This window comes from Rhinoderma darwinii, chromosome 11 (genome assembly GCF_050947455.1).
Source record: "Rhinoderma darwinii isolate aRhiDar2 chromosome 11, aRhiDar2.hap1, whole genome shotgun sequence".
In the NCBI taxonomy this organism is placed as follows: domain Eukaryota; kingdom Metazoa; phylum Chordata; class Amphibia; order Anura; family Rhinodermatidae; genus Rhinoderma; species Rhinoderma darwinii.
The window spans coordinates 84,062,829-84,207,007 of record NC_134697.1 but is presented as its reverse complement, the minus strand read 5'-3'; the positions used below and the strand labels follow the sequence as shown (position 1 = coordinate 84,207,007).

The 144,179-nt window shown below is 44.7% G+C and overlaps 2 protein-coding genes and 2 non-coding genes across 4 annotated transcripts; 2 read left to right on the top strand and 2 right to left on the bottom strand.

Annotated features, from left to right (window-relative positions):
- Positions 1-30,997: 30,997 nt before the first annotated feature.
- Positions 30,998-51,135, bottom strand: OSBP (oxysterol binding protein). Its single transcript, XM_075841885.1, has 14 exons — positions 50,742-51,135; positions 47,267-47,475; positions 46,931-47,181; positions 46,648-46,840; positions 46,382-46,490; positions 41,817-41,868; positions 40,619-40,750; positions 40,077-40,322; positions 37,974-38,094; positions 37,780-37,883; positions 37,193-37,288; positions 34,194-34,363; positions 33,881-34,101; positions 30,998-31,929 (listed from the first exon to the last, which is right to left on the bottom strand). The coding sequence occupies exons 1-14, from the start codon at positions 51,044-51,046 to the stop codon at positions 31,787-31,789; spliced, it is 2,352 nt and encodes a 783-aa protein (XP_075698000.1). The 5' UTR covers positions 51,047-51,135; the 3' UTR covers positions 30,998-31,786.
- A 7,291-nt stretch (positions 51,136-58,426) lies between these two features.
- Positions 58,427-122,242, bottom strand: PATL1 (PAT1 homolog 1, processing body mRNA decay factor). The gene is made up of 19 exons (XM_075841886.1): positions 122,023-122,242; positions 116,972-117,062; positions 111,208-111,401; positions 109,400-109,477; positions 105,447-105,647; positions 105,299-105,358; positions 103,675-103,758; positions 101,728-101,921; positions 97,612-97,698; positions 86,651-86,831; positions 85,845-85,968; positions 76,981-77,078; positions 76,833-76,892; positions 74,863-75,011; positions 68,302-68,461; positions 68,069-68,209; positions 62,491-62,579; positions 60,581-60,730; positions 58,427-58,839 (listed from the first exon to the last, which is right to left on the bottom strand). The coding sequence occupies exons 1-19, from the start codon at positions 122,035-122,037 to the stop codon at positions 58,821-58,823; spliced, it is 2,175 nt and encodes a 724-aa protein (XP_075698001.1). The 5' UTR covers positions 122,038-122,242; the 3' UTR covers positions 58,427-58,820.
- Positions 122,243-142,579: 20,337 nt separating this feature from the next.
- TRNAT-UGU (transfer RNA threonine (anticodon UGU)) lies at positions 142,580-142,652 on the top strand. The gene has a single exon. It is a non-coding gene; the product is annotated as a tRNA-Thr (tRNA).
- Positions 142,653-142,972: 320 nt separating this feature from the next.
- On the top strand, positions 142,973-143,043 carry TRNAG-CCC (transfer RNA glycine (anticodon CCC)). The gene has a single exon. It is a non-coding gene; the product is annotated as a tRNA-Gly (tRNA).
- The last annotated feature ends 1,136 nt before the right edge of the window (positions 143,044-144,179 follow it).

Here is a 144,179-nt window from a genome sequence, read left to right as displayed (position 1 = left end):
TTTAAGAAGGGAATAAATGTGTTGGCGTGTAACTGCAGTACAGCTGGCTCACAGCTCTCCTGATCTGAGTTGAGCGCAGGGATCACTTCTGTACAATGTGGGTGCTAATCCCCACGTTGTTCTCCTGGTGACCTTGGGAAGCTTCCCCCTTTCCCAAAGTGCCAACTATGGATATATTGTTTGAGTGATGTGTATTTTGCTGAAATCTGCAATAATCTACTATATAAATACAGCTGTCTCGAAAAAGAGACAGCTGTATAAGTAATTTTCTTCATATAAGTAACTTTCTTTATGCAGCAACACTCTTATTGCACTGCCTCCACACCACTATAACCACCACAAAGTATCTTTCAGACAATTCCACACATCAGGATTTGAACCAGGGTCTGCACAGAAGACACTCACTGTTTAGACAATGCTCACCATAGGTGCATAGCTCAGGTTGATCTCTCAACTTTCTTATAGTCCCCGTAAAACCAAATACAGCAGGAATAAGAGCATATCATCTTTAGAAGAATTTGTTTTTGGCTCTCGACACCAGAGGTAGTGCACTGGTAAAGTTCTCTACTGATAAATTAAAGGAGTCTGGAACATACGGTCCTATCCCCAGGATCTCCTCCTTCTGTCTCCATCCTTTAAAGAGGCTCTGTCACCAGATTCTCAAATCCCTATCTCCTATTGCATGTGATCGGCGCTGCAATGTAGATAACAGTAACGTTTTTGTTTTTTTAAAACGTTGATTTTTGGCCAAGTTATGAGCTATTTTATATATATGCAAATGAGGTTTGAAATGGACAACTGGGCGTTTTTTTCCCGTTATGTCCAACTGGGCGTGTATTGTGTTTTTAACTGGGCGTGTTTACGTGTATGACGCTGACCAATCAGTGACCAGTCAGCGTCATACACTCCTCTACATTCATTTACACAGCAGCGATGTGCAGCCACATAAACAGAGATTAACGTTAATCAAGTGTCCTGATAATGAATACACATGACCATCCAGCCTGGACGTCATGTGTATTCAGAATCCTGACACTTCTGACTCTTTTCTTTGAGATTTCTAACAAAGGAAACGAAATCTCGCGAGATTACGGAGGTAAACGAGATTTGTATGATGCTGACTGGTCACTGATTAGTCAGCGTCATACACGTAAACACGCCCAGTTAAAAACACAATACACGCCCAGTTGGACATAACGAAAAAAAAACGCCCAGTTGTCCATTTCAAATCTCATTTGCATATATATATATATATATATATAAAATAGCTCATAACTTGGCCAAAAATTACCGTTTTAAAAAAAAACAAAACTTTACTGTTATCTACATTGCAGCGCCAATCACATGCAATAGGCGATAGGGATTTGAGAATCTGGTGACAGAGCCTCTTTAAAGCCAGTGCAGGTTCACAAGGCGTGGCCTCATTTTAAACGAGAAATGCATTGCCCTGTTGAGCGTCTTTAACCCCTTCCCGCTCCTTGACGTACTATTACGTCATGGCAGCTGTATCGTTCGCGCTCCATGCCGTAATAGTACGTCTCGGGAGTAACGGCCGTTTCGGCCGTCCTCCCGACACATACAGGAGCTGTGACGCTGCTGTCTTGTTCAGCAGCTGTCACAGCTCCTACAGCGGGGACCGATCGCTGTGTCCCCGCTGATTAACCCCTTAAAAGCCGCGTTCTATAGAGATCGCGGCTTTTTAGGGGTTAAGCTGCCATCGCCGGCCTGCTACGCGATAGCGGCCGGCGATGGTGACTATGGCAACCGGACACCAAACAATGGCGTCCGGCTATGCCATAGACGGAAGCCTAATGGGTCCTGACAACGTCAGGACCCACTATGCTTGCTGTCAGTGAGTAGCTGACAGTTCTAATACACTGCACTACGCATGTAGTGCAGTGTATTAGAATAGCGATCAGGGCCTCCTGCCCTCATGTCCCCTAGTGGGACAAAGTAATAAAGTTAAAAAAAAGTTAAAAAAAGATGTGTAAAAATAAGAAAATAAAAGTTTTAAAAGTAATAAAAGTAAAAGTCCCACTTTTTCCCTTATCAGGCCTTTATTATTAATAAAAATATATAAACAAACAAATAAACTATACATAATTGGTATCGCCGCGTCCGTAACGGCCTGAACTACAAAATTATTTTGTTATTTATCCCGCACGGTGAACGCCGTAAAAAAAAATATTAATAAACCGTACCACAATCACAATTGTTTGGTCACTTCACCTCCCAAAAAATGGAATAAAAAGAGATCAAAAAGTCGCATGTACCTAAAAATGGTACTGATGGAAAATACAGTTCGTTACGCAAAAAATAAGTCCTCGCACGGCTTTATTGATTGAAAAATAAAAACGTTATGGCTCTTAGAATAAGGTAACACAAAAAGTGAATGATTGTTTACAAAACGTATTTTATTGTGCAAACGCCATAAGACATAAAAAAAAACTATAAACATCTGGTATCGCCGTGATCGTATCGCCCCGCAGAATAAAGTTAATATATCATTTATAGCGCACGGTGAACGCTGTAAAAAAAAAAGTATACAAAAACAATAGTAGAATTGCTGTTTATTAGTCACCACGCCACCTAAAAATGGAATAAAAACTGATCAAAAAGCCGCATGCACCCCAAGAAAACTACAATGGATTCCTCAAGGGGTCTAGTTTCCAAATTGGGGTCACTTTTGGGGGGTTTCCAATGTTTTGGCACCACAAGACCTCTTCAAACCGGACATGGTGCCTAATAAAAAAGAGGGCTCAAAATCCGCTAGGTGCTCCTTTGCTTCGGAGGCCGGTGCTTCAGTCCATTACCGCCCGAGGGCAACATGTGGGATATTTCTCTAAACTGCAGAATCTGGGCAATAAGTATTGAGTTGCGTTTCTCTGATAAATCCTTTTGTGTTATCAAAAAAATGGTATAAAAAGAGTAAATTTCACCTCTACTTTGCTCTAAATTTCTGTGAAACACCTAAAGGGCTCATAAACTTTCTAAATGCTGTTGTGAATACTTTGAGGGGTCTAGTTTCTAAAATGGGGTGTTTGATAGGGGTTTCTAATATATGGGCCCCTCAAAGCAACTTCAGAAATGAACTGGAACCTAAAAAAATAAATAAATGAGGCAATACTTCGCTTCTTACATTATACTGATAATGAGCCGTGCCCACTCCGAGATGACCCCAGTTTTGACCGTTTGTATAAACGGAGACCCCTATTAGACCGTTCCAGTGCCCGGTTTTCCCAAGCATACACCCCCGAGAAGTGTTTTTCTATTGATGAGTCCCTGGTACATTTTAAAGGGAGGGTTCAATTCCGCCAGTACCTGCCAGGTAAGAGGGCAAGGTATGGCGTGAAGATGTATAAGCTGTGCGAGAGTGCATCAGGGTATACCTACAGGTTTAGGATATATGAAGGAAAGGCCACCCCCAAACCAGACTGCATCCTGGACTACAATAGGTACATGGGAGGGATGGACTTGTCAAATCAAGTCCTGAAGCCCTACAGCGCCATGCGGTGTAGTATAAGAAGCTGGCCGGGCACATCATACAGATGGCTTTGTACAATGCGTATGTGCTACGTCGATGTGCAGGCCAGAGGGGAACTTTCCTGGAATTTCAAGATCTAATCTTTAGGGACCAGGAAGGGGGGGCGCATCGTACCAGGGCAACACTTTCCAGGAGAAGGTCCCCAAACCGGTGGAAAGGGAAAGAGTCAAAAGAGGTGCAGAGTCTGCTATAAGAGGGGGATAAGGAAGAACACAATATACCAATGTGACACGTGTCCCGAAAAACCAGGGCTCTGTATAAAAGATTGTTTTAAAATGTATCATACATCCCTTGATTTTCAATTTACCCTGATGCACTCCGCACAGCTTACCCCCCTCATCTTTCCCTTCTGAGCCCTGCCGTATGCCCAGGCAGCTGATAACAGCCACATGTAGGGTATTGTCGTACCCAGGAGAACCCACATTACAATTTAAGGGGTGTATATCTCCGGTGGCGCATGCTGGGCACACTATATTGGACACTGAAATGGCATATACATATATAAAATTGCAAATCTCACACTGCACCATCTGCTGCGCATTATCTTTTACACAGTACCTGTGGGGTCAAAATGCTCACTACACCTCTAGATGAATGTCTTAAGGGGTGTAGTTTTTAAAATGGGGTCACTTCTCGGGGGTTTCAACTGTACTGGTACCTCAGGGGCTTCTGCACACATGACTTAGCACCAGAAAAGCTCCAGTAGGCCAAATGGTGGTCCTTTCCTTCTGAGCCCTCCCATGGGCCCAAAGGGCAGTTTATCACCACAAATGGGGTATTGCCGCACTAAGGACAAATTGGGCAACAAAATGGGGTATGTTGTTCCTTGTGAAAATAAGAAATTTTGATCAAAAATGACATCTTATTGGAAAAAATATCATTTTTTTCATTTCACAGCCCAATTCAAATAGGTGCTGTGAAAAAACTGTGCGGTCAAAATGATAACAAAAACCATAAATGAATTCCTTGAGGGGTGTAATTTCCAAAATGGGGTCACTTCTGGTGGGTTTCCATTGTTTTGATACCTCAACGCCTCTTCAAACCTGGCATGCTGCCTAAAATATATTCTAATAAAAAAGAGGCCTCAAAATGCACTAGGTGCTTCTTTGCTTCTAGGGCTTGTGTTTTAGTCCACGAGCGCAGTAGGGCCACATGTGGGACATTTCTAAAAACTGCAGAATCTGGACAATACATATTTAGTAGTGTTTCTCTGGTAAAACCTTCTCTGTTACTAAAAAAAAATTGAATAAAATTGAAATTCAGCAGAAAAAATGAAATTTGCAAATTTAATTTCCACTTTGCTTTAATTCCTGTGAAATGCCTGAAGGGTTAAAAAACTTTCTATATGCTGTTTTGAATACTTTGAGGGGTCTAGTTTTTAAAATGGGGTGTTTTATGGGGGTTTCTAATACATAGGCCCCTCAAATCCACTTCAGAACTGAACTGGCACCTTCAAAAAAAGGCTTTTGAAATTTTCTTAAGAATATGAGAAATTGCTGTTTATGTTCTAAGCCTTGTAACGTCCAAGAAAAATAAAAGAATGTTCAAAAAACGATGCCAATCTAAAGTAGACATATGGGAAATGTGAACTAGTAACTATTTTGGGTGGTATAACCGTCTGTTTTTCAAGCAGATGCATTTAAATTCTGAAAAATGCTATTTTTTGTAAATTTTCTCTAAATTTTGCAATTTTTCACAAATAAAGACTGAATATATCGACCAAATTTTACCACGAACATGAAGCCCAAAGTGTCACGAGAAAACAATCTCAGAATCGCTTGGATAGGTTTAAGCATTCCGACGTTATTACCACATAAAGTGAAATATGTCAGATTTGAAAAATGGGCTCTGAGCCTTAAGGCCCAAACTAGGCTGCGTCCTTAAGGGGTTAAGGGGTGTAGGGGTCCCAATATAACTCAAATAGAAAAATAAAGAAGACAATCAAATTACAAAGATGTGATATTTATTTTTATTTTTCAAGACGATTTTGACACAGCAATTATAAAAGAACATTATTATTATTTTTACATGGAAAGAAACCAAACTGGAGATGTGCCTAAAATTAACATCTTGCCTCCTAACAGTAAAGCTCATTTAAAGTGCATATAGTTCCCCTCATCCATCACCTTAATTTATTAATCGTTCTTCTACGCACACTGAACAGTAGTTTATACTTCCTATTCTTACAGAAAGTTGGTTTAGAAGTAATCCATTAATGAACTTGACTTCTCTAGAAGTTACTGACACCATTCTCTTGTATAATATTTGTGAAATATCTTTAGTAACACTTGTTAGAGCCGGGTCACTATAGATGATACATCTGAAAACAGTTTCGTGACTGACACAAATTTTGGTTTTCACAACGTTTGCTGCTTCAGCGTCTTTAGATCTTTTAGTCAGAAGTTTATGTAAAGACTCAATATTTACGGTGTTGACCCTTCTTTTTCAAGAATTCTGCAATTCGCCCTGGCATGCTGGATATCAGCTTCTGGGCCAAATTCTGACTGATGGCCCATTCTTACCTAACCAGTACTTGGAATTTATCACAATTTCTGTGTTTTTGTTTGTCCACCCGCTTTTTGAGGATTGGCCACAGGTTCTCAATGGTATTGGGATCTAGGGGTTTCCTGGCCATGGACCCAAAATGTCAATGTTTTGTTCACCGAGCCACTCTGTTATCCCTTTTACCATGTGACATGGTGCTCCATCATGCTGGAAAAAGCCTTTTTCATCACCAAATTGCTCCTAAACCCTTGGGAGAAGTTGCTCTTGGAGGAGGTTTAGATACCGTTCTTTATTCATGGAATTGTTCTTAGGCAAAATTGTGAGTGAGCCCACTCCCTTAGATAAAAAGCAACACAACACATGAATGGTCTCAGGATGCTTTACTGTTGGCATGACACAGATCTCATGGTAGCACTCACATTTTCTTCTCTGGATAATTATTATTCGAGAAGTCCCAAACAACTTTACCCCAGTCCTCTGCAGTCCAATCTCTGTACTTCCTGCAGAACGTCAGTTTGTCCTTGATGTTTTTCTTGGAGAAAGTTTTTGCTGCTCTTCTTGACACTAGGCCAGCCTCTAAAAGCCTTCATCTCACTGTGCATACAGATGCACTCACACCTGCATGATGTCATTCCTGAGCTATCTCTGAATTGGTGTCAAACCGATCCCGTAGCTGAATCCTCTTTAGGAGATGGTCTTCTCAGACTTCTTCACAGCAATTGAACCTCTCTCCTTGAAGTTCTTCATGATCTGATAAATGGTTGATTTAGGGGCAATCTTACAATATCCTTGCCTGTAAAGCCCTAATGACTGCACATGTTTCCTTGGCGGTAACCATGGTTAACAGAAGAAGACAATAATTTCAAGCACCATCCCCCTTTTAAACCAACCAGTCTGCGCTTATAATTCAATCAGCAAGACAGAGTGATATCAGCTGCCTTGTTCTCGTTAACACTTTCTCTTGAGTGAATGAGAAGATCACTGAAATTATGTTGGGTTAATTGCTCTCAGGTGATATAAATTAGCCTGCAAGCCTCAGTTGAGCTTGCTCTGTTTTTATGCTTGCTAATTTAAGTGGCTTGTGGATCAAGGGTTAAACCGGAGTTGAAAAGAGGAGTTAAAGTCCCTGTAAGTACTCTTCTTTTCTTTTACTTTTTCAATTGTTCAGTTTTTTTGTAACTAGGATAATGGATAGCAAGATTGGAGGTTTTCTTCAGTGCACAGTTTGCCATGTACAGGAGTTCCAGGGTGAATACCTCTGTGGCAGATGTGAGCATGTTGTTCACCTGGCATTAGAGATCTGGAGTAGCAAAATGCAAAACTAAGGGCGATAGACAATCTTGAGCGGAGCATGCTGCCCACTGAGGAAGCAGTTAGTGGGGTAGAACTGGAGGGTGAAGACAACGGTCAGCAGGACCAGGCAAGTAACTGGGTTAATGTAGCTAGGGGCAGTAGAAAGGGGTCCAAGAAAAGGAAGGCCAATCCTGTTTCAATTATTCCAAGCAAAATTGCCAAGTTGGGTGATGATGCGAGGGTGTCGGTCTCAGAATGGTAGCCCTAGTAGAGAACAGTCCAGCTAGTAGTCGTCGGGATGGTAATGCAGGTAAGGCAAGACAATTGGTAGTTGTAGGGGATTCTATAATCAGAGAATATAGAAGACGGATAGAATAATTTGTCACCAAGACCGCCTCAACCGAATGGTTTGCTGTCTGCCTGGTGCCAGGATTCAGCATGTGGTGGAACGGGTGGATAAATTACTGGGATGGGCTGGTGATGATCCAGCTGTCGTGGTCCATGTGGGTACCAACAATAGAATAAATGGTATGTGGAGGAGCCTTAAGAATAATGTTAAAGAACTAGGCTACAAGCTGAAGGGAAGGACCTCCAAGGTTGTATTCTCGGGATTACTGCCTATGCCATGCGCATCCCAGGAAAGACAGCGGGAGCTCAGGGAGTTAAATGCATGGCTGAAGTCTTGGTGTAGAGGAGAAGGCTTTGGGTTCCTAGAGCACTGGGCTGACTTTTAATTGGGGTAAAAACTCTATTCCGCAGATGATTTGCACCTAAATGGAATGGGGTCCGCTGTGCTGGGGGAGAGAATTCTAGCTGGGGTGGCAGAGTATTTAAACTTAGGCTGAGAAGGGAGGTCAATGTAGAAAATAAAGGAGTAGTTAGGTTAGAGAGGGGTCAGACTATATTGGTGGTGGGAGAAATAGACTGTGGGGAGAGGACTAGACAACAGGATAAGAAGATCCTTTTTGTTACAAATCCACATTTAAGATAAAAATGGCCAAATAATGTCAAATAATCACATTTCTGATACCAAAGGTAGCAATTTGAAATGCAAGTTAAAGTGTATGCTCACAAATGCCAGAAGTCTAGCAAGCAAAATGGGGGAGCTGGAGGCCTTGGTACTGGAGGAACATATAGATATAGTTGGTGTTACTGAAACATGGCTAGACTCTTCACATGACTGGGCTGTAAATCTGCAGGGTTTTACACTGTTTCGGAAAGACAGGGCAAATAGGTGTATGTCTGTATGTGAGAAGTGATATGAAGGCGGTGGTGTATGTCTGTATGTGAGAAGTGATATGAAGGTGATGTTGTATGTCTATATGTGAGAAGTGATATGAAGGCGGTGGTGGTGTATGTATGTGAGAAGTGATATGAAGGTGGTGGTATATATCTGTATGTGAGAAGTGATATGAAGGTGGTGTATGTCTGTATATGAGAAGTGATATGAAGGCGGTGGTGTATGTCTGTATGTATGTGAGAAATGATATGAAGGCAGTGGTGTATGTCTGTATGTGAGAAGTGATATGAAGGCGGTGGTGTATGTCTGTATGTGAGAAGTGATATGAAGGTGGTGGCGTATGTCTGTGAGAAGTGATATGAAGGTGGTGTCGTATGTCTGTGAGAAGTGATATGAAGGTGGTGGCGTATGTCTGTGAGAAGTGATATGAAAGTGGTGGTGTATGTCTGTATATGAGAAGTGATATGAAGGCGGTGATATATGAAGGTGGTGGTGTATATCTGTATGTGAGAAGTGATATGAAGGTGGTGGTGTATATCTGTATGTGAGAAGTGATATGAAGGTGGTGGTGTATGTCTATATGTGAGAAATGATATGAAGGCGGTGATGTATGTCTGTATGTGAGAAGTGATATGAAGGTGGTGGTGTCTGTATGGGAGAAGTGATATGAAGGCAGTGGTGTATGTCTGCATGGGAGAAGTGATTTGAAGGCAGTGGTATATGTATGTATGTGAGAAGTGATATGAAGGCGGTGGGGTATGTCTGTATGGCAGAAGTGATATGAAGGCGGTGGTGTATGTGAGAAGTGATATGAAGGCGGTGGTGTATGTCTGTATGTGAGAAGTGATATGAAGGCGGTGGTGTATGTCTGCATGTGAGAAGTGATATGAAGGCGGTGGTGTATGTCTGTATGTGAGAAGTGATATGAAGGCAAGTGTGAAAGAGACAATAGTGGGTGAAGATCGTGAGGAGGTTGAAACCTTGTGAGTGGAATTACAAAGGGAGGTAAACACTGAAAAAAATTACTTTTGGTGTAATCTATAGACCCCCCCCCCCCCCAACATAACGGAGGAGATAGGTCAAATATATAAACAAATGGAGCGGGCTGCACAGGAAGGTACTGTAGTGATAATGGGAGATTTTAATTACAGGGATATTAATTGGGGTCATGGTTCGGCTTCAACTGCAAAGGGGAGACATTTCCTCAACCTGTTGGAGGAAAATTTTATGGGCCAGTTTGTGGAAGACCCAACTAGAGGTGAAGTTCTGTTGGATCTGATAATTTCTAATAATGCAGAGCTTGTTGGGAACGTCAATGTTTGTGAAAACCTCGGTGACAGTGATCACAATATAGTTACAATTTACCTATACTGTAAAAAACAAACACTTAATTTTAAGAAGGCCAATTTCCCCAGGATGAGGGCTGCAATTCAGGATATAGACTGGGAAGAACTAATGTTAACTAAGTCAGGACCAGCCCCATTTTTCAAATCTGATGTGTCATTTTATGTGGTAATAACTCTGGAATGCTTTTGCCTATCCAAGTGATTCTGAGATTCTTTGCTTGTGACTTTATGTTAGTGGAAAGATGTGGTCAATACATTCATTGCTTGTTTGCGAAAAACACCAAAATGTAAAGAAAATTTGCAAATAATTATGATTTTTCAAAATTTTAATGTATCTGCTTGTAAAACAGATAGTAACAATTTTGTGTGGTATTACTATTTCTCATATTCCATAAGTCTACTTTATATTTGCATCGTTTTTTTGAACATTATTTTATTTTTCTAGGACGTTACAAGGCTTAGAACTTCAGCAGCAATTTCTCACATTTTCAAGAAAATTTCAAAAGGCTATTTTTCAAGGACCAGTTCAGTTCTGAAGTGGCTCTGAAGGCCTTATGTACCAGATATACCCCATAAATCACCCCATATTAAAAACTGCACCCGTCAAAGTATTCAAAGCAGCATTCAGAAACTTTCTTAACCCTTTTATTATTTTTTGCATTGTATTAAATGTTTTTCTGTAACACAGAAAGTTTTACCAGAGAAACGCAACTCAATATTTATTGCCCAGAATCTGCAGTTTTTGGAAATATCCCACATGTGGCCCTAGTGCGCTAATCGACGGAAGCACCGGTCTCAGAAGTAAAGGAGCACCTAGTGGATTTTGGGGCCTCCTTTTTTTAGAATATATTTTAGGCACCATGTCAGGTTTGAAGAGGTCTTGTGGTGCCAAAACAGTGAAAACTCCCCAAAAGTGACACGGTTTTGGAAACTACACACCTCAAGGAACTTATCTAGGGGTATAGTGAGCATCTTGACCACACAGGTCTTTTGCTATATTTATTGGAGTTTGTCTGTGAAAATGAAAATCTTTTTCCTAAACAAATATAAAAACTTTTAATTTTTACAAGGAATAAAGAATAAAAAGCACTCCAAAACGTGTAAAGCTATTTCTCCCGATTACGGCAATAATATGTGGTAATAAATTGCTGTTTAAACCCACGGCAGGGCTCAGAAGGGAAGGAGCGCCATTTGGATTTTGGAGCGCAGATTTTGCTGGATTGGTTTTCGGTGCCATGTTGCGTTTGCAACGCCCTGGAGCTACCAAAACAATGTAAACCCCCTAAAAGTGACCACATTTTGGAAACTACACCCCTAAAGGAATTTTTCTAGTGGTATAGTGAGCATTTTGACCCCACAGTTTTTTTGCTGAATTAAGTGGAATTAGACCGTGAAAATGAAAATGAATTTTTTTTCTGAAAAAACATAGAAACGTTTCATTTTTACAGCGAATAAATGAGAAAAAGAACCCCAAAATTTCTAAGGCAAATTCTCCTGATTACGGCAATACGCCATATGTGATAATAAACTGCTGTTTGTAACCACAGCAGGGCTTAGAAGGGAAGGAACAATATTTGGCTTTTGGAGTTCAAATTTTAGCTGGAATAGTTTTTGGGTGTCATGTTGCATTTGCAAAGTCCCCCAAAACTGACCCCATTTGGGAAATGACACCCTTAAGGAATCTATCTAGGGGTATAGTGAGCATTTAGACCCCACAGTTCTTTTGCCTAATTTATTAGAATTAGGCTGTGAAAATGAATATCAACATTTTTTCCACAAAAATGTTGTAATTTTTCATTTTCCCAAAAGATAAAGGAGAAAAAGCCGCCCAACATTTGTAAAACAATTTCTCCCAAGTACGGCAATACCCCACGTGGTCATAAATGTTTTTTTCATTAGAAATTAACCCTTTCAGGACTGATCCATTGTTTGCTTTTTCATTTTAGTTTTTCTTTCCCCGCTTTCCAAAAGCCATAATTTTTTTTATTTTTCCGTCAGAGTAGTGTGAGGGCTTATTTTTTAACGGAGGAGTTGTAGTTTCTAGTCACACCATTTAAAGTACCATTTAATGTACTGGTAAACAAAATAAAATTTTGTTTTTACGGCTTCAACCGTGCGGTAAAAACGACAATTTAAACTTAAACGACTAAATACGATTAAGGTGATACCAAATTGACAGTTTTTTTTTTAAATATTTTACTACTTTTACAAAGTAAAAAACAAAGCGTTTTGTTTCACCACATTCCGAGATCCATAACTTTTTTTTAGTCGATTGAGTGGCGTGAGGGCTTATTTATTGCGGGTCAATCTGTAGTTTTCATTGGTACAATTTTAGGGTAAATGTGATTTTTTGATCACTTTTTATTAGATTTTTTGGCAAGCAAGATGACAAAAAATATACATTTTTTACACTCTTCACCCTGGGCTATAAATGACATTTTACTTTATTCTGCGGGTCGGTACGATTATGGTGATACCATATGTATATAGTTTTTTTTATTTTTTACTGTTTTAGACAGTAATAAAGAGAGTGGCACTGCTGAGCAGCTGCTGTATTCCAGGTCTAGTGGTTTCTTACCACTCTTATCAAATGAGGTTTGAGAAATCAACCGATGCGACTCCACGAGAATGCACAAAAGAGTTACCAATGCTGGGCTGATGCGCAGACTCTTCCATTCTGGGCACTGCTTCCTCTTCGCCACTTGATTGCTGCCTCTATATAAACTAGCAGCAAACTTCATCACAATTCTTCCCCTTAGCATCTCTCCGAGTATTAGCAGCCACTTACACATAAGCTTGATCAGACCGGTCCGCAGCTATAACCTCAGGATAGGTGATAATTTTCTGATCGCTGGCTACCCCACCACTGTCCCCCCAGCCATCGTGAGAACAAGTATTCTGAACCCTCAGATCCTCCTCACTGCACCCCCGCAGTGAGGAGCTTGAATGGAGCGGCAGTCGAGTATGCGTGTGCTGCTGTATTTACGGACTATGAGAATGACGTAAAGAGTCAAGCATTGTACTCAGCTGTTTCTGTCATTTCCATAGACAATGAATGGAGTGGCAGTGCGCAAGCTCTACCGTCGCACCACTCAATGTCCCCCTCACTGCGGTTGAGCGGTGAGGAGGATCTGGGAATTAAGCACCCTCGGTCTCAAGATCGGTGGGGGTCCTAGAGGTGGGGCCCTTAGCGATAAGCAAATTGGTGATAATTTATAAATTTTTGGGAAAAAAAAACCAAAAACCCATTTACATTTTTTTTGTGGGTGGCAGCCCAGTCCAGCCCACTGTACATCAGCCCAGTCCAGCCCTGCATGTAAGTCAACACTCTTTGGAAATGTACGTAAGAAATACTGTGTCCTATTGGTTGAAGTATACATTCCCCTTTGAACATCATTTTAGTTTGCATACAGAATAAATCTACATAAAAAGTTGAGCTAAAGGGAATGTGTCATCAGAAAAAAACAAGTTTTTATGTTAAACACATTTTTTAGAATTTAGAATTGTCCATGGCAGCTGGAGGTTTATCGAAGTCCTCCAGATCTGCCTCCTATGATCAACTATTAGGCCTTGACAGAGGCAAGGCTCGATAGAGGAGCACAGATAAAGGCAATGCACTTTAATAAATAAGAATTGCAGAGTATTGCATGAGTGATCGAACGATCGCATGGTTATAAAAAGTAAAACATTTTATATAAAACGTTAAAAAAGTAAAAAAAAAAAAAAAGAATATGTAAACAGTAAAAACAAACAAAATTAGTATTGTCGCATCCGTAAATATCTGAACTATTAACCCCTTCCCGACATTTGCCGTATGGGTACGTCATGGAAAGCATTGACTTCCCGCATCTTGCCGTACCCATACGCCGAATGTTTGGGACTGGCTCAGAAGCTGAGCCGGTGCCATCATCACCGGATCTCAGCTGTATCTTACAGCTGAGATCCGGCTGTAACGGCGGGGACCGAAATTAGCTTCGATGCCCGCCATTAACCCCTTAAGTGCAGCGCTCAAACGCAATCGCTGCACTTAAGGTGTTTGCAGCTCGTCGGAACCACAGCAATGAAATTGCCGGGGTTCCGGTGGCTGCAATGGCAACCGGAGGCCTAATACTGGCCTCCCGGTCTGCCTAGCACCGAAGCCGGTGGCGGAGCCTGATCGGCTTCCGTAGCTGCCGGCAAGATGGCGCCGGGTCAGGAGCTGATCCGGCGTCATCAGCGGTGGAAGTCAGCTGTACTGTACAGCTGACATCCACCTGTAACGGCAGGAACCGGAGCTAGCTCCGATCCCTGCCATTAACCCCTTCGATACAGCAATCGAAAGCGATTGCTGCATCGTAGCGGTTACTAGCAGATCGCCAGCCCTGACAGGCAATCAGGACTGGCGACTGCTGTTATGGCAACAGGAGACACAATGGTCTCCTGCGCTGCCATTACGGAAGCCGATTTAGGCCCCGCCGGGAGGCGAAGCCTAATCGGCTTGCTGTCAGAGAATGACTGACAGATCTAATACATTGCACTACATAGGTAGTGCAGTGTATTAGAAAAAAAAAAATCTGACCGTTGGACCTTCAAGTCCTCTAGTGGGACTTGAAGAAAAGTGTAAAAAAAGTATAAAAAAGTGTAAAAAAAAGTGCAAAAAATAAAAATATAATGGTGGTTTCTCTTGGCTCAAATACCCACAAAATCTCTCTCAGACCGGAGCAGGCAAAACTAAATTGGGTATGATCCAACAAATACCCTAAATACCATATATAAAGTACAGTGAAGTTTACCGCTCAGACGGCACTGGTAACAGTCCAATATTATTCAGTATGGGCTCTCTCCCAGAAAAATGCAGTGGACAGTCCGCAATCCAATGAGGGTGTGGATGGTAATTCTTATCCTTGTAGTTCCACCAAGCTCCTTATCGTCTCCCTCCACATTCAAAGAACTCCTGGTAGGAAAAGGATCTTATGTCTCTAATAGATGGAAAAAGGAAGACACATAGTGCAACACCCTCTGAAAAAAAGATTGCTCCACGCCAAGTTTAATCCATACTCATAGAAGTAACAAGAAATAACAGCATCAAGGTAAGTAAAAATCTTTAAAATTTCTAGGCGGCACGCCAAACACTCTCGCCCGACCCTGGGTTTCGCCCTTCCGGCTTCCTCTGGGGCATGTGTGACGTGTCTAATTAACAGGTTTATATAGCCGCATATCATTTAAATTTACATAAATTTACATACATAAAAAATGGTTAAAAAAACATATACACCCACAATGATCTCTGCAATATATAGAGATAATCTGATCTTACCATCATAATCATATACATATATATACACTTTTATTATTTTTATATAAATGCCTAATCTCTTTAAAAAGTAAAAAAATATATATAATATATTATGCTAAACAAGCCTATTTGCCACCTTTATAGTTGGTTAGATTCCACATATCATCCCATATCCATTATATTGATTTTTATTTATATTTTATCAGTTGTTTTATTTTTTTTCTGTCTCTAATTTTCCACTTAGTCTGAACTGTGGCCAATCTCTAAAGCTTCCAGAGCTTCAGTGAGCTGCAGCTAATCAGAACAATTAAGTTCTGCTGAGATAAGATCCCTTGGTCAAAATGCTATGTGTGAACAAGTCTCTTACTAATACTATACATAGGGCATTCATCTGATAGATATTCTGGTCCATATTGGTAGTTCCATGTTATGAAAACAATTATGCAAAAAAATGCCCTATGTATAGTATTAGTAAGAGACTTGTTCACACATAGCATTTTGACCAAGGGATCTTGTCTCAGCAGAACTTAATTGTTCTGATTAGCTGCAGCTCACTGAAGCTCTGGAAGCTTTAGAGATTGGCCACAGTTCAGACTAAGTGGAAAATTAGAGACAGAAAAAAAATAAAACAACTGATAAAATATAAATAAAAATCAATATAATGGATATGGGATGATATGTGGAATCTAACCAACTATAAAGGTGGCAAATAGGCTTGTTTAGCATAATATATTATATATATTTTTTTACTTTTTAAAGAGATTAGGCATTTATATAAAAATAATAAAAGTGTATATATATGTATACGATTATAATGGTAAGATCAGATTATCTCTATATATTGCAGAGATCATTGTGGGTGTATATGTTTTTTTAACCATTTTTTATGTATGTAAATTTATGTAAATTTAAATGATATGCGGCTATATAAACCTGTTAATTAGACACGTCACACATGCCCCAGAGGAAGCCGGAAGGGCGAAACCCAGGGTCGGGCGAGAGTGTTTGGCGTGCCGCCTAGAAATTTTAAAGATTTTTACTTACCTTGATGCTTTTATTTCTTGTTACTTCTGTGAGTATGGATTAAACTTGGCGTGGAGCAATCTTTTTGCAGAGGGTGTTGCACTATGTGTCTTCCTTTTTCCATCTATTAGAGACATAAGATCCTTTTCCTACCAGGAGTTCTTTGAATGTGGAGGGAGACGATAAGGAGCTTGGTGGAACTACAAGGATAAGAATTACCATCCACACCCTCATTGGATTGCGGACTGTCCACTGCATTTTTCTGTGAGAGAGCCCATACTGAATGATATTGGACTGTTACCAGTGCCGTCTGAGCGGTAAACTTCACTGTACTTTATATATGCAAAAAATAAAAGTTTGAAAACAATAAAAGTTTCAAGTAATCAAATAAAACACAATCCCCCTTTTACTCTTATCAAGTCCTTTATTATTGAAAAATAATAATAAACCATATGTATTTGGTATCGCCACGACCGTAACGACCTGAGGTATCAAAATATTATATTATTTATTGCATGCGGTGAACGGCGTAAAAAAAAAACGTAAAAAACTTTACCAGAGTTTCTGTTTTTTGTTCACTTTGCCCTACAAATATTAGAATAAAAAGTGATCAAAAAGTCGCACGTATCCAAAAATGGTACCTATAAAAACTATAGCTCGTCCCGCAAAAAACAAAAGCCCTCATACACCTCCGTCGACAAAAAAATTAAAAAGTTATGGTTCTCACAACTTGGCGACAGAAAAAATACATTCTTTTTACAAAAGCAATTTTATTGTGCAAAAAGTTGTAAAACATAAAAGAGTTCTATAAATTAGGTATTGCCGGAATCGTACTGACCCGCAGAATAAAGTTAACATGTAATTTATAACGCATGGTGAACGCTGTATAAAAAAAACGAAAAAAGCTGTGCCAGAATTGCGTTTTTTTGTTTACCTGGCATCCCAAAAAATAGGATAAAAGGTGATCAAAAAGTCGCATGTACCCCAAAATGGTACCAATAATAACTACAGCTCGTCCCGCAACAAACGAGCCCTCATACCGCTACGTCTATGAAAAATAAAATTAGTTATGGCTCCAATAAGTCAGGAAATAAAAAAATATGCAGTTGTGCCCGAGGGGAACATTTCTTCTGTTTCAAGAGGCGATTTATCAAGGACCTAAAATTAGGGAACCAGGAAAGGGAGGGCCCAAAACATATCCGCTGGAAGCGCCAGTGCCCGTATTATACCAGGACAACACTTCTCAGCAAAATTCCCCAAACTGCAAAGGCGCAGAGTGTGGACCAAAAGGGGGATAATAAAGGACGCCATATATCAGTGCGACACCGGCCTGTGCAGAAAAGATTGCTTCACAGCGTAACACACATCTATGGATTATTTTATTGTTTTTTTTACCCCATTATTATACCCCCTGACTATGCCCGGCTTACATATGCCCCACATTATAAACGGAAACACCAGTAAGACTCCAAACAAAACTACTACCAAGCAAAATCCACGCTCCAAAAGCCAAATGGCGTTTCCTCCCATCTGAACCCTACAGCGTCCCCAAACAGCAGTTTCCTTCCACATATATGGCACCGTCATACCCGGGAGAACCCTTTTAGCAATTTTTGGGGTGTGTGTCTCCAGTGGCATAAGCTGGGCACGACATATTTGCCACTGAATGGCATATCTAGGGAAAAATATAAATTTTTACTTTGCACCATCCACAGCGCATTCATTTATGGAAAAGACCTGTGGGGTGAAAATGCTCACTACACCCCTTAATAAATGCCTTGAGGGGTGTAGTTTCCAAATGGGGTCACTTCTCAGGGGTTTCTTTTTATTATTTCACATCTGAGCCTCTGCACTCCGTAAATCGCCAAATTAGGCCTCAATTTTACATGGTTCGCTTTCACTCCTGAGCCTGGTCGACTGTCCAGGCAAGAGATTAGGGCCACATGTAGGGTGTTTCTAAAACCAGGAAACCCAGCATAATAATTAGAGAGCTGTCTTGTTATGGTGGCACAAGCTGAGCACCACATATTGGCATATCTATGGAAAAAAATCCCATTTTCACTCTGCAACATCGAGTTCACACTAATTTTTTACAAAACACCTGCAGGGTTAACATGCTCACTACACCCCTAGGTAAATGCATTGAGGGGTGTAGTTTCCAAAATTGGGTCACTTCTGGGGGGTTTCCACTGTTTTGGGCCCACAGGCACCCAGAAACCAATCCAGCAACATCTGCACTCCAAATGGCGGTCCTTCCCTTCTGAGCCCTGCCGTTTGCCCAAACAGCAGTTTATGACCACATATGGGGTATTGCCGTACTCGGGAGAAATTGCTTTACAATTGTTGGGTTCTTTTTTTCCTTTATTTGTTGCGAAAATGAAAACATTTGAGCTAAAGCTACGTCTTATTGAAGAAAAAGGATTGTTTTTATTTTCACTGCCCAATTCTAATAAATTCTATGAAACATCTGTGGGGTCAAAATGCTCACTTCGCCCCCTAGATGAATTCCTCAAGAGGTGTAGTTTCCTAAATGGTGTCACTTTTTGGGCATTTTCATTGTTTTTTCCCCTCAGGGGCTTTGCAAATGTGACATGGCCTGCGCAAACCATTCCTGCTCAATGTGATCTCCAAAAGCCAAATAGCGCTCTTTCCCTTCTAAGCCACGCCGTGTCCCCAAACAGCCGTTTATTACCACATGTGGGGCATTGTTTTACTCGGGAGAAATTGCTTTACAAATTTTTTGGTGCTTTTTCTCCTTCAGTCCTTGTGGAAATTCGAAAAAATAAGCTAAACCTACATTTTCTTTGAAAAAATGTAGATTTTTATTTTCAGGGCCTACTTCCAATAATTTCTGCAAAAAAACTGTGGCGTCAAATCGCTCACTATACCCCTAGATAATTTCCTCAATGGGTGTAGTTTCCAAAATGGGGTCACTTGTGGGGGGTTTCCACTGTTTTGTCCCCTCAGGGGCTTTGTAAATGTGACATGGCCTCCGCAAACCATTCCTGCTAAATTTGAGCTCCAAAAGCCAAATAGCGCTCTTTCCCTTCTAAGCCCTGCCGTGTCTCCAAACAACCGTTTATTACCACATGTGGGGAATTGTTTTACTCGGGAGAAATTGCTTTACAAATTTTATGGTGCTTTTTCTCCTTTAGTCCTTGTGAAAATGAGAAAAAAAAAAATCGCTAAACCTACATTTTCTTTGAAAAAATGTCGATTTTAATTTTCACGGCCTACTTCCAATAATTTCTGTAAAAAACCTGTGCGGTCAAAATGCCCACTGTACCCCTAGATAATTTCCTTGAGGTGTGTAATTTCCCAGATGGGGTAATTTGTGGGGGATTTTGACTGTTTTGGCACCGCAAGAGCCCTTCAAACCTGACATGGTGCCTAAAATTTATTCTAACAAAAATAAGGCCCCAAAATCCACTAGGTGTTCCTTTGCTTCTGAGGCCGGTGCTTCAGTCCAGTAGCACGCTAGGGCCACATGTGGGATATTTCCTAAAACTGCAGAAACTGGGCAACAAATATTGAGTTGCATTTCTCTGGTTAAACCTTCTGTGTTATAAAAAAAATTTTATTAAAAATTTATCTCTGCAAAAAAATATGAAATTTGTACATTTTACCTCTACTTTGCTTTAATTCCTGTGAAATGTGTAAAGGGTTAAGACATTTTCTAAATGCTGTTTTGAATACTTTGAGGGGTGAAGTTTTTAAAATGGGGTGATTTTTTGGGCGTTTCTAATATATAAGGCCCTCAAAGCCACTTCACAACTGAACTGGCCCCTGTAAAAATGGCCTTTTGAAATTTTCTTGAAAATGTGAAATTGCTGCTAAAGTTCTAAGCCTTGTGATGTCATAGAAAAATAAAAGGATGTTCAAAAAACAATGCCAAACTAAAGTAGACATATGGGGGATGTTAATTAGCAAGAATTTTGTGTGTTATAACTGCCCGTCTTACAAGCAGATACATTTAAATTGAGAAAAATGCTAATTTTTGCAATTTTTCGCTAAATTTTGGTGTTTTTCACAATTAAATACTGAATATATCGAGCAAATTTTGCCAGTAACATAAAGTCCAATGTGTCACGAGAAAACAGTCTCAGAATCGCTTGGATAGGTGAAAGCATTACGGAGTTATTACCACATAAAGTGACATGTCAGATTTGAAAAATGAGGCTCGGTCAGGAAGGTCAAAAGTGGCTAAAGAGGGAAGGGGTTAAAATACCACGTTATTTAACCCGCTGGGTGAACATCGGAGGAAAAAACTAATTCACAATGCCAGAATTTATGTTTTTGGTCACCTTGCCTCCCCTCAACAAATGGAATAAAAAGTGACCAAAAAGTCGTATGAATCCTAAAAAAGTATTTTTATTTTTTTTTGTAGAAAATAGTTCTAAAAGTTCTAAAACATAAAAAACCCTATACATTTGATTTAGCCGGAATCGTATTAATCCGCAGAATAAAGTTAACATGTCGTTTTTATCCCAAAATGAACGCCATAAAATGAAACCTAAAAAACGATGCCAGAATTGCGCCCCAGTGCAAGAACAATATATATGCCCCTCAGGGCTTATTCAGACGAACGTGATATACGTCCGTGTAACACGCGTGATTTTCACGCGCCTCGCACAGACCTATGTTAGTCTATGGGGCCGTTCAGACGGTCAGTGATTTTTATGCAGCGTGTGTCCGTGAATCCGCTGTGTAAAACTCACGACATGTCCTATATTTCTGCGTTTCTCGCGCATCACGCACCCTTTGAAGTCAATGGGTGGGTGAAAATCACGCGCACCGCACGGAAACACTTCCGTGTGACGCGCGTGATTCGCGCAACAGCAGTAAAAAGTATGAATGAAAACAGAAAATCACCACGTGCTTTTCTGTTTACAAACATCCAAACGGAGTGTCATAATGATGGCGGCTGCGTGAAAATCACGCAGGCACGCATCATACGGGGATGACACACGAAGCTGTTAAGTGCCTTTTGCGCGCGCAAAACGCACACGCTCGTGTGAATCCGGCCTTACTCTGATACCTCAACATAGACTGTCTCTCTAAATCCATCAGTAATTGAGAGCTATGAAATTCCCTTGTTTGTAATATTATAGAGAATAGGAAGCTGATTTTAAGGGGACAAGGGGCCCTTTCACCTTCTGGGCCCCTTGCACTACTCCAATGAAAACTTGATTGACAAGTCTGTTATGAATAGACGGGATTTACAGCAATAAGTGGATGAATCCGGTCTACGGTCGGTACTCCCTGAAGGATCTGTTCAGCAAAGCCTGCAGTTGTAGCTATGGTCCATGAGAACTGTGTTTTTGGGACCTCCACTGATTGTATCCTCCCTAACTTGGTGGCCTGAGGGCTTATTCACACGAACGGGATAATGGGTCGTGTGACAGACGTGTTTTTTTTAATGGCCTTCACACGACTGCATTAAAATCAAGGCACTCCTATGAGGCTATTCACATGGCCGTTTTTTAAAGGAACGCGTGAACGGCACGTGAAAAAATAGGACTTGTCCTATTTTTGCCCGTTTTCACAGATCGCTCAATAGACTCAAATCTACGAGGGATCTGTGAACTTAAGTCCCGCAAAGGTGCAAATAGGCCGTGAAAAACTGCCACTTTTCACAGCCGATTTGACACCCATTCGTGTGAATAAGCCCTTACTCTGGCTGATAATAGCTGGACAGTAAGTAAAGGTAACACACGGGGCAGCAGCCGCAATCGACCAAAACCATTCCCCTAAGCAAATGCCCGCACAATTAATGCTGAATTCATACGGCCATTTGCCACCGTACGGTGGGTCTGGTTTCGGCGCGTGCGGCTGCCGCCCCGTTTGTTCTTACTCTAATGCTTTCATTTGTTTTGTTTCCAGAGAAAATCCCAGATGACATGAATTCACCGGACTCCATTTATGAAAACATAGAGGGCAAAGAATCTAACGACACTCCACCGATTTGAGAGGTACGAAGGACTTAACCCGTTCCCTCCGCAGCCATTTTTCAGATTTTCGTTTTTTCCTCCCCACCTTCCAAAAGCCATAACTTTTTTATTTTTCTGTCGATATAGTACTAGGAGGGCTTGATTTTTGCAGAACGAGTTGTAGTTTTTCGTAGCACCATTTGTTGTGCCATATAATGTACTAGGAAACGGGAAAACATTTTGCGGGGTAGAAAATGAAAAAAGGCGATTCCTCCATTGTTTTTTGCACTTCGTTTTTACGGAATTCACTGTGCAATTAAAACAACAGGTTAACTTTATTTTGTGGCTCAATACGATTACGGCGATACCAAATATATATAGTTTTTTCTATATTTTACTACTTTTACAAGTAAAAACCGAAGTGTAAAAAAGAAAATTAATTTTGTGTCGCCAAATTCCGAGAGCCATAACTTTTATTTTTCCGTCGATTAAGTGGTATGAGGGCTTATTTTTTGCGGGATAAGCTGTCGTTTTTAATTATACAATTTTGGGGTATGTGCGACATTTTCACCACTTTTTATTTCATTTTTTGAGGGAGATGGAAAAAAAAAGGAAAGATTCTGCCGTTTACAATTTTTTTTTTTACAGCGTTCACCGTGCGGGTTAAATAATGATATATTGTAATAGTTCAGACTTTTACGGATGCGGCGATACCAATTATGTTTTTTTTTTTTTTACTATGCTCTAGGGGACTTCAACCAGCGATCGTTTGCACTATATACTGCAATACTAATGTATTGCAGTATATCGTGATTCTGACAGTCATCTATTAAGAAGCTTAATAGGAGCACAAAGATGGCAGACCTGGGGGCCTTCAATAGGCCCCCAGGCAGCCATAGCAACCATCGCCACCCCGCGATTGCATTGCAGGGGACGCAATGAGCTGTTAGAAAGCTGTGGCGCCCCCTCTAACGATATAAACGCCACGGTCGCTATTGACCACGGCATTTAACAAGCGGGATCATGCGCGATCCTGCTCGTTACTCTGAAGTGTCGGCTGCAACATACAGTCGACACCAGCATCGTATGGAGCGGGTTCACTAGGTGAGCCTGTTCCATACTTCCCCTACCCAACTTTGGCGTATGGATACGTTAAATGTCGGGAAGGGGTTAAAAAAATACCAGTCACCATTTATTCCCCTATACTCACCTTTTTATTGTATACTGTGAGGGATTAGCAGAAAATGGTCATGAACACAGTGGTCTTTAGAGCAAATAGATGGACAGTTTGTTAAAAATCAGAAACACTTGGGCCGTGTAAACGAGCGACGATCAACGAGACAGCTTGTTGATCGGCGCTCGTTTGCTCCTTTCACACGGAGCTATGATAGTTTATGTATAGGGATCAGCGATTGTTACTACGATGATTTTTAATTCTGCATAAAGGAGCAGATCAGCCAATGAACAAGCGTTTGCTCCTTCATTGGCTGATCGTTGCCCTGATTACACAGGGCAATGATCACACGAACACTCGTTTGCCCGATCGTTGGCCCATGTAATAGGGCCTTAAGGCTGGGTTCACTCTATACGTTTTTAAGATGCATTTTCATGTTTTGGTTGATGATCTACAATTTTGAGTCATGGGAGTTAATCTATCAATACAAAAAACTGCATGTTGAAAATGCAACAAAAATGCACAGTGTGAACCCAGCCTAATTTGTAAGATGAACATGGGTTGGTGCACACCCAACTCTTCTTCAACCGAGGCTCCATGCCCCTCTCTAGCTCATAAGAGAGCTGCACAGCATTCCTTGAAGACTTGACATAATAAAGTGTTCTGTTGGAAAAATACCTCCCCCAATCACCATCTCACAGTATATTCATCTACATATCAGAGCCCCCAAATCTTTTCTAGTGGCAGTGAAACCTATTCTTATAGGAGTCCCACTCCATTTGTAATATACAACTTTTCAGCCAATAAGAAATTAAAGATCTATGCTAAAACAGAGGACTTTCAGAAAACCAAAATTACTAGTAAGACCAATTCCTTACTGGACATCCCCAATGGAGAATTACCAATTATTAACACAGGGACAGATAATAGAAGGATTTTGCATCAAAAGACGGGAAATTTATCAACTTTTTTTATGCCAGCTGCAACTTTTGAGCCATTTCCGCAGCTTTCGACCCTATGAGTGAAGCATTGCAGAGGTGGGGCCACCACGGCCCGACGCATGGACTATACTTTACGCTAGAAACTGGAATAAACTACAGAGAAAATCTACGCTGGCTGGTGTAGATTTCGGTAAGTGGCGCACGGACCTAAGTTACTCAACATTTGTTCTTGTTGTTCTGTTCTAGCACCCTACTGTGAAGAATCCAGAAGACCAACATCCTACAAGACACAAACCCTTCACCGCGGCTTTCAAAATGTGAAAGTTATAATTAATAAGGAGGCGGAAGATATGTTACATTCATTTCCCTGGATCATCAGACTAAATTCGTCCACCCATGAGGATAAAACCCAACTAATTAAGTCACCAGGACAGATCACTTTAAAGGAAATCGATCAGAGGGTGCAGGTTAAGGCCTCATGCACACGACCGTAAAAACTCCCGTTATTACGGCTCAAAGACTTCTATTGGCGACGGGTGCCTTCCCGTTTTCTCACGGGAAGGTGCTCGTGCCGTTGAAAAAAATAGAACATGTCCTATTTCAGGCCGTAATAACGGCACGGACAGTCCATAGAAGTCTATGGAGCTCTCGTAATGACGGGTGGCTACATGTGTGCACCCGTCATTACGGCAGCGTTGCTAAGCGACGTCAGTAAATAGTCACTGTCCAGGGAGCTGAAAGAGTTAACTGATCGGCAGTAACTCTTTCAGCACCCTGGACAGTGACTACCGATCAGTATAAACCTGTAAAAAATAAAAATAAAAGACGTTCATACTTACCGAGAACTTCCTGCTTCCTCCAGTCCGGTCTCCCGCCCGTTGCCTTGGTGACGCGTCCCTCTCGACATCCTGGATGACGTTTCAGTCCATGTGACCGCTGCAGCCAATCACAGGTCAATCACAGGCTGCAGCGGTCACATGGACTGCCGCGTCATCCAGGGATGTCGGGCTGGATGTGAAGAGAGGGACGCGTCACCAAGACAACGGCCGGGTAAGTATGAATTTCTTTAACTTTTATTACAGAAAGGGCTGTCCCTTCTCTCTATCCTGCACTGATAGAGAGAAGGGGCTGCCGATTAGTGCAGTGCTATTTTGCCGCCAAAAACGTGCCCGTAAATACGGGTGACACCAGACCCATATTTACGGGCACGGGTTCGTAAATACTGGTGCAAAACGGGTCGAATACGTGTGACACCGGACCCGTATTTACGGGTGGGAAAAAATACGGTCGTATGCATGAGGCCTTACTGGGGCTACACAGACGATTTGTAGTAAGACTCCCTATAGATTAACCAATACCTTAAAAAGACGATGTACACCGTTGTAGGCATTTTTGAAAATTAAATCTACATTTTGTGTGGTTAAAGTTTTTGAATTTATTTTTATAAAATTAATTTTTTCGTTTTTTACGATACAGCTTTCAACTATGCTCTATACATACAAACTGTATAGTTTGCTATCAGCCGAATCCGTCAGTAAAGTGAACGGACAGCTTGGCGGCTGAGAGCGGTTCCTGTATGTCTCTAATACACACGATCACATGTAAGTTAATCAACTTACATGTGATCGTAATTATGGTGATTCTTTGTGTTAGAGACATACAGGACCCGCTCGGCTAGCTGTCAGTTCACTTTACTGACGGATTCGGCTGATAGCGAACTGACAGATTCAGCTTGTAGCCAACGATACAGATTCTATGGATAAAGGCGACACAAAAGAGATTTAATGAAAAAAAATTGCCCATAATAAGGCGTTAATAGCCTTTAATGCATTTTTTTCTAGACTATTTCAGAGTATTTTTTTAGCGAGCACTAAAATGTCTAGGTATTGCCAAAGCCTTCCCGCGCGCTAGTGTCTCTCGGTCATAAAGGCCATATACACTTTTGAGGAAATTTTCTTTTATATAAAATCTAGGTTAAGTAATTTAAAACAACTTTTAAATGATTAAAAAAAAATTATATTTATTAAGATGCTTCTATGTATCCTGTATTTAACTTTAGAAAAAAATATGCGCGCGCACACAGCCTTTAACCCCTTCTCGCATTATCACGTACATGCACGTCATGGGCAGGGGCGTTGCTAAAGACCCATGGGCTCTGGTGCCAAAGTCCTTCTTGCCCCCTCTCCAACTTCTCTTCATGGCCAACAGGCCGCAGCTTTCAGCTACATATTGCAGAGTCTCTAAAGTGACCCATCAATGCAGCACAGGGCATTGCTGAAGTCTTAAGACATTAGCGGCCAGAGCTCCAACATATGTTTTGACCCACACCAAAATTTATATCGATTTTATATCCGCCACTGGATGGGATTATAAACATCGGCTCAGCAGACTGCATCGCACGATATGCTTAGATACAGGGCCCAGCAGGCAGTATCAGACAATAGGATTAGATACAGGGCCCAGCATACCATATTATTATACTTGCCCTCCTCGCTCCTGATGGGGTCCTCTCCATCTATGGGCGCAGCGCGGGTCCTGATGCTATTCAGCATCACAATGTTGTACGCGACGCAAATAACGTTGGGACGCTGAAATGCGCCAAAAATCTGCGTTACTGTAGTAGTATACCGTTACAGAAGCTGTGCCCATGCAAACACCGCAGTCCAGGCTCCTACTACAACGGCCGGAATCGGAGAATCCTCAGATTGCGGCCGTTTAACCCCTTCAATAACTGTCAATAGCAACCATGGTGGTTTGAATTAGGTAGAGGCTGCCTCTGTAAGTCATCGGCGGCCCACAGGTTGCCATGACAGCTGGGGCCTAGCAAAGACTCCCAGGCCTGACATCACTATATTCCTATTAGGCCGTGCCAGAGGCGTGGCCTAATAGACTGCCTCTTGGTTTTAGGGCATGTTCACACCGCATATGTTTGAAACAGAAAAATACGAGGCTGATTTCAAGAGGAAAAAAAGCCTCTGAAACCAGATGTTTTTGGAGTTTATTTTTAAAGCGTTTAAAGCTCAGTGTGTCAATCAAAATGTTTAAATCTAACACATTAGGTTCTTCATTACAGATTTCTACACTGCCCAAAAATACTCATTTTTAATCCAGAAATCCCATCATTCATGGGAGAATTAGAAAAATTATTAAATGGATAAAAATTCCAAATTCACAATTTCGTTCAAGCTCTACAACAATACAGGAATTAAACTATAAATTAGTCTCACGATGGAACAAAACACCAGAACTTCTAAATACGATTGACCCCAATCAATCACCTATATTCCGGCACTCTGTGAAAAAGAAAATTTGGTTCAAGTGTAACCTAATTCGACATTTTTAGAAAAATTACTTTGACTCAAGATCTTTTAATAGTTATTTAGACGTATCTAACCAGATTCTTAACCGGAAATCAAGCATCCCATATATATTCAAGGCTATGTACACCTTCGAAAGATCATTTTTTTAAATTAAAAAGTTTTCCTTTTTTTGATACAGCTGCTTTGTATCCTGTATACAAAGAGGCTGTATCGTGCTCTAAGACCTGAATCGGTCAGGTCAGCGGGACTGACGGGTTCAGTGTCAGCGGGTCCGGAGTGTCTAGGACAGGCAGGATCCACCTGTAATCGATCACATCTATGTTATGATCTTAGATGTGATCGGTAACCGCTCGATCCTGCGTGTCAGACACTCGGGACCTGCTGACACTGAACCCGTCAGTCCCGCTGACCTGTCGAAGATGTACATAGCTTTTAAATGCAGCTGAAACTAGAATAGCGCGACACTGGAAGGAGACAGATACACCATACATTCTAGTATGGGTGAACAAAATCTGATTAATCCAATTCTTTGAAGAAACAAAATTGTCTCTTGACCAGAATCTCAACAAATCATGAGAATTGGGAAAATTGGTCACGATTTCTGTAATCCCAGACGCTAGAAATTTTTTAAAAAGACGGTCACAGTATACGCCTCATTCCAAATATTAGACATCTGATCTCTAACTACTTCGGTAACTAACTCATTGTGATTATAGTCCAATATATTAGACTCATTTATTTGTAATAGACAGCAGAGATATAGGTTTAGGTTATTAAATATGTAATTGAAACCCCCTTTGTTCCCTACCCTTCCTTTCTGTAATCCCTTCCCTTTTTTCTTGTTAAAAATAAAAATTTACAAAAACAGTCTTTCCATTAAAGGTGGTTTTAAGTGTGAGGCTACATTCAAACGCGTAGTCAAAAACGGCTGAAAATACGGAGCTGTTTTCAAGGGAAAACAGCTCGTGATTTTCAGACGTTTTTTTAAGCCACTCGTGATTTTCGCTGTTTTTTTATGGACGATTTTGGAACGGTTTTCTATAGTCTATGAAAAACGGCTCCAAAAACGTCCCAAGAAGTGACCTGCACTTATTTCTCGCGGCCGTTTTTCCAAAAAACGGCTCGTCGGAACAGAACGCTGTTTTTCCCATTAAAACCTATGGGCAGATGTTTAGAGGCGTTTTGCTTCCGATTTTTCGGCCGTTTACGGGCCGAAAATAGGCTGTGTGAACATTCCCTAAATGTGTAAGTGTAAGGCCTTGTTAACACGGCGTTTATTTGATGTGATTTTGATGCATATTACGCGCCAAAAAACTCTTTAAGCTTCCCATTGGCAACAATGGGGAAACGCTATGTAGTGTATATGACATTAAAAAAGACGTTGAATAAAAAAAAAGCCGCGTCAGGCCAATTCTTGGCGCCAAAAACGGGCCTAATTCCCATAGTCAATAGGAGTCATGATTCCTCGTGAGAAACGCCTGTATTTTAAAGAGCGCTTTACAAAAACGCTAGCGTTTGACACGTTTACACAGTCTTTTTTTTGGAGCGCAAAAAAACCCCCCCAAAACACACATATGGTATCGCTGCCATTGTATCAACCCGAACAATAAAGTTATTACATGTTATTTAAACCACATGGTGGACGGCTTAAAAATAAAAAAACTGCAAATAACACGGTGAAATTGTCCCCGTCCCCCCATTTCGTCCCACAAAAAACAAGTACACATAGGGCTACATTGATGGAAAAATACAAAAAGTTACGGCTCTTGGAATGCCCTATTTGAACAGGACAATGATCGGGAACGAGCGATCATATGAACGCTCGTTTTCTCGATCATTGGCCCGTGTAAAAGGACCTTAATTCACACATATGCGAGTTTTCCTATACAAAGTGATCCTCAGTGGCAGGCATTTTCTTGACATCCGGTCAGTCATCTGAACACTACATTTAGTCTCTAACAAATCCAAAACGTCACCAGCAGAACATTGAACTGGATAATGAAAGTTTACTAACTTTGGGTTTAGTGTCCCTATAGTAGAAGCAGTAGGTCAGCCCAATTCCGATCACGGTGCGTGATGGTACGAGGCTAATCTCCCCACTCCCTGACACACAGTCAGGCCCCATGCACAATTTTTTTCCGGAACTACGGTTAATCTGCGGACCCATTTATTTCTAAAGGGCCACGGACACATTTCTGTATATATTTACGGATGTGTGTCCGGGCCGTAGAAACGATCACCAAAATATAAGAATATGTCCTATTCCTGTCCACGGCATTGACTCGCCCATAGAAGTCTATAGGCGTGTGCAAAATTGTGGACGGCTAGTCCGTAGCTGCAAAAGCGTTGCTATGTGACGGCAGGGGATTCCCCGAGAAAATGGCGCCTGAACGATCATGTGACCTTTTCAAGGGGTTGGGACATATTGGTGACATCATTTATAGTCTTGTTTTTGTGGATCCCTAAAAACGGACCGCATGCCGGATATGCGGATGACTTGCGGATGACTACTGATCCGTATTTGCGGACAGCAACAAACACTATGGTCGTGTCGATGAGGCCTCAGTCTTGCTACTGTAGTCCCCTCCTGATACTACTTAGACCAAGAGACTCATGTGGCTTACCTTCTGATCTATAAGGCCCCATGCACATGAACGTGCTTTTGCAGCCGCAATTACCCCGAAAATCCACAGGAGAATTGCGGCCCCATTCATTTTTATGGGGCCAGGCACACGACGGTGGTTTCCACGGTCTGTGCATGGCCCAGGAGCCCGGACCGCAGAAAGAACGGGTATGTCTTATTACGGCCGTGTTCTGCGGTCCAGGCTCATAGCAAATAATGGACGCAGCCATGTGCACGGCCAGTGATTTGCGGGCGGCTCGCGGGTGACACTCCGCTGCCGGCCGACCCGACAATCTAGTCGTGTGAATGAGGCCTTAGGCTAGTACCAGTCATCCTACCACATTACTGTCAATTGCCCCGTTCCCCATCTGTAGCAGAGTGGTGGTCGCGCACACACACCATCACTTTACATTATGGTAAATGGGATATTTGAAAACGGAACGACGCAAACCTGCCTCACACATGCACAAATTTTTGTCTTGCTTTTTGCGGCACTTTTGCCTCACTTCCCGGCCAAAGCACCGCACAGCGATAAGTACCTGCCTCCGTATACAGTGCTAGCCACATGCAACTCATATACCCTGCCCGCCACGTACTGTATATACCGGAGTGAAGCAAAAAGCTCCTTATATAGAGCGCGACAAGCCAGCCACAAGCCTACACAGAACTCGCACCTCCCTCGGGCTCTATTATGGGGGGTGGGGGCCGATGTCCAAACAAATCTGATATCACTGCAAGCAGAACTAGCACGCTACTCGCAAAAAATGAAATCCCAGTAGGCACTTGAGAAGTGTAATCTTATCTTTATTTAATTTAGTATTTGCACAGAAACAGAGAAAAAGAGAAAGAAAAAAGGTGAGACAAACAGCGAGAGGTAGTGACAGGAGATGAATGAAAAATATACATATATATATATATATTTATATATGGGGCAGGACAGAGCAAACCCTCAATTGTTTACCCCAAATCATACCAGAGGTCTGAGAAATTGTACCCTCCCTCCTACACCGTCATTCCCCTAAAAGAAAAAAAAAGAAAAAAAAAAAAAAAAAAAGTTCACACAACAATCCCAAAAACCACAGAGATTAATCCAAACATAAGGCAGACAACCACCCCCCACCCACCCTAGTGCTCAAGGCGGGGGCTGTGAGATGGTTCAGAGGCCCGGAGAGAGGGGTTTTCATTACAACAATGCTCTGCAGATTGGGGGGAAAAAAACCCAAAAACCTCACAAACCTAGTAAAGCAATTTATTCTGCGCAATGGCGACGTCACCCGCTCGGTCACGAGATGGCCACGGCCACTGGTGCGTTATCATCAGCGGCATAAGAGCTCCTGTAAATGCTTTTAGACCCAGTGATTAATTGCTGGTGACAAGGGGGAGGGGTAATGTTGATTAGAAAAAAAAAAAAGAAGCACCACCATAGAAACTCACTGGGGATGATCTGCAGAGCATTGCTTTGTTGAAGGGAGCCAGAACTAGGGTCAGTAAGGCATCGCCAAAGGACATGGACAGAGTACGGGGTGGAGTAGGATGGGAGGGGATCGAGATTTTGCCACTTCCCCTTGTTCCTCAGAAGATATCTGGGCAAGCACCCCAATCTTGTTTCTCCTTGGCATCCCAGTAAGTGCCACAGTAAATGTGCGTCATTTCCTTGCACAATGGATCCATTTTGCGTTCAAACCACAAAGGCTTGTATACATCCACGGGGGAATCTGCGGAGAGATGGAGAAAGGTCAGAACCTGGTCCTTAAAGGTCCTTACACAGAACAATTATGGGGCAAACGCTCGTTCATCGGCTGATCGTGATAACGAGCGCTCGTCCCCATATAGAGCCACTTGTGAGAGGAGCAAACGAGCGCCGATCAACGAGTGGTCTTATTGATCGACGCTTGTTTACACGGTCCACGTCCGGCCGCGTAAGAGGACCTTTACACCACCCCTTTCAGGAGACAGATTTGGGCTGCAGTCTTATAGCGCGCTCTGTTTTTAATGGTGTTCCCGTATCGGTTGCAGTTGCGTTTCACAAAGGTCCCGTGGATGCAATCTTGTGGCCCCTCTTGGCCATTAACCCCTTAACGACCAGGCGTTATTTTTTGTTTTTTTTATTTTGGCAAGCAGAGATTCATAACTTTTTGTTATTTTTTTCATCGACCTACACGTATGAGGGCTTGTTTTTTGTGGGACAAGTAGTATTTTTTTTAGTGGCACCATTTTTGGGAGTAGGGAACTGAAAAAACAAAAACAAATTTACGCCATTTACTGTGCGGCATCAATAACACGTTACGAGTCGGTACAATTAGGGAGAGGTTTTACGATTACACAATAAAAACAATTTTGAAACATACATTTTGTGTTTTTTCATCGCCGCTTTCCAAGAGCCGTAACTTTTGTATTTCTCAGTCGACGTTGCCATATGTAGGCTTCTTTTTTGCGGGACTATTTTGGGGTATATGGGACTTATTGAATAACTTTTATAATATTTAATAGAAGGGAGATAATGGGGGAAAAATAAGCAAACGCTCGTTCATCGGCCGATCGTATCGTTTATGCTGCATGAAATATCATGGTCGGCAGGACATCTCCCGGTGTGTAAACAGTGAGACGCGCTGCCGACACAATGGAAATGTATGGGGACGAGCCATCAGAGTAAGGTGCTCTCGTTCCGGTACATTGCTCCTTGTGTAAGTAGCAAACGAGCGCCGATCAACGATCTGACTCGTTGATCGTCGCTCGTTTTCACGGCCCATGTAAGAGGATCAATGGGAACGGGCGGAGCAATGACAACCTCACAATCACATTACAGGAAGTCAATCGTCGTCGTCATTAGATGGAATGGCAAAATTGATCTTGTGCTCATGAGACCCTCAAAGTTAGTGATGGCTGCACTGTGAACGTAGCATGAACCAGCAACGTAATAGAGTTTGAATGGATAGGAGAAGGATGTAACATAAGGCTGGGTTCACACGAGCATGCCTCTCCGTGGAACTACTGTCCCGTACTGAAAACATGATTACAGTATGGGACAGTTGTCCCGCAGCGAGGCAGGGACACCCGGCGTCATAGTTAACTATAATGCTAGTAGCCCGGCTCCCTGCAATGTGTTCGGTCCGGGAAATGCGGCCGACGTACGGACCCTATATCACGGAGCAAACACGCTCGTGTGTGAGAGGCCGAATACGTAACTGCAGCATCAGACTACACAGGTTTTGTTTGTAGTCTGTAACCATGGAAACACAGATGTGCATAGGAGCTATAGACCTAGCGGTAAGAGAGTTGCAAAGTTACTAGTTGTCACAAAGGTAGATCTATTCTTTAAAGGGGTCTTGTCGCCATCAGGAAACCGTACTAGGATAAGTCCACATGTAGCGGAAATACCGCGGATCTTCTGCAACCGATTTCATTGCAGAAATTCTGCATCGTAATACAGCAGCACAGGAGAGGGGATTTGGACATATCTCCTCCACACGGACGTAACATGCTCGTGTGAACCCAGCCTAAGAGAGTGGCACTGATGAAGAAGTGGCACCACCCTATCTATTTGCATTGTGGGACATCCCAGATCCGTAATAAAGAAGCAGATTATTTCTACTTTACATTTGGTCAGTGTGTTGTTGGAATTAATTAACTCCTTATCTGCCATTGCTGAACCGGCGTGACTCTTACCGTCTTCCCCAACTTTCTCTCGCTCCGCTTCTCTCCTTCGTCTTGCAATCCGCTGCTTTTCTTCTAGTCTCTGCTTCTCAACATTGGCTTCATCCCAGTTGCCATTCTCCATCAGCCTCTGGTCAGGCCGCATACGACTGTCGGTAGGGGCGATGCCCTCCTCTAGGGCGTTAAGGGTCAGCGCCAGCTCAGAGAAGTAATACATGTACTCTGCATTCTTCCTACATATTAAATGGAAACAATATAAAAGGGTAACACGAAGTTAACACAACGATGGCTGGAAGACCGCACACAGAGGAAACATTGTACATACGGCAACGGGTTTCTTCTCCACAGAAGGGTCTTGTTTTCTGGGGTCTTATCGCCACCATTCTCAAAGCCGCTACTAGGTGGAGACAAAGGAGAACACTCCATCCGCTCGTCCCACGTCCCCATCAACGTGTAATGTACGCGGCCACTTGCATCCATCACCTCTCCCGTCACCTGCAAGACAGGAGAAGCGTTAAAGGCGTACCTAACCCTTAAGACTAAGCCGTCGCGTGTGTGTACAGGAGGGATAACACTATTTCTGGCCATTATATGACTTGTATTCTGCATTATTTAGTAGTTTTCTCCTCTGCAGGCACTCTCTCTAATTCTCAGTTTCTCTGATCTAGTGGGTGGAGCCTAACTGCTATCATGTCAGCCATACACAGCTAGGGTCGCCACCTTTTTCAACATAAAATACCGTCCAGGGTAAAAGGGGTGTGGTTTTGGGGGCGTGGCTTAGCACCGTGTGATTCACCACTTTTTGGGATATTACTAATTCTTGGTGATGTCGGGGCTGAATATTATCTTTGATCTCGATCCCTGGGGAAGCGATGGCGACTAATAATCGCTGTAACTCAGACTACTGGTGACAACATGGTGGAAGTGGGTATTCTGCGATGCTCCCTACAATTTGCCGACACCTGTAATTCGGCGTCTGCATAGTATAAGCTAACAAAAATCTAATCAATTTCAATAGCCAGAAGAAGAGCTGCGGGGGAAACAGACGAGACGTAAAAAGTGATTTCTTTTTTTATTAATAAATCTAGAAAATAATAAATACACCGTGAAGAGTGGATGCGGTCTCTCATTACAATGGGCCAATCACCACCCAGCTTTCTATAGACCCGGAATAGAACGATTGACCCCCTCTCTCTAACAGTGCATCATGAGCGTCGGTGTTCACTGTAATTCGGTCATTGTATTCACGAACAAGAAGGCTCAGGATAAAAAGAAATAAAAGATCCTTCCAAGATGGGGAATTGTGAGAGGACACAGGAAAAGTGAATATACTGTAAAGTAATTCTATGTGACGGTCACAGTAACGACGCTGCAGCTATGGGGGTCATGTTGGGGAATGCACTGTGACCTCCCTCTACTCCTACAGTCCGTGAAAGTTTGACAAGTTTACTCGTGTGAATAGATGGGGCTGCTCTGCATTCTATTTATAGCCGTTGGCTCAGGGTGTAAAGAAAGTTCAAAGAAAGTCTCATCGCAAGCAGCAGGACGCTGATTAACCCTGCAAACTCCGGGTCAGTCTTCACATTGCATTACATGACCTTTTACACGGGTCAATGATCGGGCATACGAGCGATCATATGAACGCTCGTTCCGGATCATTGCCGTGTGTAATCAGGACAACGATCAGCCGATCAACGAGCAAACACTCATTCATCGGCTGATCGTGTAGTTTATGCAGCAGAAAATATCATCGTTGTCGGCAGCACATCCTGGTGTGTAAACAGGGAGACGCGCTGCCGACATGATGGAAATGTATGGGGACGAGCGATCGGAGTAACAATCACCTGTCCCCATACATGGCTGCTTGTGGAAGGAGCAAACGAGCACCAATCAACGAGCTCTCTCGTTGATCGGCGCTCGTTTTTACATTCCAATGTTGGTCGGTGTAAAAGGACCCTTAGGATATGTGCACGATAACTGCATTTACGTCTGAAATTATGGAGATGTTTTCAGGAAAAAACAGCTCCTGCATTTCAGACGTAATTGCTCGTACTCGCGTTTTGCGGGGCGTCCATTACGGACGTAATTTGGAGCTGTTCTTCATTGAATTCAATGAAAAACGGCTTCAATTACGTCCCAAGAAGTGTCCTGCACTTCTTTGACGAGGCTGTTATTTTATGCACCGTCTTGACCGCGACGCGTAAAATTACAGGTCGTCTGCACAGTACATCGGCAAACCCATTGAAATGAATGGGCACATGTTTGCTGAAGTATTGGAGCAGTGTTTTCAAGCGTAATTTGAGGTGTAAAACGCCTCAATTACGCCTGAAAATAGGTCGTGTAAACCCAGCCTTAGTGTGAGCTGGACAACACACTAAGGGTAGGAAGCATGAGGAGGAGTGTGTGAGAGGAAGCCCGAGACAACAAAGACAGCTGCCCGTCCTCCGCAGCTTACTCAGTCAGCTCTGCCGACTTCTTCTCTTCCCGCATCTTGACTCTCACGGAGTTGAGCGACTCCAGCTCTTATCGCTACCCGGTGCCAATACGTCAAAGGAGGAGTGTTCAGAGCCAATTCTTTAGTATGCACGCTAACACACCTTTTCTAAAAATTACCGGTAGGCCATATGGCCGTTGCAAATTAAACGCCGACTCCAGCCAGTAATACCGGCCGGTGGTTTACCAGCCCTGCGACAACCCTATACACAGCACATAGAATAAGAGAGCAGGCTTTTCATCTTCACATATACAGAAACAGCAGCACTATGGAGGACATTATACAGCAGTAATGAGCAGTGTAGCTGTGACTGCAGCACTGGGGTGAGATATAAATCTTACCAGCAGCTGCGTCTGTCTCTCACTCTCCTTCCTCCTCCCCCCTCAATAGACTTCAATGGGCAGCTGTAACCTAATGCCTCAGTGAGCGAAAAGTCTGTCTTGTATATCCTGTTCAGGTTCTGTTACTGGTTTTGGTTTAAAAAATAAAATAAAATACATACAAAATCTGCACTGTGTGAACAAGGCCTTAGGAGGGTGGAGAAAAGCCTAATAAGTGGAGAAAAAGGCATTTTTCTCGAATAAAATATATTACAAAATTTCTTATATTCGCTTATATTATTGATTTATGCAATGTTTTTCAAAGTTCAGTTCCTATTTAATCTCCGTTCAGATCTGACCTATCTTGAATGTCCGTGATACTATAATCACACAGATAAAAGAGTAAAAACCATATGATGTTGATGAAACCATTGAATGATCGCGGTGTAAATGAACCTAAAGCCAAGGACACTGTATGATCAGGAGGATTTTGGATGGCTACAGACTCACCTTGCGGGCCACATCCCTAGAAAAGTAGCTGTAAGGGGCAAACTTAAGTTTACACTTGTCGCCGGTCTTGATATTGACAATTTCTATTTCCCCAGACTGCGGAAAGGAAAGCGCATTATTAACATAAATGAAGACACAAAGATTGTACACGATATTAACAGGAAGAATCGAGCATGGGATGGAAGACGTATGTCTATACAGATGGCGGAGGGGACGGCCGCTGCCACTATAGGGGTCATTTCAGTTTGGAGCGTCCGTAGCGCGGATATTGCCAGGAGATTCCGTGGCGAGCGAGGCATCTGCCGGAAATATAGCATTACGTGACGCCCATATGCCCCAATAGAGTATATGGACAGGGGTTGCCTTTATGAGACAACCCCATGTAGTGGAAACAGTCAACACTTCTGAAGAGGAAACGATATACCGCAGTGCGACCTTTGTCGTCGCCAGTTTCGTTTTGTTTTTTTTTGTTAAACGAATCCATTCGTAGGACGCGTTCCCCATAAGTGTAGCGTTCTACAGTTGCGATCTCGTTAAATGGGAAGGAGAAGAAAGCCTGGAGACCGCGCGTCCGTCATTTGCCTTACCTGATCAATCCACAATTTTCCTACAATGATGTTGTGCACAGTTGTGGTCACTTTCTTCCATGTGTAATGGTTCCCAGAGTTGTGAAAAATACAGTGTATGGTACCTAGGAGGACAGGAGGAGAGGTAAGGGTTAAGTGATCCAGATGATGGCATCCCGCCACCATGTTTCCCAGTATAATTCACCATCCCTTACCAAGGGGCATGATGGAGAGATATTTCCCCCGGAACTTGCTAGTGATCTTAATCTCCTGCCGCAGGGTCCAACCGTTACGGGACTCGGCATGGTGGGCCGCTGCAGGGGGGTGATGGCTGACCTAGAAGGAAAAAAAAAAAAACAACTTCAGAACCCACAACACATATGGAAAGGGTTGGATATGGCCATCACCATTCATTTCTATGGGACTTCCGGGACCGCTGTCTCTGGCAGCGACATAGAAATGTATGGAGGGCTGGCCGAGCACACGCTCTACTCTCATGGAGCACTTTGGGGGACTATCGGTCCCCTGCTCTCCTCATTGCTAGGAGTCCCAGAAGTCGGACCCCTAGTGATCACACATGTACCCCCCTCCTCTATCCTGTGGATAGGGGATACATGTATTTTGTGGAAAAACCTCTTTAACCCTTTCCCGCCGTGGCCATTTATCGGATTTTGACTTTCGTTTTTTTTCTCCCCCATCTTCCAAACGCCGTAACTTTTTATTTTTCCATCAATATTGCCGTATGAGGGCTCGTTTTTTGAGCGACGAGTTGTGGATTTTTACGGCACCATTTATTGTGCCATATACTGTACTAGGAAACTTGAACTAAAATATTTGTGGCGTGGAACAGGGAAAAAACAGCAATTTCTCAATCTTTTGGGTGTTTTTTATGGCTTTCACCGTACGGTAAAAATGACATGTTAACTTTACTCTGCGGGTCAATAGGATCACAGCGATACCACATTTATATAGTTTTTTTTTTGTCTTACTACTTTTATAAGGAAAAAACGGATTGTTAAAAATAAAATTTGAGTTGTGTCGCCACAAGAGGGTTTTTAAAACAAAAAATAATTTATTTTTTATTAAAAAACAACATTATTTTACTGTATTTAATTTGACTTGAACCAGTGATCATTGGATCGCTTGCACGATATACTGAAATACTAATGTATTGCAATATATCGGGATACGGACCCTAAAAACGTAGCCATATTGCTGCCACGTGAGACCGTTCTTTTTGCTCAGCCTTCTGATACGTGCTGGAAATAAGTCCCAGATTATCGGAATTGATGCTGGATGAATTTCAAACGTGTTCGTTTCTATGTACTCTACGGTAAGCAAATGCCCAAAACCGTGAAGGTTCCCTTTAAAGGAAGTGTTACCACAAATTTTTTTTTAATATGTTAAAGATGTTAGTGCTTTATTAAAAACGTTTGGATTAATTTGTGTGTTTGTGTGTTACTTTTTTTTATTTTTACACTTTTTCTTCCCTATGGGGGCTGCCATTTTTTTTTCCATTTCTGTATGTGTCGATTAACGACACATACAGACATGGAATACGGCAGCCACAGTCCCATAGGGACTGCGAACGGGGCCCGTTCCATCCACTTTCGTGTACGCCGCTGTGTGGGAACGGTGCATGCTCCCACACAGTTCAATTTGAAATGCGCGCCGTCCGGCGCCATTTTCCTGTGGACCGGAAGTCACGGCCGGACAGTAAGATTACTACTTCCGGTCGCGGCTTCCGGACTTGTGCACATGGAGCAGCGGCAGCAGACGGAGCGGACGGACCGGAGGGAGCGGCGGCGACAGGAGCAGGTAAGTGATTTCTATGTATGTTCGGGTTTCAGTGTGTGTTTACTACTGTATGTAAACATTCTACACTGTGTGTTAGCTCAAAAAATGGCGACACACAGTGTAGGAGGTTAGACACAGTGTAGGAGGTTAGACCGTTCAATCCCCTCGTTTATCCCGGCACTAGCCAGGAAAAAGGAGGGGGGGATGCTGAGAGCGCACTAGAGCAAGGGCTTTTTACCAAATTTTGCAGCATAAAGCAATGTGGTTGCTTTACCACATGCAATGCTGCAATTTTGGGAATGGCTCCATCTAGTGACCAGCAATGGGAAATATTATAAATTAGAATCCAATTGAATCCAATTTATAATATTTCCTGACTCGTGAAAAAAAAATAAAAAAAATTAGAACAATGTTTAATCACCTACACACTAATTGCTTAAATAAAAAATAAAAAATCATGTTTTGCTGGCAACACATTCCCTTTAAATGCACCCCTTAAAGAACAAGTGATCACGACGGACCTGCTCACATAGCGAGCGATAGCCACAATCCTCCATCCGATCCAGCTCAAACGTCTCTCCCAGGAGCGGATTGAAAGGTTTGCTGGCGCGGAAGACTGTGGTGGAGTACGAAGATACAGTGAAAGCAGCCACCAGACACAGCTGCTCGAGAGCGCTCTCGCACTGAGCCCCCCGGTCCAGCAGGGTGTAATATTCCATGTCCTCCGTCAGACGCTGAAGCATCGAGAGCGGTTCGTTGAAGTTCACCTATAGAAGTGGTGGAAATAAAGATGAAGTGGTAAACAACGAGCGGAAATGTTCACACAGCGCTTACTCTGGAGATTTGCAGCCTGGAAAGCGTTGTCTTTATATCTGCACTGAACAGTAATTTTACGTGGCAAAAGTTACTTTTCCTACTGCAATATAGGAGATCAGCTTAGCTGTTTGAGAAGTGTCTGACAACAAGCTTGTTGACTGTTTCCAATAGCAACCATAACAAATAACTGCCAGGGGGGGGGGGGGGGGGCAGAACAACACAAAAACACCATTTGCTAAATACTTACAGGCATTGGGATCTTGCTCAGCTCTTTCCCAATACAATTCTTCATGACACTCCATAAGTTAAGGCTGTAGTTGGGTTTATAGGGGATTCTCGTACGTCTCTCCTTCCTCGTGTCCTCCGATGGTGGGCGGTGCTATGGTTAAAACATACGAGGACTTAAGAAGTTGTATTAGAGTCAGGTGAGGGAACAAGTGATTCAGGACTGTAGTGTTATGGGGAAGAGGCACCAACTACAGTCAAGTTCTACAATAACGCTAGTCCCACACAGTCCCTCTTTCCCTCTGACAACTCTGATTGATCACAAGACCTGATCACAGCAAGATTCACAGAGGCAGAACTTTCACAAACCCAAGGATATTACATGAAACAGATTTTCAGGGGTTTTCCGGGAACGGGGCAGTTTTTCATACTGATGACCTATCCACATGATAGGTCATCAGTATGATGGGTGGGGGTACAGCACCCGGACCCCGCACCGATCAGCTGTTCCAGTGCCTGGAGACAGCTGGATGTTATGTGGTGGTCAGTGTTGGAAGCAGGTGGCAGCAGTCGCAGTATAGCGGCCGCTATACAGTGTACGGGGCCATCTGTTTCCGGCACGGCCATTGCATAACATCCGGTGAGTGGGGGCAGCCGAAACAGCAGATTGGTGCGGGTTCCAGGAGCAGGACCCCCAACGATCATATACTGACGATCTATCCTGTGCCCGGACAACCCGATTAACGGTAGCTGAACATTCAGTGTGAGACGGAGGGGAGTTCGGGACAATGAGACACACATGGCAGATTCACTGGGAAAAAGATAATTCTGAACTGAAAATCCATTTCATACATGGGTTTCTGCAAGCCCCATCAGATGAATAAGAGTCTCAAAAAATTGCAACAACTCTGCCGAATGTGAACATGCCCTTAAGAGAATACTTAAATTTCACTCAAATAGCCCTTTAAATGGAGAACCCACCCAAATAGGATCATCTGACATGTGCTTGACACGTTGAATGATCAGATTGGCGGGATCTGCGGGTTCCAACGTTTACTAATTTCCCAACACTCATAAATAAAAGCTCATTCGAAACCATAGCACTCGGCCATATATTGGTAAATCAGAAGTTGCAGCCATAGACAACGTTATTTTTACGCCTCCGTAACAATCGTTTTAGTCAGTCCCAGTACTGTAAGATTATTAAAAGCTGCACTCACCTGCTCCTCCATAATATCGCAGCTTGCGGCACTGATGTTGCTACCGGATCGCCTGCAAAGAAACGATGGTCTTATTATAGGCTCGTCCGTATTCATTAAAATACGAAGTTTAACTCCCTACAAAGGAACGGTCACCTGAATGGAACTCGCACAAATTTCCACACACAAAATCTGCCACGTGTAAATCCTTCCTTATAAAGCCATAATACACCTGTGTGCATGAGTCCTTAAAGGAGCACTCTTAAAATCTGACAGTGAAAGGTAGTAAAGGTGTGTGGTTTTTCCGGGCACTTTATTCTACTATTATCCGCTCCGATCCCAACCGCCGTTGGATTACGTAATGCCCACCCTAACTCCATGAATCCAGTCTCCCAATGTAAGTCTATGAGATGGGAGTCTCAGACTAACAATGAGAGACTGACGTGACCTGTGCCTGATACTGTTGGATTTCGGTTGTCAGAGTTGGGATCACGTGGCCCAACGGCGGCCTGGAACGGCTAAGAGTCAAATAAGTTGCCTGATAAGTCAATAAAACAGGGTTTTTTGAGTACTCAACGTAAAATCCTTTTCTCCTCTACTTCATTGGGGGACACAGACCAAGGTATGTCGAAATAAAAAAAAAAAAAAAAAAGAGTAACCCTCAAACTGACAACCACGAACAAAAAAACCTTCAAAACACAATAGGTGGGAGCAGTGTCCCCCCAATGAACTGGACGAGAAAAGGATTTTACGAAAGAGGAACCTTACCCCGAACCCAGTAAGCCTCACAAACACTCATCCGAATCCTGAGAGCGATCGTGGCCTTAGAGGCCGCCAACCCTTCCTGGGATCCTCCAGGAGGGGGGGGATAAGCAAGGAATCCAAGTTCCGGAAGAAAACAGTGACAGAAAGGCAAGTCAGCAAGGCACAGAAAACATCTTAGTTGTGTAGAGAATGCTACCACGATGATTGGGGGATGGACAAAAGGATGGTAAAACGATATCTTCATTCATGTGAAAAGCAAAACAACTTTTGGCAAAAACTAAGGCACCGTGCGGTGCACCGCCTTGTCCTGATGAAGAGTCAGAAATGGAGAACGGCAAGACATAGCCACCGCAACTACAAAAACCACTATCTAGGGAATAAAACAAAGGGCGCTGACTGCAAGACCTCCAAAATCAAATTGAGATCCCAAGAAGACATTTAAGGACAATAGAGGGGAAACCCCCCCCCTAGAAAAGTCTTGACGTCAGATTAAGAACGCCAATGGGCAACCAAACAACATGGAAAGTGCTGACATCTTTCCCTTAAGGCAACTAAGGGCCAAACCTTCATCCAGCCCAAACTGGGGCAAGGAAAGAACTCAGGATAAAGAAAATCACAACAGAGGAAAATTGTAATCCCCATACCAACAAAAGTAGGTCTTCCACAAGGAGGAAGGCTTTCTAGCCTTAAACATAGCGAGAATAACACTCTACGTCAGACCACAAGAACTTAAATACTGGTGGAAGAGTTGTCCCTGAAAGGAGGAGGTCAGGACGTAGAGGCAATAGCCACGAAACATCAGACAGCAGGGACACGACGTCCACGTACCAACAAAAATGCGGCCAATCCCTTCAGCCGAGGCAAGAAAAGCAGAGGGGGAAACACATACAGGAGCCTGAAGTTGGTCCACGGAGCAACGAATGCGCCAACGCACAGGCCTCTGGAACCCGGGCTCAGGAGATAAAAGCAGGGAAACTGACAATTGAACCTGGATGCCATCAGGTCCACGTCCGGTAGCGCTCATCTCAGGCATTTCTGGTCAAACAACTCCTATTGAAGGGACCACTACTCGGGATCCACCTTTTCACGATTGAGGAAGTCTGCGACCCAGATGTAAATACCGGGAATGTGTACTGCCATTAGAGCAGGAGCGTGATCTTCCGCACACAGGCAAAAATCTTGGCGGCCTCGGCCATCACTGCGAGTTCTGCCTTAGTGATTGAAATAAGCCGCAGCTGTGACGTTGTCCGTTTGAACTTGCACCAGATGTCGGGACAGCAGTGATGTCGTGCAGATGGCAAAGAAAGATGGCTCTCAACTCCAACAGGTTGATGGAGAGAGAGGATTCTTGTGTAGCCCATAGCCCCTGCGCCGTAAGGTACCGAAAAGTTCCTCCCCACCCCTTGAGACTGCCATCCGTGGAGAGTATCTGCCAGTTCAGCAGAATGAAGGAGCAACCCCGTATAATGGCCGGGGAGGAGATCCAACACTAAAGCGATCGATCAACTGCGAGGGGAAGGATGAACTGTTGACCCAAGGAATCCAGAGAACAGTTCCAACGAGAGAGGATCGCCCACTGAAGGGAGCTCATGTTAAACTGGCCACTGTGGATCCAAGAAAACTCATGAAGAGGCGGAGAGAGAATGGAGCAGCTGTCTACAATGAGCAAAACCCACCCAGAAGGACCAATAGTCGTTCAGGAGGAAAGACGACTCTCACAGACCGAGTGTTGAAAGCAACGCCCAACAACACGATCTGCAGGCAAGGTAACAGGCAAGAGTTGGAGCGGTTGACAATCCAACCAACCGAACTGACACAAGGTGTCCAGAGTGATCCGGAGCACCGTTTCATTGTCCTCCCTGGAGGAAGACTTGATCAAAAGGTCATCCAGGTATGTGGTGACAGACACCCCCCTTGTCCAAAAGAGCACCATTACGACCAAGAAGATTTTTGTAAAGACTCGGGGCCATAGCCTGGCCAAAAGGAAGTGTCATAAATTGGTAATGATGGGAAAGCACTGCAGAGCGCAGGAAGAACTTGTAGGTCTGGCAAATAGGGATATGCAAATACGCATCCGTGATGTCCACTGAGGAAAGTAACTCCCCCTGTTCCATGGAAGCGATGACAGATCGAAGGGATTCCATTCGGAAGTGGCAGACCCTGACATGTGCATTGAGACGCTTGAGGTCCAGGATGGGCCGAACCGGTCTGTCCTTTTTCGGTACAACAAAAAGGTTGGAGTAGAACCCCCAATACCTTTGGGTCGGGAGAACCGGAATAATGACCTCTTGAAGAAACAGAGTGTGGATTGCTTGAAAGAAGCAGCCATCCTTGAGGGGGACCGAGGAACAGTGGACTGAAAGAAACGTTCTGGAGAAGGGCCGGTAAATAAAAAAAATTATCTGGGAGGATACTACTTGTTGAACCCAGGCATCTGAAATGTGAGAGAGCCAGACGTCCTCGAAGTGCGCCCCCCACTTGAACTGAATCGAGTGGTGGCACACCGTCAGGCAGCAGCGGACTTACCGGCACCAGTCTTGGCAGACTGAGGTTGAGGTCACCAGGAGTGGCGAGCCTTACAGGAAGGTCTGGTCTTAGTGAGACGGCGGTCCAGAAGACTGTGTTGGAGAACCCACAAAAGGACCTAAAACGAGGACCTGCCATCTTGACAGGGGCAGCCTGCGCTGACTCAGTTTTGGGGGAGGTGACCTGTAAATTGTCATGGATAGCACTAATAAGCACCTCAACAAAAGTGGGGAGAGGAGAAGACCCTGGTCTACCAAATCCAAGTCGGAATTAGAAAGTGTCCTCTCCGACAAGACCCCTCTAGGGGGGAGAGGAGTTACTGGACCGTACATCCAGTGGGGGAGGGGGGTGACACAGAAGAGACCTGTGAAAGTGAAGTAAGTCGAACGCACCTGGCCCGCATTGTGAGGAAGACGTGGACGTAGAGCCTGGGGGAGGTTGACCAGAAAAATTAACCATCATGGACTGAGTGATGTTCGCTAGGTTACCAACGGTTCTGGAAAGGGAATTGGACCATTCCAGATCAAAACCCACTGTACCAGGCGTGAGCAGCACATGGGGTGGCAGGGGTGTAATGGTTGCCTAGAATGGACGTTCCCCCTTAGTGTCAGACATGGTAGTAGAAAGATTACTACACCAAACACTTGCAAAAAAACTGTAGGGTTAGAGAGACCAATAAAACATTCAGGTACTGTTCAACAATAAACTGCCCTCTTAGGAAGTAATGGCTGCCTTCACCTAGATATGCCAGGAAGAAAACCCAAAACACTCCTGCAGTGAGTAAGGGTCAGGGACTGAGGCTAGGGCACCTGCAGGCGGATGGAAAAAAGCCAAGGGTCGGTCCAACACGGTGTCTCCATGTCTACTTCAAAGTATCTGCTATCTCACAGATGTGAGACCATCATCGGCACCTCCTCAGTAGTTCACCCTTTAGTAAGGGGAGGCACTGGTGGGAGAGGTGGTGAGGGGTGCTCTCCTGAGGCTGGTGGGTAACAGAGGAGTTGACGCTTTTCTCCAACTTGTCTTCATAGGCAGGGGGACAACGGTACCTTTGCAGCCCGACACCGTGCGCCCGCCTTGGAGGGGACAACAGGGGGACTATGTCAACAACGTTTCACCGGTCTCAAAGGGGAAAAAAACAAAAAACTTATGTAATCACGAAAACGCCTTGCATGGCCACTTTTTAAATATAGAGATCCACGTTAATAATTATAACAAACATGAACAAGTAGTTTTGCTGGATTTACATTTACAACTGGTCGACGTTTTAAACCCTCCTCCTCCTCCGCACTTACTTGTGCCCCAAGCCATCTTGGGAAGGACTGCTAATAATCTCAGGAGCATCAAAGAATTCATTCTCGTCATCTTCATCGCTTAGATCTCCTTTCCCTGCCCCGCAAGGGTCTAAAGACAAAAAAAAAAAAAAAAATGAGGGCCATGTGACTAAATGCAAAGCAAACCCACACTGGGCTCTCGTGACATTCATAGATGTTGCCTTTGGTGGAATTTAAATCCAGGACACCAGTGCTACAAAGAAACGGAGAAGCCCAGAGCATCTCACCCTTAGGGACTCCAGCACGAGTCTCTGCGGGCAGCACAGTGGCCCCACGGAAAACCCGCTCCAAGTGGTTGTGCTGCTTTGCCAACTGTTCCAAGGTCTCCTCCAGACGTAACCGCTGATCTCGCTCATATTGCAAAGCTCTCTGCCAGCGCTTACTGTGAGTCTCCGCAAGAGACATGAAATCTCGACATGCCTAAAAGGGAAAAAAAAACAAAAAAGGAAAGGGTTAACGTAAATTTGCCAAGCAAGAACACGATAGTTTTACACCTTGTTCCATCCTCACGTTTATCATAGCATTTGAGGTGATCCTGAAGAGCGTGGCCCTCTCGTTGACCTGCTTGATCTTTTCGGAGCTGTCTTGAGGGAGGCGCAGACTCTCTAACTCGCTCAGAGAGCGTTGCAGGGCGGTCCCGTGTTTCGCAATGAGATCATTGCACGTGCCCAGATCTTCAACCTTTCCCGAGAGCGCGCGCAGGGTGTTGTGGACCTCGGCTTTATCCGTCTGAGAGGTGGGGTCCTCGTCTCCAGAGTCATCTGCGAGTGAAAACCATTATAATCAACATCCTATTCGCTAGTTATAGGCCAGCTATGTGGACTAGCGTAGCTCAAAGTCTCTTACCCGATTCCGCCTGCATCTTGACAGCCCGCGCCTTGGCGAGCTCTAGAGCTGTAATCCAGCGCTGCCGCTCCACTTCTGAGCTGGCTTTCAGGTGATATGTCTGGGCTCCCCCGTTGGAAATCACAAAGTTACAGGAATCTTCCACCGAGATGTTGGCCGTCGCCAGGTTGATAGTGCCACGACAGGTGTGCCGCATCTCTGCCTTCGATCTGAAGGTGGCACAAAAAAATGTATTGTGAATTGCAGACAAAAAAAAAAAAAGTTTGTGGATACGGTAACTGTGGCCAGTGGTAGGCTTAGGCGTTGTTCCCCGCACGTTAGGGACTAGGAAGTCTGAAAAATGAAAAGTAAGCGCTTGTTCACACGTGATATAGTAGCAGCAAAGTGGATGTGATTTGAACAAACCTCATCCACATGCAGCATAAATAAAAAACTGCAGAAAAAAACTTTCAGAAATTGACCTGCGTTTTTCTAGTCCGCAGCATGTGGATTTATGTTACGGATTCGCTGCTCTTCTGTTGCGGGTTCTCCCCATTGAATTCAAATAACAGATGTTGCGTTTTTTGCGTCTAAAAAAAAAATACTCTTCCGCCACAAAAATCACAACTCGAATTTTTTTTTATTATACTTAGCCAGATCTCTGCTCCTTTGTCCACCGCAGCCTCCTGGAAGGACGTTTCATCCCATGTGACTGCAGCAGCCAATCACAGGCTGCAGCGGTCACATGGGATGAAACATCATCCCAGGTGGCCGTGCTGCGGGACGTCAGGGGGACGCGACGCCAGGACTACGGGTAAGTATAGAATTATTTTTGGTTTTTACGTGCAGTTTTCCGCAGCAGATATTCTTTCCGAAAAACTGCACCACAATTTGGTGCGGTTTTTCGGCCAGAACTCCCTGCAGGGCGAATACGCTGTGTACTTAACCCGAAGCATATCCGCCCTGTGTGAACTTACCCTTAAGTTAAAAGAGTTGTCCAGCCATGGGACCTTCTCCTACTGATGACCTATCCAGAGGATAGGTCATCAGTATATGATCGGTTGGGGGGGTCCGACACCCGCACCCCCAACCGATCTGCTGCGGTGTCTAGAATCAAATAACTTATTTTTGGTTTCGGAAAAGCATGTATCAGGTCACTACTGAGTAAGTGAAAGGGTTAAACCAGAGTTCATAACCCGTAGGTGTCACCAGAGCACCTTTACTCAGTGACACGCAGCGATCTCTCCGATGTGATAAAACTAGGTCAGACTGAAAAACAAGCAGCATCACTACACTGGGAAAACCTGCCGCCCAACACCTTATCTCTTCACCCACACAACCCAACATCCGCTAGATTAAGAAGAAAACAGCCCGGATTATCAGATAACATCGGGATAAAAGGTTATATTCACTTTGGCAAACTTTTTGTTTATTGCTTTCAAGGCACCGAAAAAAAAGAACAAACAAAAAAAGGCAACTTTACAAATCTACTGTTTTGTGTCTACAGCTCCTCTGCAGGTCTATGTGTCTCCATGGTTACAGACTACCAATAAGCTCTGTGTAGTCTGACCATGCGGTCACACTCTTTTTCAGGAGTCCGCAACTTCTTGCTAACCTAGTAATTTACGGGTATGTTCACACGGAGTCAAAAACAGCTGAAATTTACAGAGCGGTTTTCAGAGAAAACAGCTTTTCATTTTCAGCCATTTTTGAAGCTGGAAAAACAGCTCAAGAAGCGACATGCTCCTTTTTACAGGGCGCTTTTTACGCACGTTTTTTTAAAACAGTGGCGTAAAAAAAAAACCTCTTCTGAACAAAACGCTGTTTTTCCCACTGAATTCAATGGGCAGATGTTTGTAGGCGTTTACCGACCGTTTCTTCGTCCCAAAATACCCCTGAAAACATAGCGTGTGAACATACCCCGAGTGGTAAGGATGGAAGAGAGTGAGGCCTCTCACACACGAGCGTGTTTGGTCCCTGATATACAGTCCGTACGTCGGCCGCATTTCCCGGACCGAACACCAATCAGGGAGCCGGACTCCTAGCATTATAGTTATCTATGACGTTGGGTGTCACTGCCTCGCTGCGGGACAACTAACAAGATTACAGTACGGGACAGTTGTCCCGCAGCGAGGCAGTGACACCTGGCGTCATAGATAACTATAATGCTAGGAGTCCGGCTCCCTGCAGTGGGTCCAGCGTACGGACGGTATATCTGGGACCAAACACGCTCGTGTGTGAGAGGCCTAATACTTAACTGCAGTATCAGACTACACAGGTTTTGTTTGTAGTCTGTAACCATGGAAACACAGATGTGCATAGGAGCTATAGAGATTTATAAGAGATTTGCAAAGTTCATAGTTGTCACAAAGGTAGATCTATTCTTTAAAGGGGTCTTGTCGCCATCAGGAAACCGTACTAGGATAAGTCCACACGTAGCGGAAATACCGCGGATCTTCAGCAACGGATTTCATTGCAGAAATTCCGCATCGTAACACAGCAGGAGGTTTGAACAAATCTCCTCCACACGCTGCGTAAAAAATCTGCCCAAAAAACGTTCATAAATTGACCGGCGGTGCGTTTTTTTTTTATTCCGCACCATCCCAATTTATGTTACGGAATCAGAGGATCCACCTGTAATCGATCACTTCTAAGTTATGAATTGAGAGGTTTTCGATAACAGGTGGATCCTGCGTGTCAGAGACTCAGGTCCCGCTGCCACCGAGCCCGTCAGTCCCGCTGCCACCGTGCCCGTCAGTCCCGCTGACTGATACAGGTTTCAGCTGCTCTGTATACAGGATACAAAGCAGCTGTATCTCTAAAAGTAAAAACTATTTTTAATAAAAAGTATTTAAAAAGTTGCACCAATCACACGGATACACATTTATATTAAAAAAATTATTCTAATAATAATTTTCAAAGGTGTACAGAGGGGACCACAACGTCCGGTCTTGGGGTCGAGACTAATGAGCCAAACATTCTGTGTCTACTGGCGAGGGGGGCAGCGCAGAGACAGGCGAGGGGGGCAGCGCAGGGACAGGCGAGGGGGGCAGCGCAGAGACAGGCGAGGGGGGCAGCGCAGAGACAGGCGAGGGGGGCAGCGCAGAGACAGGCGAGGGGGGCAGCGCAGAGACAGGCGAGGGGGGCAGCGCAGAGACAGGCGAGGGGGGCAGCGCAGAGACAGGCGAGGGGGGCAGCGCAGAGACAGGCGAGGGGGGCAGCGCAGAGACAGGCGAGGGGGGCAGCGCAGAGACAGGCGAGGGGCGCAGCGCAGAGACAGGCGAGGGGCGCAGCGCAGAGACAGGCGAGGGGCGCAGCGCAGAGACAGGCGAGGGGCGCAGCGCAGAGACAGGCGAGGGGTGCAGCGCAGAGACAGGCGAGGGGTGCAGCGCAGAGACAGACGAGGGGCATACTGTAGATACAGATGAGGACACTGTACACATGGTGCGATATATAATAATAATAAGTGATATACGTCGTCTGTAGCGGACATTACCGGTAATAGGAGAGAAGGCCATTGCTGAGGACGAACCACCTCCGCTGATATCCCTTGATATAGTTGGTCCACTTGAAGAGCCAGCCTTCCCGAGCTGATCCGGACGCAGAGCCAGAGGAGCTGCTGGAGCTTTCCCTGGGCGGTACCGGGCCGGAACCAGGCGGCGGCGGAGCAGGCGGAAGCGGAGGGATAGTCCCAGGACCCGGTCCGGCAGGGGGTGGAGGAGGGGGCGACAGGGACGGGGATACCGAACCGGAACCGGAAGGGGGACCGGAAGCGGCGGAACCCGCGCGCACCTCCGCCATCAGGAGACACCGAGGCGGACGAGCCGGAACCGGAACACCGGAACCAGAAGACACGTCATGGGCGGATGAGGGTGCGTGGTGGAGGCGGAGTCCGGGGAGGAAGTTCGGTTCGTGGGAGGGACGAAAATGACGCCGGCGGGTTATATGGAGCAGGGGGAGGTAATATATATAATAACACCGGCTGTCCTCACCACATGATAATCCCTTATAGATAAATATATGAAATAAATATCTCATAACTGTATATTACACCGGATAGAGGAGTGGGGGTCCGTCCGCTGGGAGGGCTCCACTATCCGTCAGTCCAATACACATTGAATGGGGCGGGCGCGTGCATATCGACCGCCGCGCCATTCAAATGGGGCAAATGGACCGCCCTGTTGTGGCGATCGGTAAAGGTCCAGGCAGTTGTTCCCCCCACCAATCTATAGGTTATCGCCTATCCAGCCTGGCTGCACCTCTTCACAATCAGAATTGGCGCCACAGCCCGCTTTCCTTTTTTAAATTTTCCTCTATTTTCTCCCCTCCTTAAACCCTTGGTGACATGTCTCGCCACGACAGCCGTCAATTGGAAGTATGGAGCGGGCTTAGGCTACGTTCACACCCGCGTCATGGGTTTCTGTTTTTCTGCTCCGGATGAGGATCAGAAAAACAAGCAACGGTTACGTTGCACCACGGACACCGCCGGCCGCCGACAGGACTCATTGACTTTAATGGGTTACGTTGGCTTTCTGTCCGGCTTGTGCTCGTGCGTGACCGGCGCTCCGTTAATTTCGATGGAGCTGCCGGACACAGACCCCGGAGGTCCCAGGCTTCTCGTGGAGCACTTCGAAGGACTTTCGGTTCTCTGTTCTCCTTATCGCTGGGGGTCCCAGTGGTCGGACCCCCCCAGCGATCACACATGTATCCCCCATCCTGTGTATAGGGGATACATGTGTTTTGTGGGACAACCCCTTTAAGTGCAATTACTACCGATTGAGTGGCAGGTCGTACGGAGTGTGAATCCTACCTGACCACCCCGATATCTGAGTGCCGTGTTTCCAATTACATACATATATCCCGTAGATCTGCCAGAAATGTCCGGTGTGGGAATAACCCTTTAAACATCTTTTTTTCACCTTTTTTGTTTTTTAGTCCCCCTCGGGGACTTTGCCATTCGCTTGCTTATGCAATACACTGCAATACTTCAGACTTTTTCTGTGCTCCCCCCACTAATCAGAATGCAGATCTGAATGCCCTCACTAGGCCTCCCGCTACCCCGACAAGCGCTCGGCCCTCATGATTTCGGCACACGGTTGGAGGGGCGATTGAGGAGAGCCCCCTTCCTCTGCCTAATCGTTCAGATCCCACGGGGATCTAAGGGGTTAAATGCCTGGGATCGGCATTATCTCCGATCCCAGTGGTTGCGGGCGGGCGTCAGCTGTATAAGACAGCCGTCACCCGATGCGTATAGCCCGGGCTCATCTCCTGAGCCCACACCATAATTTTAGAGCGCCGTTCGGTCATACATATATGTTAAGGCGTTAAATAAATCACAGAATAGTAACAAGCATCAGGGACTGTGGACATGTAACGATTTCTTTAACTTTCTTGTTGGTTCACCGTGGCATTTAGGTTTTCACGTGCAGGCCATTCATCTGAATGAATCACTGGACCAGTTTCACATTCTACATTTGCGTCACTATCTTCGGAGGAGCGTTATCGGCATTTCACAATTAAATCTCCGTCGACCAGCAAATCTTGCCTCGTGAATTTGCATGGGGCTAATTTCCGTGCCCCCCATTTTACCTTGTGTACGATGACTCCCCACACCTCCCGGCACATGTTTTTTCACCATATGTGGACAGCTTTGCTACTAGGTCATCCCATGGACGCTCCAGTGATACAAAAGCAACCAGGACTGCGGCTGTATTGAAGGTGTTACCTTTGAAGAGGGGCTGCCATGTGGGTGGATGTGGGGTTATCACACACGTGGCACAGTCGTGGGGGGGGTTGGGGGTGCTCCTCCGGGCAGCACGGAGCCAGCGCCTGGAGGACTTTGTTTTTGGACTGGGTGGAGGCGATACAAAGGCCATGGGAATCAAGATAGGGGAGTCCCCGAGGTACTGTAATGAGTGTGCCGGCTGGACGGCCATCCAGTCTCCCGATGCACAGGGGAGCTCCGGTGATAACTTTCCATATATGGACAGGTACGTTATTGAAGCTTCAATCGTATCCATTAAACGTACGCTGTGCCGGATGCCTAACAGTGGCATCCATCACCCATCGGCTATAATGGTATCTGTTTAACGAGCACGTAACGAAATGGGTCTTGAAAGTTCATGACATACATTAAATGGATAACATTAGAGCCTATGGTACATATAGGGTGAATGTCAGGAGTTAAAGTGTAGCTAAACGTTTAACAAACTTCTGACATGTCAAGTTTTGATTGGTGGGGGTCCGAACACCAAGACCCCCACGAATCACTAAAACGAAGAAGCTGAAGCGCTAGTGTGAGCGCTCAACCACTTCGTGTCTGTTCGGCTTTTGATGGAGGAGATGGAGGAGGAGGAGGAGGATGATGATGATAACCGTCCTGGCATGGCTGGAGGCGATGTCTAATCATTCTCCCGTCGCTCCGGTGAAATACCTGCGGGAGTGACATCACAGTGTGATCTCACGAGATCATGCGGTGCTGCGACTAACGCTAGACATGAATGAAGAGGAGTGTATGACGCCAATTTGTCACTGATTGGTCAGCGTCATACACTTTTCTTTACAACACCCACTTGGTGAAACTGTTGGGCTTTTACAAAAAAAAAACTTGCGTAAATGTAAAAACGATCAGAACTTCGTCACTAATAAAAGTTAACAAAACAGTAGTTGCCTACAACAAAGCGTTTATTCGATTGGGCAGGCGATAGAGAAATATTAAACTTGTGACAGAGCCTCTTTAAAGGAGAACCTTTCACCTCCCCATACATGTGCAGCGTGTAATAGTCAGGGCTTCACAAACTCCCTCCCGCGAGAACACGCACATACAGAGAGCACACTCTGCAGAACCGCCAGCCTGTGCGTGCGCTCGCGGGAGGGAACACAGCTCAGGCCGCCCTGACACTGCCCGTAGCTGATTGGACTGTGTCAGAGTGAAGACCTCGCTCCCCTTTGCCATTTAGTTAGATAGAAATGCTCCCATTGACAGTTCAGAGGCTTATTACATATCGGCACCAAATATAAATGGCACGATATGTAACCGACGTGAGACAGTGTTTGTGAAGCCCGGCCTATTACACGCTGCACACGTATGGGCAGGTGAAAGGTTCTCTTTAAGGCCGCCGCTGGAGCACAAATACTATTTGGAATAGGGTCTTGCAAAGCTATGATTGCTTCGAATTCTCCTCTGACCGTTAGGGGAACTCTGAACACACCGTTCCAAAGATATTTTTCGGAGATTTCCTAACCAAAACTGCATCTCCTGGCAAAGCGTGAGGGCCATTTGAACCCCGGTTGTAACGCGACAACTCTTCCAATAAATCTTGCCAGATCACTTAGGAGAGAAAATCCATGGTGAGAATTATGCTCACCCTCTCTATGAAGCCCAACCATTTTTCTGATGGAACTTGTAATTGAAACATCTTTGTAACTAGGTTGAAACCTATGTGAAAACCGGTGTCTAATAGGGTAGACATTAGCAGGTCTCTGTGTGTAGCCAAGATCTCCTTTTCCTGAAGAAATAAAAGTATGTCGTCTAGGTATATTATGCATAGAACACCTTCCTCTCTCTGGAAGGCTATGATAGCTTTCATTACCCCCATAATAGTATACGGGCCATTTGAGAGGCCAAATACATTCCATTGGTAAAGGCGGCTTCTCCACTTGAACTGGAGGAGGAATCTGTCCTCGAAACAAACTCTTGTCCATTAAGAACCTGTTTACAGATTTTACATTGAGGACCGGTCTGACTGATCCATCCTGTTTTGCGATCGTAAATAAATGCCGGTCCAGGCTCTCTGTTCCGGATGAGCTAAGGAAATCTCCCCCTCTGCTAATGCTTGTTCTAGGACAACATCTACACTCCCGTTTGTCCTGAATCTGTCTTTGAAACTGTTCCAAGTGGGGTGAAGGAAATACCTCAGGATACATGTCAGGTGAGGCAAACACCTCACAGCAATTTTTTCCCCATGGGTTTGCTCAAATGAACAGAGTATTCATAAGGGGGACACTTGTCTGTTAACCCTCCTAAAAATGCCCGTAAGTGATGTATTGGGTCTTTCCTCCTATAGACCTTTGAGACTCCTGTTTAGAGTCAGAGAAAACAGAGAGGAATAATTCTTTAGAAGAAAAGGGAGCTGCATTACACTTTCTGGGAGCGCTCTGCGGAGAATTTCACAGAGACCAACACTGCCACAGAGAGTTTTGCTCTATTGCTGCTGAAAAAATTCTGAGGGTAATCGCGTGCGCGCGCGCGCACGCACGCACCTAACCACAGGTACGAGGTAGCAGTGGACACTTCAATTCTGCTGCAAATCCTGGAGGATCCCGCCAGCACCCAATAGCTGGTGCTAGGTGGCTGCCGCCGAAGAACAAAGAGGGGATGGCCGCCTCCAACAGCCCATCGCTTAATCTTTGCCCTCAGGTCTGCCATCTTTGTGCTTTTATTAAAAGAGATTAGAGATTTAGAGCAATATAATATGGATCTCACAACATGGCGACAAAACTATTTTCTTTTTAACAATTCGTTTTTTTTTTCTTTGTCAAAGTAGTAAAACATACCAAAAACTAGAAGAAGCCAGAATGCTGGCGAAAGGCGCGTCGGGTGCTCTTATATTTTAATGTCCACTGGTGCACTTAAGGCCAAGTTGCCATATCCAGGCTCTTTTGCTATCAATTGCTTCCATTGCATTTCTGACAGCAGTCGGCTGTTCAACTTACAGCACGAGCGTGCTATCAGCGCAGCACGCCCTGCTGTTATTCCCGAGCAGCTGGGTGTCAGCTCCTACCAGCCGCTACGCTCCTTTTGACCGCCGGTGAATCCACCGTGCGGTCTTATCGTTGGGCTCACAGCACCAACGTGCTGTCAGCGCAGCACACCCCGCTGTCATTCTTGAGGGGCTGGGTGTGAACTCCCACCAGCCGCTACGCTCCTTTTGACCGCCGGTGAATTCACCGAGCGGTCCTGTCATTGGTGCACTCATTGGACCGGGGCTGCTGCCTTGCAGGATAGCTCATCCTGCGGGGCTCCTTGATCTCCCAGCACTGGAGACATCGCTCCGTTCTGAGAATCATCACACTTGCCGAATCTGACTCCACTGACAGTTGAGTCACACTTCGGCAGAGTGTTGCGATACCGCCTCTCAGCTGATGCTGAGCGCGGCCACAGTTAGGCAACCCCGGCTGTTCCTACAGATGTGATACACAACATGACCCACTCACTGTCTTACATCTGTACATACTGCTTTTGATTCTCAATAAAATTTATTCTACCTTCTCTAAGCCCTATGTCATTCAGCATGGCGATCACAATGCTATACAATTGACAGCTCTGCAGCTATCACTGCGCCACACGCTCAGGTTTTGGTTCACTCAGATCTTTACCTGTGGACGTATATAGTAAGGTCTCGTTTACACTGTGCCACAGCACAGCCGCATGGTAGTGCTATCGGCTACCATTGCCCTTACATTTGCATAGCTGCAGTCTTAGACCTCAAGCATGGTAGCACAATAGTGTTTTCCTCACCAAAGCACTGTTGATAGCAACACAATCTACGATTTATCCATACACCATATTATACTACACATGGCCCACAGGTATGTGAGTTTGGGGGTCACTCACACATACCTTGGTGCACCATTGGACTTTTAGCTTAATTGTTCATTTAATGTATACCAATAAAAGTTAACTCTTAATTACAGATCACATACTTTCTTTTCCCCCTTCCCCTTCAATCATACGACTTTATTGGGTGGTGCACACCAATGTGATCTGTTGACAATCTTGTATGATAGGTGGTCTTCCACACATCTCCATACCAAAAACTATAAACACTTGGTATTGTCCCGCAGAATAACATTTTGTCGTTTTTACTGCACGGTGAACGCTGTAAAAATAAAACCCAAAAAACAATGGAAGAATCACTATTTCTCACTCAGTCACCCCACAAATTTTTTTTCCCCATTACATTATATGGCACCGTGAAAAGTTGTAACTCAAAAATACAAGCCCTCAAAAGGCTATATTGAAAATTGTAAAAAAGTTATTGGCTTTTGGAAGGAAAAAAAAAATATTAAATGGCTGTCGTGGCAAGGGGTTATGTGGGGGTTCCAGCCCAGAAGCAGACCATGCTGTGGTGCACAGAGGGGATTCCCTTGAGCTTACTCCCCGCAGCCGCATCCTGTAGGTCCGGGAGACTAGACCCGCCTCTACTGCAGGACTTCCGCGAAGAAGCTTTAAAAAAGGCACTTGCTGCCAGAGCCCAGCTTTCTACCCTAATCCTCCTCGGCCGAGTACCTCTGCGCTGCTCATCTCATCCCCGGGGAGAGAGTAGATTAGAAGTGATCCCACACAAACATCACAGGATCCCGCTTTCCCATGTCCTTCAGGGCTGAAAACTACTATAAGAGGGAATTTTACGGCTTTCCGTTTCCCCTGGAAGCACGAAAATCCTCCTGGTGGTGCCGTTGTGGAGATATAGGGGGAAAAGTACTTTGTAAAAGGTGATCTTAGTATAGAGGACCACTTTAGGGGTTTATAAAACTGCTTATAAGGGAACGGGGTCACATTAAACATGCTTTATCTGCTGGCAGCATGTTATATAGCGGTAGGAGCTGAGCAGATAAACCTGTAATTTATGGATAGAAATCCCTGCTCACTGTGGGATAAAGAGTCCAGTGGGTCGGTTCAACCATTGATTGACAGCCTTCCCTGTTGGGAGTGAATACAGAAATCACTGCCAAACACCGAGTAGGACCGCCCACTGGACTCCAGTCCAAACTAAGCAGGGATTTAAATGAACAAATTATAGGTTATCCTGTATCTTTTCACACACAACTATATATCATTCTGTTTAGCTCCTCTTGATCTAGAACCTGCTGCCGGCAGATTTGATACGACTAGTGCCCTTTAAATCTTAAAGCAGTTGTGAGAGTTCATATTCCTTTAAGTGAGTAGGATATATATCTATATATACCCAGAATGTGCATTTTTTGTAGTCTACTCAGCATGTACAGGGTAATGTCTTTATATTGGAGATCACGTAACAATGACAAGTTACTAACTGGACTTTAATAATAGGAAGTTTAAAAATACTGACGACCCATGAGAACTTTGGTCTTAGGATGATCTTGTCATATTAAAAAAACATCTTCTATATTAAAATAACGAGTACTGGAATGCAAATGTACAAACGTATGGTCATTTAAGAGTCCGGTTTAATAATACTTTATATTTATTTACACGGCGCTATATATATATATATTTATATAAAAAAAATAAACAGGATTCATCTGAAAGTTCCTTTCAGTGACATTAGCAACGATGGATCTCACAGAGCCATTCTTTAAAATCCTACATAAGAAATGATATGGGCTCCAGTTTTCATTCGGTCTTGCATCTACTTGGCCGTGTCGTCCTCTAGTTGGTGATGCAGCCCGAGCGGGTCTTATTTTTCCAGGTTTTGCCCTTTCCCTTTACTGCAATGCTTCATAATCACCTTTGTGGGAAGACGTAAAAACCCTTCAAGCAAAGGCTGGAAAGGGACATTGTGGCTGAGGCGAGTCCAAGGTCCGATATTCTTCATGGACTGGGAGCCGACCTGAATTTCCGGGAAAATAAATCCTTAATGAATAAGAGGACTATGTAAAAAAGGAAGAAGTCCTACACATTGATAAACATTTGTAACTTTCTAATATATACCACGTGCCAATCCCCTACACCAGTGATGTCCAACCACCGGGCCGTGGTATTGGTATCTGGTTTCCGCAGGGAATTCTGGGCAAAAAAAACACATCAAATTTTGGTTTACTTTTTCGCCTGGAACGACCGCTGCAGAAAACTGCTGAGAATTCAGCCGGCCTGCTACTTGGGGTGATGTTTAATCCCAGGAGACCACTGTGTTGGCTGCAGCGGCGGTCACATAGGATGAAGCATCATCCCAGGAGGCCGCTGCTACAGCCTTTGATTGGCTGCAGCAGTCACATGGGATGAATAGTCATCCCAGGAGGAAGAAACTTCTGGGTAAGTATAAGATTTCTCTTATTTCTTAGCTGCAGTTTTTTTGCTGTGGAACCGCTGCAACTAAGAAACCGCCATTTGTTGTGGATTTTACCTCCCCATTAAATTCAATGTGGAAAACCCGCAACAAATAAGCAGCATTAACGCAAAAACAATTGAATCGCTGCGGAATAAAACTCTGCACCGCATGTCAATTTGAGTGTTTTTTCTGCTCACTATTTACGCTGCGTGTGGATGAGTTTTGTTCTCGCTCATCCACTTTGCTTCAACTGTATTATGCTACAACTAATTCCGTTGCGGAAAATCTGCAGTACTTACGCAACTCATGAACTGACCCTAAATCCCAAAACACCCCCTCCGGCGGCCCGTGGAAAAATAGTCTTGCATGAAACTGCTCCTTGGTTAAAAAAAGGTTGGGGACCGCTGCATACACCAATTTCAAGGCTAACGAAAAAGGGCAGAGACTTAAGAAAACATGTTCTATACGTCTCATCTTGAAAGCGCTCTCCCACTGTCTAACATAGGAGTTGCCGTACGTAGGAAAGAATTTCCTAAATCTCCCACCCCTCAATCCAGCTTTCAACAAGCCAACAACGGGTGCAGGCAGAATCGAAACGGGGTGTAAATTAGAAACTAAAGTAATGCCTAAAGACTCCCTGAGGCTTCGTTCACATCTGCGCTAGGGCTCCGTTCCGACATAAACGGAAATCATAGGTTTCGGTCACCATTGATTTCAATGGTGACAAGTCCGGTGCCAATGGTTTCTGTTTGTCTCCGTTGTTCAAGGGTTCCGTCAGTAGCGTGAACGAAGCCTTAAAATCATACGTATTGTTAAAGTCTGGAAAAATAGTGCGGACTACCGTCTACCCTCCTAAGCAAACCCCGTCCAAAACACATGCTCCCCCTTCTAGTATATTCCTCCTGGGTAGCTGATAAATCTTAACAGTCAGATGGTGGATTACCTAATTCCAGTCACTACAACGCCAATCTAGGTATGAGCAGTAGAGATGGGTCGTGTCTGAAAATCTAGTTGCTAGGGATACACTGTCTTTTCAATGCAGTTGTCAGACACTAAGTCCCTAGCAACCAGTCTGTCTTCGATAATTCAGGTCTTTAGCTCCGAATTGCCTCCGAATTGTGGGCAAAGAATTGTCATGGAGGCTCGACATATCCAGGATTTTCCTTATTCCTTTCTGTTACATTAGTCATAGATAAATTTAGGTAGAAAAAAAATTATTTAAAAGTTGGATTTAGAGTGGATTAACACGGCTGGGATTGGACCGCTACAATGAGCAATGTCAGGTCGAAAAATCCATATTTACCTAAACTTTGACCGCAGTTGGCAGAGACTTTGATCATCGAGGTATCGTGAAAAGTGTAGCAGAGCAGTGACCGGGGAGCAGAGGGGCTGGGGCAGGGAGTTTGCTTCGATCTGCAAAAGGCAATGGGCAACTTGTGCAACCAGGGGTGTCCTGAAAGACAGAGCATATGTGTTATCATACAAACCGCACACACATGTGTAATTCCTACTTATGAAGGTGTAAATACATGGAAAAAAGAAACCGTAACCAGATATTTTCTTTAAAAGTAGACGATAATTCCACAAAGAAGCAGCATACGACCCAAAATAAAAGGAGATGGACATGACTATTGAATGCTGAAGAGTGGAGAAAACAGCAGGATTACTGTACTACTGAGAAGCAAAGAGGTTCCCCATAATATAACCATTCTGGAGCTCTACATTCTACAATTCCTCTGTTATTCCTCTTAGAAATTTATGAATAAATTGACAAGCAGGTGTTACCAGTTTGGGGGGGGGGGGGTCGCTGCACAATTCTCACACTGTAATCAGTGCGGACGGACCCAGACTGTGTAGAGACCCTCCCTATTAACAAGGGACCTAGTAACATCCAGTTGTAAATGTATTCATACATTTCTAGTAGGGATAACAGAGGCCCAAAGGAGGGACCGGATTGGTTGTTATTGGGAGCTCTTCCTTTCACATTGGGCTTTATTTTTCTTACATACAATACTTCTGCATGCCATGTAATACTTTCTCCTCTCACAGACACAAAGGTCTATTGGTAGAGCACTCTCGATATATGCTCTAACCATAGGACAGTGCAGTTCCTCAGATCCCTAGCTTGTACTTCTTGTATAGGCAGCTCATGATCATGGGTTTTTCGGTGTGTGAATCACTCCGGGGAGAGATCTTCACTATATTTACTTGTGTAGCATTGCTGCCTGTGTCTAGGTGACAAAAACACTCAGAGGACACAGGGCGAACAATGGAGGAGCCCAGATTTGTTGCGGTTAATTTAAAACAAACTACTTTTTACCTGTTACATGCCTGAATAAATCGATGCCAAGAAAACATGACACCGGCCACTAGACCAGCACACGTCAAGTGATCTGCCACGCATTGTGTCATATGACGTCCGTCACAAGACGGGAAAAGCTTCATACCCTTTTAATATATTCATTGGCTACATGCCGAAATATATCACAGGCTCTACGTGCACGGATAAGCCTGTGTTTTGTTTTTTATATAATTTTTTTTAAGAATAAAAAAAAATAAAAAAAAGGAGTAAGGCTGGGTTCACACGAGAATGTTCGGTCCGTAATTGACGGACGTATTTCGGCCGCAAGTCCCGGACCGAACACACTGCGGGGAGCTGGGCTCCTAGCATCATACTTATGTACGACGCTAGGAGTCCCTGCCTCTCCGTGGAACTACTGTCCCGTACTGAAAACATGATTACAGTACGGGACAGTTGTCCCGCAGCGAGGCAGGGACTCCTAGCATCGTACATAACTATGATGATAGGAGCCCGGCTCCCTGCAGTGTGTTCGGTCCGGGACTTGTGGCCGAAATACGTTCCATCCATTACGGACCGAACATTCTCGTGTGAATCCAGTCTAAAAATTACCTGTCAAATGTATGCCGAAAGGACACTCTTGGCATAATTCGGCATAATAGAAAGACTATAGGAATAGTACACTTAACTGTATATTTGTTACGTAGAACTGACGGAAAGGATTATTTTATTTTTTTTTACTTATAGATTACATTTTGACACACCCACCCCAAGTGTCCAACCCACATTGTATTATGCTGGACGTCTCAAAAAAAACAAAACACTTGTGTGAAAATCACACCTATATAGACAGGCTGAAAATAGAAATGTACAGTACAAAATACAGGTGACGATTCTGTGATGCTACAACATACCAAGGAGACTGGCTCAGCGCCGTTGGACATTCAGAGCTCGTCAACTCTTCGCCTCGGTCAAGAATCTGGCACAGGAGGGTCAGGCCAAGCTGTGGGGTCAACGGGAGAAAATTCTGGTTATAATGTCATCATGCGCACTAGTGAGCGTTCACCGTGAAGAACTTTTCTTGTCCAGTTCATTGGGGGACACAGACCTTGGGTATAAGTTATTGCAACTAAGAATTATAGAATTACAGGATATACCCTGCCAACAGACGGTAAGCTATTTCGGGCTGTCTGAAAAGAGTAAGAGGCAGTAACAAGTGTAGAAAAGGTATGTCAAAATGGGCGGGAGCTATGTGGGAAAGGATTTTACGGTGAGTACTCAATCCCGTTTTCTTGTTCGTTACCTTGGAGGGGGGGATAGACTGTGGTATGTCCTAGAGCAGTCCCCAAGGGCGGGAACTGACAAAAGACATGGTTACCTATTTCACAGATGCCTGCAAGACCTCACAACCCAGGAAAGAATCTGAAGAGGCAAAGGTGTGCACCTACTAATACCGGACAAAAGTGTGCAAGGAAGACCATGTGGCCGCCTTGAACACCTAAAGGGCAGAAGCTGGAAGGTGCACTGCCCAGGAAGCCCCAACCACTCTGGTAGATTGGGCCGTGATCCGAAAGGTGGAAACCTAACCCCCGAACCCGGTAAGCCTCGCGAATAGTCATCCTAATGTAGTGAGTGATAGTGGCCTTTGAGGCTGCTAACCCCTTCCTGGGACCCTCCGGGATGATGACTAAAGAATCAGACTCCTGTTACGAAGCAGGGACCGAAAGGCAAGGCGCGGACAATATCCAGGTTGTGGAGAGAATGCTCCCTCAGATGATTGGGAGATAGACAAAAGGATGGTAAAATTATGTCCTCATTCAAGTGAAAAGCTGAGGACATTCTAAGGTTAAGGTACCGTGAGGAGCACCGCCCTGTCCTGATGAAGTCATAAATGGAGAACGGCAAGACAATTCAGGAGACTCCGGATGGAAATCACCGCAACCAGAAAAATCACTTTCCAGGAAAGACGACGAAGGGATATTTCTTACAAGGGTTCGAAGAGAGACAACTGCAAGACCTCCCAAACCAAATTGAGATCCTTAGGCTATGTTCACACGCTTAACAAAAACGGCTGTGAATACGGTGCCGTTTTCAAGGGAAAACAGCTCCTGATTTAAAGCCATTTTTTTTAATCATCAAGCGTTTTTTTGGAGCGTTCTTTCTATTGAGTCAATGATAAACGGCTCAAGAAGAGACATGCACTTAAGATAACGCCCCGTTGGAACAGAACGCCGCATTTTCCCATTGAAATCAATGGGCAGATGTTTAGGCGTTCTGCTTCCGATTTTTCAGGACATTTACGGCCCGAAAAACGTCTGAAAATAGCCCGTGTGAACATACCCTTAGAAGAAAGTGGAGGATGATAAGGGGGAACCACATAAGCAACCCCCTGTAGAAAAGTCCTGACCTCAGATTTAGACGCAAATGAGTGTACAAACAAGATGGAAAGTGCTGACCTGGAGGAAGGAAAGAACTCTAAAAAAGAAAATATCAACGGAGGGTCATTGCGAACATCACACCAATGAAAGTAGAAGTAGGTACAATGGTAAACATGGGCGGAGGAAAGCTTCCTAGCCTCGAGCTTAGTGGGAGTAACACTCTCAGACAGGCCACGAGCCCTCAAAATGGCAGCCTCCACAGCCATGACATTAAACATAGGGACCTCTCTTCCAACAGAATTAAAGGTCGCTAATTGAGGAGGTCGGGACGAAGAGGTGGAGTGAGGTCGGAACTGCCGTCAACAACGATCGAATCCCGCCCAGAAGGACCGAAAGTTGTTCAGGAGGAAGGAAGACTAGCGAGTGTCAAAAGCGACGTCCAGGAAAACGATCTGCTGGGAGGGAAACAGGCAAGACTTGAAGCAGTTGAACATCCAACCTGGAGGGAGACTTGATCAAAATTCTGTCTAGGTACGAGGTGACAGACACCACCCCGGTCCAAAGGAGTGCCTTCGATTAAAATAATTTTTGTAAAAACTCTTGGAGCAATAGGCAAGCCGAAAAGGATGAGCCAAATAATATATAAGGATAGGACAGCGCTGCAAAGCGCAGGCAGCAGATAGGAAATGCAAATACGAAACCTTGTTCCATGGAAACGATGACCGATCGAAGGGATTCCATGCAGTAATGGCAGACTGACGTGTGTTGAGACGCTTACGTTTTTCAGTCCGACAAAATGGTTGGAATAGAACTCCCAAAACCTTTGGATCAGGAGGAACCAGAATAATGACCCCATTGCTCAAAAAAATGCAGTTGCCCCAGTGGGTGACTGAGTAACAGCGGACTGAAATAAACGCTCTACATGAAGTCTGGTAAGTTCGATTTTGTATCCGGAGGATACCACACCCTGAACCCAGGCGTCCGAAATGTGAGAGCCAAACGTCCTTGAAGTGCAGAAGTCCCAGTGTTGTAGAACCCATGAAAGGACCGAAAACGAGGACCTGCCTTCTTGACAGGGGCGGTCTCTGCTTGACCTGGTTTTGGGTCAGGTGGGTGCTCTTGCCACCAGTAGCCTCTGACATGATTTAGACCAATCTGGTCTCGTCCGGCAGATAGCAAAGGTAGTGGCTAAAGCCGGAGTTACCAGTCGGGCAGCATAAAAAAAAATTAGGTACTTGGGTGCATTAAAGATAAGATGGGACAGATCCAACAATTTCTTCTGAGGTGGTCTGGAGAGCAAACTATGACTGTTTGTGCACCCATTCTATGACAGCTCTGCTGCCCCAGACAGAGGCAAAAATAGGCTGTAAGGCGTATCCTGAGGCCTCAAAGACTGACTTAGCAAAGGATTCCATATGGCGATCCAGAGGATCCTTGAAGGATATTGCATCCGCCATAGGCAAAGTAGTAGCTTTGGCCAGATGGGAAACAGGAAAGTCTATCACCGGAGACTTGTCCGACTTGGAAGAGGCCCCTTAGGAAAAAGGGTAGAAGACGTCCAGCTGGCTCGAGTGAGAACTTCTTGTCCGGTTGTTTCCATTCTGTAAAAACAATAACTTAAAGTTCAGAATGAGCTGGAAAACTCGCCTGGGACCGTTGAGGCTGAAGGTAATGGAGTCAGGGGGAAGGAGAGGGCATTGAATCAGTGACTTGTAAGGTGTCACAGATAGTCTTAATAAGCACCTCAACATATGTGGGAGAGGGGGAAGACCCCTTGTCTGTCGAATCGGAGTCGGAATCAGACAGTTCCCCCTCAAACAAGACACCTCTAGCTGGAGAGGAAGCACCGGACCATACCACCAGTGGGGACGAAGGAGACAGAAGAGGCCGGTGAAAGTGAAGACCTAGCCCCGCGTTTGTGGCCTGCTAGGTGAGGAAACGTGGATGTAAAGTGCAGGGTAGGTTGGCCAGTAAAATAAACCATCATGAACTGAGTGATATTCGCTAGATTACCAAGGGTTCTGGAAAGGGAATTGGACCATTCCATATCAAAACACACCATAGCAGGCGTGAGCAGCACAAGGGGTGGCAGGGGTGCAGGAGCCACAGGTGCTTGGCCAGGAGGTCGGCATGCATCATGTAGGGAAGTAGGCTGACCACAAGGAAACCTAGTATTGCATTTGGAGTATGCATAACGAACTAATGGTGTTCTAGTGTGAAGGTTCTCCCTTAGGGTCAGACATGGCAGTAGAGGTGGTTACTACACCTCACACTTGCAAAAAAAAAAAAAAAAAACTATGGTGGTAGAGAAACCATTAAAACCACTCAAGGTACTGGCTAGCAATAACTACCCCCTTAGGAAGTATAGGATGCCTTTACCTAGGTCTACTAGGAAAAAGACACTCCTACAGAGAGTAAAGCTCAGGGACTGAGGCTAGGGCAAGGGTAAGGAAAAAGGGAAAGGGTCAGACCTACCCGGTTTCAGAGTGTCTTGTGCTCACCCTGAGGCGAAGATGCAGCAGCGCTGGTCAAGAGGTCCTGTGTCCCCAGCAGCGTTTATCCAAACGCAGGAGAGTGTGGGAAGATAGGCAATGCTCCTGAACCGTTGCTAATGGCTAATTTCCCATGAGGGGATAGTGAAAAGCGAGGTGAAGCGCAATTGGATGAGCAAAGGGGGACTGCCCCCATGCCTAATAACGCCACATAGTGAGAAAAAAATGGCACCGCCAGTTCAAGGCTAGAGAGAACTGGCGCCGCCTATGGAAAATAATTATAGATGGTGCCACTGGTTAAAGGCCAGCTGGAAATGGCGGTTATCAAGCAATAAGGGCCTGCAGAGCCTGAAGAGAGGTAGTGACCAGTGGGCAAAGTATGTGTTGTAAAACTCACCCTCCTCCATCTCCCAGATGTGTTACCAGCAGGAGCACCCACTCATTAGTTCACCCTTTAGTAAGTGGTAGATGTTGTGAGAGATGGAGATGCTCCTATGCTGATGGGTGACAGAGGAGCTGACGCTCTTGTCCCACTTGTCTTCATAGGCAGGGGGACAACAGCACATTTGTAGGTGGACACTGTGTGCCCGACTTGGAGGAGACAACAGGTGGACTATGTCAGTGTTTCCCAGCTAAAAAGGAAAAACAAATATACTAAAAAAAAAAAAAAAAGCTACAGGAGTGTCTACAGGAGTGTCTACAGGAGTGTCTACAGGAGTGTCTACAGGAGTGTCTACAGGAGTGTCTACAGGAGTGTCTACAGGAGTGTCTACAGGAGTGTCTACAGGAGTGTCTACAGGAGTGTCTACAGGAGTGTCTACAGGAGTGTCTACAGGAGTGTCTGCCTCCTGAATAGCCCAGTGTCTGTAGGCAGGGTATATCCTGTAGCAGGGGCCACCTTTTAAATTCTTCGTGTCACGCCTTCTAGTGGCAACAGCTCATACCCACGGTCTGTGTCCCCCGAAGTAGCGAATGAGAAAAACGCTTTGTTCAATGACTGAAAATTGCGCTTGGTCTGGAGTGACATGTATGAAGTCGCCTCTTTTCAAGCAGTCGCTAGCAAACAAATCACAGCTGTAGCCCCATTTTATATATGAAATGAATCTCTGTAAAATCCATGGAGATCACTTTCTACCTACGCCAAAGCTAAACTTTATTTCTGAATGAAGTGTTCCTAGAGTGCTCTTACTCAGTTTCAACTCAAAATAGGACTACGGATGCACGGCCATTTCTCAGTTAATCCCATTCCCTGGCCATGGGATCCCCCCCCCTCTTTAATTAGACTAGACTGACAAGTCAATAGAAGTAGCACTTATTACCTGGCTAATATTCTACGAAAAGGGTCTTTATGACATCTGTGCGCATCATAGCAAGCTGTGGACTAAATTAAGTTTTGCGATCAATAGAGAAAAATACAGTAATATGGGAATTATGTATTCTAGGTACAATTACATGGCAATGAACCCCTTCCATACCAAAAAATATTCTGCAAACAAGTGTCCTGTCATTTCAGAGCCACACAACATGCTTCCTGGAGGAAAGACCTGACTATGTGCGCAGGAGTAATGCAGAAAAGCAAGTTGGGTGACTCTCATATATTACATGTGCCCCTAGACACTTGCCTTGTTCTGGAGTACAGCCGTAAGCTGCTGTTGAGGGGACGTAACACCAGATCCGCAGAGACACTGTAGCAGGGAAGTGACAGCCAATCCAGACAGCTGACTAACCACCTGGGCGCAGGGCGTAATCAGGCATGGCAGAATCTGGGAGCGAGAGAGATGGGTCAGAAGCTGGTTTTTCTTGAAACTTGTAAGTAGGAGTGGACATTTATAAAGATCTAGCAAAGAATGGACACCTGATCTTGAACATCCTTCTTGATGAGGAAGGGCAAGCTGTGGGCCGTGGTGGAAATCAAAGTCGCGCACTGCTGCAAAGGAAAGAAAGGGAAGATCCGAGCCACCAAACCCTTTCCCTTTCGGATGCACATGATCTGGATAATCTGTTCTTCGGCTGCTCTGTGGGCAAAAGGAAAACAATTAGGCAAACAGTAAGCGTTTCAGGATTTATCTGGCCAATAGGAATACTACTCTTGCTTACATTTGCCTTATTTCGGTTTGAAATCATGCAATTTTTTTTCCTTCATCCTTGGCAGACTACAAGTAATGAGTGACAAATAAGTAGGTAGTTTATCGTTTGTTGCTAAGGAGCAGCTGACAGAATTTTAAATGGTCTGAATATAAGCTTTAAACGGGATCCATCATCGGACTATGGTTGTCCTCTGTTTAGTGTGGGATGGAGGCTGCTCGGCAGTGGATTCATAATTGTGAGTCTGTTGTGTTCATCAGGGGAGCGCTCCCTACTCGCCCCTCTCACCAGAGATTGATGGCTGGATGCTGTGTATGTATTTAGATACACAGAAGCCTGTCAATTATTGGGAGAGTTCCCACTCACGAATACAGGGGACTCACACATCGATGTCCGCTGTAATCTTTTATAACTCCTATTAGCCAAAGGGTAAAAAATGTTTTGCGGTTTGGGCACATAGGAGAGCAGACCCTTACATGACAGATCTGCTTAACCCCCTAGGAGTTTATCCGGAGCTGTGCTTAGGCTTCAGGAAAAAGACCTTACAGTTTAGTGATCCTCCTCCTGTCCCTGTATGGCTTGAGATGACCCACAGGGAGGGGTAACAGACTTTTGTTCATGATATCGACCCTCCCCTCATCAGAGAGCATACTTGCTCTCTGATCGTCACATATGAAGGATCCTTAATTTAAAAAAACTAAAAACATTAACAAAACTTTACCCTTACACAATGGTTTATTTTTTTTATTAAAAAAATTCTGAATAAAAGAACTACACATAATTGATATCGCCACATCCCTAACGACCAGTACTATAAAAATTTTTTTATTTATCCTGCACCGTAAAGGTCAGAAATAAATAAAAACTAAAAAGAATGCCAGAATAGATATTTTCCACTCATCTTGCCTCCCAAAAACAGGAATAAAAAGTAATCAAATCAGAACGATATATGTACCCCAAAACGGTCACAACGAATACTAGACTTCATTTTGCAAAAAAAACAAGCCCTATCTACATCGAGAAAAATAAAAAACGCAGTGACTAAAAAAAAAAAAAAAAAAAAGATTTTGAGTACTCACCGTAAAATCCTTTTCACGACAAGTTCATTGGGGAACACAGTTTGTGCGTATATGCTGTTGCTACTAGGAGGCTTGACACTAAGAATTGAAAAAGTGGACCCTCCTACAGGATATATATACCCTGCCTACAAACACAGCTATTTATTTAGTCTGTCCGCAGGAGTAGAAGAGACAAGAAAAGGTATGTCAAAACAATACAGGAGAATCCATCAAACTGCCAACCATGAAAAACAAAAAATAGGTGGGAGCCGTATCCCTCAATGAACCGGATAAGAAAAGGGTTTTACGGCGAGTACTCAAAAATCCTGTTTTCTCGTTACATCGGGACACAGACCGTGTGACGTCCTAGAGCAGTCCCCAGGAACGGGAACAGAACACAGGACATGGTCACCTATTTCACAGATGCCTGCAGGAGCTTGTGACCCAGGGAAGCATGTGTAGAGACAAAAAAAAAAGGTGTCCATCTGATAGAACCTGACAAAAGTGTGAAAGAAAAGCATGTGGCCGCCTTGCACCTGAAGAGCAGAACTTGATGGTACCCAGCAAGCCCCAACCGTTTTGGTAGAGTGGGCTGTGATCCGAAAAGGCGCAAACTTACCCTGAACCCAAAAAGCCTCGCAAATAGTCATCTGAATCCAGCAAACGACAGTGGCCTTAGAGACAGCCAACCCTTCCTGGAGGATGAACAAGGAATCAGACTTCTTAAAAAAAAAAACAATGACAGAAGGCGCAGACGACATCAAGGTTGTGGAGAAAAATCGCTCCCTCGGCTGATTGAGAGATGGACAAAAAGGACGGTGAAGCGATTTCCCTAACGACCAAACCTTGATCCAGGCCATCCTGGAGGAAGCAAAGAAAGAACTCTGAATAAAGAAGATTGCAACGGAGGAAGATTGCGACCCTCACACCAGTGAAAGTAGTTCTTCCAGGTACGATGGTAAATGTGGGCTGAGGAAGGTTCCCCAGCCTTGAGCATAGAGAGAATAACACTCTCCGATAGACCACAAGCCCTCAGAACGGAAGCCTCAACAGCTACACCGCTAAATGTAGCGACATTAAATTATGGTGAAAGAAAAGTCTCCGAGAGAGGAGGCCGGGAAGGAGAGGCGATCGCCACAGGACATCTGCCAGCAGAGACACAACCTCCACGTACCAACACGGCCAATCTGGGACTGTCAGGATGGCTGGAATCCCCTTGGACTTGAGCCGAGGCAGGAGAGGAAACACGTACAGGAGCCCAAAATTGGTCCATGGAGCCACATGATCATGCAGGGCACAGGCTTCTGGATCCCGGCCTCGGGAGACGAAGCAGGGAAACTGATGATTGAATGAATAAGGTCCACGTCCAGTTGGCCCAATCAGAGTCATATCTGGTTAAAGATCACCTCGTTGAGGGTCCGCTACCCGGAATCCACTTTATCGGCTGCGGAAGACCGCGCCCCAGTTGTCTACCTCAGGAAAGTGTGCTGTCGTCAGAGCAGGAGAATGTGATCTGCCGCCCAATCGAGAACCTTCGCGGCCTTGATCACTGCAAGTTCCGCCCTGGTGATTGAGAAAAGCCACGACTGTGACATTGCCCATTTCAACTCACACTGGATGTCCGAACAGAAGTGATGTCCAGTGCAGCAGGAAAAGGAAGATCCCTCAACTCCAGCAAGTTGATGGGGAGAGAGGATTCTTGTGGAGACCCCAGCCCCTAAGCCGTGAGGATCCAAAAAGTTCGTCCCCACCCGTTTATACTGGCATTTGTGGATTTGCCAGGCCAGCGGGGAAAAAAAAATAAAAAGGAGTAAGGCCTCATGCACACAAACGTATTTTTTCCCTCCTGTAAATATGGGTCCGGTGTCACCCGTATTTACGGGCACGTTTTCGATGCAAAATTGCACTGCACTAATCGGCAGCCCCTTCTCTCTATCAGTGCAGGATAGAGAGAAGGGGCAGCCCTTTCCGAGGTAAAAGTAATTCATACTTACCCGGCCGTTGCCTTGGTGATGCGTCCCTCTCTTGACATCCAGCCCGACATCCCTGGATGACGCGGCAGTCCATGTGACCGCTGCAGCATGTGATTGGCCTGTGATTGGCTGCAGCGGTCACATGGGCTGAAACGTCATCCAGGGATGTTGGGCCGGAAGTCGAGAGGGACGCGTCACCTAGGCAACGGCCGGGAGACTGGACTGGAGGAAGAAGCAGGAAGTTCTCGGTAAGTATGAACGTCTTTTTTTTACAGGTTGCTGTATATTGTGATCGGAATTCACTGTCCCGGGTGCTGAAAGAGTTACTGCCGATCAGTTAACTCTTTCAGCACCCTGAACAGTGACTATTTACTGACGTCGCCTAGCAACGCTGCCGTAATGACGGGTGCACACATGTAGCCACCCGTCATTACGAGAGCTCCATAGACTTCTATGGACTGTCCGTGCCGTTATTACGGCCTGAAATAGGACATGTTCTATCTTTTTCATAACGGGAGTTTTTACGGTCGTGTGCATGAGGCCTAACACCGGGGAGGAGATCCACCACTAAAGTGATTAACGGACTGTGAGGGGGAAGGATGAACCGTTGATCCAAAGAGTCCAGAGAATGGTTTCACTGAGAATCGCCTGCTGAAGGGGTCAGGTGTGGAACTGCGCAAAAATTACATAATGTAATAAAGGCCACCATGGTTTTAAGAACCCTCATGCAGAGATGGAGTGAGAGTGAGGTCAGAGCAGTCTAAAAATCTGCTGTGAAGAAAACCGGCAAGGACTTGGAATGGTAGACAATCCAACCGAACCGACTTCAGAGATAGCTCTGCTAACTTCGACAAAGATAGAGCATAAGGCAGACCCGGATGCCACGAGGGCGCACTTGGCAAAAGATTGCACTGGACGATTCGGCTTGACAGGAAACAGAAGGGTCTACCGCCGGTGTCTTATCCCACTTGTAAGAAGCTCCTTTTTGAAAAAGGATAGCGGACATCCAGCCAGCTAGAGTGAGTTAAATTCCTGTCCAGGTGTTACCATTGCTTAAAAACGATGCCTTCAAGTTCAGAATGAGCTAGGGACCGTTGAGGCAATATGAAGGAAATAGATTCAGGGTAAGGAGGGGGCTTGGAATCAGCAACCTGTAAGGTGTCACCGACATAAGAGTAAGACAAATAAGGCCAGTGAAAACAGTCGTTGCAAACCTGGCTCCGCATTTGGAGCCTGCTACGCGAGGAAGATGTAGACAAAGAGACCAGGGGAGGTTGGCAAGAAAAATGAACCATCATGGACTGAGTGACGTTCGCTAAGTTACCAACGGTTCAAGAATTGTCCCATTCCGGATTGAAAGCCACCATACCAGGTGTGAGAAACTAGGGGTGCAGGAGCCACAAGCGTTTGGCCAGGAGACCGGCATACATCACATAATGGACTGTAATGGTAGTCTAAAGGAGAACCTTCACTCCACAGTCAGACATTGCAGTAGAGGTCACTAAATCACACACTTGCAAAAAATTGTGGGCATGGAGAGACCGATTAACTACCCCCTTAGTAAATAATGGTTGACATCAGACAGCAGCACGGTGGCCCAGTGGTTAGCACTATTGCCTTGCTCCCACACCCCAAAAAAAAAAAAAAAAACATACAAAGAAATTTACATTGTGAGCCCCAATGGGTGACGCTGACCGTTCATGTTTACTCCATTGCAACCTCCATCTCCCAGCGGAGTGACCAGCAGGAGCAGCTCCACAGTAGATCACGCTTTAGTAAGGGGAGCTACTAGTGGTAGACGTTGAGAGGTGCGCCTTAGGCTGGTGGGTGACGGTACATTTGTAAAGACTCTGCCTCCTACGGACCCTAAGCGAAGACCAAATAGCTCAGTGTCTGCGGGCAGGGTATATCCTGTAGGTAGGGCAACTTCTTAGTGCCTCCTAGTGGCAACAGCAAATACCCACAGCCTGTGCCCCCCAACCTAACGGACGAGAACATTTTTCTTTTAATGTGCAGAAGTAGTAAAAAGCTATAAATTCTATATGGTCATATTTGTAACGAGCCATAGAATAAATTTAGCATGTTAGGGAGAAGGTGGTTATGGCCGCGGGTACAAACAGGGAGTAAAAAAGTTATTCCCATCTCAGATGTCTGATAGATGTGGATCCCAGCTCAGACCCGCACCTATATAGAGGGCAGGGGTCACCCGATCCCCATCCCGCCTGGTGAGGCAGTTATAGAGGAGTACATTTGTAATACATGCAGCTGGACTAAGGAGGAGCAATGTAATTGTGCTCTATTTACAGCGCTGCATGGGAAAAACTGAAATTAGAGCCCCGAACAGGGAATCACACCAAGGTAATGCTTAAGTGTAACAGCCGTTTCAGTCATTTGCCATAAATCCATCATACAAGTGAATATAAGAAACTTTGTAATATATCCTATTAGGAAAAAAAAATGCCTCTTTCGCTAGTCAACCGGCCCCCCCTCTGCTTCCTACCTCTTAACTCGTTATGAATTCACTGCTAATATCTGTAGTGAGGCAGAGATGAAGACAGCTTACTGAAGGGTCAGATTACAGCTGCCCATAGAAGTCTATAGAGAGGGGAGCAGGAGGAGAGAGCTGTTGGAGGGAGAAACAGATGTTTTACTAGAATCCTGAACTGGGGTGAGACGGTAAAACAATTACTAGAAGCTGCATGGAGGACATTACACAGTGGTAAGGAGCAGTCTAGCTGTGAATCAAACACTGGAGTGAGATAAAACCCTTACCAGAAGCTGCAGCATCTGTGTGTCTCTTCTCTCTCCTGTCTCCCTCCAGCAGCCCCACCTTCATAGACTTCTATAAGCAGCTGTAAACTGATCCCTCAGTGAACTGTCTTCAGCTCTACTACACTGCATACAGATTTTGGCAGTGAATTGAGGAAAAAAATTATCCGGGCAGGAGGCAGGGAGGAAAAGGAATGGAGTCTGATAAGTAGAGAAAAGGGCATTTTTCTCTAATAAGATATTACAAAGTTTCTTATATTCGCTAGTACTATTGATTTATGGGGAAAAATTTAAACGAAGGTTACACTTGCAATTCTGAGTCCCAAATTATTGGGAGCGACTTATTAAAACTAGTGTAAGGGAAATATGGTAGATTTGCTCATAGCAACCAATGGGATTCCAGCTCTTATTTTTCAGAAGACTTAATGGTTAACCAATACGGTTGCTATGGAAAACTGCTCCACTTCTATTCACTAGATATAATAAATCTTTCTCAATGTGTCTTGCCCATAGTCTCAGACAAAGACTTACCTCTCGCTTCCTTCTTTAACCTTCATGAGATCACAGAGCTGCTGCAGCTTCTGCCTGCGTTCTTCAGTCAGTGCTTCCCGCTCCTCGTCTTCACAGCAAAGGGAAAAGCGGCGTTCAAAGTCTTCCAGCTCTAACAGTACAGAAAATGCCTGCAACCAAGAGTGTGGGGTCAAGCCTACTGACCAGCTAAACCATAGCACTAAGTGTAACCTCAAAGGTAATATAGGCCGCTGAGAAGCTCTAGTCTTAAGAAAAAGGATATGCTAGATATCGGAGGGGAATCATTCAACCACTAGCGTATAAGCCAGTGTCAAGAGGAAAGTAGGCTAGTAGAGTGCCACAAAACACTATCTATAGGGATATCAATATTTCTGTGCCACAAGGTGGTGCTATTGAGCGACGCATCTGAGGGGTTAAAGGAACAGGGTTACCACAATTTTTTTTTTAATATGTTAAAGATGTTAGTGCTTTATTAAAAACGTTTGGATTAATTTGTGTGTTTGTGTGTTACTTTTTCTTATTTTTACACTTTTTCTTCCCTATGGGGGCTGCCATTTTTTTTTCCATTTCTGTATGTGTCGATTAACGACACATACAGACATGGAATACGGCAGCTCCAGTCCCATAGGGACTGCGAACGGGGCCCGTTCCATCCACTTCAATGTACGCCGTCTGTGTGGGAACGGCGCATGCGCCGCTGCCACACAGTCCAATTTGAAATGCGCGCCGTCCGGCGCCATTTTCCTGTGGACCAGAAGTCGTGGCCGGACAGTAAGATTACTACTTCCGGTCGCGGCTTCCGGACTTGTGCACTTGGACCAGCGGCAGCAGACGGAGCGGACGGGCCGGAGGGAGCCGCGGCGGCAGGAGCAGGTAAGAGATTTCTATGTATGTTCGTGTTTGTTTACTACTGTATGTAAACCTTCTACACTGTGTGTTAGCTCAAAAAATGGCGACACACAGTGTAGGAGGTTACACCGTTCAATCCCCTCGTTTCTCCCGGCACTAGCCAGGATAAAGGAGGGGGGGATGCTGAGAACTCACTAGAGCGAGGGCTTTTTACCCAATTTTGCAGCATAAAGCAATGTGGTTGCTTTACCACATGCAATGCTGCAATTTTGGGAATGGCTCCATCTAGTGACCAGCAATGGGAAATATTATAAATTAGAATCCAATTGAATCCAATTTATATTTCCTGACTCGTGAAAAAAAAATATAAAATTAGAAAAATGTTTAATCACCTACACACTAATTGTTTAACTAAAAAAAAAAAAAATCATGTTTTGCTGGCAACACATTCCCTTTAAATCGAAATCTGTATCGATCCCGCCCGTTCGAGCAGGTCTGCTCCCAGTCCTCAGCTATCTTGGGTAGCGGAGAGCAGGGAGATATAACCGTTCTCGGCGGCCTTTATTTTGATGCAGCGCCGTAAAAAGGCTACCGAATCAGAATAAAGCCAGTTAGCGGCCGATGTAAAAACACCTATGGCCGGTCACCGAGTTAATAGAAAATCTAGCCCAGTAGTTCTAAGCCTGCGGTATGCGTAACAGTTACATGATCACCGGGACAAATAGAGGCCTTGAGGGCGGTATATGTGAAACCAGAATCAGTGAAAACCGCTTCTATCTCCTCGTCAGGGTCCCCCGGCTTAAGCCTGCACGGTAGATATTCTATGGCACGGGCTGTAAGGACCAGGTACCGCCCGCTGTAACTATACAGTGGGCGGTACTGAACTGGTTAAGGAGTCTGATCTGGGATCTGTCAATATTAGGGGGCCTGGGGTCTGTATGGGGGGGGGGGGGGGGAAGATGTCTGATCTGGGGTCTGTCAAAATTAGGGAGTCTGATCTGTGGTTTTAGGGGGTCTGCTGAAGGCCGACATATGTGCGATTTGTCAGTTTGGGGTTGTCCCAAATAAACAGTGGGTCCCTATGACATGTCAGATGTTTTCGGGTATTTATCATTCACTACCTTCTCAATGATAACAAGAGTCTGGCGTCTTTTGTCGCGCACTTGCTTCTCCCGAGTCTCCTGTTGTGATAAAAGAAAAAACCATTAGACAATGTGACAGCGTTTTTTTTATAATATAGGCAGTGACGAGAAGATTTGGAGAACTTGCCTCTTCATCAGAGCGATGAGTTGCCACAGCGTCGATCATCTTCCGTGGGTTGTTCACACTGGACACAGTCAGCTTCCCAAGGGAACCTTCAAACTGCACTGCGCATGTAATAAAATATAGTATTGTGTTATTACCATTAAAAGGGACAGTAAACCTTAAAAACAAAAAATACATAAAAATGTCCTCTATAGAGAAGCTGCAGAAACACGCAATTTTGCTGAAATCTTGTTGAAATGAGGGAGCCCTTACCTTCAAGCCTCCACCATTTATAGCTGTGACCAGCAGTATGCACCAGCATGACATCATCAGTGCGGAAACATGGGGAAAGGGGGCGGTGCTAAACTGGGCAATGCGGAAGGACCTGGAGCAGGGAATCGGTGCAGCTCCAAGGCTAGAATTAGACCAGGAATAGATGTTTTATGTGTGTCTTACTTTCATTTAGTGTGTGTAGGGCAACTGCGGTTTTATACTTATTTTACTCCCCAAAAAAAATATATTTTCCTGCCATATTTACAAAAGACGCAGCAAAAACCTGCAAAGGAAAATCACTTAAATAGTGCAAGTTACCCAGTTTCGCAGGGTATTGAAAGGCAACCCTGCCTGGCTATGCTACAATATGGAGGATTTATCACTGCATCACTAGACCGATTTGTCCATTACAACCTCACTGGGATTCTTACTCAGCTTTTCTAGACTAGATTTCAGGATTTGGAGATTTATCAATGCACAACTAGGTAGATCTGGCGTTCCGAAGTCTGGAAAACCTGGGTAACAACCTCTGCGGGTTGAGATGGACGACATATTGGTTATATAAAATACACACAATACTGTTCTGATACACGGTGTATTGATCATAGTATCAGGTTAACAGCGTGTGGTTTGTGTTCAGGGTCATGGGAAAGGTGGGTGACAAAACGGTCTAGGTATATAAGGGGGATTTGTCACAATTTACCTGCGTCCCAGTGGTATGAGCCGTAATCCGAAATGTGGGAACTCTACTCTTGACCCGGTAGGCCTCACAGACAACTGAATCCAGTGAGAGAAGACAGCCTTTGGCCCTGTTCACACAGTTTTTTGCAAAAATTCTGAGGCAGATTTTGACCTGCTTGCCGCGTTTTTTGGCCACGGCGGTGGAGCGCCTCAGGCAAAAAAGGCAGCGAAAACCGTTTTTTCTGCCTCCTATTAATGTCAATGGGCGGTCAGAGATAGAAACACCAAAAGAAAGGGCATGACGTTTTTTTCCCGCGACAGCGTCATGTCCATTCTGCGACAGCCAGGCCCTTTTGCATATCCTCTGGAACAACAAATTTGATCTGTGGAGCGTGTCCAGAACCGGATTCCACTGTGTAGCAAGAGAACAGCCCAGAGAAGCTGCATGAGTGACCGCTTGTAAAAAGCTTCGGATGTCCGATTTAGTTGCCAGCGGCCAACAGAAGAGAATCGAGAGCGCCAATACTCGTTTTTCCAACGATACTCAGGGAAAGTCCAAGATCCAGGCCACCCTGAAGGAAGTAGAAGAAGATTCTAGACCGGGAAAAAGGCATAGGCGGAATATTCCGTGTCTCGCACCATTAAAGTAAGATGTCCAAGTCCAAGTATGATGGTAAATGTGAGCCGAGGAAGGATTTCTAGCCTGTAACAGTCTGGATAACACAGTCTCACAATCCCCATAGCGACTCTGAATGCTGGTGGAAAAACGGGCCCTGAGAGAGCAAAACACACCGAAGAGGCAGATGCCAGGGAGCATCGGCCAGCAAGGCTACCCGCGTAGCCAGTAGTGGCGAGGCCAATCCGGCACAACTAGAATGGATGGAATCACTTTGGTCTTGCTTGAGGAGTCTGTAGAATTAGGTGAAGTGGAATAAGGTAGATGAGGGAGCACTGATCCCACGTAGTCACCAGGGAGTCTACCGAAAGAGTCTCAGGATGCCAAGCCCGCAAAACGAAGCAGGGAACCTTTTGGCGGTTCAGGACGCCATCAGGTCCACGTTCGGAGTGTCCCTCCATTTTACTGGGTCGATGCCTTCGCAACTGAGGAAATCCACAACCTAATGGTCGACCCCAGGAATGTGCACCACTGACCACGCTGGAACGTGACGTTTAGCACACTCTAGGACCTTGGAGTATTGCAGCGATTGAGTGGAGACACATGTAAATCACCCGATACATAAGATCATCTGGAAGTACGAGATCATACTTTGTAAACTTCCCTGCTCACTCGAAATTTGAGGATGTCGACCTTATGGGACCCATTTAAGGTGGCAAAATAGAGCGTGCTTCTTTCTCTTGGGGAGGAAGGCTCCATATCTGTAACCCGCAAGGTGTCTCGGACGGCTTCAATAAGCTCATCCACTGTGGAAGACCGCTCGAAAGGCTGCTCCTCATCCAGATCTGAATCAGAGATTTCACTTTCAGATAACGCTTCCCAAGGCAAGAGGAAGATTCAGACCAAACTACCAAAGGGGGGTGGGGGGAGTGGAAGAAGTTGGCGAGGCAGATAGTGAGAGAGTAGACCCGCGATTGATTGAATTGTGCGCTCAGCGTAGGAGCAGGTGAATAATAGAGGGGAAAAAAAGGATCCTGTAGGATGTGGGAGCCAAAAACAAAATGGCGGCTGAAGCGCTTGGGCGGGAATGCGGGAGGATGAAGGGAACCAAATTCTCACCTGAAGGTATCCTTTTTAACTCCCAGGCACGTAGAACCAGAAGGGTTAATTTTTCAGTGCCCTTCTCTAGTGAGAAGGGACATCGGTGGGTAGAGATGTAAAATAAGTAGGAATGTTATACTACAATCTAAGTAATCAGATATTAAAAGCTAATGGATATATTAGATTTTCTATTGATATTAATTCCCTGATAAACATGTACATGTATTCTGCTATTTGTCTTAAAGGGGTTTTCCGAGATAAAACTTTTAGGAGTCAGTGATTTTAATCCCGGAATGTGATTAATTTTGTAATGCACTTAATGTATCAAAATTGGCCCCGTTTCCCGATGCTGCCATGGGGCACATGACTGGTGATGTCACTTTGCCCGCTGTGTTTACCAGCCGTACACCTACCACGAGGTCAAACGTTTAAAAGTCTCTGCCTGGTATAGGACACGTCACTAGTGACGTGCCGCGTATGGGCCGTTCTGTTATACAGCCAGGAACGCGCATGCGCGGCCCCTTCTGTTCTCTCACTTGACAAGCGGGACCAATTTTGATACAGTAAGTGCATTACAAATGTAATCACATTCCGGGATTAAAACCACTGACAAATTTTATCTCGGAAAACCCCTTTAACCCCTTAAGGAGGCAGCCTAGTTTGGGCCTTAAGGCTCAGAGCCCATTTTTCACTTTATGTGGTAATAACTTCGGAATGCTTAAACCTATCCAAGCGATTCTGAGATTGTTTTCTCGTGACACATTGGGCTTTATGTTAGTGGTAAAATTTGGTCGATATATTCAGTGTTTATTTGTGAAAAATATGCAAAATTTAGATAAAAATATAATTTTTCTGGATTTAAATGCATCTGCTTGTAAAACAGACGGTTATACCACCCAAAATAGTTACTAGTTCACATTTCCCATATGTCTACTTTAGATTGGCATCGTTTTTTGAACACTCTTATTTTTCTTGGACGTTACAAGGCTTAGAACATAAACAGCAATTTCTCATTTTTAAGAAAATTTCACCTGTTCAGTTCTGAAGTGGCTTTGAGGGGCCTATGTATTAGAAACCCCAATAAAAAACACCCCATTTTAAAAACTAGACCCCTCAAAGTATTCAAGACAGCATTTAGAAAGTTTTTTTTAAAGAGTCTCTGTCGCCTATATTGTACATGATGTGATCGGCGCTGTAATGTAGATTACAGCAGTGTTTTTTATTTAGAAAAACGATCATTTTTGACGGAGTTATCACCTATTTTATCTTTATTCTAATGAGTTTCTTAATGAATAACTGGGCGTATTTTACTTTTTGGCCAAGTGGGTGTTATACAGAGGAGTGTATGACGCTGACCAATCAGCGTCATACACTTCTCCCCATTCATTTACACTGCAGATAGCGATATAGCTATATCACTATGTGCAGTCACATAAACACACTATAACGTTACTGCAGTGTCCTGACAATGAATATACATTACCTCCAGCCAGGACGTCATGTCTATTCACAATCCTGACACTTCACTAACACAATCCCGACACTACAGCACAGCAAGCGTAATCTCGTTTGAAATGAGTTTACAGCGTAATCTTGCGAGATTACGCTTGCTGTGCTGTAGTGTCGGGATTGGGGCCTCTTTTTTATTCGAATATATTTTAGGCAGCATGCCAGGTTTGAAGAGGTGTTGAGGTGCCAAAACAGTAGGAATCCCCCAAAAGTGACCCCATTTTGGAAACTACACCCCTCAAGGAATTAATTTATGGCTGTTACCCTTTTGACCCCATAGTTTTTACACGGCACGTATTTGAATTGGGCTGTGAAATTTTAAGAAAAAATTATATTTTTTCCAATAAAATGTAATTTTTCATCAACATTTCTTCTTTTTACAGGGAACAAAATAACCCATTTTGCTGCCCAATTTCCCCTGAGTGCAGCAATACCCCATTTGTGGAGATAAACAGCCGTTTGGGCCCATGGCAGGCCTCTGAAGGAAAGGAGCGCTATTTGTTCTTTGGAGTCCAGATTTTGCTGGATTGGTTTTCGGGTGCCATGTCGCATTTGCAAAACCCCAGAGGTATCAAAGCAATAGAAACCCACCAGAAGTGACCCCATTTTGGAAACTACACCCCTCAAAGAATTTATTTATGGGTGTTGACCATTCTGTTGCCCAATTTCTCCTGAGTGTGGCAATACCCCATTTGTGGTGATAAACTGCCGTTTGGGCCCATGGGAGGGCTCAGAAGGAAAGGACCACCATTTGGCCTACTGGGGATTTTCTGGTGCGAAGTCATGTATGCAGAAGCACCTGAGGTACCAGTACAGTGGAAACCCCCGAGAAGTGACCGCGTTTTAAAAACTACACCCTTAAGGCATTCGTCTAGAGGTGTAGTGAGCATTTTGACTGGAGACTGTAAAGGATCTGCCAGGCACAACTTCTGTGTCAACGCCCATAGGTAATCAGTCTGCACCTGCTTCTATGCTGTGAGACTGACTCCATCTTCCACCACTCAGGATGGCAGGCTTAAGAGTGGGAGAGCCTATCAGAGTCTGTCGTGCACCTATTGATTGTAGGGACCGTCGCCCAGTTGTACCCCGTCGCCTAGGGCGGGTCGTTGCAAGTAGGCAGGGACTGAGTGGCGGGTAGATTAGGGCTCACCTGTCTGTCTCCCTTCCCCGACATTACATAGACATACACCCCATAAACTGTAATGTGGGTTCTCACGGGTACAGCAATACCCTACATGTGGCTGTTATCAGCTGCCTGGGCACGCGGCAGGGCTCAGAGGGGAAAGATAAGGGGGGATAAGCTGTGCGGAGAGCATCAGGGTAAGTAAAACTGGGGTAGATTAAAAATCAAGGGATGTATGATACATTTTAAAACACTTTCATACAGAGCTCTGGTTTTTCAGGACGCGTGTCACATTGATATATTGTGTCATCCATTATCCCCCTCCTATAGAAGACTTTGTACCTCTTGACTTTTTCCCTTCTTGCCAGTTTGGGGAACTTCTCCTGGAAAGTGTTGCCCTGGTACGATGCGTGTGGCCTCGCTTCCAGAAGTACTGGGTGCCCCCCCCCTTCTTGGGCCCTAAAAATAAGTTTCTTGATAATCACCTCTTGAAATTCCAGGAAAGTTCCCCTCTGGCCTGTACATCAATGTAACACGTACGCATTGTACAAAGCCATCTGTATGATGTGCCCGGCCAGCTTCTTATACCACACCGCATGGCGCTGTAGGGCTTCAGGACTTGATCTGACAAGTCCACCCCTCCCATGTACCTATTGTAGTCCAGGATGCAGTCTGGTTTGGGGGTCTCTGTACTGGTACCTCGTACAGGTACATGGGTACTGGTGTGGCATCTCCCTGGTCTTGTACTTGACACACAATATGTTGCTGCTAGATTGTGCCCTGCTCTCACCCCTTCTGAGTGTTTGCCCTGCAGAGTCTTAGGGAGGCCTCTCAGATTTCTTCTAGCAGTGCCGCATGCCACAGGACTTCTGGAAGCGAGGCAGGTGAAGAGCGGGACGCTGATATAAAAATTATCCAGGTAGAGGTGGTAACCCTGGTCCAGCAGTGGGTGCACCAAATCCCACACAATTTTTGCATTAATTCCCGGTAAACGGGGGCATTCTGGGGGCTGAATACTGGTGTCCTTCCCTTCATATATCCTAAATTTGTAGGTATACCCTGATGCACTCTCGCACAGCTTATACATCTTCACGCCATACCTTGCCCTCTTACCCGGCGGAATTGAAGCCTCCCTTTGAAATGTACCAGGGACTCATCAATAGAAATACACTTCTCGGGGGTGTATGCTTGGGAAAAGCGGGCACTGAAACGGTCTAATAGGGGTCTAAGGTTAAAACTGGGGTCATCTCGGGGTGGGCACGGCTCATTATCAGTATAAGGTAAGAAGCAGAGTATTGCCCAATTTATTTTTTTTAGGTTCCAGTTCAGTTCTGAAGTTGCTTTGAGGGGCTCATATATTAGAAACCCCTATCAAACACCCCATTTTAGAAACTAGACCCCTCAGCATTTAGAAAGTTTATTAACCCTTTAGGTGCCTCACAGGAATTTAGAGCAAAGTAGAGGTGAAATTGACATTTATTTTTTTTTGCCAGAAAATCCTTTTTCTTCCATTTATTTTTTTCTGAAAAACAGAAGGTTTTATCAGAGAAACGCAACTCAATATTTATTGCCCGGATTCTGCAGTTTAGAGAATTATCCCACATGTGGCCTTAGTGCGGTAATGGACTGAAGCACCGGCCTCCGAAGCAAAGGAGCACCTAGTGGATTTTGAGCCCTCTTTTTTATTAGGCACCATGTCCGGTTTGAAGAGGTCTTGTGGTGCCAAAACATTGGAAACCCCCCAAAAGTGACCCCAATTTGGAAACTAGACCCCTTGAGGAATCCATTGTAGTTTTCTTGGGGTGCATGCGGATTTTTGATCAGTTTTTATTCTATTTTTAGGTGGCGTGGTGACTAAAAAACAGCAATTCTACTATTGTTTTTTTTATTCAATTTTTTTTTTTTACAGCGTTCACCGTGCGCTATAAATGACATATTCACTTTATTCTGCGGGGCGATACGATTACGGCGATACCAGATGTTTATAGTTTTTTTTTATGTCTTATGGCGTTTGCACAATAAAATAAGTTTTGTAAACAATCATTCACTTTTTGTGTTACCTTATTCTAAGAGCCAGAACTTTTTTATTTTTCCATCAATAAAGCCGTGCGAGGACTTATTTTTTGCGTAACGAACTGTAGTTTCGATCAGGACCATTTTTAGGTACATGCGACTTTTTGATCTCTTTTTATTCCATTTTTTGGGATCTGAAGTGACCAAACAATTGTGATTCTGGTACGGTTTATTATTATTTTCTTTTACGGCGTTCACCGCGCGGGATAAATAACGACAATTTTGTAGTTCAGGCCGTTACGGACGCGGCGATACCAATTATGTATAGTTTATTTATTTTTATTAATAATAAAGGACTGATAGGGGAAAAAGGGGGATTTTTACTTTTAAAACTTATTTTCTTATTTTTACACAACTTTTTTCTACTTTATTACTTTGTCCCACTAGGGGACATGAGGGCAGGAGGCCCTGATCGCTATTCTAATACATGCATAGTGCAGTGTATTAGAGAAGTCAGCTACTCACTGACAGCAAGCATAGTGGGTCCTGACTTAGTCAAGACCCACTAGGCTTCCGTAGATGGCATAGCCGATTGCCATTGTTAGGCGCCCGGTTGTCATAGCAACCATCGCTGCCCGCTATCATGTAGCGGGCCTTCGATGGTGGTTTAACGCTACTGAACGCGGCTTCCAAGGGGTTAATAAGAAGGGACACAGTGATTGCTCACCGCTGAAGGAGCTGCGGCAACTGCTGTACGAGACAGCAGCTGGCACAGCTCCCGTATGTGTCGGGAAGACGGGCGAAATGGCCGTTCCGTGAAGTACAATTCCGTCATGGAGTGCGAACGCTATGGTTACCATGACAGAATAGTACGTCACTGAGCGTGAAGGGGTTAAGAAATCGGATGTATATGCAACATTTTTATTGGCCAATTTGAGCAGCAGTTTAAATTGCCTAGCATGCCCGAGAAGAAGTTGTAAAGGCGAAACCCAGGGTCGCGCACAAAAGTTTGGCTTGCTGCGTGGATATTACGTGCTATATTTATTTTTAAGTCTGGTGAGTAGTCTTGTACGGCACGGTTCTAGGTTAATACTTTTAAAGGTAGCTGTATTTTGATACGGAGTAAATGAGCCCACCTAAATGGGTAAAACCAGAGAGTCCAGCAAACCTGATAAAAATTACTGATGACGTTGATCACCCACCACATGCCATTACGGGGGTTGGATCTGGGGAACGAGTCTGGTGACCGTTAGAGCGGTAAAATACAAATGACTTATTTCATTGGCATACTGGACTGTGCTGTGATTTTTACCTGCTCCGGCCCAGAGAACGTAAAGAAAAAACAAAAAAAAAGTGTGTGCCACTTTCATTTCATTGAGGGTGCATATCCTGTAGCATCCTGTTATAGACTTGGACTGTGCAGAAAAATGGATCAGTCAGGAACCCGTTGTTTAACAGAACAGAAAAATAGGACAGTCTATGTCAGTCATGTTGAAAAAAAAACATGACGGAAAATTGTAAAAAATAATAAATCAACATTTTACAAGTTACATTTTATCAAAAACCGCTCACCTGGTTTGTAGGTATGCTCCAGTTTGGCTACTTGTGGTGTGATTAGTTTTGTCCGCTCCTTCTTGGGTCCCTCGCTCGGCCTGTCTTGACTGGAGGAAAGCTTTTCTAGCTTCTCGAAATAATTCTGTATTTTACAACAAAATGATGGTAACAACCATTTCAACTCAACATTAATCAATGAAAATTTTGTTCCATTGGCTACACGTTAGAAATCTGGGACAAAAAAAATATTACGTTATAATGCTGTATTCTGCAGACCATCTACCTCTGCCTTAGGGGAGCCTACAATCTAACCACTCTAGTTTAGGCCTACACATGATGAACGCCATAAACGTGGGAGTAAGACTAACCAAGTGACCGATGACAGAAAATCCATGTAGACTGACTAGTGTAGGCATGGTTAATGTATAGAAGTGATTCTAAGAAGCACTGCCGGGGGACCGGAACTCTAGTTGCACAGCCTTCTTTGAGGATGATACGACTCTTCGTCATGTGACCGGCCCCGCTGTACTCTATGAGATCGCTGTACTACTGCTTACATAGAGTACAGCGGGACCGGTCACATGACGAGTCATATCGTCAAAGGTGGCGGTGCAACTAGACTTCTGATCCCCCGGCAGCGCTATAAAAATCTATGAAAATCTCAGAATCAGCGTGACGGGGGGAAATCGGAATTTATATTAGCGAGTGTTCTCACATACTACAGTGACTAAACTGCTAATAATTTTTGGTCCCCACATAACCCCTTTAAAGTCTATAGCCTGCTGGAAAGAGATCTTAAAGTAAGTGTGTATCAAAATATTTACTTGATAGTAGAAGTCATCATGGTAGGGGTCCGTGCTCTGCAGCTGGAGGAGCTGTATACGGCAGACCCACTCCTTCTCTCGTTGAAGCATAAGACCTGCATAGGGGTCACGACGATGAAGTTCTGTGTGTGATGGCCTGGAAGATCGATCCCCTCCGGAGCCGTTAACACCTCTGTGTTGACTGAAGAACATACAATCGATACTTATTTATAAGGATACTTCGGAACGGTTTACTAAATATGTGTAAAAGAATGAGGCAAAACAATCAACGGGCAAAAGGTATTCTTTTTATACCTTAACAAGTTATCCCACTCGCTCACCTGCCTCCGTGTCAGGGTCATTTAAATTTCCACGAGATCGCCAGACTGAATAAAGGAAGAATGGCTAGACTGGCTAGAGAGCCCTTAACCCCTTCCCTCTTTAGCCACTTTTGACCTTCCTGACCAAGCCTCATTTTTCAAATCTGACACGTGTCACTTTATGTGGTAATAACTCCGGAATGCTTTCACCTATCCAAGCGATTCTGAGATTGTTTTCTCGTGACACATTGGACTTGGTTACTAGCAAAATTTGCTCGATATGTTCAGTATTTAATTGTGAAAAACACCAAAATGTAGCGAAAAATTGCAAAAATTTGCATTTTTCTCAATTTAAATGTATCTGCTTGTAAGACAGGCAGTTATACCACACAAAATTGTCGCTAATTAACATCACCCATATGTCTACTTTAGATTAGAATCGTTTTTTGAACATCCTTTTATTTTTCTATGACATCACAAGGCTTAGAACTTTAGCAGCAATTTCTCACATTTTCAAGAAAATTTCAAAAGGCTATTTTTACAAGAGCCAGTTCAGTTGTGAAGTGGCTTTTAGGGCCTTATATATTAGAAACCCCCAAAAAGTCACCCCATTTTAAAAACTTCACCCCTCAAAGTATTCAAAACAGCATTTAGAAAATGTCTTAACCCTTTACACATTTCACAGGAATTAAAGCAAAGTAGAGGTGAAATTGACAAATTTAATATTTTTTTGCAGAAATAAATTTTTAATACAATTTTTTTTATAACACAGAAGGTTTTACCAGAGAAATGCAACTCAATATTTGTTGCCCAGGTTCTGCAGTTTTAGGAAATATCCCACATGTGGCTCTAGCGTGCTAATGGACTGAAGCACCGGCCTCAGAAGCAAAGGAGCACCTGGTGGATTTTGGGGCCTTATTTTTGTTAGAATATATTTTAGGCACCATGTCAGGTTTGAAGGGCTCTTGCGGTGCCAAAACAGTCAAAATCCCCCAAAAGTGACCCCATCTGGGAAACTACACACCTCAAGGAAATTAACTAGGGGTACAGTGAGCATTTTGACCGCACAGGTTTTTTACAGAAATTATTGGAAGTAGGCCATGAAAATTAAAATCAACATTTTTTCAAAGAAAATGTAGGTTTAGCTAATTTTTTCTCATTTCCACAAGGACTGAAGGAGAAAAAGCACCACAAAATTTGTAAACCAATCTCTCCCGAGTAAAACAATACCCCACATGTGGTAATAAACGGCTGTTTGGAGACACGGCTTGGCTTAGAAGGGAAAGAGCGCTATTTGGAGATCACATTGAGCAGGAATGGTTTGCGGCGGCCATGTCACATTTGCAAAGCCCCTGAGGGGAAAAAACAATGAAAACGCCCAAAAAGTGACTCCATTTAGGAAACTACACCTCTTGAGGAATTCATCTAGGGGTGTAGTGAGCATTTTGACCCCACAGATGTTTCATAGAATTTATTAGAATTGGGCAGTGAAAATAAAAACAATCCTTTTTCTTCAATAAGACGTAGCTTTAGCGCAAATTTTTTCATTTTCGCAACAAAGGAAAAAAAAAGAACCCAACATTTGTAAAGCAATTTCTCCAGAGTACGGCAATACCCCATATGTGGTCATAAACTGCTGTTTGGGCACACGGCAGGGCTCAGAAGGGAAGGACCGCCATTTGGAGTGCAGATGTTGCTGGATTGGTTTCTGCGCGCCCAAAACAGTGGAAACCCCCCAGAAGTGACCAAATTTTGGAAACTACACCCCTCAATGTATTTACCTAGGGGTGTAGTGAGCATGTTAACCCTGCAGGTGTTTTGCAGAAATTAGTGTGAACTCGATGTTGCAGAGTGAAAATGGGATTTTTTCCACAGATATGTGGACAATATGTGGTGCCCGGCTTGTGCCACCATAACAAGACAGCTCTCTAATTATAAATAATTGATAAATCGCCTCTTGAAACAGAAGAAATGTTCCCCTCGGGCACAACTGCATATTTTTTTATTTCCTGACTTATTTGAGCCATAACTAATTTTATTTTTCATAGACGTAGCGGTATGAGGGCTGGTTTGTTGCGGGACGAGCTGTAGTTATTATTGGTACCATTTTGGGGTACATGCGACTTTATGATCACCTTTTATCCTATTTTTGGGGATGCCAGGTAAACCGAAAAAAGCTGTGCCAGAATTGCGTTTTTGTTTTTTTTATACAGCGTTCACCATGCGTTATAAACTACATGTTAACTTTATTCTGCGGGTCAGTACGATTCTGGCGATACCTAATTTATAGGACTTTATGTTTTACAACTTTTTGCACAATAAAATTACTTTTGTAAAAATAATGTATTTTTTCTGTCGCCAAGTTGTGAGAACAATAACTTTTTAATTTTTTTGTAGACGGAGTTGTATGAGGGCTTGTTTTTTGCGGGACGAGCTATAGTTTTTATAGGTACCATTTTTGGATACGTGCGACTTTTTGATCACTTTTTATTCTAACATTTGTAGGGCAAAGTGACTAAAAAACAGAAACTCTGGTAACGTTTTTTACGTTTTTTTTTTTACGCTGTTCACCGCGTGCAATAAATAATATCATATTTTGATACCTCAGGTCGTTACGGTCGCGGCGATACCAAATACATATGGTTTATTATTATTTTTCAATAATAAAGGACTTGATAAGAGTAAAAGGGGGATTGTGTTTTATTTCATTACTTGAAACTTTTATTGTTTTCAAACTTTTATTATTTGCACTTTTTTATACACTTTTTCTCAAGTCCCACTAGGGGACTTGAAGGTCCAACGGTTAGATTTATTTTTTTCTAATACATTGCACTACCTATGTAGTGCAATGTATTAGATCCGTCAGTCATTCACTGACAGCAAGCCGATTAGGCTTCGCCTCCCGGTGGGGCCTAAATTGGCTTCCGTAATGGCAGAGCAGGAGACTATTGGGTCTCCTGTTGCCATAACAGCAGTCGCCAGTCCTGATTGCCTGTCAGGGCTGGCGATCTGCTAGTAACCGCTACGATGAAGAAATCGCTTTCGATTGCTGCATCGAAGGGGTTAATGGCAGGGATCGGAGCTAGCTCCGGTTCCTGCCGTTACAGGTAGATGTCAGCTGTACAGTACAGCTGACTTCCGCCGATGACGCCGGTTCAGCTCCTGATCCGGCGCCATCTTGCCGGCAGCTACGGAAGCCGATCAGGCTCCGCCGCCGGGCGGATCTTGACCGGCTTCGGTGCTAGGCAGACCGGGAGGCCAGTATTAGGCCTCCGGTTGCCATTGCAGCCACCGGAACCCCGTCAATTTCATTACTGGGTTTCCGATGAGCTGCAAACTCCTTAAGTGCAGCGAACGCGTTTGAGCGCTGCACTTAAGGGGTTAATGGCGGGAATCGAAGCTAATTTCGGTCCCCGCCGTTACAGCTGGATGTCAGCTGTAAGATACAGCTGAGATCCGGTGATGATGGCACCGGCTCAGCTTCTGAGCCGGTCCCAAACATTCGGCGTAAATGTACGGCAAGATGCGGGAAGTCAATGCTTTCCATGACGTACATTTACGGCAAATGTCGGGAAGGGGTTAAAATACCTGCTAACACTGGGGACTCGAGTGTGGGAAATTTAAATGATGCAGGTAAGACAGTGGGAGACGAGAGAGAAGTGGGGGGGGGTTGTGCAGGAAATTATTATTTATTTTTTTTTAAATTACTGACCGTAAAATCCATTTCTTGTCTTGTTCATTGGGGGACAGTGAGGACTACGTGTATAGACTGCTGGCACGAACGACGCAAAGTTGTTAACTTCTCAAACCAGACTAAACCCCTCCTGCAGGCACGGAGCTAATTATTTGTGTACACGAGTAGTAGAAGCAGAGAAACCACATAAAACGTATAAAAACCAAGAACTACAGTAACCCATATAAAAACCTGAGGAAAAAACAAAACCTTGGAGAAAAACGTAGGCGTGAAACTTAGTAAACTATATTGGATGGGTGCAATGTCCCCCAATAAACAATGCGAGAAATGGCGTTTACAACAATCAAAAATCCAATTTTCTTATCTGGGTCATAGAGGAAAACTAAAGACCATGGGTGAGCAGTCCAAGGGTGGGGGAAAAAATCAAGTACGATCTAGTGCAGTGTAGTCTATAGAACCCCACGACCAAGATAAAGATCTCGGACGACGCGAAAACATGCACCCTATAAAACTGCCAAAAAGGTGTGGGAGAGGAGCAGGTGGCGGCCTCACACACCTGGAGAGCGAAGGCTTCGTGTTAAACTGCCTTGCACACTGGTGGAGTGGGCGGTCACACAGAAAAGAGGCTCCCAGACCCTCACTCAATACACATCACCAGCAGAAATCAGGACCCAGCAGGTAATGGCGCATTCTCTGTGCGATCCATTATTAAGGTATGCAGAGAACGGTACCTAGGATGGGAGGAACAGAAGGAAGGTGTCCTTTTAGATATAAAAAGCAGACACCACCTTTGGAAGAAAAGTGGGAACTGGGCGCAGAATTTGGTCTTGGAGTACTAGGAACGGAAACTTAAGACAAAGTGCCGCTCGTTCAGAAACGTGCCTAATTTAAGTGATGACCACAAAACAGGCCATCATTCAGGAAAGCAGATGGAGGATGTTGTTCGAGGGTTCAAATGGCACGGATTGCATGGCATCCAGAACGAGATGGAGATCCCAGGCGATGGACGGCTGATGGTAGGGTAGTGCTGCATGCGCGACCTCTCGCAGAAAAGTACGGATGGCGGATGTTGGAATAAAACAAACAAGGCAGAGACCGGACGTTTGAGAACGAAGGATAAGGCCCGAGTCTGAAACCGCCTGGAGAAAGGAGAGTAAATGAGGCATGGGGAAATGTTATGGAGAAAACCATTTGTCTACACATTCATGGAAGGACTTTAATGTCCTGTGGTAGATACGGGCGGAAGGCGGCTTCCTAGCCTGGAAGATAGTTTGTTTCATCTGCTCAGAAAAACCATGTGACCTTAACAGCGGCGTCAACATCCACGCTATTAAACAAACTGGGAAATTCGGGTTGAAGGGGGAACCTTGGGAAAGGAGATCCTCCTGGAGAGGAAGACGCAAGGGAGCGCGAGTCAGATGAGAGACCAGGTCGGTGTACCAGGCCGGCGAGGCCAGCCTGGAGCCAAAAAAAACACTGCTACGCCCGCTCAATGTTTTTTGGAGGATCTGGAATAGGAACGGAGGGAATAAGTATTGGAGACCAGTTGGTCGACCGCGAATGCTTTAGAAACTAAAGCACGAGCCATGAAGGGGGTTGGGCACTTGTAATTCAGTCTGGACGCTGTAACTCTCACCTACAGCTGGCCCCACAAGGAGTAGATTTCCCAGCAGACGTCTTGATGTACAGCTCACACCACCAGATCCACTAGCTGTCGGCTGAGGGTGTCCGCTATCCAGTTGTCGACTCCAGGAATGTGGACGGCTAAAAGGGCTGGAAATGTGAGCTTCTGCCATGGCTGCAGGAATCTCCTTGGTGATTTATGTAGGCGACAGCCGTAGCGTTGTCTGTTTGGACACTGATCGGATGGTCTGACAGAAGAGGCGTCCAATGCTGGAGCGAGAGAAAAATCCCCTGCAGTTCTAGAATGTTGATCAAGCTTTTGACCGCATGGAGTGGGAATTTGTGTTTCGGGTCTGTACTCTGTTAGGGTTTGGCTGATCCTTCATTAAATAGATCAGGATTCTATATAAAAATTTAGTAGCCTGCGTCTCTGCGAATGGGGCGAAGTCATCATTTTTGTGTTTAGAGGGGAAGGAGGCAAGGATGTGCCCTTTCACCTCGTTTAATTTAGTCATTGAGCCTCTTGATAAGGCACGACTCATGCCTATCCGATTTTGAACGGGAAGGTTTCTGTGAAAAGTTATTACTATATGCGGATGACCTGCTCTCCTCTGCACGGCACATACTTCCAAATCTCTAGAGGTACTGTTTGAAATTATTCATAGGTTTGGACCTTTTTCCGACTTCTCTGTTAATTGGTAGAAATCGAATATACTGCCTTTGAATAACCAGTTGACTGAAAATAGCTGCATTCTTAGGGTGGTCTCATCCCGAAGAATTTCTCTCTCAAACTTGATGCCTTACATTAAGAAGTTGAAAAAGAATACATTTTTGGAAACTTCTTTCATTACCAATCATGGGGTAAGTTTATTAAAAAAAAAAAAAATTAATAATAATTATGGTTATACCTCAGCTTCTGTACTTTTTTCAAAATTCCCCAATATGGTTACCGGACCCGTGGTTAAATTAAAAAAAAAAAAAAGTATCTCTATCGAACTTATAAGGCGTAATCGTAGAAGAATGAAAATAGATGCTTATTCTAGGCTAGACTTGGGTGGTCTTGGCATACCTCATTTTAAGTATTATTTTCTAGCTGCCCAAATATGTCGGATTATTGACCACGAGGAAGGAAAGTTGATAGTTGGGGTCTGTTTATGAGGGAGAGAAACTTGAGGGGCAGTTTTTGGTTGGCTGCATTGGAAGCGGATGCCTACTCAATGCAAACTTTGCTCCCAACACGATTTTTTTCAAAGGAAGTGGGATGAAGCTAGAAAGATCACTTGTCTAAAAGTTCTTCCCAATCTTTGATAAAGATACAAAAAGTTTAAAAAAAAAAAAAAAAAAAAAACTAAACCTGATGGATGGGCAAAGGATGGGATCCAATCAATCGGCTCCAATTTATTTTTCAGATTTTCTCCCCTATTGGGCTACAAGACAGAGTCTTCAGAAGGAATTTAAATATTCCCAAAAGAGATTTTAGAGCAAAATCTCGATCTGCTCCTTCGAGGAATGGATTGAAATAACACCAGGTCACTTCTCAATAAATCTGATGGGGCAATTCAAGTTTTTCCTCTTCGTGAAGCTCATCTTACTCATAGTATCTATAAAACCGGTTACTATGAAAGAGACACTTGTTATAAATGCGGTTTGTCAAATGGAGACGATCTGATCTGGCGTTACTCCAGGCTGCGTAGATACTGGGCACTAGATGTGAATTCCACATCGGAAGTTTTCAAAACTTATTTGGAGCATAAAACTAGACTTGTATTTTGGGAAAACTCGAATCGTCTGATTCTTTTATTAAAACAACGATCAAGAATTTTGTTTGCTTCAAGGAAATGACTAACTAGGAATTGGAAGATTAAATTGATCTCTTCCTTTGGAGCCTGGAAAAACGATTTTGATCCTCTGGTCCTATTTGAAAAATTGACATATCCATAGGGGGAAACGTTTTTTTATATATTTGGAACCCTTGGATTAGTCAAATAGATAATAAACCTTTGCTGGGGGCGACCATTGGCCCAGGTTGTTAGGACCCCTCTCCAGCTGAGAAGACTGGAATCTGTCAAAGCCAACCAACAGAGCGGCCCAGGAATATCTTTGGGGATTGAAGCCACCAAAGAAGAGGAGATTGGCAAACAGTATAAGACCCCATGCACATGAACGTGTTTTTTGCGGGTGAATTGCGGGTCCCATTCATTTCTATGGGCCCATGCACACGACCGTGGTTTCGACGGTCCGTGCATTGCCCAGGAGACTGGACATGTTTTAATACGGCCGTGTTTTGGGGTCCAGGCTAATAGAAATGAGTGCACGCGGCCATGTGCACAGCCCGCCATGTGCGGGCAGCCCACGGGTGACAGTCCGCGGCCGTCCGAGTGGCAAACTACAACTGTGCACACCACTACGGTTGTGTGCATGAGGCCTAAGGAAGGAGGGCCAGAAGATCCAGAGAATCCTTTGATGACATGTTTTCAGTACGGGACAGTAGTTCCGGAGAGAGGCAGGGACTCCTAGGGTCATAGGTAACGATGATGCTAGGAGCCCGGCTCCCTGCACTGTGCGCAGTCCGGGAAATGTGGCCGACCTGCGGACCGTGTATCACGGACTGGACACACTCGTGTGAATCCGGCCTAACAGTTCTTAAGGTAAAGACGACTTGTCGCCTCTGGAGAAAAAAAATGTTTCAGAGGGAGCGCCCCCATGTATTTTGAGTGGATTTTACATGGAACAGCAATTCACCATATTTTTTTGTATGGGCCATTTATAAAAAATGAATCATGTCCCCCCTTAGACATCTCTTTTTAAGACTAAATATTTTTTATTCCTTTAACCTTTCCTCATTACTTAGATTCTCCGCGCCCCTTATTAGCTTCGTTGGTCTTCTTTGTATTTTTCCTCCTTTCTATGAACTGGAGCCCAGAACTGAACTGCATATTCTAGATGAGGACGCACTAGTGCTTTGTAAAGTGGTAATATTATATCCCTGTCCCGCGAGTCCATGCCTCTTTTAATACACGACAATATCTTACTGGCCTTTGAAGCAGCTGATTGACGTTGCATGCTGTTATTTAGTTTATGATTTACAAGTACACCCAGATCCTTCTCAACAAGTGACTCCCCCAGTGTAGCTCCCCCTAGGACATATGATGCAGGTTGTTCGTACCCAGGTGCATAACTTTACATTTATCCACATTGAACCTGATTTGCTAAGTGGATGCCCAAACACAGTGTATCCACTGAATGAACTGGAGCTGGGCAATATGGCCTGAAAATAAAACCTCAATTATTTTTAAACTGCTGGGAGATTGTAGATTTTAATCGCGATATTAAAAATAATTTGGTTTTTTTTTTGTTTTTTTAAATACCAAGACACAATTTAGTCAAGTATTGTCCTAATATATACAGATTTAACTTGGGTGCATTTGGCTAATAAATTGAAAAAGTTGGACATCTGCCTTTCATTTTGTATTTTAGCCAATATGACCATTTTACAGATTTTGTTGAGCTTTTTGTATCTTTCAAAGTTACAGCTGACCCCTTATATTTGTATTTTTTTAATGCCCCTGTTTCGGTCAATTACTACCCTTACCACAGTAGGTGTAAACAATGTGGGGTTTAATTTTAGTCATATTTATAGGTCTGAGAGCTGATCCGACTGCCTCGAAGGAGGATTTAGTAAAGGATTCCAGCTCCCGGTCACAGTGATTTTGAAAGGTAGTGGCATCATCCACGGGCACGGTAGGTCAGGCGATAGACCAGAGGGTCCACCATTTATTCAAGAGGTCTTTAAGAAAGAGGTACATCCCATACAGGCACTTGCATTCCTTGGACACATCGTCAAACTCAGAATAAGCAGTAAAGAACTGCTTTCCCAACTCGTATAGATGACGGTACATGGTCCTTGACCAGCAGAGTGTCCCATACATGTCAGGAACAAGCAGATCTTGCCCATTTAGGGTGTCTGCCACGCATCTCACTTGTAGCGGGAGAGGAACAGTAAGAGGAACTACGAGGGGACTGGGTCGGCAAATGGTCTAACATGCCCAGCATGGCTTGGGAGAACCTGGTGAGGTCAGATACTGCCAATGAAAGTGAGTGAGCCATGCCGGTACAGGATCCTATGGTTCCGGACTCCGAAAGTGCATGCAGAGGGGTTCAGACTGCCCGGACTTAAATTTAGTTTCGCAACTAGAGCAGGCTAAATGGGTAATAACGGCTGGTTTTGGCCGTGGTGCTTCACCTCCTAATTCTGACATGGGTACCCCCTTACCGCAATGTATGCAAGGGGAGAGGGTAGGCCCAAAACTGAAAGTGCACTAAGCACTGACAAAGCTAAGCTAGTAAGCTAATGGCTGCAGAGGAGTAACGCTGGAAGGGAGAACCGCCAAGGACAGAGCCTACCCGGTCTGCTCTTGCAGCATGTCCCGTGCATCTCTGCTGTGGCTGAAGAGACAAGGTAAGATAAAGATGGGCAGAGCGAACGGGTCCCTAGCCAGTGGGAGTGGGGGGAAATGGCTTGCTTTTGATCGGGAGTTGTACTTACAACCATATTTGCGGAGGACAGTAACTGGCCTATTTTTTTTTTTTATCTCCAGGGAAACCACTTTAAAAGTCTGTTCCCACGGAGTTCTTTGGCGCTGCTTTTGACGCGAAAACTGCGTCTGAATCATCGCCAAGAAACTCCAAAAACCGCCACCCATTGATTTAAATGGGAGGTGGAGGTGTTTTTTAGCCGCTCGCGGGGGGGGGGGGAAATAAATAAGCAGCATGCTCTTTCTTCAGGCGGTTGTGTTTCTGACCTCCCGAGAAAGCATTTTTTTTTACCGTGGCGCTCAACGGCCGTAACCGAAAGACGCTGTGAAAAACTCGGCAAGAAAGTGCAGGCAGGTAAAAATCTGCCTCAAAATTCCTAACATTTAAGGCAGATTTTTCTGCCAGCGAAAAAAAACTGTGAACAAGGTCTAATATTTGCCTTGAATTAGATCATTAGTTAATTAAATCTTATAAAATCCTTTTTTATTTTATTAATAAATGTAAACTGTTTTGACAAAAAAAAAACATTACAAATTTAGAATCACTTGGATTGAAAAAACATTTTATTGAAATAAAATGTTTTTGGTTTTTTTCAATGTCCGGGCAAAACAAAATTATAATTAAGGTATTTTTTTTTTCTCTCTGCCCCTCCCTCATAAAACAGCACACAAATTATATATAACCTTTCACAATCTGGCAAGGTGTTACATCGGGAACCACCGTGCATGGAATACATTTTAAATACAAAACGCTTCAAGGCCGTCTCTGCGGACACAGCGTGCCACCTCGACTTCACACCCAGTACTTACTTGCGGTTCTGCTGGCGCTGGTGAAGTAGACGTCTGTGCTGAGGGTGCAAGTGAGTGGTATCCGGGCGGAACGGCAGCTGCTGAGGCCTGAGAAATACAATGCCACGGTCAAACAGATCTTTTTGGTATCCTGTGCCCTTAAAAAGGGTTTTCCACTTTCGGAAGATAAACCTTTAGTGTATAATGAAGTGTGACAATTTTCTTATACATATCTGTGACAGTTTAAGATCTCTGCTTGTAGTAATTGAATACCAATCTTTATTGTTTACTTTCATAGATTGAAAAACAGGATTTTATTTATTTATTTTTTGAGTACTCACCGTGAAATCCTTTTCACGTCCAGTTCATTAGGGGAACAGACCGTGGGTATAGGCTTTTGCTACTAAGAAGATTGACTCTAAGAATTGATAAACTGGCCCGTTCTACAGGCTATATCCGGCCTACAGACTGAGCTATTCAGTCAATCCGCAAATAGTAGGAGAAACAAGGTAAGAAAAAGTATGTCAAACCCCCCCAAACCGACAACCAGGATTAAAAAATAAAACTGAAAAAAAAACCAGTGGGTCGGAGCGGTGTCCCCCAATGAACTGGATGAGAAAAAGGAGTTTACAGTGAGTGTAAAAGAATAAAAAAATGAAACAAAAACCATGTTGTTGTCTTGTCGCATTAGGGAACACAGACCGTGGGACGTCCTAGAGCAGTCCCCAGGGGAGGGAACAGAGCACAGGACATGGGGACCTATTTCACAGATGCCTGTAAACCCTTGCGATCCCATCGAAGCATCTGCAGGAGGCAAAAGGCGTGAAACTGTTAGAACTTGACAAAAAGTGAGCAAGGAAGACCACGTGGTCGCCTTGCACACCTGAAGGGTAGACGCTTGATGGCACACCACCAGGAAGCCCCAACCGCTACGGTTAAGTGGACCGTAATCCAGAAAGGGGGAACCTTACCGCGAACCCAGTGAGTCAGGCGAATAATCATCCCAATCCAGCCAGCGATAGTGGCCTTAGAGGCCGCCAACCCCTTCCTGGGAGCCTCCGGGGGAATGGACAAGGAGTCTGACCTCCGGAAGGAAACGGTGACAGAAAAGTCTGAAAGGCACAGACATCAAGGTTGTGGAGGGAATGCTCACTCGGAAGATGGACAAAAGGATGGTGAAACGATGTCCTCATTCATGTGAAAAGCCAGAACAACCTTAGACAAAGCTAGGCACAGTGCGGTGCACCAGCTTGATATGAAGAAGTCGGAAATGGAAAATGGTGAGAGCCGCCAATTCAGAGACACTCCAGATGGAAGTCACTGCAACCAGAAAAATCTCTTTCCAGGAAGGAAGACAGACATTTTTTTGCAAGGGTTTGAAGGGAGTCAACTGTAAAACCTCCAAAACCTAATTGAGAACCTAAGGGTATGTTCACATGGAGTTATTGTACAGGCAGAAAATTCTGCCTCAAAATTCAGTTTGAAATTTTGAGGCAGATTTTGATCTGCCTGCACGCTGTTTACCGCATTTCGCTCATGCCCATTGAGCACCTCAGGCAAAGACACAGCGAAATACGCTTTCTCTGCCTTCCAGCGATGTCAATGGGAGGTCAGAGACGTAAACGCCCCAAGATAGGGCATGTCGCTTCTCGCGGGGAAAAAAAAGCCTCAGTCTCCCATTGAAATCATTGGGAGACATTTTCAGACTTTTTTGGCACGTTTTCCGACGCGGCTTCAACGTAAAAAAACAAACAAACTGTGAACTGAGCCTAAGAAGGAATTGGAGGACCACGATAAAGTGGGAACTGCGTAAGCTATCCCCCGAAGAAATGTCTTGACGTCAGATTTAGACGCCAAATGACAACATGGAAAGTGCCCACACCTGTTCCTTAAAGGAACTAAGGGCCAAACATTGATCCAGACCACCCTGGAGAAGGGAAAGAGCTCTAGATGAAGAAAATTGCAACTGCGGAAGATTGCAATACTCATACCAACAAAAGTAGGTCTTCCAGGCATGATGATAGATGTGGCCTAAGGAAGGTTTCCAAGTCTTGAGCATAGTGAGAACAACACTCTCCGACAAACCACGAGCCCTTAAAACAGTGGCCTCAACCACCACACCGATAAATGTAGCGACCCTAAATTCGATGGAAGAGAGGTCCCTTAGAGAGGAGGTAGGCAAGGAAAGGCAATGGCCAGAGGACGTCGGCAGCAGGGACACGAAGTCCACGTATCAACAATGACGTGGCCAATCAGGGGCTCTCAGAATGGCCGGAAGCCCCTGGGCCTTGAGCCTGCGGAGGAGCCGAGGCAGCGTGGGAAACACGCACAGGAGCTGGAAGCTAGTCACGTAGCCACGAGTGTCCACGGCAGAACAGGCCACTGGAACACCAGCCTCAGGCGATGAATCAGGGAACCTGACAATTATACCTAGATGCCATCAGGTCTGTGTTCGGTTAAAGACCCCCTGGTAAAGGGACAACTCCCAGGGATCCAGCTCTTTTCTACTGAGGAAGTCCGCAACCCAGTTGTCAACCAGGGGAATGTGTACTGCCGTCAGGCGAGAACATTCGTGGCCTCGGACATCACTGCTGCGCTGCGAGTACTGCCCTGGTGATTGACATAAGCCACCGTCGTGACATCGTTTTTTAAACTCGCACTCGTTCTGGAGGAGACAAAAATGTCGAAAGGGATGCCGAAGAACTCAATCCGCTAGGAAGGAAACAGGCAAGGCTAGGAGTGGTCGACAATTCAACCGAACTGACACAAGGTGTCCAGAGTGATCTGGAGCGCCCTCTCATTGTCCACCCTGGGGGAGACTTGATCAAAATATCATCAAGGTATGGGGTGACCCACATCAACCCGGTCTGAAAGAGCACCTTTACAACCGAAAGGATTTTTTTCAAACCCGTTTGACAAATTGGTATTGATGGGACAGCACTACAAAACGTAGAAAGCGCTGGCAAAATCGAGACATGCAAATACGCATCCTTGATGTTCCATGGAAGCGATGCAGATTGAAGAAATTCAATGCGGAAATAGTGGACCGGGACATATGTGTTGAGATGCTTGAGGTCTAGAATAGGCCGAACCGGGACGTCTTGTTTTGGTACAACAAAAAGGTTAGAGTAGAGCTCCCAAAACCTGTGCATTGGGGACTCCGGAATGCTTTCCCCTGAAGAGTGGATTGCTCGAAAAAAGGCGGCCACCCTGGAGGGAGGACTGAAGTAGCGGACTGACAAACGCTCTAGAGGAAGGCTGGTGAATTCAATTTCGTTTCCAGGGAATACCACTTCCTGAACCAGGCGTCCGAAATGTGAGAAGTCTACCCTCCCCCACTCACACTGGGTGTGTTGGAGAACCCACGAAAGGAACAAAAACAAGGACCTGCATCCTTGGCAGGGGTGGTCCGCTTTACCTGGTTTTGGGGAGGTGGGTTCTCTAATCACCAGTAGCCTCTGAGAAGTTTTCATCCAATCTGGTCCCCTTAGAGACAGGTACCCAAATAAGAAAGCACAGTTAGTGACCGCTTGGAAGCCATATTTGCAGACCAAGCTTTTAGCCAATGATAGAGGCCAAATCGTGAGCTACCAGTCGAACCAGGTACTTGACGAATGGGAGATAAAATGGGACAGATCCAATTACTCCTGAGGAGGTCCGCAGAGCAGGCCATGACAGTTTGTGCGCCCTTTCATTGGCAGCTTCGCGGTCTCAAAGTAACGAACGAGAAATCTGTCCTGACAAAGATCAAGTGTTAGAAGAAAGCTCTGATAACTATCTGTAACAAGCGGTGCACCTGTATGACTATCACATAACCAGGACGCAGATTTTCATCTTTTGAAAGTAGACAATGAAGGTTCCCATTTACTGACTACAAGCAAAAATCAAACTATACACAAAAGGCGAAAATTTATGAAAACAGAACAACGGTCTGTTGCACAGATCAACCAATCACAGCACAGCTTTTATTTTTCAAGAAATTAAAGGCAAAGACATTTTTTTCTGTTAGATGGTTTTCATGAACCTCCCTAAAAGTAAATTAGAAAATTTTATAACTTTACATTGCAAAATGAATAAGCTGTAGTCCCTGAAATCGGAATAGCCCTTTAATTTTACTCACACTCATTCCTTAGCTACCTTAGATTCTTGAGATGGGCTCCTGGGGCAGCTGCAGATGGAACACCGAAAAAGGGACGAAACCCAGCAGCTCCTTGTGCAACCATTGACCCTACATGTCCCTGTAAAAGCTTGGGAGTCACATTAGCCATAACAGGTCCATGAAGGCCACCAGTACGAGCAAACTGACTGGGAGATATATGGCCAGCTGCTGGCTGAAATCAAAAAGACAAAAAAATAAAAATGTACAAATTAAAAAAAGTTGAAACAAAGACAGAATACTAGTAAAACAGCATGGAGCAGGAAGACGGAACCGAATATGGAATATGGAGTTGAATAAATTGCAATTTCCGAAAACTAGAGCTATGCACGGGTAACAGCGAGCTTTGACTTTTGTATTCTCTGTGGTTCATACAAAACTTGCAGCACATCTTTTTGAAGAACATTGTTGCACGTGACCTCCATTATTGAGACCATGATTTAAGGGCAAATATACTCAGAAGATAAAGGAAACTACTGTTCTGGCTCCCATCATACTGCAGCACAAACAACCGATGTACATGCAATACTCACCTGGTTTGTAATTGCAACTTTATTTGTATTGCGTGGGAATAGGTAGCACTAAGGGAATGGTCTATGGTTTTGGTTTTAGAATCACGGTCCCCGATTATGGGTACGGACGGCCGTGGACAGTCAAATTTGCGGGCCGTGCTCACATTATAAAATATAGGAGCGCGGTCTGTAAATTAAAAAAATAGGACATGTCCTATTTTTTGCGGATCCTTTCAATGGCCCAGACACCTTCCATTAAATATACAGGAAGGTGTCCGTGGGCCATAGAAATGAATGGATCCTATCTTTGATCCACAATTACAGATCCGTAATTGAGGATAAAAATGATGGTAGTGTGCATGGGGCCTAAGGCTATATTCACATGACCGTAAAAAAAATAAAAAATGACCATTAAAAACTGATCAACTGTCAGTTTTTCATGGCCGTTTATCATCAGTGTCTCCAAATTTGTCCGTTTGTCATGGCCGTTAAAAAAAACAAAAAAAAAAAAAGTATGGACTTCATTTGTCAGGGTTTTTTTTTTCCATCCCAACCCCCTGAAAAGACCAGTGCCCATGTAGATCGTGCCGCAATGCCCCTGTAGATAGTACCGCAGTGCCCACTGTAAGTAGTACCCGGATAGCCAGTGCCCACATATAAAGAGCCACACACACTGCCTATGTAGATAGTGCCACACACCCCTGTAGAAAGCGCCACACACACACACATTCCCCCTGTAGCTAGCGCCACACCCATAGTTAAAAGTTCTGACATCACTGTCCATATATGGACAGTGACGTCAAGGGCTTACCCTGGGCTCAGCGCCTAAAGCAGCGCTGTGCCCAGGGAGTCCTCTTTGCGAGGGCCAGGGTCAGTTTTTAACAGCAGTCACAAAGATTGATTTCTAAAAAATGGCTGGTAAAAAAAAAAACAAACAAAAAAAAAAAAACACTGATCCATTGACTTCTATGGGGCTGTCGGGCCTCGAAAACTGGCAAAAATAGAACATGATCTTTTTAGTGACGGCCCGTTTAAAAAAAAAAAAAAAAAAAACAGAAAAAAAAAAAACAGCCGCGTGAAAACAAACGCCATCACACAGCTATTTTTCACGGTGTCAACGTAGCCTGAACGTTCATAAGTCCTGAAGCAGTTCGGTCCCCATGAAGAGAATGCGGAGACACTGGAGCTGCCCAGACAGTACTGACAGAGTAAGCACACATAAATCTAGTGCAGGACCTACATTTCACAGTATTGTACAACCCTAAGTAAACCCAGCTCAGCTGATTACAACTTTTTGAATCAATATTACACATTATTTGTCCTGCTCACAAGAAGCAAACAGATGATACACAGACATATACACGGAACTCCATAACAGAGAAAAAAAAAAAAAAGACAGTCAGATGGAGGGGTCACCTGAGCTCCTCCTATAAGCTGCGCCCGCTGAAGTGGGGACAGGGCAGAAGGGAACGGGTGTCCGAAAAGCGTTGCCGAGTTACTCTGCAAAAAAAGAAATGGTCAACTAGATTCCAGGCGAATGTTTACACTGGGAAAAACACGAAGAAAAACCAAAACATTAAATGTGGTTGTAAAGGACTGGCAAAACGTGGCTGCTTTATCCAAAAACAGTCCCACACCTGTCCACAGGTTGTGTCTAGTATTGCAGCACAGCCCCTTTTACTAAAATGGAGCTGAACCACAATACCAGTCACAACCCATGGACAGGTGTGGCGCTGCTTTTGGGAGAGGGACGTGTTTTTTTAATCCTGGACAACCCCTTTAAAGTGTCATCCGTTTCAGGCTCCCAAACCGCTAGTCAGCCATAGGAGAGAGCAGTATATAATACCTCTATTGCGTAGCTTAGTCCTTGCATCAGTGTAAAAATGTCGTTTTATTCTGCCACACAACGTAAGAAAATTAGGAATCCAGTGTCCGCTGAACAGGTAGGTGTTTGGCATCTGGAGCCCTTAACCCTCCCGTTCTCCTCTGCAGTTGCCCGACGGCTTTACTCGTATAATGCTGAAGACAAGCAGAGCCGTCAGTCAACTGCAGAGGATAGGAACGGGAGGGTTTGGCAATCACGATGCTGAACACTTCCCAGTTCAGTGAACACCGGAAACTTCATTTGCATGCGGCAAGTGGCGGAAAAAACAACTACATTTTTACACCGATGCAAGGACTTGGGCCCCATGCACACAACCGTAAAACCGCGGACCGCGTTACGGACCCATTCGGTTCTATTGGCCGCAGACACCTTTCCGTATCGATACGAATGGGTGTCCTTGCTGTAGAACCGTGCCGGGAATTATGGAGCATGTCCATTTTTTCGTGTTTTACAGGCCGTGCTCCAGTACTTTGTATGGGAGCACGGCCCGAAAACGCAGGCGATCGTTCCCCACAACGCGGGCAGTGATTATGGACAAGGCCGTGTGCATGAGGCCTAAGATATGCAATAGAGGTAGGTTTCTACAGCTTTCTCATACAGCTAACCAGGAGTGTTAGCAGATTAGGGTGCTCAAAACCGACAGCAGACTCCCTTTAGGGCATAAATATAGGCCAGGCATATCAAACATTTCTTTTTAAAGGGGTAATCCACTTTTAGCAAGTTTAACTGAATGGCCTGAGCATATTGTAACATACACTGAATGGCCACTTTATTAAGAGACACCTGCCCTTTCACGATTGGAGCTTCCTGGTATGAATGCTAGTCATGTGACCCCGGAGTGCAGCATCCAATCAAATGAGCACATTTTTCTATGGATCAGTTTCAGCGTTAATCCCCAAAAATATTTGGAAAATCAAGTGATCTGACCGACTTCGAATGAGGGATGGTCATCGGTGCAAGACAAGCCGGGCACCAGATATTATGCAGTGGCCGGTGCCAGAAAGCAGAAGACGCCGACCACTGACAAGGAGCAAGGCTGACATCAGTGATTGCCGTATATGCAAAGGGCCACGGGTCTATAAATCCGAGGGACCTGGTGATGTTTGAGATGCCTTGCGAGAGCAAATATATACATAGAATTTTTGGAGGATATACCGGAAGATTGTTGAAAGGGGAACTGGCTGCTCGAATGTGGATGGGATTCGGGCATAAAACCTGAAAGACAACATTTATTAATAAATATATCATCTTTGAGAATTTGGACAATATTATATAGCATTATGACCAAAGACATCACCAGTACCTGCTGCTGGCTGAGTAAGGGTCCGACATGTTTTGGGGGAGTCCCAATAGGCACAGCTCTCACAGGTGGACTGCCTATAACAGGGGAGGTGGATCGTCGAGGCAAAGCTCTCTCTGAGGCATCTTGTTCAACATTGTCCCGGCCAGGGGGAGGAACGGTGGCCAAGCCATATTCGTGTAGTATAGAGAGTGGGCTCATATCCTTAAAATGAAAAACAAGAGTCAATATATACTGAATAATTGGATTTTTGTATTTCCCGGAAAATAATTTTCTCGTAGAATTCTTTGGAGGACACAGCACCATTGGGGAGGGGCCCTTACCAATAGAAGGCGGACGCTAGGTTGTAAAAAATAGAGTATTACCCCCGCCCAGGTAGACCATATCCTTCCTAAAGACACTGAGCTAATCAAATTGTACAAAAGCAGTAGGAGAAAAGATAACAGCACTGCCATGGTCCCGGGAGAACCAACTAACAGAACAAAAGTCCCGGGCCCAGGAAAACAAAGAAAGGGCAAAATCTGTCTCCACAATGAATTCACCGAGAAAAGGATTTTACAGCGAGTACAAACATCCTGTATTCTTGTTAATGTCATTGGAGGACATCGCACCATGGGACGTCCTAAAGCAGTCGCAGAGGATGGACAAAAAGAAGGAATCTCCTGAGGGACACACTTCACCCAAAAGGGAAGAACCTTGCCCTTGGAGCTAGAGAATTTCAGGATCACACAGACAATCCAGCAAGCAGTGGTAGCCTTAGAAGACGCCAAGCCATTGCGCAGCACCTCAGGAATCACAGAAATGGCTGCAAGGCAAATGCGCATCACTCTCACCACTTTGAGACAATGAAGTGCATGGGGAGGGACAGAAGGAGGAAAAAAAGACTTGGTCCTCATTGATGTGGAAGGCAGAAACCACCTTCGAGAGAAAGGATGGGACGGGGCAGAATAACAACCTTAACCCCGTGGATCACAAGGAAGTGAGACTTACAAAACACAGCAGCCAGATATGAAACTCGAAACCGGTCTGATTAAAGTAAATGCCATAAGGAAGGCGACCTTAAAGGAGAGAGACATCAGTAAAATGTCCCTTAACAGCTCAAAGGGAGAGGCCTGAGGAGCCCCCAGAACCAGGTTGAGATCCCAGTGTTTAGATCGATGCCAAATAGGAAGAACAGCACGTGCCACACATTGTAAGGTCTTAACCTGGAATGCCAGCGTATGTTGGAGAGGAGGGAGAGCAGAGACCTGGCCCATTAGAGAAGTCAGGCCATGGTCTAGACCAGACAGCAGAATAGCCTAAGGGATGAAAACGACGATGCTCACTATAGTGGAAAATAGGCATTCCCCGTACAATGGTACACCTTGGCCGATTGAGGCTTCCAAGCCTTTAACATTGTGTGTATTAGGGATGCCACGATACCAGAATTTGGACTTCGATACCAATACTTCATTTAGTATTGCGATTTCGATACAAAAACTATACTTTGCATATATGGTATGTCCCTCAATCGCGTCACAGGGATTCCTGTGACGCGATCCAGGGGCACCCCCCCCCCCCTTCTCATTTTCTCCTGAATGCTGCAGTCCGCTGTGATCGCAGCATTCAAGGGAATAGCGGCAGAAATGAGAGGTTTCTCTGATCTCCGCCGTTATAGAGCGGGGCTGCGGCTGTGTAATACAGCCATTGCCCCGCTCCTGACAGGAAGTGCACACGCGGTCAGCATGAGTAGGTGCGGCCGGCCCTGCACTAATGAGCGGCGCAGGCATTGAAGATAGAACATGGGGGTGTTTTGCAGTGCGCCCACTATGTTCTGTCTTCAGTGCCTCAGATCATTAGTGCAGCGCCGGCCGCATCGCATTATCCTGACGGAGCACACGTCAGGATTCAGGAGCGCGGCAATGACTGTCTTACACAGCCGCAGCCCCGCTCTCATACATTCATGTGTTACTATACTGAGCTGTGCGGCCGCAGCCCGGCTCTCATACATTCATGTGAGCGGCCGCACAGCGAAGTATCGGAATACATGAAATAACGGTATCGAACCGTTTGGGGATGCAGAGTATCGAAACAGTATTGAAGTTTCAATGCATCGTGCATCCCTAGTGTGTATGACACGCCTTAAACAAATAAAGTGGGGTGGAACAGCAGACCTTGGGAAAGGAGGTGGGGGTCACATGGGAAGGTGCATTGGGCGCCTGCGAGCAGATTGACATGGTCCGTGTACCAGGCACAGGGTGGCCAGTCTGGTGCCCCCAGGATGACTGGAATGCCTCAAATACCTTCTTGCCCAGAACCTGCAATGCAAAAGCGAATGGAAATTGGAGCATCCCGGTGTAGGAAAGCCATTCCAGCCTAGATAGCACTGATCTTGTCCACCAGAAGGAAAACCCTGGTGTAAAAAATACACTAAAAATAGAGACGTGGTCTCGGATGATCCAACCTAATCTCCTTTAAGGCTACGTACACCTTTAAAAACATTCATTTTAATAAAAATGTGCATCGGCGTGTTTAGTGCAACTTTCTAATTACTTTTTATTAAAAATTATTTTTACTTTTTGAGATACAGCTGCTCTGTATTCTGAAACCTGTATCTGTCAGTTTAGTGGGACGGGTTCAGAGTAAGGGGGTCCAGCGTGATCGAGCTGTTACCGATCACGTCGGAGTTCATAACTAAAATGTGATCGATAACAGGTGAATCCTTGGTGTCAGGTACCCGCAGAACCCGCTGTCACTGAAGCCATCAGTGCCACTGATGTAGGTATGCTTTAATACCCTGCATTTTATCTTATTTCTGTGTTCTCCCTCATAACTAATAAAAAAAACGGTTTGAAAACAATATATAGCCAACAATGCAATCAAGTCCAATATTGTTTAACATGTTACAAATATTACAAACAATTACACGACAAAAGGCTACGTACACCTTTGAATAATTTTTTTTTATGACCTTAGATGTGATAACAGCTCGATCAACCAGCTGACACTGAACCCATCAGTACCGCAGTACAGTCAGAAGATTCCCCAGAGAAGACTAGTGCTTTGTTTTGCTGGAGAGCAGGCTAAGGACTCTTAGGGAGCAGACTATGGAAGGTTGAAGAAGATCCGGCAGGCTCTAGAGGTTGGCGCAGATGAAAGAGAACCGCCTTCACCAAAGACAACCCAGGGATAAAGCCTGAGCTGCCAAGCTCCTGGAGGAAGCCAGGACCTGCCCACTCGGCAACCAGCACAGCAGCCGATAGAACACGGAGAGTCCCGCTAGGCCATTGGTAGGAGAAACCGCCGGAGAGCGCTGCAGCCTAGTCTTCCGGGAAGTTAGGAACTAAATTAGTAATGAGAGCAGTCGTCTGCACTGCGGTCTACTAAAGTTAAAAAGTGCAATAGACCGGAGAAGCAGGTTGTGTCGGCCTAATATAGCCACAAGGCTAAAACGGATTAGCTCAATGTCTGTGGGAAAGGTATGGCCTGACTATGTGAAGCCAACACTTTTTCCTACATAGTATCAGCCTTGGTACGATGTCCCCTAATGACATTAACGAGAAATAGTGTAACAGCCTATACATAGACCAACAATGATCATGCTTCTATCACAAGTGTTACCACCGGCAAAGAAACTAAAACGGGGAGGACAAATTATTGTAGATTTTACGAACCAAAAATATGGTTGAGGAAACAGGTTGTCTCATGATTAAAGAGGATCTGTCACCAGATTTTAAGACTCAAACTGCATACAGTAAATAGATCTATTAGACCTGATGAAGCTGGTGTGCTTACTTTGAGAAAGGATTATACAGCCATGCTAATAGGGATTTTCAAAGTTATTCTCTCTGAACGGAACTATTTTAAAGGATTACCAATTGAAAAATGTTTTATGTGAACAGGCAAATTAAATATTTAGTCGTGGGACAACCCCTTTAACAGGCCTTAGCAAATGTCTGCACAATATTTTTCCCTACCTCTGATAGTAAGGGTCCCCTGATAGGCCGCAGGTCTGAGGTAGAGTCCCATATACTCGAGTTTCTCCCAGATAATAGCTAGAAAAGTTAAATGAGAATGTGAGGCATTTAGGAATAAAAACACAATAACTTAATAAAATGCACAGTGCACTAGGAAACACATAACGTTGGAGAAATTAGTCTTATTTAACCCCTTAGTGACCACTAATACGCCTTTTAACGTCATTCACTACTGGGCTTTAGGCTAGGCTGACGCCTTTTCACGTCAGCCTAGTCTAAGTCCTGCACGGGTCTCCCGTGCAGGCTGGTGCCGGGGCTCTGCTGTCTGATGACAGCTGAGCTCCTGCTCCAACGCCCGCGATCGAAGTTTACTTCGATCGCGGCCGTTTAACCCGTTAAATGCCGCCGTCAATAGCGACCGCGGCATTTAACTTTGTTTACAGAGGGAGTGCGCTCCCTCTCTCACCCATCGGCGGCCCGCGAATGCAATCGCGGGTCTCCGATGGGGTGTCATGGCAGCCGGGGGACTGATAAAAGCCCCCAGGTCTGCCCTGGACATATGCCTGTTAGGACGCGCCGGAGGCACGTCCTAACAGATTGCCTGTCAGATTTACACTGACAGGCAATAATGCTCTGGTATACGAAGTATACCAGAGCATTATAGCAGCGATCGGAATATCGCACAGTAAAGTCCCCTAGTGGGACTAATAAAATCAGTCATCAAAGTGAAATAAAGATTATTAATAAAAAGTACAGTAAAAAAATAAATAAAACCATTTTTTTCCATAAAAAGTGGTTTTATTTAGTAAAAGTGTAAAAAAAAAAAAAAAAGTACACATATGTGGTATCGCCGCGACCGTAATGACTCCATTAATAAAGTTAATATGTAATTTAAACCGCAAAGTGAACACCGTAAAAAAAAAACGCCAAAAACTACGGCGAAATTGCAATTTTTTTCCATTGCCCCCCAAAAAAGTCATAATAAAAATGAATCAATAAGTCCCATGTACCCCAAAACAGTACCATTCAAAACTACGTCTTGTCACGCAGAAAACAAGCCCAAAAAATCACTACATTGATGGAAAAATAAAAAAAATTACGGCTCTTGGAAAGCGACGATGCAAAAACAAATAATTTTAGTTCAAAAGTGTTTTTATTGTGCAACAGTCGTAAAACATAAAAAAACCTCCACATATGTGGTATCGCCGTGATCGTACCGACCCATAGAATAAAGGTAACATGTTAATTACGTCGCACAGTGAACGGCGTCAATTTAAAAACGCATAGAACAATGGCGGAATTTCAGTTTTTTTTTTATAATCCCCCACAAAAAGGTTAATAAAAGTTAATATAAAAATTATATGTACCCAAAAATGGTGCCATTAAAAAGCACAACTAATCCCGCAAAAAACAAGTCCTCATACAGCTATGTAGACGAAAAAATAAAAACGTTATAGCTCTTTGAATGCGACTATAGAAAAACGAATAAAATAGCTTGGTCATTAAGGCCTAAAATGGGCTGGTCACTAAGGGGTTAAATATTAGACATTTAGTTTGGCTTGCTTTTTGTTGTTAAAATATGTGGTATCACCATCTCTAGTTCCAAAGAGTTCTCTGAGGCCTTTAGAAAGGTAGTAATAGAGGTCTACGAGAATGTAAACCGTTTCCATCACTGGGACAAGGTTGTATTACCAGTATGACAATGACCCAGCTAATGGACTTCTGCACCTTCATACAGCGAAAATAAATGTGAGAGTGACGCTTTCTTTTCAGTTCTGTCTCCAACAGAGAGCAAATCGCTAAATTACCGGAGTCCGTGTCCCACGAGGCAAGGACGGTTCTTCTATCTCCTTCACCAGCTGACTAAGACTGTGCTCCAACTCTTCTTGTTGCTCTCCAAGCGGGTCATTGATGGGGGAAGTACTACTGGCCAAAAGTTGAGAAGGGGGTATCTTCACTTGCAGCTCTGCCAGACGTTCATGCGCCTCCCGCCAGTCATCATCTGCAAAGAAGAGCAATCAGATAAGCTTATATGGTAAGTAGCGCTCAGATATAGCATATGCTATAATCAAATCTTGAAAATGAGATTTACTTGATTATAAATAGCTAACGAGTCTTCCCTTCCTTCCCTCATCCCTCTTTGCTTTCCCTTCCCATGTAGTCATTCCTTTCCTAAAACACTTGTTTTACTTATGCATTTTTTAATACCAGTTTATTATGATGATTATTTTATACAATGTAAGCTATGTAGGTATGCTTTAATACCCTGCATTTTATCCTATTTTATTTCTGTATGGTCCCTCAACCAATAAAAAACAGTTTGAAAACAATATATAGCGAACAATGCAATCCAGTCCAATATTGTAAAACATGTTACAAATATTACACGACGAAAGGCTACGTACACCTTTGAATTTTTTTTAATGACCTTAGATGTGATAACTGCTCTATCAACCAGCTGACACTGAACCCATCAGTACCACTGTCCTGACTGATTCAGAGCTCAGCGCAAGATACAGCTGCTCTGTATACAGGATACAAAGCAGCTGTATCTCAAAAAGTAAGTTTTTACAAGCGAATATAAGACATTTTGTAATTTATCTTATTAGACAAACAAAACAGGATTTTTTGAGTACTCAACGTAAAATCTTTTTCACATCCAGTTCATTGGGAGACACAGACCGTGGATATATGATGTTGCCAATAGGAGGCTTGACACTAAAAAATTAATAAGTGGCTGCTCCTACAGTATATACTCTGCCCAGACACGCTGAGTTATTCAGTCTGTCCGCAAGCAGTAGGAGAGGCAGAAACAAGTTAAGAGAAGTTATGTCCAACAGTAGGAGAGAATCCCTCAAAACTGACAACCACGAACAATGAACTGGAAGAGAAAAGGATTTTATGGTAAGTACTCAAAAAATACAGTTTTCTCGTTCGTTACATTGGGGGACAGACCGTGGGACATTCTAGAGCAGTCCACAGGGGTGGGAACTTAACACAGGACATGGTGACCTATTTCATAGATGCCTGCAAGACCTTGCGACTCAGGGAAGCGTCTGCAGAGACACAGGTGTGTACCTGAAGTGACAGAAAGGTAAGTCCACGAGGCGCAGACAACATCCAGGTTGTCCGGGTCAGCAACGTTGTCCAGTGCAGAAGATACAAAAATATGGCACCCAACTCCAGTAGGTTGATGGGAAGGGAGTAGACCGCAGCCACTGGCCCATGAGATTGCAAAAGGTGCTCACCCCACCCCTTGAGACTAGCACTCGTGAAGCGGATCAGCCAGTTCAGTGGATGGAAGGAGCGACCTCAAGGGACGGCCGGAGAGGAGATCCACCACCGAAGTGAGCAACAAACTGCAAGAGGAAGAATGAGCCGCAGATCCAGGGACTCTAGCGGTTCCACCAAGAAAGGATCACACGCTGAATAGGGCACATGTGGAACTGTGCAAAGGGGATGATTTCGATCGAGGCCACCATGGTTCCAAAGACCCTCATGCAGAGGCGGAGTGAAGTCAGAGTGGCTGTACGCAACAAACTAATCCTGTCCTGAAGGATCGATGATAGTTTCGGAGGAAGACCCTTTTAGACCAAGTGTCAAAGTCAAAGCCCAGGAATACGATTTGCTGGGAAGGAGACTGGCACGATTTGATAATCCAACCAAACCCACAGTGTCTCCAGACTGATGTGGAGCGCCATCTCGTTGTCCTCCTTGGAGTACTTGATTAAAATGTCGTCTAGGTACGGGGTGACCAACACCCCCCTGGTCCAAAGGAGTCGACTGAAACAACCTTTATAAAGACTCGACGCCTTGGCCAGACTGAAGAGAAGAGCCACAAATTGGTAATGATGGGACAGAACTGCAAAGCAAAGGAAGCAATGGTGAGACTGGGAAAGGTAAATAGGAAAGTGTCCACTGAGTAAAGAAACTCCCCCTGTTCCATGTAAGACAGAACGAAAGGATGATAGAACAAAGGGATTCCATACAAAAACGATGGACCCTGACAAATGCTTGAGGTCCATGGTGGGTCGAAGAGAGCGGTCCTTTTTGGGCACGACAAAAAAAAAAAAGAAAAAGAAAATGAGTACCCCCTAAACCTGTGATTCGGAGGGAACGGAATGATGACCCCTTGAAGGAGCAGGGCCGATTGCTCGAAAAAAGGCAGACACCCTAAAGGGGGACTGTGGAACAGCAGACTGCAAGAAATGCTCTAGAGGAAGGCTGGTAAATTAAATTTCGCATCCAGCGTCCGAAATGTGTGGGAGCCAGAAGTCCTTGAAGTGCAGAAGCCTGCTCCCACTCGAATGAAATGGAGCGGGGTGTACCTTCAGGCAGAGGTGACCTTTCCGGCTACAGCCTTTGCGGATTGAGCTGGGGTCGCCAGGAGGGGCGAGCCTTAAAGAAAGTGTTGGTCTTCTGATCCTGGTGAGACTGCTGTCTGAAGGACGTCATGTTGGGGAACCCACGTAAGGAGCAAAAACGGGGACCCGTTCTTTTGACCGGAGTAGCCAGTCTGACCCTGTTTTGGGGGACGTGGGTGCTCTTGGAACCCATAGCTTCTGAGATAATCTCGTTCAATCCGGTTCCAAAGAGACAGGAGCCTGAAAAAGGAATCAGTCAGCAGACCAAGCTTTAAGCCAGGTTTTCCTGCGGACAGCAACGAAAGAGGCCGAGGACCAAGCTACCAGACGGGCAGCCTCGCACAGGCACATTGGTGATAAGATGAGAGATCCACCAGTTTCTGGAGGTGGACCCAAGAGCAGGCCATAAAAGAGTTTGTGCACCCATTCCCTGATAGCTCTGCCAAACCCAGACTGAGGTAAAAGTTAGGCGTAGCCCTCAAAGGCGGTATTGGCAAAGGTTTAGACACGGCGATCCAGGAGGATATTTGAAGGAAGTGGAGGCCACCATAGAAAAGTAGTAGCTTTAGCCAGACGAGAAACAGGAGGGTCCACCGCCAGAGACCTAACACACTTGAAAGAGTTCCCCTTTTGAAAGGAATAGTAGATGACCTGTCAGTTATAGTGAGCAAACATATTCCTTAAAGACAATATCTTCAAGTTCAGAAGGAGTATGAAAAAAAACCCGCTTGGGAACTTTGAGGCTGAAGAACGGAAATTGTGTCAGTTGAAGAGGATGGTGCAGAATCAGTGACCAATAAGGTGTCACGGACCGCTCTAATAAGCACCTCTACAGAAATGGGGAGAGGCGCAGATCCCTTGTCAACCGAATCAGAGTCTAAATCAGACAGTTCGCCCTGACCGTACCTCTTTAGGAGAGCATTAGTACCAGACAATACCAGCAGTGGGAAAGGGGAGACAGAAGAGGCCGGTGAAAGTGAAGGCAGGACCAGGTTCGGTTTCGGGGTCTACCACGACAGGAAGACATGGACTTGGAGTCCAGGTGAGGATAGTCAGAACAAGCAGGATTCATGCCCATCATGGACTGAGTGATGTTCGCTAGGTTATAAACATCTCTGAAAAGGGAATCGGCCCATTCCGGATCCAGGTTAAACATACCAGGCGTGAGCAACACTGCATTTGGAACCTGAATAATGAATTGTAATTGTTGCCTTGCGTGAGGGTTCTCCCTTAAGGTCAGACACGGCAGTAGAGGGGGTCACTAAACCCTACACTGCAATTGCGGGAGTAGAGAAACCAATAGAAACCGCTCAGTACTGCGCATCATTACTTACTCCCTTTCGGAAAGAATGGCTGCCTTTGCCTAGGTCTGCAAGGAATAAGAACACACTCCTACAGGGCGTGATCTCAGGGATGGTGGCTAGGGTACCTGTAGAGGGAAGGAGAAAAAAAGCAAAGGGTGGTCCAACCTGGTTGCAAAGTGTCTGATGTTCCTCCTGAGGCAAAGATGCATCAGCACTGGTTAGGAGGCCGTGTCCCCAGCAGCGTCCGTTCAAATGCAGGAGAGAAAGAAAGAGCAAATAGGCTCCACTCTCGAATCGCCGCGATTGGCTGCCAGTGATCATGTTAGGGAGAATGGCCAATCAGAGAAGGAGGCGGATACCCCATAAGAGGATACTGGAAAAAAAAACAAAACCTGCTGTAGAGCAATTGGACGAGTGAAGGGCTTGCACAATAGTGAAAAATGCCACCCCTGGCAAAAGCGGCAGCAGTCATAGTAAAAAGGAAAACATGGCACAGCTGGCTATAGGGCAGCTGGAAGTGGTACCTAGCAGCAATAAAGGCCTGCAGTGGTCGTAAAACGGTAGTGACCGGTGGGCGGAACTGTATGCAAGGGGTGGCTAGGGTGGGGGGGGGTTCAAACACTCACCATCCACATCAGCACTTTACTTCCTCCATCTCCCAGATGTGTGACCAGCAGGAGCACCCCTCAGTAGTACACCCTTAAAGCGGTATTCCGGTTCCATAAGTTACCCCCTATCTGTAGGGTAAGGGGTAACTTGCTGATCGGTGGGCGTCCGAAAGCTCGGACCCCCACCATTTACAACAGGGCGCCCAAAAGTTGCCCGAACTCCAAGTTTGAACTGAGCGGCAGGTCGCTCATGCGAACTGCCGCTCCTTTCATTCTCTATGGCAGCGCCGGAAAAAGCCAAACACCGCACTCTGCTATCTCCTGTGCTCCCATAAGGAATGGAGCGGCAGTGCGCATGAGCCACCTGCCGCTCGGTTCAAACTTGGGGTTCGGGCACCCCATTCTTGTAAACGGTGGGGGTCCGAGCTGTCGGACACTCACTGATCAGCAAGTTACCCCTTAACCTACGGATAGGGGGTAACTTATTGTAACCGGAATACCCCTTTAAATAAGGGGACACTGATGGGAGAGGTGCTCCTCAGGCTCCGACAGTTCACTCTGGGCCCATACCGTTTTCAGAACTGTTAAGTTACTGCTTTCTCAGCTCTCAGAGGGACCAGATTACAGCTGCCGATAGAAGTTTATATACAGAGGAAAGTACGAGCAGAGTGAAAGAGATGAGAAAGACTGAGACAGATGTGCTGCAGCTGCTCATAGTAAGATTTATATCTCACTCCAGTGCTGATTTTCAGCTACACTGCTCATTACTAATGTACAACCTGCTCCTTGCTGCTGCAATTTCTATATGCATGTGATAGATTGAGATCAGAGAGCAGGATTCTCATCCTACCTGTGTGCAGTGTATAGAAGACATGATCGCCATTTAGCTCCACCAACTATTTTTACTTCCCTTTTCCCGTCCCTTGGTTGAACTTGATAGTCATGTGTCTTTTTTCAACCGTACAAACTATGTAACTAGCTTAGAGACAACTGAGAATTAGAGAAAGCCTGCAGAAGGAAAAGCTGCTAAACAATGAAGAATACAAGTCATATAATTACCAGAAATAGTTATTCCCCATGTACACACGACCGCTTAATATGTAAAGTCACCTCAAAGTCTAGGTAAGCTTTAAACATGACGCTTCAACCTTTAGAGATAAATATTCTTATTTATAACAAAATACGAAAGCAGATCCGCTGGGTTCTGTTGATCATATAATCAAAGTACTAGTCGTTCGAAGCAAAACTTATTACCACTAACCCTCCCGGCGCTGCACGGTCAAAACCCAGTCTCACCAATTGCTCCAGCTCCAAATGTATCATCATTAAATTGGTCAATGTCCTCATCCTCCTCGAGGTCAGGGAAGCCATCACCATCCTCTAGAGACTAAAATACAAGAGAAAATGTTCAGTCAAGCGAGGGCTCATTCTAGTACCTGCTCAGGCTGGCGATTTAACCCTAGTATATCAAAGAGAAAGCCAAGCAAAGCCGAACAGAAACTAAACGGCACAGCGCCCACCTGAGCGCTTCTGCCGCTTTGTTTTAGCGATTGGTGGGGGTCTAAGTGCTCAGACCCCCACTGATATAAACTTCTGACATGTCAGTAGGTTTTTAAAAGTAGATGGAAACTTTGAAACAGAAAATGGAGCAGCAGAAATGAGAACATTTTTGTCATCTTACTCTTCCTGACTGCTGGAATTAGAAACACTAGTATGAATACAGCGCTCCATCTACGCGGGTGACGTCCTCTGTATTAAGAACATTTGCTGTGTTTCACTTAAGATGCCTCAGAGCCTAGACAAGACTGGCTGCCAGGAATCACTACATAAAGGTCTCTATACTGCTATAAGGACTGGGCTATACAGTAACTTCAGCCATGACAAGCCACCAGCAATATCAGACTACCCAGAAACCCTCTCCAGCTCCAGTGAATGTCAAAAGTCATGCGACTGGTAAAGTCCTAGCCCACTTGTAATGGTGCATAATTGGACAATTTACCATCTGGAATAGGCTTAACAGGCAAGCAATGCCCCTGTAGTCAGTAGCCCTTTTATTAATTAGGACTAACTCTTATAGCAGCTTAAAGAGGCTCTGTCACCGCATTATAAGTGGCCTATCTTGTACATGATGTGATCGGCGCTGTAACGTAGATTTTTTATTTAGAAAAACTATCATTTTTGACGGAGTTATGACCTATATTAGCTTTATGCTAATGAATTTCTCAATGGACAACAGGGCGTGTTTTACTATATGACCAAGTGGGCGTTGTACAGAGGAGTATATGAGGCTGACCAATCAGTGACAAATCAGCGTCATACACTTCTCCCCATTCATTTACACTGCAGATAGCGTTATAGCTGTATCACTATGTGCAGCCACACACACACACACACACACACACACACACACACACACACACATTAACGTTACTGCAGTGTCATGACAATGAATATACATTACCTCCAGCCAGGACGTCATGTTTATTCAGAATCCTGTCACTTCTGTAGCGTCTGTGATATTTACAGCAAGGCAAGCGTAATCTCGCGAGATTACGATGTAACCTGTCATTTCAAACGAGATTACGCTTGCCTTGCTGTAAATATCACAGACGCTACAGAAGTGTCAGGATTCTGAATACACATCCCGTCCTGGCTGGAGGTAATGTATATTCACTGTCAGGACACTGCAGTAATGTTACAGTGCGTTTATGTGGCTGCACATAGTGATATAGCTATATCGCTATGTGCAGTGTAAATGAATGGGGAGAAGTGTATGACGCCGATTGGTCAGAGTCATACATTTCTCTCCACAACGCCCACTTGGTCATATAGTAAAACACGCCCAGTTGTCCATTGAGAAACTCATTAGCATAAAGCTAATATAGGTCATAACTCCGTCAAAAATTATAATTTTTCTAATTAAAAAACACTGCTGTAATCTACATCACAGTGCCGATCACATCATGTACAAGATAGGGCACTTATAATGTGGTGACAGCCTCTTTAAGCTCTGTTCACATCACGTTCCTCATCTACTTTCAGCGTATATGCATAGGAAGGTTCCAAGCGATTATGCTGGTACGTATCCATAGGGCCACATATAACCGATGCCAGTATCCTCTTGAGATACACCAGGTCGCTCTTTATTTGTTTTTTTTTTAACTGTAGAAAAATATTAAATTGCTGTATTTTATGCTTACAAAATTGGAGCGGTGAAATAGGTTGTAAAGGTGTACATATCCTATAAGCTTTATTTACATGAAGCGGGAAACCTCCTTTTAGACGTCTGGTGATTTTCTTCTAAGCTGAAAATGTTTCCAAATGGTGAGAAATAACTCACCAATGACAACTACAAAAAAAATTTTTTGCTGAATAAACTTATTAGAGTACAACAATACATAGAAAAAAATATATAAAAATATCTCCAGGTTGGATTTGTTTTGTTGAGTACCAAGAAAAAGATAAGGCAAAACTCAGAGCATAAAAGTGGTAATGCTCAAATCAAAGAAGCTGATAGGGGGTGGGGTAAGGAGGAGGGTACAGAAGACGCATCCTTCATCCTCCAATCAAATAACTGTGAAACCTGACTAAGCTTAAAGGGGTTGTTCACTACCGGACAACTGATAACCTATCCGGTGGATAGGCCATCAGTATATCATCGTTGCAGGTCCGACATCCGAACGGATCAGCTGCTCCGCGGGCACCGGATGTTATGGCACCTTATGAAGTTGGCTCCATACATTGAATAGCGGCCGTGCTGCAGCTCTGTCCTACTCACTTGAATAGGAGCAGAGTTGCAGTACGCTCAGACGATATTCCATGACCGGAGCCATCTGCTTCCAGCATGGACGTCCGGTGCCAGGAGACAGCCGGAACAGATGATCAGTGCAGAGCCTGGGTGTTGGACCCGCACCGATCATATACTGATTACCTATCCGGTGGATAAGTCATCAGTTCTCCGGTAGTAGACAACCCCTTTAAGAGCTCTAGGTGTCAATTTGGAGTCTTGACCAACTGGTTAATTCCTCAAAACTGCAAATTTGGTTAACTTTGTCCAACTACTTGAATGGGTAGGTGGGTTGAGTCTGCAACCAATTAAGTGGTATTCTAGATTTGGCCGCAGGGATAAGGCGTGTGACCAGGTTGGATTTGGCCGGGGTGGGAGCTTTGTTAGGTCTAGCTAGCACCACGTCAATTGACAGCGTAAAAGTCGGGGAAAATATTTTCTTCAAGCTCTGTTCAATTTGCTTCCAAAAGAAGGGGGCAGTTCCACCAAATGAGTGGAAGGGAGCCTGGGTAATATTTGCGCCTGCAGCAAACGTCTGATATATAGCAGACATGTAAGAACTCCCCTTGTTAGTACTTTATAATGGGTTTTCCAACATTTTTTTAACAAAGATTTAGCGGCTCTGCGCGACCATGCGGTCAGACGCATGCATATGGCGTGAAATGCATCTTCCTCCATTCTATTTGATAGACCAGCGCCTTTAAAAATAACCGAGGGGCCCACCAGTTGTTGGTGCGATGTAGCTGGCGAGGCAGTTTTAGAAGTGGTGATCATATACGCTGCACGGGTCTTTCTTTGGCTGCAGTAATCTCTGGTTTAACATAATTGACTCCTCGTGCTTTTATTTTTTTCGTGTTATACGAAGTTTAGGGGACAAATGAAAGTAAATTGTAAAAAATTGGATTTTGGGTGATGCCCAGAATTCGCCAAGTCCTAACTGGTGAGGCCCCAGTAGAAAAAGACTGAAGCCCTGTCACGGGCGACCTCAAGTAATAGGAACCTTCTGAGAGGATCTTGGATTATCACAGTCAAAAACATCCACAGACAAAAGTACTTGCACGCAGCTGTCATCACCAGAGAAGCCGGACCTGCAGGGGGTTAATCCAGAGGGGACCACCATTTGAGGATTTATTTACCCTTGTTGGAACCCAAAATGTAATTCCACTGTTATCCATCTTTAGAAATTTACCCATCTTTAGAAATTTACCCCTTATTGTCATTCAACATACTGCTACGTCAGACGTGCGCTACCACAAGATGGCGCGGGCTGAGGAATGGACACCAGCGGTTTCAAACAGCCAAAAACGCAGGGATCGGAGATAAACCCGATTGAGGCCCGTTTAACCCCTAAAATGCCACTGTTAATAGCCACCGCAGCATCTGAGCAGTTAGACAGAGGAAGGGGCCGCCCCAATTCGCTTGATCGCCCCTTCCCACGACAAAATCGCAGGGTGCCGAACGGCTGCCATGGCAGCCAGAGACCTATTGAAGACCGCCAGGTCTGCCATCAGTGCCCTACTATTAGGCAGGCAAGCTAGGCTTGACAGAGCACAGATAAAGGCAAAAAACCACAATACATAAGCATTGCAGTGTATTATAGAAGTGATCTAACGATCGCATGATAAAGTCCCATAGAACGACTAAAAAATGTTATTTTTTGTAAAAGTAGTACAAAAATATATAAATCTGGTATCATTGGAAGGGTGCGGACCGGCAGAATAAAGTTGGACACGTCTTTTTTTATCGCACAGTAAACACCATAAAACCTAAACACAAAAAGAGACCAGCCCATAAAGAATTGTTTTGGGTTTCTCAATATATTATATTAAAAACAACTTGTTCCGGAAAAAACAAGCCACCATTCAGCTATGGTAACGGAAAAATCAAAACGTTACGGCTCGTGGCGATAAAATATTTTCATTAACGGTGTCTCCAAGGAGTTCAGGCGATATTCCCATCTCAGACATCCACAGGACATCCCATAAATGTGTGATGAGTGGGGGTCCCGGCTCTCTTTAGAATGGGGTCCCCGAACTCATACAATTCTTTTGAGTTACATAATTGAACTAAATCTGCACGGTGATCCACTAGAAACGGGGGACGAGGACGTACTCCAGATTGTTATAAATAAAGTTTAGTGAAACGACTGCTGTACACGCTCATACTTTGTAATGCGGCTCTAAGCATACGTAGATCTCTATGTACAGACCCCTTACCCTGATGTGGCCACTACCCCCACCACCGACATCTTCTCCTGAGGAACAGATTAGAGTGGGACCTTTATTATAATAAACGGGCACATACAGTTCTGGATTCAATAAACTTTATTTATAAGAAGCTATTAATAACAATGTATAGAGAGGACACCAGAGGACTTGGCGGGGGGACAGTGCAGTATATCTAGGATTTCCATTCTCTCGGACATTTCCTCCAAAGCACTGGGGTTAGATACAGCTACAAACAAAGACACTCACAGTAGAACACAACACTCGCCTCGCCCAGTCCCGTAATCCCTCACTTGTAGTCCGGGCATGAGCCTCCCCCCACTCCCCGTTCTTACCTGAAACCGTAGCATGTCTCTCACTCTCTCGCTTTCCCACTCTCGGCCTCTCCACCCCCCACTCTACGATGCGCGCTCACGCTCTCCCTCCTCTAAACATTTCTCTTTCTTGATTGGCTGCTCATTCCAGCGCGTTCCCAACTCCATGTTCTCTGATTGGCTGTAATGCTGAACGTGCGCGTCTACTTGAACATTGCGTCGGGCTGCGCGTGACCAGCGTGCTCGTTCTGTTGCCCAGGTGACCTGCGTCTGACGTAACCCGGGACCTCGCCTTGCTGAAAACTTCAATAGCTGTAACTTTATTAATCGTGACAATTCTCCATTATGACAAAGCAGCTGTTTTTTTTACCTGTGTGAGAGAATTCCAGTGTTGTGAAAGTTTATTTTAGGAGCACATATATACATGACTCATTTTTTGTTATCGTTAAGCCATAGTTGCCAACATTTTTTACCAGGGACACTTAGGGTGTGTCGTCTTTGGTGGGTGTGTATTATGGGGCGTGGTTTATTTAATGGGCGTAGCTAGCGGGGCGTGGCTTTCTATCCAGAATTTCAGCATACAAATAAATATGTGCTGACCACTACTAGTAGTGTAAAAAATAGCATAGATAGTGCCACACTCAGTGCCCCTTGTAGATATTGCCACACACTGCTCCCTGCAGATAATAACACACACTGCCCCCTGTATATATTACCACACACTGCCCCCTGTATATATTACCACACACTGCCCCCTGTAGATATTACCACACACTGCCCCCTGTAGATATTACCACACACTGCCCCCTGTAGATATTACCACACACTGCCCCCTGTATATATTACCACACACTGCCCCCTGTATATATTACCACACACTGCTCCCTGTATATATTACCACACACACTGCCCCCTGTATATATTACCACACACACTGCCCCCTGTATATATTACCACTCACTGCCCCCTGTATATATTACCACACACTGCTCCCTGTACATATTACCACACACTGCCCCCTGTATATATTACCACACACTGCCCCCTGTATATATTACCACACACTGCCCCCTGTATATATTACCACACACTGCTCCCTGTACATATTACCACACACTGCCCCCTGTATATATTACCACACACTGCCCCCTGTATATATTACCACACACTGCTCCCTGTATATATTACCACACACTGCCCCCTGTATATATTACCACACACTGCCCCCTGTATATATTACCACACACTGCTTCCTGTATATATTACCACACACTGCCCCCTGTATATATTACCACACACTGCCCCCTGTATATATTACCACACACTGCCCCCTGTATATATTACCACACACTGCTCCCTGTATATATTACCACACACTGCCCCCTGTATATATTACTACACACACTGCTCCCTGTAGATATTACCACACACACTGCTCCCTGTAGATATTACCACACACACTGCCCCCTGTATATATTACCACACACTGCCCCTGTACATATTACCACACACTGCCCCCTGTACATATTACCACACACTGCCCCCTGTATATATTACCACACACTGCCCCCTGTATATATTACCACACACTGCCCCCTGTATATATTACCACACACTGCTCCCTGTATATATTACCACACACTGCCCCCTGTATATATTACCACACACACTGCCCCCTGTATATATTACCACACACTGCCCCCTGTATATATTACCACACACTGCCCCCTGTATATATTACCACACTGCCCCCTGTATATATTACCACACACTGCTCCCTGTATATATTACCACACACTGCCCCCTGTATATATTACCACACACTGCCCTCTGTATATATTACCACACACTGCCCCCTGTATATATTACCACACACTGCCCCCTGTAGATATTACCACACACTGCTCCCTGTATATATTACCACACACTGACCCCTGTATATATTACCACACACTGCCCCCTGTATATATTACCACACACTGCCCCCTGTATATATTACCACACACTGCTCCCTGTATATACTACCACACACACTGCCCCCTGTATATATTACCACACACACTGCCCCCTGTATATATTACCACACACTGCCCCCTGTATATATTACCACTCACTGCCCCCTGTATATATTACCACACACTGCTCCCTGTACATATTACCACACACTGCCCCCTGTATATATTACCACACACTGCCCCCTGTATATATTACCACACACACTGCCCCCTGTATATATTACTACACACACTGCCCCCTGTATATATTACTACACACACTGCTCCCTGTAGATATTACCACACACACTGCTCCCTGTAGATATTACCACACACACTGCCCCCTGTATATATTACCACACACTGCCCCCTGTACATATTACCACACACTGCCCCCTGTATATATTACCACACACTGCCCCCTGTATATATTACCACACACTGCCCCCTGTATATATTACCACACACTGCTCCCTGTATATATTACCACACACTGCCCCCTGTATATATTACCACACACACTGCCCCCTGTATATATTACCACACACTGCCCCCTGTATATATTACCACACACTGCCCCCTGTATATATTACCACACTGCCCCCTGTATATATTACCACACACTGCTCCCTGTATATATTACCACACACTGCCCCCTGTATATATTACCACACACTGCCCTCTGTATATATTACCACACACTGCCCCCTGTATATATTACCACACACTGCCCCCTGTATATATTACCACACACTGCCCCCTGTATATATTACCACACACTGCCCCCTGTATATATTACCACACACTGCCCCCTGTATATATTACCACACACTGCCCCCTGTATATATTACCACACACTGCCCCCTGTATATATTACCACACACTGCCCCTATATATATTACCACACACACTGCTCCCTGTAGATATTACCACACACTGCCCCCTGTATATATTACCACACACACTGCCCCCTGTATATATTACCACACACACTGCCCCCTGTATATATTACCACACACACTGCCCCCTGTATATATTACCACACACTGCCCCCTGTATATATTACCACACACTGCCCCCTGTATATATTACCACACACTGCCCCCTATATATATTACCACACACACTGCCCCCTGTATATATTACTACACACACTGCCCCCTGTATATATTACTACACACACTGCTCCCTGTAGATATTACCATACACACTGCTCCCTGTAGATATTACCACACACACTGCCCCCTGTATATATTACCACACACTGCCCCCTGTACATATTACCACACACTGCCCCCTGTATATATTACCACACACTGCCCCCTGTATATATTACCACACACTGCCCCCTGTATATATTACCACACACTGCTCCCTGTATATATTACCACACACTGCCCCCTGTATATATTACCACACACACTGCCCCCTGTATATATTACCACACACTGCCCCCTGTATATATTACCACACACTGCCCCCTGTATATATTACCACACTGCCCCCTGTATATATTACCACACACTGCTCCCTGTATATATTACCACACACTGCCCCCTGTATATATTACCACACACTGCCCTCTGTATATATTACCACACACTGCCCCCTGTATATATTACCACACACTGCCCCCTGTATATATTACCACACACTGCCCCCTGTATATATTACCACACACTGCCCCCTGTATATATTACCACACACTGCCCCCTGTATATATTACCACACACTGCCCCCTGTATATATTACCACACACTGCCCCTATATATATTACCACACACACTGCTCCCTGTAGATATTACCACACACTGCCCCCTGTATATATTACCACACACACTGCCCCCTGTATATATTACCACACACACTGCCCCTTGTATATATTACCACACACACTGCCCCCTGTATATATTACCACACACTGCCCCCTGTATATATTACCACACACTGCCCCCTGTATATATTACCACACACTGCCCCCTATATATATTACCACACACACTGCTCCCTGTAGATATTACCACACACTGCCCCCTGTATATATTACCACACACACTGCCCCCTGTATATATTACCACACACACTGCCCCCTGTATATATTACCACACACACTGCCCCCTGTATATATTACCACACACTGCCCCTGTATATATTACCACACACACTGCCCCCTGTATATATTACCACACACACTGCCCCCTGTATATATTACCACACACTGCCCCCTGTATATATTACCACACACACTGCCCCCTGTATATATTACCACACACTGCCCCCTGTATATATTACCACACACACTGCCCCCTGTATATATTACCACACACACTGCCCCCTGTATATATTACCACACACACTGCCCCCTGTATATATTACCACACACACTGCCCCCTGTATATATTAGCACACACTGCCCCTGTATATATTACCACACACACTGCCCCCTGTATATATTACCACACACACTGCCCCCTGTATATATTACCACACACTGCCCCCTGTATATATTACCACACACACTGCCCCCTGTATATATTACCACACACTGCCCCCTGTATATATTACCACACACTGCTCCCTGTATATATTACCACACACTGCCCCCTGTATATATTACCACACACTGCCCCCTGTATATATTACCACACACTGCCCCCTGTATATATTACCACACACTGCCCCCTGTATATATTACCACACACTGCCCCCTGTATATATTACCACACACTGCCCCCTGTATATATTACCACACACTGCTCCCTGTATATATTACCACACACTGCCCCCTGTATATATTACCACACACACTGCCCCCTGTATATATTACCACACACTGCCCCCTGTATATATTACCACACACTGCCCCCTGTATATATTACCACACACTGCTCCCTGTATATATTACCACACACTGCCCCCTGTATATATTACCACACACTGCCCCCTATATATATTACCACACACACTGCTCCCTGTAGATATTACCACACACTGCCCCCTGTATATATTACCACACACACTGCCACCTGTATATATTACCACACACACTGCCCCCTGTATATATTACCACACACACTGCCCCCTGTATATATTACCACACACTGCCCCTGTATATATTACCACACACACTGCCCCCTGTATATATTACCACACACACTGCCCCCTGTATATATTACCACACACTGCCCCCTGTATATATTACCACACACACTGCCCCCTGTATATATTACCACACACTGCCCCCTGTATATATTACCACACACTGCTCCCTGTATATATTAACACACACTGCCCCCTGTATATATTACCACACACTGCCCCCTGTATATATTACCACACACTGCTCCCTGTATATATTACCACACACTGCCCCCTGTATATATTACCACACACTGCTCCCTATAGATATTACCACACACTGCTCCCTGTATATATTACCACACACTGCCCACTGTATATATTACCACACACTGCTCCCTGTATATATTACCACACACTGCCCCCTGTATATATTACCACACACTGCCCCCTGTATATATTACCACACACTGCCCCCTGTATATATTACCACACACTGCCCCCTGTATATATTACCACACACTGCCCCCTGTATATATTACCACACACTGCCCCCTGTATATATTACCACACACTGCCCCCTGTATATATTACCACACACTGCTCCCTGTATATATTACCACACACTGCCCCCTGTATATATTACCACACACTGCCCCCTGTATATATTACCACACACTGCTCCCTGTATATATTACCACACACTGCCCCCTGTATATATTACCACACACTGCCCCCTGTATATATTACCACACACACTGCCCCCTGTATATATTACCACACACTGCCCCCTGTATATATTACCACACACACTGCCCCCTGTATATATTACCACACACACTGCCCCCTGTATATATTACCACACACACTGCCCCCTGTATATATTACCACACACTGCCCCCTGTATATATTACCACACACTGCTCCCTGTATATATTACTACACACTGCCCCCTGTATATATTACCACACACTGCCCCCTGTATATATTACCACACACTGCCCCCTGTATATATTACCACACACTGCCCCCTGTATATATTACCACACACACTGCTCCCTGTATATATTACCACACACTGCCCCCTGTATATATTACCACACACACTGCCCCCTGTATATATTACCACACACTGCCCCCTGTATATATTACCACACACTGCCCCCTGTATATATTACCACACACTGCTCCCTGTATATATTACCACACACTGCCGCCTGTATATATTACCACACACTGCCCCCTGTATATATTACCACACACACTGCCCCCTGTATATATTACCACACACTGCCCCCTGTATATATTACCACACACACTGCCCCCTGTATATATTACCACACACACTGCCCCCTGTATATATTACCACACACTGCCCCCTGTATATATTACCACACACACTGCCCCCTGTATATATTACCACACACTGCCCCCTGTATATATTACCACACACTGCTCCCTGTATATATTACCACACACTGCCCCCTGTATATATTACCACACACTGCCCCCTGTATATATTACCACACACTGCTCCCTGTATATATTACCACACACTGCCCCCTGTATATATTACCACACACTGCTCCCTATAGATATTACCACACACTGCTCCCTGTATATATTACCACACACTGCCCCCTGTATATATTACCACACACTGCTCCCTGTATATATTACCACACACTGCCCCCTGTATATATTACCACACACTGCCCCCTGTATATATTACCACACACTGCCCCCTGTATATATTACAACACACTGCCCCCTGTATATATTACCACACACTGCCCCCTGTATATATTACCACACACTGCTCCCTGTATATATTACCACACACTGCCCCCTGTATATATTACCACACACTGCTCCCTGTATATATTACCACACACTGCCCCCTGTATATATTACCACACACTGCCCCCTGTATATATTACCACACACTGCCCCCTGTATATATTACCACACACACTGCCCCCTGTATATATTACCACACACTGCCCCCTGTATATATTACCACACGCACTGCCCCCTGTATATATTACAACACACACTGCCCCCTGTATATATTACCACACACTGCCCCTGTATATATTACCACACACACTGCCCCTGTATATATTACAACACACTGCTCCCTGTATATATTACCACACACTGCTCCCTGTATATATTACCACACACTGCCCCCTGTATATATTACCACACACTGCCCCCTGTATATATTACCACACACTGCTCCCTGTATATATTACCACACACTGCCCCCTGTATATATTACCACACACTGCCCCCTGTATATATTACCACACACACTGCTCCCTGTATATATTACCACACACTGCCCCCTGTATATATTACCACACACACTGCCCCCTGTATATATTACCACACACTGCCCCCTGTATATATTACCACACACTGCCCCCTGTATATATTACCACACTCTGCTCCCTGTATATATTACCACACACTGCCCCCTGTATATATTACCACACACACTGCCCCCTGTATATATTACCACACACTGCTCCCTGTATATATTACCACACACTGCCCCCTGTATATATTACCACACACACACTGCTCCCTGTAGATATTACCACACACTGCCCCCTGTATATATTACCACACACTGCCCCCTGTATATATTACCACACACACTGCTCCCTGTATATATTACCACACACACTGCCCCCTGTATATATTACCACACACACTGCCCCCTGTATATATTACCACACACTGCTCCCTGTATATATTACCACACACACTGCTCCCTGTAGATATTACCACACACACTGCTCCCTGTAGATATTACCACACACACTGCTCCCTGTAGATATTACCACACACTGCTCCCTGTATATATTACCACACACTGCCCCCTGTATATATTACCACACACTGCCCCCTGTATATATTACCACACACTGCTCCCTGTATATATTACCACACACTGCTCCCTGTATATATTACCACACACTGCCCCCTGTATATATTACCACACACACTGCTCCCTGTATATATTACCACACACTGCTCCCTGTAGATATTACCACACACTGCTCCCTGTATATATTACCACACACTGCCCCCTGTATATATTACCACACACTGCCCCCTGTATATATTACCACACACTGCTCCCTGTATATATTACCACACACTGCCCCCTGTATATATTACCACACACTGCTCCCTATAGATATTACCACACACTGCTCCCTGTATATATTACCACACACTGCCCACTGTATATATTACCACACACTGCTCCCTGTATATATTACCACACACTGCCCCCTGTATATATTACCACACACTGCCCCCTGTATATATTACCACACACTGCCCCCTGTATATATTACCACACACTGCCCCCTGTATATATTACCACACACTGCCCCCTGTATATATTACCACACACTGCCCCCTGTATATATTACCACACACTGCCCCCTGTATATATTACCACACACTGCTCCCTGTATATATTACCACACACTGCCCCCTGTATATATTACCACACACACTGCCCCCTGTATATATTACCACACACTGCCCCCTGTATATATTACCACACACTGCCCCCTGTATATATTACCACACACTGCTCCCTGTATATATTACCACACACTGCCCCCTGTATATATTACCACACACACTGCCCCCTGTATATATTACCACACACTGCCCCCTGTATATATTACCACACACACTGCCCCCTGTATATATTACCACACACTGCCCCCTGTATATATTACCACACACTGCTCCCTGTATATATTACCACACACTGCCCCCTGTATATATTACCACACACTGCCCCCTGTATATATTACCACACACTGCTCCCTGTATATATTACCACACACTGCCCCCTGTATATATTACCACACACTGCTCCCTATAGATATTACCACACACTGCTCCCTGTATATATTACCACACACTGCCCCCTGTATATATTACCACACACTGCTCCCTGTATATATTACCACACACTGCCCCCTGTATATATTACCACACACTGCCCCCTGTATATATTACCACACACTGCCCCCTGTATATATTACAACACACTGCCCCCTGTATATATTACCACACACTGCCCCCTGTATATTTTACCACACACTGCTCCCTGTATATATTACCACACACTGCCCCCTGTATATATTACCACACACTGCTCCCTGTATATATTACCACACACTGCCCCCTGTATATATTACCACACACTGCCCCCTGTATATATTACCACACACTGCTCCCTGTATATATTACCACACACTGCCCCCTGTATATATTACCACACACTGCCCCCTGTATATATTACCACACACACTGCCCCCTGTATATATTACCACACACTGCCCCCTGTATATATTACCACACGCACTGCCCCCTGTATATATTACCACACACACTGCCCCCTGTATATATTACCACACACTGCCCCCTGTATATATTACCACACACACTGCCCCCTGTATATATTACCACACACTGCTCCCTGTATATATTACCACACACTGCTCCCTGTATATATTACCACACACTGCCCCCTGTATATATTACCACACACTGCCCCCTGTATATATTACCACACACTGCTCCCTGTATATATTACCACACACTGCCCCCTGTATATATTACCACACACTGCCCCCTGTATATATTACCACACACACTGCTCCCTGTATATATTACCACACACTGCCCCCTGTATATATTACCACACACACTGCCCCCTGTATATATTACCACACACTGCCCCCTGTATATATTACCACACACTGCCCCCTGTATATATTACCACACTCTGCTCCCTGTATATATTACCACACACTGCCCCCTGTATATATTACCACACACACTGCCCCCTGTATATATTACCACACACACTGCCCCCTGTATATATTACCACACACTGCTCCCTGTATATATTACCACACACTGCCCCCTGTATATATTACCACACACACACTGCTCCCTGTAGATATTACCACACACTGCCCCCTGTATATATTACCACACACTGCCCCCTGTATATATTACCACACACACTGCTCCCTGTATATATTACCACACACACTGCCCCCTGTATATATTACCACACACACTGCCCCCTGTATATATTACCACACACTGCTCCCTGTATATATTACCACACACACTGCTCCCTGTAGATATTACCACACACACTGCTCCCTGTAGATATTACCACACACACTGCTCCCTGTAGATATTACCACACACTGCTCCCTGTATATATTACCACACACTGCCCCCTGTATATATTACCACACACTGCCCCCTGTATATATTACCACACACTGCTCCCTGTATATATTACCACACACTGCTCCCTGTATATATTACCACACACTGCCCCCTGTATATATTACCACACACACTGCTCCCTGTATATATTACCACACACTGCTCCCTGTAGATATTACCACACACTGCTCCCTGTATATATTACCACACACTGCCCCCTGTATATATTACCACACACTGCCCCCTGTATATATTACCACACACTGCTCCCTGTATATATTACCACACACTGCCCCCTGTATATATTACCACACACTGCTCCCTATAGATATTACCACACACTGCTCCCTGTATATATTACCACACACTGCCCACTGTATATATTACCACACACTGCTCCCTGTATATATTACCACACACTGCCCCCTGTATATATTACCACACACTGCCCCCTGTATATATTACCACACACTGCCCCCTGTATATATTACCACACTCTGCCCCCTGTATATATTACCACACACTGCCCCCTGTATATATTACCACACACTGCCCCCTGTATATATTACCACACACTGCCCCCTGTATATATTACCACACACTGCTCCCTGTATATATTACCACACACTGCCCCCTGTATATATTACCACACACACTGCCCCCTGTATATATTACCACACACTGCCCCCTGTATATATTACCACACACTGCCCCCTGTATATATTACCACACACTGCTCCCCTGTATATATTACCACACACTGCCCCCTGTATATATTACCACACACTGCTCCCTATATATATTACCACACACACTGCTCCCTGTAGATATTACCACACACTGCCCCCTGTATATATTACCACACACACTGCCCCCTGTATATATTACCACACACACTGCCCCCTGTATATATTACCACACACACTGCCCCCTGTATATATTACCACACACTGCCCCTGTATATATTACCACACACACTGCCCCCTGTATATATTACCACACACACTGCCCCCTGTATATATTACCACACACTGCTCCCTGTATATATTACCACACACACTGCCCCCTGTATATATTACCACACACTGCCCCCTGTATATATTACCACACACTGCTCCCTGTATATATTACCACACACTGCCCCCTGTATATATTACCACACACTGCCCCCTGTATATATTACCACACACTGCTCCCTGTATATATTACCACACACTGCCCCCTGTATATATTACCACACACTGCTCCCTATAGATATTACCACACACTGCTCCCTGTATATATTACCACACACTGCCCACTGTATATATTACCACACACTGCTCCCTGTATATATTACCACACACTGCCCCCTGTATATATTACCACACACTGCCCCCTGTATATATTACCACACACTGCCCCCTGTATATATTACCACACACTGCCCCCTGTATATATTACCACACACTGCCCCCTGTATATATTACCACACACTGCCCCCTGTATATATTACCACACACTGCCCCCTGTATATATTACCACACACTGCTCCCTGTATATATTACCACACACTGCCCCCTGTATATATTACCACACACTGCCCCCTGTATATATTACCACACACTGCTCCCTGTATATATTACCACACACTGCCCCCTGTATATATTACCACACACTGCCCCCTGTATATATTACCACACACACTGCCCCCTGTATATATTACCACACACTGCCCCCTGTATATATTACCACACACACTGTCCCCTGTATATATTACCACACACACTGCCCCCTGTATATATTACCACACACTGCCCCCTGTATATATTACCACACACACTGCCCCCTGTATATATTACCACACACTGCCCCCTGTATATATTACCACACACTGCTCCCTGTATATATTACTACACACTGCCCCCTGTATATATTACCACACACTGCCCCCTGTATATATTACCACACACTGCTCCCTGTATATATTACCACACACTGCCCCCTGTATATATTACCACACACTGCCCCCTGTATATATTACCACACACACTGCTCCCTGTATATATTACCACACACTGCCCCCTGTATATATTACCACACACACTGCCCCCTGTATATATTACCACACACTGCCCCCTGTATATATTACCACACACTGCCCCCTGTATATATTACCACACACTGCTCCCTGTATATATTACCACACACTGCCGCCTGTATATATTACCACACACTGCCCCCTGTATATATTACCACACACACTGCCCCCTGTATATATTACCACACACTGCCCCCTGTATATATTACCACACACACTGCCCCCTGTATATATTACCACACACACTGCCCCCTGTATATATTACCACACACTGCTCCCTGTATATATTACCACACACTGCCCCCTGTATATATTACCACACACTGCCCCCTGTATATATTACCACACACTGCCCCCTGTATATATTACCACACACTGCTCCCTGTATATATTACCACACACTGCCCCCTGTATATATTACCACACACTGCTCCCTATAGATATTACCACACACTGCTCCCTGTATATATTACCACACACTGCCCCCTGTATATATTACCACACACTGCTCCCTGTATATATTACCACACACTGCCCCCTGTATATATTACCACACACTGCCCCCTGTATTTATTACAACACACTGCTCCCTATAGATATTACCACACACTGCTCCCTGTATATATTACCACACACTGCCCCCTGTATATATTACCACACACTGCTCCCTGTATATATTACCACACACTGCCCCCTGTATATATTACCACACACTGCCCCCTGTATATATTACAACACACTGCCCCCTGTATATATTACCACACACTGCCCCCTGTATATATTACCACACACTGCTCCCTGTATATATTACCACACACTGCCCCCTGTATATATTACCACACACTGCTCCCTGTATATATTACCACACACTGCCCCCTGTATATATTACCACACACTGCCCCCTGTATATATTACCACACACTGCTCCCTGTATATATTACCACACACTGCCCCCTGTATATATTACCACACACTGCCCCCTGTATATATTACCACACACACTGCCCCCTGTATATATTACCACACACTGCCCCTGTATATATTACCACACACACTGCCCCCTGTATATATTACCACACACTGCCCCCTGTATATATTACCACACACTGCCCCCTGTATATATTACCACACACACTGCCCCCTGTATATATTACCACACACTGCCCCTGTATATATTACCACACACACTGCCCCCTGTATATATTACCACACACACTGCCCCCTGTATATATTACCACACACTGCCCCCTGTATATATTACCACACACACTGCTCCCTGTATATATTACCACACACTGCCCCCTGTATATATTACCACACACACTGCCCCCTGTATATATTACCACACACTGCCCCCTGTATATATTACCACACACTGCCCCCTGTATATATTACCACACTCTGCTCCCTGTATATATTACCACACACTGCCCCCTGTATATATTACCACACACACTGCCCCCTGTATATATTACCACACACTGCTCCCTGTATATATTACCACACACTGCCCCCTGTATATATTACCACACACACACACTGCTCCCTGTAGATATTACCACACACTGCCCCCTGTATATATTACCACACACTGCCCCCTGTATATATTACCACACACACTGCTCCCTGTATATATTACCACACACACTGCCCCCTGTATATATTACCACACACACTGCCCCCTGTATATATTACCACACACTGCTCCCTGTATATATTACCACACACACTGCTCCCTGTAGATATTACCACACACACTGCTCCCTGTAGATATTACCACACACACTGCTCCCTGTAGATATTACCACACACTGCTCCCTGTATATATTACCACACACTGCCCCCTGTATATATTACCACACACTGCCCCCTGTATATATTACCACACACTGCTCCCTGTATATATTACCACACACTGCTCCCTGTATATATTACCACACACTGCCCCCTGTATATATTACCACACACACTGCTCCCTGTATATATTACCACACACTGCTCCCTGTAGATATTACCACACACTGCCCCCTGTATATATTACCACACACTGCCCCCTGTATATATTTCCACATACACTGCCCCCTGTATATATTACCACACACTGCCCCCTGTATATATTACCACACACACTGCTCCCTGTATATATTACCACACACTGCCCCCTGTAGATATTACCACACACTGCCCCCTGTATATATTACCACACACTGCCCCCTGTATGTATTACCACACACTGCCCCCTGTATATATTACCACACACACACTGCCCCCTGTATATATTACCACACACTGCTCCCTGTATATATTACCACACACACTGCTCCCTGTATATATTACCACACACTGCCCCCTGTATATATTACCACACACACTGCCCCCTGTATATATTACCACACACACTGCTCCCTGTATATATTACCACACACTGCCCCCTGTATATATTACCACACACACTGCTCCCTGTATATATTACCACACACTGCCCCCTGTATATATTACCACACACACTGCTCCCTGTATATATTAGCACACTCTGCCCTCTGTATATATTACCACACACTGCCCCCTGTATATATTACCACACACACTGCCCCCTGTATATATTACCACACACTGCTCCCTGTATATATTACCACACACACTGCTCCCTGTAGATATTACCACACACACTGCTCCCTGTAGATAATACCACATACACTGCTCCTTGTAGATATTACCATACACACTGCTCCCTGGAGATATTACCACACACACTGCCCCCTGTAGATATTACCACACACTGCCCCCCTGTATATATTACCACACACTGCTCCCTGTATATATTACCACACACAATGCTCCCTGTAGATATTACCACACACTCTGCCCCCTGTATATATTACCACACACACTGCTCCCTGTATATATTACCACACACACTGCTCCCTGTATATATTACCACACTCTGCCCTCTGTATATATTACCACACACTGCCCCCTGTATATATTACCACACACACTGCCCCCTGTATATATTACCACACACACTGCTCCCAGTAGATATTACCACACACTGCTCCCTATAGATATTACCACACACTGCTCCCAGTAGATATTACCCCACACACTGATCCCTGTAGATAATACCACATACACTGCTCCCTGTAGATATTACCACACACTGCTCCCTGTAGATATTACCACACACTGCCCCCTGTATATATTACCACACACTGCTCCCTGTATATATTACCACACACACTGCCCCCTGTAGATATTACCACACACTGCTCCCTGTATATATTACCACACACGCTGCCCCCTGTAGATATTACCACACACTGCTCCCTGTATATATTACCACACACTGCTCACTGTAGATATTACCACACACACTGCCCCCTGTAGATATTACCACACACTGCTCCCTGTATATATTACCACACACGCTGCCCCCTGTAGATATTACCACACACTGCTCCCTGTAGATATTACCACACACACTGCCCCCTGTAGATATTACCACACACTGCCCCCTGTATATATTACCACACACTGCCCCCTGTAGATATTACCACACACTGCCCCCTGTATATATTACCACACACACACTGCTCCCTGTAGATATTACCACACACTGCACCCTGTAGATATTACCACACACACACTGCTCCCTGTAGATATTACCACACACTGCTCCCTGTATATATTAACACACACTGCCCCCTGTATATATTACCACACACTGCCCCCTGTATATATTACCACACACTGCCCCCTGTATATATTACCACACACTGCTCCCTGTATATATTACCACACACTGCTTCCTGTATATATTACCACACACTGCCCCCTGTATATATTACCACACACACTGCTCCCTGTATATATTACCACACACTGCCCCCTGTATATATTACCACACACACTGCTCCCTGTAGATATTACCACACACTGCCCTCTGTATATATTACCACACACACTGCTCCCTGTATATATTACCACACACTGCCCTCTGTATATATTACCACACACACTTCTCCCTGTATATATTACCACATACACTGCCCCCTGTATATATTACCACACACACTGCTCCCTGTATATATTACCACACTCTGCCCTCTGTATATATTACCACACACTGCCCCCTGTAGATATCACCACACACACTGCTCCCTGTATATATTACCACACACACTGCTCCCTGTATATATTACCACACACTGCTCCCTGTAGATATTACCACACACTGCCCCCTGTATATATTACCACACACTCTGCCCCCTGTATATATTACCACACACACTGCCCCCTGTATATATTACCACACACTGCCCCCTGTATATATTACCACACACTGCTCCCTGTAGATATCACCACACACACTGCTCCCTGTATATATCACCACACACACTGCTCCCTGTATATATTACCACACACACTGCTCCCTGTATATATTACCACACACTGCTCCCTGTAGATATTACCACACACTGCCCCCTGTATATATTACCACACACTCTGCCCCCTGTATATATTACCACACACACTGCCCCCTGTATATATTACCACACTCTGCCCCCTGTATATATTACCACACTCTGCCCTCTGTATATATTACCACACACTGCCCCCTGTATATATTACCACACACACTGCCCCCTGTATATATTACCACACACTGCCCCCTGTATATATTACCACACACACTGCCCCCTGTAGATATTACCACACACTGCCCCCTATATATATTACCACACACTGCTCCCTGTATATATTTCCACACACTGCTCCCTGTATATATTACCACACACTGCCCCCTGTATATATTACCACACACACTGCACCCTGTATATATTACCACACACACTGCTCCCTGTATATATTACCACACACACTGCTCCCTGTAGATATTACCACACACTGCTCCCTGTAGATATTACCACACACTGCCCCCTGTATATATTACCACACACTGCCCCCTGTATATATTATCACACACTCTGCCCCCTGTATATATTACCACACACTGCCCCCTGTATATATTACCACACACACACACTGCTCCCTGTATATATTACCACACACTGCCCCCTGTATATATTACCACACACACTGCTCCCTGTATATATTACCACACACTGCCCCCTGTATATATTACCACACACACTGCTCCCTGTATATATTACCACACACTGCCCCCTGTATATATTACCACACACACTGCTCCCTGTATATATTACCACACACTGCCCCCTGTATATATTACCACACACACTGCTCCCTGTATATATTACCACACACTGCCCCCTGTATATTTTACCACACACACTGCTCCCTGTATATATTACCACACACTGCCCTCTGTATATATTACCACACACTGCCCCCTGTATATATTACCACACACACTGCTCCCTGTATATATTACCACACACTGCCCCCTGTATATATTACCACACACACTGCTCCCTGTATATATTACCACACACTGCCCCCTGTATATATTACCACACACTGCCCCCTGTATATATTACCACACACACTGCCCCCTGTATATATTACCACACACTGCTCCCTGTATATATTACCACACAAACTGCTCCCTGTAGATAATACCACATACACTGCTCCCTGTAGATATTACCATACACACTGCTCCTTGTAGATATTACCACACACACTGCCCCTGTAGATATTACCACACACTGCCCCCTGTATATATTACCACACACTGCCCCCTGTATATATTACCACACACACTGCCCCCTGTAGATATTACCACACACACTGCTCCCAGTAGATATTACCCCACACACTGATCCCTGTAGATAATACCACATACACTGCTCCCTGTAGATATTACCACACACTGCTCCCTGTAGATATTACCACACACTGCCCCCTGTATATATTACCACACACTGCTCCCTGTATATATTACCACACACTGCTCCCAGTAGATATTACCACACACTGCTCCCTGTAGATATTACCACACACTGCTCACTGTAGATATTACCACACACACTGCCCCCTGTAGATATTACCACACACTGCTCCCTGTATATATTACCACACACACTGCCCCCTGTAGATATTACCACACACACTGCTCCATGTAGATATTACCACACACTGCTCCCTGTAGATAAAGCCACACACACTGCTCCCTGTAGATATTACCACACACACTGCCCCCTGTAGATGTTACCACACACAGTGCTCCCTGTAGATATTACCACACACTGCTCCCTGTATATATTACCACACACACTGCCCCCTGTAGATATTACCACACACTGCTCCCTGTATATATTACCACACACTGCTCCCTGTATATATTACCACACACACTGCTCCCTGTAGATATTACCACACACTGCTCCCTGTATATATTACCACACACTGCCCCCTGTAGATATTACCACACACACTTCTCCCTGTGGATAATACCACATACACTGCTACCTGTAGATATTACCATACACACTGCTCCCTGTAGGTATTACCCCACACACTGATCCCTGTAGATAATACCACATACACTGCTCCCTGTAGATATTACCACAAACTGCTCCCTGTAGACATTACCACACACTGCTACCTGTAGATAATAACACACTGCTCCCTGTAGACAATGCCACACACTGCTCCCTGTAGACCAGGGGTCTCAAGCACGAGGCATATGCGGCCCGTTAGTACAGGCTCTGCTCCGGGACTCTGTGGAATTCCCTGACATCGCTGTCCACATATGGACTGCGATGTCTGGGGCTTCCCCAGAGCGGAGTCCCGAGCAGAGCACTAGTAAGGCTCTGCTCCGGGACTCTGGGGAATCCCCTGACATCGCCGTCCTCATATTGACAGCGATGTCTGGGGCTTCCCCAGAGCTGGAGTCCCGTGCAGAGCGCTAGTATCGGCTCTGCTCCGGGACACTGTGGAATTCCCTGACATTGCTGTCCATACATCGACAGTGATGTCAGGGGCTTCCCCAGAGCAGGAGCCCCAGTGATGTCAGGAGCACAGCTGGAGTCCTAGGAGGAGCCTACTAGTGCTTTACCCGGGACTCCAGCTCTGGGGTTGCCCCTGATATCACATTTCCGTTCAGGAGAATCCCCTGATGTCACAGTGTATGGACGGTAACATCAGGGGCTCCAACAGCAGAGGAAGCGCCAATGGAGCGATCTACTTGGGGTGTGTGAATCGCCTTCATTACTTCCTTACTTGCCGGCAAGGCTCTGGCGTGGGCGAATCCAATCTAAGAACTTCCAGGGGTTCGTGCAGTTATTCCGTACGGTGTTTGAGGAGCCTGGACGAGTCTCGTCGGCAGCCACTGCTATGGGGAACCTTCGCCAGGAGGACGCCTCCGTGGGCGAATACACCATCCAGTTCTAGACCCTGGCTGGAGAACTGTCCTGCAACAATGAGGCGTTGGTAGCTTCCTTCTGGCATGGCCTATTGTCCGAGATCAAGGATGAACTTGCTGCTCGGCATCTACCATCTACTTTGGACGACATGATTCTATTTGCCACTCAAGTGGACATAAGGCTCAGAGAACGATCTCAAGAAATTCGACAAGAGAGACGGCTTCCTAGACTGGCGCCCAACTTCCAGCAACCCCTCTTGCCTTCTTCTACTGCTCCACCCGAGGTTCCGATGCAGGTGGATCGGCTTAAACGGTCAGTTCACGAGAAACAGCGCAGGCGCACCTCTGGACTCTGTCTGTATTGCGGCTTCGCTGGCCATGTCGTGCGTCTGTGTCCCCAGAAGCAAAAAAACCCCAACACTCAGTGCCCCTTGTAGATAGTGGTCCACACTGCCCCTGTAGATAATGCCACATGGCCCCCTGTAGATAGTGCTATAATGCCCTCTGTAGATAGTGCCACACATATATACAGCACCAGAACCAAGCTCAGTACTTATACACAAGAGAACCAAGCTAGATAATACAGTGACTAGCGGCTAAAAGTGACTATCTAGCCCTAGCCAAAGATGTCGTTTTTTTTTATCTGCAGTCATTTGTGCCAAAATTAATCTATTTCTCAATTAAAAACAAGCAGCTTCAATCCCCACAACCTGCATGTAACTGTGACTGCTCAGTTCTGCAGATGCCATGATAGGATCACAAAAATCTGGCTATTCTTCCATTCAGGGCTCCATAGCTCAGGGGTTAGAGCACTGGTCTTGTAAACCAGGGGTCGCGAGTTCAAATCTCGCTGGGGCCTGATGGTTTATTTTAACGTTTTATTTTGTATTAAATTATTTTCTATTTGTTTATTAGTGTGTTTGTTTTTTTTTTTCTCCATTATTTATTTCCTTTCATAGTTTGTAGTATAATTCTTACAGCTATGTAAAGTCCATACTTATTGCTGACAGAAACGTCACCAGACATTTTTTTTTTCCCAATATAGTTTTGTTCTTGCAGTGAGAAATATAACAATGATTCTCCTTATATAATGACTTTATTTCATTGCTGCAATCGTACAATCACACCAGCCTAAGTTGTTGCATACACATATCACTTACTAAAGGAAAATTTCAACCAGCGCTAGTAGTGTAGGGGTATCATGCAAGATTCCCATTCTTGCGACCCGGGTTCGAGTCCCGGCTAGCGCATGACGATTTTTTTTTTTTTTTAATTATAGATCGCGTTTTACTTGTAGATTTATTTGTATATATTGTTTGTAAAAGATAAATAATATGATATATGTACACCAGATCATTTATCTCTTCCTAAGCACATGACAAAACGTTTACATTTTTACTGTACTTTGGCCATGTTCACAGCCTGCTCCAAAAAAACGAACGTGTAAACTTGTAAAATACGCTAGCGTTTTTGTAAAGTGATTTATACAATACATATGTTCTTAGCGCGCGCAAAAAGCGTCTTTTGTGAGTTTTTTTGGCGTCTAATTAGGTCACCCATTGACTACGGAAACATTTGCCGTGATTTCGGCATGTTTTACGCTCCAAAGATTTGACATGATGCGCTTAAATACGCTCGGGTAAAAAAAAAGTACGCCATATGTACTAACGGTGCTTTCCCATTGATTTCAATGGCAAGTTCAATCTAGCTTTTTCTAACCCGTATTTTTGTGCATAAAATGCGTCAAAATACGTGTCAAATACACGCTGTGTGAACAGGGCCTTATTCGGAGGGGAAACAGTTTTTATTTCTTACTGGCTGAGTAACTATACACAGGGCTGCGCTATTGATTCCATCAAAACTACAGAACCCCTGCACAACGGAGACAAACGGAAACCATTGGCACCGGATCAGTCACCATTTAAATCAATTGTGATGGAAACGAAACCTCTGGTTCCCGTTTAGGTCAGTCAGGGCTCGGTTCCTACGGAAAATTTGGATGGAACGTCGGAACGGAGCCCTGCCGCAGATGTGAACGCAGCCTAATGAAATGAATTCAAAAGCCGGTGTGCAGAGAACTGCATCGCTGATTCCTAGCGCATCCATGAGTGTTGCAAGACTCAAAAGCCTATGTCCCCCACTCACACAAAAAAATAACAGTTATTAAACTGTTATTTTCACAGTATACAGTTATTAAATCATACCACTATAACAGATTAAATATTACCTGTATACTGTTACTAAATAATACCGCCACACCATAACCACATAATAACTGAATAATACCTCCATACTGTTACTGAATAATACCGCCACACCATAACCACATAATAACTGAATAATACCTCCATACTGTTACTGAATAATACCGCCACACCATTACCAC

Excerpts from the sequence above, each read along its gene's own strand:
- OSBP (XM_075841885.1), bottom strand. The coding sequence starts at position 51,046 with ATGGCGGAGGTGCGCGCGGGTTCCGCCGCTTCCGGTCCCCCTTCCGGT. Across the intron at positions 46,491-46,647 it reads TCGTGCTGGAGTCCCTAAGG|ACCCTTGCGGGGCAGGGAAA; the intron begins GTGAGATGCTCT and ends TTTTGTCTTTAG. Across the intron at positions 41,869-46,381 it reads CAAGATGGCTTGGGGCACAA|GCGATCCGGTAGCAACATCA; the intron begins GTAAGTGCGGAG and ends GTTTCTTTGCAG.
- PATL1 (XM_075841886.1), bottom strand. Across the intron at positions 101,922-103,674 it reads AGCTTATAGGAGGAGCTCAG|CCAGCAGCTGGCCATATATC; the intron begins GTGACCCCTCCA and ends TTTTGATTTCAG. Across the intron at positions 62,580-68,068 it reads CGGCTGTACTCCAGAACAAG|CTTGGCCTGACCCTCCTGTG; the intron begins GCAAGTGTCTAG and ends TTGACCCCACAG.